Here is a 144,179-nt window from a genome sequence, read left to right as displayed (position 1 = left end):
GGAGAGAATTGTCATTTGAAGTTGGTGATTGGGTTTATCTTAAAGTCTCTCCCATGAGAGGTGTTAAGCGTTTTGGTAAGAAAAGGAAACTAGATCCGAGGTATGTCGGCCCTTTTCAGATTCTGGAGAGAGTAGGGTCCGTCGCCTACAGAGTTGCTTTGCCAGATTATTTTGGGGATGTTCATGATGTCTTCCACGTATCATCCCTGAAGAAGAGCTTTGGGCAGCAAGAGCCTCGCTTCATCGACCCAGCAGGTATTCAGTTGCAACCGGATCTCACTTACGAAGTTGTTCCGTCGCAGATTTTGGATTGGAAGGAGCAACAGTTGAGGTCCAAGACGATACCTTTAGTTAAAGTGGCTTGGGGAGATCCGTTAGCTCAAGACTTCTCTTGGGAGCGAGTAGCGGACATGAGGGAGCAGTACCCGTATTTGTTCGAATGATGAAGGTATGTATTTTAATCTTGATCTCAGTTGGATTATGAGCGTTTATGTGGCTTGCTTTAAGTTGTTGGTTGATTTGCAATTTCGAGGACGAAATTGTTTTTTAAGGAGGGGAGGATGTGATGACCCGCTTTTAAGTGTATTTTCGCTGAAATAATTGTTTTTATTTTAATTAATATATCAGTTATTTATTTTAATTTATTTGCGTTTTAAAATTGGTTTTTGATTTAATTTAATTTATTTGAGGTTGTGTTTTATTTCTTTTAGTTGTTTTGTGGTTTTAATCTTTTTGGCGGTTTGTTTCGTTTTCCCGGAGTGAGGACTGGACCTCATCTCTTTTCACATCATTTTCCTTTTTTCTCTTTTTCCTTTTTTCTTTTTCCCTTCTTTTCTTTTTCTTTTTCTTTTTTCTTCTTTTTCCTTTTTTCTCTCTCTCTCCCCGATCCGGACCCCCCCGAGCTCTCTCTCTCTCCTCCCTCTCCCTCACGCCGGCGTCCTCTTCTCTCTACCCTACCGCCGCCGTCCGGCCACCGTTCGGCCTCCCACCGGTCCCATTCTCTTCCTCTCCCTCCGGTGCACCACCCCTCCAAAACCCACCCCCAACCGGCCGGCCGTTTGGCCGGAAAAGCTCCAAGAAGGGCGCACGGATTTTGCTCCGATCCACCGCCGTCGCTCCACCTCCGGTCACCATTTCTTCACCACTTCATCACCGACTCCTTGCCGTCCTAACCCACCTATTTCCGGCCTCCAACGACCACCGGAACAGCTCCTACGAGCTTAGTTTCCGTTTTGGGTAATCCGGCCATTTCCGGTGATTCCGCCGCCACCCACGGCCAACCACCACTTCCAATAGCTTCACAACCATCCCTAGACCATTCCCTATCAATCTCGTGTCCTAGTTTGTCCCCGTTCAAAAGTGGGTTTTTCAAACCCACGGCCACAGTGAATTTTCACTGTGACATTGCTGTTTTTCCGCCGTTTGCAACGCCGCTTGTTTTCTAAAATTGCCATATAGCGCTGTAAGTATTTTCCAAACCCTATTTTCAGATTTTAATATATATTGCTCATTCAATTATTTACTGTTGTTGGTTATTGATTTCGGACTGAGTCCGAGGAGTTTCGGGGGTCGGATGGATGGAGGACGGAGTTGTCTGTTTAATTGTTTTATGTTGTTTGATTATTTTATTATGCATTGTTATGGCATTACATGGTGCATGCACGTGTGTTTGTGGAATTGTGTGAAAAGCCTGTGTATTGGCGTGAGTGGTTTTACGGGTGCGTGTGTATCACGAACCCAAGCCGGGATGGGTTATTATCTCGGTGGAGCTCCTCTGGTCACTCGGGAGCGGAATAAACTGAGTGATGTCCCCTGAGTTGTCGAGAGAGATGACGGGAGCGGGGCTAGGGGATGCTTGGCTACGAACGCGCCGGGCGCGGAACCGGGTATCGCCCTACTCACCGACTCCGTGGCCCTTCGCTGGCGAGGGCTAGAGGATGCTTGGCTACGCACGCGCGGGGCGCGGAACTGGGCATCGCTCGTTAGGTGTCACATGCGTGGTGGTACTCTACGGTGTGACACTGGAGCCAGGGTGTGCAGATGACCCCTAGGGGAGGTCATGGTGCATACGGTTAAAATTGGATAATGGTTTATGAGGCCAAATGGGACTTTTGGCGTGGGCCAGATGGACTTCTGGCGAGATATTGGGCCGGATGGACTTCTGGCGAGATATTGGGCCAAATGGACTTTTGGCGGCCAAATGTGACTTTTGGCGTGTTTTTTTTGGAAGGGATATGTGTTTTTGGGCCAAATGGGTTTTTGGCGTGTGTGGAAAACTGGTGTTTTATGGGCTTTGTGCATTGGGCATGGTTCATGCATCTTGTTTGAGTTTTATGTGTTTTTATCTGGTAGTGTTTGGATTTTACTTACCTGCGGTACCATTCGTGGTTCCGTAGCTTTTGGTGCAGAGTTAGAGGACGAAGAGGAGGAGGCTGAGCCCTAGGATGCGGCTCCGCCGGGTTGCTGATGCTATCTTTTTATTTGTTAAAACTGTATTTGTGTTTTGTAATATTTTATCTATGTATGTTTTAAACAGCTTGTATTAAGTTAAGAAAAAATTCTGGTACTTAGTTATGACTTTCGTTATCCGCTACGTGTTTCTCTGTACACATATGTTGCCTTGCACACACTCGGCACCCGTCGATGGGATGGTGACCCGGGTTGTCACCATCCGGACGTCTCAATTTCCCCGTGTTCGGGCGTGGGGATTTTGGGGGCGTCACAATATTGATGTAAGGCTTCATTTTGTAAGGGATGTTATAGAATCTAAGGTAGTAAGTGTGGAGAAGGTCTCAACTAAGGATAACCCCTCATATATGATGACCAAGTCAGTCCCTTGGTCTAAGTTAGTTGGTATGGAGTCTAGAATAAGTCCCCATTAGAGGGGACAATGCAGGAATGAGCCAATGATGAGGAATTAAATTTGGTAAATAAATGTTTACCAAGGTGGAGATTTGTAATATATATGTCAATACATTTATATGTTACGTACCATTTAATTTCCTTTATGTTCTCTTGAAGTGTTTATTAAATGGATGGTGGACAAGTGACAAAATTTGGACCCTTCAAGTTATGACTATTGAGTTGCCTGATCACGTGAGAAGCCCGTGCTTCCTTCAGAAGGTCTTAGAGTTGAGCCGCTGGATCATTACACGTGTTGACATCTCTTGTAACCTATAAATACATAGCTATACGGTGTAAACCTAATTGGATTCATTCGTTCCTTTTGTCCAAAGCTGCTGCTTTGAGAGACAGAGAGCTCGAGAGAGAAAACAGAGAGGGAAATTAGGGTTTTCATGGTTTCCTTGTAGAGAGAAGAAATCTGAGTGATTTCTGGTGTTTTCTGTGAGGATTTTGTTACTCTAAATGTACTGAGGCTTCTCTGTGAAGTATTTTTCATCAATAAAGAGGTCTGACGCCCATTGCTGCTGTGGACGTAGACCATTAGGGTCGAACCACGTATATTAGTGTGTTCTTTCTTATTTTTCATAGTTTTAATATTCTTTCATATTCTTTATTGATAATATTTGCATCTTGTAATATTCTGATAGATTATCTTGTTGATCTGAATAACATACGAGTTAATAGCATACTGTATAGATATTGGTGATATGGTCATGTACTGGTATACTGTTGTTTCGATGGTTGTAGTTGATGTCAAATTGAGGTTATTGTGATTCTTGCATCTTAGATTTTTGGATTCAAAACACAGTGTTTTTTTTTTAAAACAGTCTGAAAGGATTTATATTCATAAACTGTTTTTTTATTATCACAATAAGCTAAGCTTTTATAACTAAAAGCTGATTATTTTATAACAACTGGTATCTAGAGCCCTAGGTGCATGGGGACCATGAGGTTTGACATAGAGAAGTTTACTGGAGATAATGATTTTGACTTATGGAGAATAAAAATGAGGGCACTGCTAGTCCAACATGGACTGCAGGATGCCCTTCTTGGTGAAAAATTAAAGTGCTCTTCCTCGAAAGAGGAAGAAAAAGGGATTGTCCATAAGGACATTCTCCAGAAGGCCCATAGTGCCCTAATCCTCTCTCTTGGGGATAAAGTCCTGAGAGAGGTGGCTAGTGAGGACACGGCTGCAGGCATATGGCTAAAATTAGAAAATTTGTATATGACAAAGTCTCTAGCAAACAGACTACACAAGAAAACCAAATTGTATACCTTCAAGATGACCCCAGGAACACCAATAGGATAGCACCTTGATGAGTTCAACAAGATTATTCTAGACCTAGCTAACATAGACATTAAGGTGGAAGATGAGGATCAGGCCATCCTCTTGATGAGTTCTTTGGACTCATCATATTTAAGGCTTAAAGAAACCATGATGTATGGTAGAGACTCTTTGACACTAGATGAAGTACAATCTGTACTCCATACTAGGGAACTTCAAAGTAGGGGAGATACCAAACAAGGTCATGGGGAAGGTTTATCAGTTATGGGTAGAACAGAAAAAAGGGAGAGAAAGCGTAAAAATGAAAACAAGCAATCTAGGTCTAAATCAAAGGGAAAACAGTTTAAATGTTTTCATTGCCACAAGGAAGGGCATTTTAAGAAGGACTATCCTGAAAGGAAAGCAAACCTTGGGAACAAGACCAAAGAGGCAGGGGATGCTTCTGTGTTCTTAGAGGGGTATGAAAGTGCTGAGGTACTTACTGTGAGTGAAGTTGACTCTAAAACAGAGTGGATAATGGACTCTGGTTGTTCTTTTTATATGTGTCCAATTAGAGAGTGGTTTGAGACATTCACTAAGATGGAAGGGGGGCAGGTAATTGTAGGAAATAACAAGTCCTGTAAAGTCATGGGTATAGGGTCAGTGAGACTCAAAATGCATGATGGGATTGAAAAGGTTCTGAGGGAGGTTAGGTTCATACCTGAACTAAAGAGAAACTTAATTTCTCTTGGTATGCTTGATTTGGCAGGCTACACCTTTAAATCTGAGGAAGGGGTTCTTAGAGTTACTAAAGGCTCTCTAGTTATTATGAAAGGAGTAATTAAAAATAAGTTGTATACACTTCTTGGGAAAACAGTAGTTGGGGAAGCATACCCAACTCAGAACATAGTAGAAAACAAAGCTGTACTATGGCATAGGAGGCTTGGACATGTAAGTCAAGGGGGAATTTTAGAATTACAAAAACAAGGGTTGCTGAGTGACCAAAACCTAGGAAACTTACCTTTCTGTGAAGATTGTATCTATGGAAAGGCTAAGAGGGTTAGTTTTAAGTCAGCAACCCACAACACCAAACAAACTCTAGATTATATTCATTCTGACCTATGGGGACCAGCAAGAGTAAATTCACATAGTGGAGGGAGTTATTTTCTCTCCTTAGTGGATGATTACTCTAGGAAGGTCTAGATATACATCCTTAAAAACAAGAGTGACACTTTTGAAAAATTCAAGGAGCCAATGCAAGAATGAGCCAATGATGAGGAATTAAATTTGGTAAATAAATGTTTACCAAGGTGGAGATTTGTAATATATATGTCAATACATTTATATGTTACGTACCATTTAATTTGCTTTATGTTCTCTTGAAGTGTTTATTAAATGGATGGTGGACAAGTGGCAAAATCTGGACCCTTCAAGTTATGACTATTGAGCTGCATGATCACGTGAGAAGCCCGTGCTTCCTTCAGAAGGTCTTAGAGCTGAGCCGCTGGATCATTACACGTGTTGACATCTCTTGTAACCTATAAATACATAGCTATACGGTGTAAACCTAATTGGATTCATTCATTCCTTTTGTACAAAGCTGCTGCTTTGAGAGACAGAGAGCTCGAGAGAGAAAACAGAGAGGGAAATTAGGGTTTTCATGGTTTCCTTGTAGAGAGAAGAAATCTGAGTGATTTCTGGTGTTTTCTGTGAGGATTTTGTTACTCTAAATGTACTGAGACTTTTCTGTGAAGTATTGTTCATCAATAAAGAGCTCTGAGGCGCATTCCTGCTGTGGACGTAGACCATTAGAGTCGAACCACGTATATCGGTGTGTTCTTTCTTGTTTTTCATAGTTTTCATATTCTTTCATATTCTTTATTGATAATATTTGCATCTTGTAATATTCTAATAGATTATCTTGTTGATCTGCATAACATACGAGTTAATAGCATACTGTATATATATTGGTGATATGGTCATGTACTGGTATACTGTTGTTTCGATGGTTGTAGTTGATGTCAAACTGAGGTTATTGTGATTCTTGCATCTAAGATTTTTGGATTCAAAACAGTGTTTTTTTTTTTTTAAACAGTCCGAAAGGATTTATATTCATAAACTGTTTTTTTATTATCACAATAAGCTAAGCTTTTATAACTAAAAGCTGATTATTTTATAACATGTGAGCCACCATGCATCAACCCATGGCGGCAACCACCGCCATGTGTCTCTTCGCTCGTACATAATGCACCACCACGAAATCGCCATGAAGCAAGCAAACCACACCACAACCTCTTTTGCCACCCCACTATGCACGATTAATTGCATGTAAATTTTGGCCACTAGCAGTTTTGAAAACTCGCCCACGTGATATCAACGTAGCCTCTGTTTTTATACAAAAAAAAAAAACAAAGCATCTCCATGCCATGAAAAGCTGCAACGAACGGCGCTTCGTGAGAGCCTTCAAATGGCAGATCATCGCGCCTTATAAACCCTAGTCCTCCATTCTTCTGCTTCCCACCAAAACCCCGTCGTTCTTCAATTTCTTTTACCCAGGTTCGACCGTCTCTCTTTGTTCTGTTTTTCCCTATTTTATTTTCGCCGATCATCTCTGCTACGAAATCTGGGTTTTCTCTTCTAATTGCGTTGGCTGAAGGGAAGAATTTTCCTTCAACAGTTACCATTGTTGATGGTTTTCTTATGATATCGTTTGTGGATAGAGAAATTGATTTCAGATAGTTATGAGAGAGAGAGAGAGAGAGAGAGAGAGAGAGAGAGAGAGAGAGAACATGGAGCACCGTGAGAGAAGGTTCGGCATGGACTTACCAATTGAGAACAACGACTGACTGGTGGGGGTTGCAGTCCAACTGTGGAGTCTTGCTTTCTGGTGTCCTCTATTGCTGAAGAAGTGCATGAGGGTGGTGAACTATGGGGAAGTATCGGGGCTGAGAGCACATAACTTGCTCTGTTTTTGGAGCAGGAAATAGGGGCCTTATGATATCTTTTGCCAATAAAGAAATGTGCTTTCAAAAGATATCGGTAATTCTTTTTTGCTTCTTTCTTATCCATCCTGATGTTATGGAGAAAGCGACGGTTTCATAGTTGTTCGGATTTATATTATGTATTGGGTTGCATCTTTTGATGGTTCGTTTCAGAATCTTTTACTTTTGAAAGGATGTGATCTTATTCATGTTAGTTTTTTCTTGATGCATCGTCCATCATCCTTGTTGCCAAATTTGGATTTGATCCGTAATCGATATAATTTAGCGGTTGCTTGAATTGGCTGTTAAGCCGAATAGTACGGACTAAAAGCCAAGTCATCAATTAAAAACTAACACAGAGGCCCCATCCAATCAGGCAATTTTTTTTAAGACTAACGCGGTATGTATACAAAGTCAGTAAGTAAAAACTCCGCTTTTATATAATTAAATAGATAAATACATTAAATCATGTTAATTTCTGATTTTATTTTTGTAAAAGGTGTTTCTATTCAGGAAATAATCAGAAATAATGTAATTATACCTCTAATTATTTTGGTAAAAACCTTGAATGGCTGAAATAGAAATTAAGGAAATTAGCCGTGGAACCAACGTGATCTTCAACTGCGTGTAATATGGGGCCGGCACGTACGTAACCTAACCCTTTGAACAACGATTTTGAGATTGAAACCTTACCTTTGTTGCATATGTCAACTAGGAAATCAATAAATCGGTATCCTGTGTTGATCACAAAGAAAATAATAAGATCATCCCTTAGAAACTTAATTAGAAATTAGACTAATAAATAAATTCATTTTATAAATATAATTGATATATATATATAATAAAATTTATTGTCCTAGAATTTGTAATTAATTCCGTAAAATTCTTTTAAAAAAGTGAGACCTGTATGTATATTTTAAGATTGTATTAATTATTTTTTATAGGTCTTATACGCACCAATTATTTTTTCTCAGCATCGACAAAGCATGTGTCATGCCTTCCACAGCTGCCGCAATAAGCTGGGTACATACCATGAAACTTTAAACCCAAATGCCAATACTTGTTCCAAATCTGTACAGGAGAAGGCCGTGATATTATTTCCTGTGAACCAATTGCATCGACCTTGGCACGAGTGCTGATTCTAGAGACCTATGCTCTGTTTGGCATGATTCCTTCAATCCCTAAATGTCGGGCTATCGAAAAAAACATATCTATACTTCTTGGAATTGGACAACGAATTGTTGGAAACATTTACCCCATTACTACTGTCAAAACGAGCAGTAACTTGTTTGTCCGGTTCTCGAATGAAGTTGATTTTGTGAAGGCATTGTCCAGGGAAGCTAATGATATTGAAGGAGTGCCATACCGTGGATTCCATTGGAAGCCCGATTTTGATGAGGATTCTGAGCCGGCAATGGTGCCGGTATGGGTTTTTCTCCCGAGTTTGCCCCCAAATGTTTACCATGAATCTTGCTTGAAAAACATTGTTGCTCCTGTTGGTCGTTTCCTGCGCTGAGATAATGCTCCACGGTGTGCTACTAAAACTGATGGGGGCTAAAGTGTGTTTGCAAATTGATGCTGGAAAAACACCAATTCGTGGCATTTGGATAGACACCCCGCACCATGAATGGAGTTGGTATATCGAAATTGAATATGAGACTCTGCCCGCCTATTGTACTAGATGTAAAATGCAGGGACACAATTTGAAGTTATGTAAATGGAAGGATGGGTCAAAGATTATTATGGATTGGAAGTTCAAAAATGATGAGAAATAGATGCAAGTGTCGAAGTCGAAGTCTCAAGGCCCAGAAAAACAATCAATTGAGGTAGGGCCAAATGGACCCTTGGTGAATGTTGAGAATGCAGGGGAGGCAAGGCCAAGTGTTTCGACAGAGGAAAATGTGGGTGTTAATTCGGAGGAACTTGGGAAAGAAGAGGTGCCAGTTCTCGAGCTGATTGTGGAAGTGGGGCTACCTAAGATTCATAAAATAGAGGCTCCAAAATCTGTCCAGTGTAATATGATGCAGGATTCTCTGAAATTGGCTAGTGAGCAGGGGCCTGAAGCTCAATCCGTTGCCTTGGAAAAACCTGTCTATGAGGTTGGTAATACAGTTGGGGAAATTCACATGATGTCCACAACCGCTGGGATGGCTGAAAATATTGAGGTGGTACCGCCTATATCTGAAGTTATGGTAACTGAGAATATTTCAAGTTTTCAGGAACTGAACGGTATTAATGGGGCTACCGAGAATGTTGATGCTAATCCACTTGGGTTGGGACTGCCTATGTTTGTGGTTAGTAATCAACACAGTGACCAACGCATGTTGTCAATTAATTATGGTGATGTGGGGATTGAGGAATGGATTGATGAGGTGGAGAATGAAAATGGGTTAGTAGACAATTCAAAGGATGTTCAGAATGTTGGAAATTCAGTGCACGAGGATATGAGCTCTTTGAGAATGGATGGCAAGGATGCTTGTGGGTCTGAGCCAGAAAAAGAGAGTGGAGATGACCTCGGAAAAAATAAAGCCTATCTCTCGGATAGTGATACCAAAAATGGAAAGAATCTACCCAAAGGGGGACGTTTACTTAGAAGTTTGACACGGGTTCCTAGCAAACCCGTTCGTATGAATTTATGATCTGCAGTCCTATGTTCTGGAATATCCGGGGCCTCAGATCATCTCGGCGGAGGTTGTGTAAGTTGGTGAGGAAATTACATTTGAATTTTATTACGTTAACTGAGCCATTTGCTGATGATCATAGAATGGTTAGATTGAAACATTTGTTGAATTTTGAGCGCTATTTTTCTAATCTTTGTGTTGGTGGTAAACTTTGGTTGTTATGGAAAGAAGAATTGAAAATATCGATCATTAGTTATAGTGCCTAGCATGTGACTGTTTCTATGAGTATGGACTCTCGGCAATTTGTTGTTTTTGTGGTGTATGCTAAATGTAATCATATAGAAAACTCTGGAGAGAACTCTGGAGAATGTTACAACTAGACGCGGTCCAAGATGCACCTTGGTAAAGCCTAGGTGATTTTAAGATTATTCGTGGGGAGGAGGAACATCGTGGTGGCAGACCAAGATTGCGACTTGCCATAGATGAGTTTAATGAGTTTATCGATAATTGTGGTTTCATTGACATAAAAGCTGTTGGGAGTAAATTCTCATGGTGTAATGGTTAGAGGGGCTTAACTCGGAGTTGGTCGAAATTAGACAAATGCTTAATGAATGTCGTGGCTGCAGGTGCATTTCCAGATGCCTTCTGCAAATATATGGCATGCTCGACCTCTAAACATGCCCCTTTGTCTTTTGTTTTCAAGAATTTGGGAAATCGTTATGGTCCTTCCTCCTTTAAATTTCAGCAAATGTGGGTGTCTCATAGCAATTTTTGGGATGTGGTCAATGATACTTGGAATGCATCGATTGATACTATGGGGCTTATCGGCCTTGTTACCAAGTTAAAGAAGTTGAAAATAGTCTTATTGGAATCGGCGTATTTTTGGCCATACGGAAAAAAATATCCAAGCTTTGGAAAATCAAATTGAATAGTTAGAAAGCCAACTCCAGGAAGGTTTTTCAGAAGATACAGAGAAGGTTTTATTGGGGGCCAAGGAAGAGCTGGCTGTTTGAATGCAAAGAGAAGAAACAAGGCTTTCACAGCATGTGAAGCTTAGGTGGATGGAAAAAGGGGAGGCTTCGGCTCAGTTTTTTAAAACTTTTGTTTCATTAAATAAGCCCATAGTGCAAGAAATGAGGTGTCCAGATGGGACGTGTGTAGATTCTCCGGAAACCATTCACTCTGGTGCTGTGGATTATTTCAGTTCTTTTCTCCAGGCTCGAGCTCGTAGAGATCTTCTAGACTTGTCAAATTTGGTGCAAACTTCCATTCTTGAGGAGGAAAATGCTAACCTCCTTCCGCTCCCTTCAATCCAAGAGGTTAAAGAGGCTATGTTTTCCATTCCTGTGGATAGTAGCCCGGGTCAAAATGGATTTGGCTCTGGTTTCTATATAGCATGTTGGGATATTGTAGAAGCTGATGTGGTGGAAGCAGTTCGGGAATTCTTCCTTGGCACCCTAATGCCGAGATTCTATTCAGCGTCTTACATTGTTCTCATTCCAAAAATGCAGAAGCCTACTGGTTTTGATAAGTTCCGCCCTATCAGTTTATGTTCAGTGGTATACAAAGTTTTTTCCAAAATCCTGGTTCGAAGATTATCTCCTATTCTTAATAAAATTATCTCTTCAGAGCAAGGTGCTTTCCTTCCTGGGAGAAGCATATTTGAAAATATTTCTTTGGCCCAAGAAATGATACACATGCTTAATAAGAAGGGTTGGGGTGGTTGATTGAGCTGAATTATTGCATTTTTAATGCTTTTGGAACCAATATATATTAATTCTTTCATTACTTTATCATTGGTTTTATATGGAAAAATGAATAAATCAAAGTTGTGATTTTAATTAATTAAAAGCATGAATTTCTGCTCTAATTTTATCAACTGTTGATTAATATGGTTTATGGTACATATCGCTCGAGCGGCGGGTTCTGGCCGCTCGAGCGAAGTCAGGCAGATTCAAACGCTCGACTTCTGCTCGACAGTGGGCTCGAGCGATCTAGCGAGTTGCTGCCAAATGCCTCCGCTCGAGCGAATTTAGGCAGAGTCGAACGCTCGATGTTCACTCGACAGGCCGCTCGAGCGAATTCAGGCAGAGTTGAACGCTCGATGTTCGCTCGACAGGCCGCTCGAGCTAACTTAGGCAGAGTCGAACACTCGATGTTCGCTCGACACTTCGCTCGAGTGAATATCGCATTTTTACAGATCAGGGTTTATTCCGCCGTCAGAGTATATATATGTTTTTTTTTACATCTTAGGACGACCCTTGGCTGGAAAACTTGGCTTTTGAGTAGAGAAACACTTAGAATTCATTATTTTCCATTGATTTTCATTCAGATTCGAAGAGGAGGATTCATACAATCGATCATTCACCCAGCTACACAATTTCCACTGGATCATTCACTCACACTGCAGCAGATTGAAGAACTCATTGAGGGGTCCAATTGCCACTGCAGATCAGCCTCCTCCACCACTTCGAATCTTCATCTCCATTCAATTGGCTTGATCTTTTCAATTCCCTACTTGCTATTTCATTTCAGTTTTGAGTTTCTGAATTATTTTGGAGAATTTTGATTTAGACGTTTGAGTAATTTATTTGTTATTCATTTAATTCTTGTTATTTATTTTTATCGTTTCGTTAAACTTTCATTTTAATAGTGATTACAATTACGGTGGTTTAATTTGAGAATTTGTGATTTGAATACAATGATGAACCCTAGAACATTGATTTTGGGGCTTTTCAATTTTCAGTGCATGTTTTGTCAATTACTTCCTAATTTAGTTTAATTCTTAATTTAATTTTATTAATTTTTGAGTTTAATCTATTAGTCCTTTACATTCCAATCCGACAATTAAAATCTAAAAACATGAATCTAGTCCATGACTAGTACCCCTTTCCATCCATTGCACATACCATCATTTTATTTTCTCTTTGTGAAGTTTTTCACCCTTTTCAACGAGTTTGATTTTTAAGTAACTTTCCCTGAGGAGACGATCTAGGAATTAATTCTTAATTATTACACGACATCCTCCTGCACTTGGGATAGCTTTAGTGCTACTCATTTTTTTGAGTGAGTCAAGTTTTTTGGCGTCGTTGCCGGGGAAACTATTTTAGCTTAAATTTAAACGCGTTATTTTTGTTATGCTCTTTAACTGATGTTTCATGTCATGGGTGAGGGACAGTTAAAATAGGTTGCTTAGAGTCACATCGAGTGTTGAGAGTAGTGTACACAGTTTGGAGATAGATAGCTCTTCTATCTTTTCTATTAGTGAATCAGGTGAGGAAATTGAAATTGAACCAGAAAACATGGCTGCACCTACACCACGCACTCCTAAGGATTATTTGCAAACCACTTGCACCACTACACCTTCATGCATAGTTTTACTTGAAAATGCATCTAATTTCTCTATTAAGCATGGCATGATGTCAGTGATACCTCAGTTCCACGGGATGGATTCTGAGATTCCTTACCAGCACTTGACAGATTTTGAGTTCGCTTGCACTACTTTTATCACTAGGGCTGTTACTGATGAATTCATTAGACTTCGTTTATTTCATTTCTCTTTAAAGGATAAAGCGAAGATTTGGTTTAATTCTTTGAGGCCTAATTCTATTTCTAGTTGGTCTGATATGCAGCGTGAATTCTTACAAAAGTTTTTTCCTTTTCAGAGAACTCAGTTTTTGAAAGAGCAAATCAGCCAGTTCAATCAGAGACCTGATGAGACCTTTCAAGCCAGTTGGGAAAAATTTAAAGATTTGGTGAACATTTGTCCACATCATGGTTTTGAATCTTAGAGGTTGGTGAGCTATTTTTACACTGGTCTCACTCCAGAATGCAAGCAGTTTGTTCAGACAATGTGCAATGGGGAGTTCTTCAGCAAGGAACCTGATGAAGCACTATCATTTTTTGACTACCTTGCTGAGAGCGCACAACAGTGGAACACTCGTACTGATCGAGTTCCATTAGCAGCACAGCCATTGAGGGCTATTTCTGGAGGGGGTAAATATGAGCTTAAAGAAGACACTGATGTTCAAGCTCGAATAGCTGCATTGACTAGAAGACTAGAGGTCATGGAATTGGAAAAAGTGAAGGTTGTGAAAGTAGTAGAGGCATGTTCTATATGTGCTGATTCAAACCATAAGACCCAAGACTGCCCGATTATGCCAGTATTTCAAGAAGGTGGGTCTGAGCAGATGCAATCAGCTAACTGGGTTAATAGAGCACAGAATCAGCCTTTCTCCAACACATATAATCCGGGGTGGAGGAATCACCCAAATTTATCATGGAGAAATGATCAGCCTGGTCAGTCCCCACCACCTCAGCAGCAGCCATTTAATCAGGGTGCTCCTCAGCACCAGTATCCGCCATATTAGAATCCTCAGAACTATCCTTATGTAGATCCTCCTGGATTTCAGCCTCATGTAGCTGCACAGAGTTCTTAGCCTTCATCATCTGCAAAGAAGACTCTAGATGACAGTATGGCTCAGATGGCCAATACACTTCAGCAATTCATGCAGATTCAGGCCACCACAAATAATCAGAACACTCAGGCTATAAATGAGTTGCAAGGCACTATTAATAAGATGAGCACAACCTTGAGCACCCTAGAGAAAGGGAAATTTCCAGCACAGCTTTAGCCTAATCCTCAAGTATATAGGCAGCAACAACAGCAAGTGCATAATGTCTCAGGGGATGTTATTGAGACAGCGAAGGCAGTTCTTACTTTGAGAAGTGGGAAGGAAGTTCCCAACCAAAGATGCCTTTAGACACACAGGTAGTTGGTCCTACACCTGAAGATGTAACAGAGACTGATAAAGTTGAGAAAGAATCAGAGGTAGTGAGACCAAAGCTGAAGAAGCCTGTGAGTGTAGATGTTGAGACTAGTAAGGGATACCAACCTGTGGTTCCCTATCCTCAGAGATTGGCAGCTGGACAAAAGAACAAGTATCACATGGAGATTTAAGAGATTTTCAAGCAAGTGAAGATCAATATTCCACTCTTGGATGCCATACAACAAGTGCTTTCATATGCAAAATTTTTGAAGGACTTGTGCACAGTGAAGAGGAAGCTGAATGTGAAGAAGAAAGCTTTCCTAACGGAGCAAGTTAGTGCATTGATATTGAGCGAGACTCCTCAGAAGTTTGGAGATCCCGGCTCTCCCAACATTTCCATTATGATTGGTGAATCACGCATTGGGAGAGTTTTACTTGATTTGGGGAGTAGTGTGAACTTGCTACCGTTCTCAGTATATGAGCAGTTGGGATTAGGTGAGCTGAAAAGACCTCCATCATGCTACAGTTGGCTGACAGATCAGTTAAGGTACCGAGGGGTATTGTAGAGGACGTGTTGGTCCAGGTGGACAAATTCTACTACCCAGTAGATTTTGTGGTTCTTGACATGCAGCAGCTGGTCTCCACTATTTACCAAGCTCCTGTCATTCTAGGAAGACCATTTCTAGCTACATCAAATGCATTGATCAATTGCAGAAATGGAGTTTTGAAGCTTACCTTAGGGAACATGGCACTTGAGTTGAACGTTTTCAACGCTTGCAAGATGCCAGCACATTTTGATGACACAAGTGATTTGAATGCTGTGGAGAGTTTGACACCAACAGATTTTATTTGCTCAACTTCTCCCTTATCTGATGATGATTATATTTTTCAGACACCTGAATTTTGACTTGATGAGAAAATTGATCATATCAATGAAGATAACTTTGATTTTTTTGATTGTTTTGCAGATTCTTCTTTACCACTTGAAGTACAATTCACGGGAGCAAGATGGAAACCCCAGTTTGAAGCTCTACCACCACCAGACATGCTTAAATCTTCAGAGGAAGAAGTTCCCCAGTTGGAGCTGAAACCACTTCCTCAAGATTTAAAGTATGTGTTTCTTGGTCCTGAAGAAGGTACTTTTCCTGTGGTGATTTCCTCAAAGCTAAATCAGAAGGATGAAGCCCAGTTGATTAAAGTATTAAGGAAGCATCGAGGCACAATTGGTTGGACAATAGCTGACATCAAAGGCATTGATGCCGCTGTATGTACCCACAGAATCCATCTTGAAGATTATGCTAGACCGGTTCGTGATGCTCAACGTAGGCTCAATCCTACCATGAAGGAAGTTGTGAAAGAGGAAGTGCTTAAGCTACTCGCAGTGGGTATCATTTATCCTATCTCAGACAGTAAGTGGGTAAGTCCAACTCAAGTGGTACCAAAACAATCTGGTTTGACTGTCATAAAAAATGATAAAAATGAGTTGATTCCAACTAGAATGGTTACTGGCTGGAGAATGTGCATTGATTATAGAAAACTTAATTCAGCCAGTAGGAAGGATCATTTTCCTTTACCATCTTGAATCAAATTTTGGAAAGAGTAGCTGGTAATGCATATTATTGTTTCTTGGATGGCTATTCTGGTTATTATCAAATTGCTGTAGAGCTTGAGGATCAGGAGAAAACCACTTTAACCTGTCCTTTTGGCACTTTTGCTTTTACTAGAATGCCTTTTGGTTTGTGTAATGCTCCAGCTAATTTTCAAAGATGCATGATGAGTATTTTTTCTGACATGATTGATGATATTTGTGAAATATTCATGGATGATTTCTCTATTTTTGGAAAATCCTTTGAGAGTTGTTTGCATAATTTGGCATGTATTCTCCAAAGATCTGAGGAAAAAAATCTTTTACTTAATTGGGAGAAATGCCAATTTATGGTCACTCAGGGCATTGTATTGGGACATATTGTTTCTTTTGAGGGTATAAAGGTTGACAAGGCAAAGATTGAATTAATATCTAAACTTCATATTCCTAGGATGGTTAGGGATATTCGTTCTTTTCTTGGTCATGCTAGCTTTTATAGGCGGTTTATTTAAGGGTTTAGTTCTATTGCAAAACCTTTGTGCACTCTTTTACAAAATGATATTGAATTTGTTTGGACTGATGAGTGCCAAAAATCTTTTGATACCCTTAAGAAATCGCTTACCACTGCACCTATTGTGCAACCTCCGCAGTGGGACCTTCCCTTTGAGATTATGACAGGTGCTAGTGACTATGCCTTAGGAGCTGTTTTGGGGCAACGGGTGGATAATAGGCCATTTGTGATTTATTATGCTAGTAGAACCTTGAATGATGCCCAGAAAAATTATACCACTACTGAAAAAGAATTGCTTGCAGTTGTTTTTGCACTTGATAAATTTTGGACTTATATTCTTGGTTCTCCTGTTACTATTTTCACTGACCACTCTGCTCTTAAGTATTTGTTGGCTAAGAAAGATGCAAAACCACGTTTGATTCGCTAGATTCTATTACTTCAAGAGTTCAACTAAACATTAAGGATAAGAAAGGAGTTGAAAAGGTGGTAGCTGACCACCTCTCTAGATTGTCATCATCTCCTTCTTCAAATGTCAGCCTTCCTCTTGATGATAGTTTTCCGGATGAGCAGCTGTTTGTGGTTGATAGAGCTCCCTGGTATGCTGACATAGTCAATTATCTGGTGACTGAGCGAATGCCTTCTGAATGGTCCACCCAAGATAAGCGTCAGTTTCTCTCTGAGGTACAACACTTTTATTTTGATGATCCATATCTTTTTAAATATTGTTCAGACCAATTGATTCGAAGATGCATTCCTGATGATGAGTTTTCTTCGGTTTTGAGATTTTGTCATATGGGTGCATGTGGTGGTCATTTTTCAGCAAAGAAAACAGTTTAAAAAATTTTGCAAAGCGGTTTTTACTGGCCTTCCATGTTTAAAGATGCTTATAATTTTTGCAAGGCTTGTGAGTCTTGTAAAAAATTAGGATCCATTAGCAAAAGAGACATGATGCCTCTTTCCCCTATTCTTACTTTAGAAATTTTTGATTGTTGGGGAATAGACTTCATGGGACCTTTTCCAGTTTCTTTTGGAACACATATCTTCTATTGGCTGTGGATTATGTTTAAAAATGGGTGGAGGCCATTGCTTGCAAAACAAATGACCATCATGTTGTCCTGAAATTTTTGCAATCTTTGTTTGCTCGTTTTGGCATGCCAAAAGTTATTATAAGTGGGGGGGTTCTCATTTTTGCAATAAACCATTTTCTACACTTGTGAAGAAATATGGTATCACACACAGAGTTTCTACCCCTTATCACCCTCAAACAAATGGGCAAGCTGAATTGGCAAACAGAGAGATAAAAATTATTTTAGAGAAAACCATCAAGCCTAATAGGAAAGATTGGTCGGTTAAACTTCTTGATGCTTTGTGGGCTTATAGGACAGCTTTTAAAACAAATATAGGGATGTCTCCTTATCGATTAGTTTATGGTAAAACATGTTAACATGTCACTTGATAAAGCTTCAGGGTTGAGAAAATTGCAGATCAATGAATTGGATGAAACTCGTTAGAATGCTTATGACAAGGCTCAGCTTGCAAAGGAACACATGAAAATTCTGCATGATCAAAAAATTCATCCAAAGCATTTCACACTTGGCCAGGAAGTTCTTCTTTACAACTCTCGCTTGCATATTTTTCCTGGAAAGTTGAAATCCCGATGGAGTGGGCCATACATTGTAAAGACCGTTCATCCTCATGGTGCGGTAGACATTGTCAATCCGAAGAATGGTAATAGCTTCATTGTTAACGGACAACGTCTAAAATCATTTCTGAAGGTCTTTGATCCACATGAAGAGATCTTGCTTGTGCAAGACCCCAGGGAAGTGTTTTGATTTGCTTCTCCTTCTTTACAGTTTTCTTTACTTGCTTTGTTTTTATTTGTTCTTTTGTTTTGATTTTATATTTCATGTTGTTTGTTTGTTTTGCTTGTTTTTTTTTTCTGTGCACTTTGTTTTCTTTCGTTCAACTCATTGAGGACTATGTCTGTCACTAGTTGGGGGGTAGCATGTGTGCACAGTTTAAAAAAAATAGAAATAAAAAAATAAGATTTGTGAAATTTGAGCATCTTGGTGGAGTAGTTGAGCAGGATCATTTGTGAAGATTTATTTTCAAGCTTAAACATAAAGCATGATTTTTGATGCATCATATTTTGTTGATATGTGGATTGAAACACCGGGATGTTATGCTTATTAAGATGAAACTTGATAAAATTTTTGTAGAACGAAAGACAAATTTTGAAGGACATTTTGCACATGCTTACGCTTGTAGTGTTCCTTATTTACCATTAATTGATTTAACACTGGAGAAGTAAACTGCAGGACTACCGAGCCATGCCAAAATGAAAAAGGAAAAAAAAAAGGAAAAGGATTTGAAAAGATTAGAATGAAAAGAAAAGAAGAAAAGAAAAAAACAAAAAGAAAAGAAAAAAACAAAAAGAAAAGAAAAAAAAAAAGAGAAAAAAAGAATAAAGGCAACTTAGTGAACTTTCCTAAGTAAAAAGGGCTAGAAACAGTTACCCAAAACTTTGGGGGTTGAGTGTCCAACCTTTAAAAACAGAACTGGCATGAAAACTGCTAGTCCCTTGGGCTTTGAGGTAGTTAGAATCAGCAATGATTAATCTTAAAGTTGAAAAATCCTATGGCAAATCATGGCTAGTAATGAGGAACACACAACCGGTCTAACACCACACACACACATTTGAGTTCTGAGACATTTGCCTTAATTCTATGTGAAAGATTGTTGAGATAGTCTTGGTGGGTATAACCCTTGGGGGTTGAGTAGTCACATGTCACTTTTGTGAGAATTCAAAAGTTTGTTTGATTGTTTTTGTTTGAATTTCGATCTTTATGTAATATTCATCTCAATTAATTTTCACTATTTTGCTCAAGGATTAGCAAAATGCTAGTTGGGGGGTGTGATTGAGCTGAATTATTGCATTTTTAATACTTTTGGAACCAATATATATTAATTCTTTCATTACTTTATCATTGGTTTTATCACTACAAAAAAAGGCTAAATTGGAGGTGTTTATAAGCGCGACATTTGTTTATGCGCCAGAAGATATATAAATTTGCCGGCGAATAATTTTTCTACCAGTAAATTATTGAGCTTCCTGGCGTTTAAATTTTTACGTCGGTAAGAATATATGACGTTGGCGGCGTATATAACAATGCCGCCAATTTAGTAATGATGCGCTGAGACATTAATGGCTTTGGCGGCGTTTATATTGTTACGCTAGTAATAATATTTTTTTTTGTTGGCGTTTAAACAAATGCAAATAATTTATTAATTATACGCCGTTATATTAACCGTGTTTGTTGGCGTTTCTAATATACCAGCGGTAATAACATATAACATCAACGGCGTTTCACAAAATGCCGACAATTGATAGAGTTTACGCCGATAAAGTTTTGAGTTTTTCAACGTTTATATCGTTTAAATAAATGCTGGCCATTGATTAATTTTATGCCGGCGTTTATATTGTTATGCCGGAAATAATTATATACATTGGCGGCGCTTATAAAATGTCAAAATTTAATCAATGAAACGCCGGTAAAACTATTATAGATTTATTGGTAATAAAATAAATAAAACAAAATAAAATAACTTATTTCAATGATACAAAAATACACCCAAAAATTGTGCAAGTCTCGTACAATATTTCTTTTGAAAACAATAGAGTCTATTATTTAAAATTTAATCTTTTAATATGGATCTTATATTTATTCTTTTTTTTAAAAAAGTGTGTGGTGCTTGCGAACTTTATGACAAGATATGTTAAACATCATATTAAGATTCACAACTTTCAAAAAGAGTAGTAAAAATAATGCTTAATCCAACACTTCTCCTTTAATTTCATAATTCATCCAAATTCCAACTTAACAAAACATAGCAAACGTCGATATATGGCATAACCATAAATATAGTCTCAATTAAGGAAAGTTGTGAATACCACCAAAACAGAGCAAATGTCGATATATTGCAAATACCATAAATCTAGTCTCAATTATAGTCTCACTTATAATCCCGACCCTCAATCATCGTCCTCTTCATTCTCTTCCTCTTCTTCATCTTTCTCTTCCTCTTCATTCTCTTTTCGATTTTGTTCTGAAGCCTGAATATAAATTCAAATGAGGGTCCAAAAATTTCAATATAAGGTTGATTTATATCAACTAAACATATGTGGGGTGCTCACCTGTGCATGCATGAATGTGTTTACTAAGTTCCGTAATTCAGCTAATTCGTTCCGCATTTTCTCAAACTCTTCCTTTGATACACCATCTTCTTGGTTTGAAGTCGGTAGTGAATGTTGACAAGTTTGCTTTGTAGGGGTTGGCCCAAAACCCAAACCACGCACACGTCCAGGCCGTTCTGGTCCCATGACTTTTGAATAAACATCATCTGATGCCCAAGTCATGGTTCCTCCAGACCCCATGTCTATAGAATTCGTGTCCTGTGTTAAAAGTTCCTCTATCTCAACCTGTAATAGATAATAAAAAATACACATTATTCTTCATTTATAAATCCTTTAAAATTAAAAAAGTTATAAATTTGAAAATAAACATACCACTTTCTTCCTCGTGTCATCATTGTAGTGTGTGCCATCCTTTTTCTTATGAGTCTTGACAAACAACTGGGCTCGACTTGGCATTGCCCCAGTTGATTTTTTCTACGTCCAATATTTTAGATTAAACACATATATCGAAAACAAAGAACTAACAAATATTCAACAATAAATAAATATTAAATAAATAAATACCATATCATGGGCATATCTTGCTAAACTTTTTGATCCTCCGCTATGAGCAACCACCTGCTTCTTACGACACTCCTTGTTTTTATTACATTTGGACTGCAACATGTAAAATATTATGAGAATTATAATTAAAATAACTAGTTGGTTGACTTTATAAATCTATAATAGAAATACACGCATTGTTACCATATATTCTGGATCAAATCAGAGATTGGCCAACTCTGCTAGTTGCTCTAAGTCCACCATATCGGGACTTGCCCTTGCCACAACTTGTGCTGCAGAGGTGTATTTTTCATTAAGTAGCTTTTTCTTCAATTCATGCTTATAGTCTTTCCATTTATTTCCCAAGTCCTTTAGTATCCATTTTTTGAATACATCCAATTTGTCATTAGGAACTTTAAACTTGCCCTACAGTCAAAATAAATTTAAACAGGTGAGTAAGTAGCTTTCTAACAAAATTTTCAAAATAAGACTATTTAAATAATAATAATATTTAAATATGAAAAATCATATATACCTTTATAAGACCCCACGCTTCCTCCTTTATGGTTTTAGGTACTGACCTCCAATCTTTGTAAATTATCAGAACCAACTTATTACTTCTCGCTATCAGACCAACAAACCTTACCGTTCTGTTCCATAATTTCCTTCTAGAAGTAAGGTGTACTACATGGAGCCGACATCAAATAAATTAACAAGCACCGAAAGTTAACAATTTGAGAGACAAAGATTTCTCCCTCAACATGTATTAATGTTCTACTGTATTAAGACAAGAATATTATAAACATAATTTGAGATAATATGTTTAATATATCTATCAATATAGGAATATACATACCCTACTAATATAGCAATTAAAGCCGATAGATCACAATAGGTCTCTTTCATTCTTTAACAGAAATTAAGAATCACATTCAACTTTAACTACAAAAAAGAATGCAATGTATATTAGAGAGATAAAACATGTATTAATGTTCTAATACTATATTCTACATTTCTCCCTCAACATTAATACAAAAAAGAATAAAACATTTTTAGATATAATTGATAAATATTATCTCAATTTATACCCGTAAGCCACAGTTTTTTTTTTTTCAAAAACAAATATATCTAAAAATGTATATTTCTTTAATGATTTTTAAAAAGGATTTTTATTTCCTTTTGGCCGTACGTACAGCATCCAAAAGGTGGATGATCAATAGCCACATGAATTTGAATATTAGTGCCAGGAGCAATTAAATTGTGTTTCTAGTATCTTTTGTAGTTAGTAGTAGGATTGTATGGATGCTCTTTGTTAGTTATTTAAGTTTTGGTTGTGAAGATGGTTGTTTAATGATGAGAAGTTTGGCCCTTAAACCATTATGTTCCATGCAAAAAACAGAGCAACTGAAAAGTTTGGCCCTTAAACCATGACTACTACCAAATCGGCATTCTTACCGTTCTGTTCCTCTGTTTTCATGGAAACCAAACAAAAGAAAATCTACCAAACATACTAAAATTGATATCAATGATAGGGAACTTGTAAATAAAATGGGAAACCATCAACTTCAAAATAAAATGGGACTAAAGTTAATATTAGTACCTGTACGGTTATGGCTCCCGCTGCTACAGCCTCTGTATTATCGTGTACCGTGGCTATACTAAAATTACTAACCTTCTAGTGCTCTGTTTTGAGGCTGCAAAACAGAGCCTCTCTCTTTTATCAATCGGTGGACGTTGTAACAGAGGAAGGCTGGTGGGTAGAATATTTCCGTGTGGGGACGTTGTTGTGTGGAGGATGATATGTGATCAGGCCGAGCGATGTGAAGGGACGTTCTATTGAGGCGTTGCTACGTGGGCACGTAATGCACGAGGGACGTTCTGTGTGGCGGCAACCCTAGCCATGTTAATTATGGGGAAGATAAAACGGCAAGATATGGAGTTGTGGTAAAAAAAAAATTAATACATGCAATGAATTAAATACAGGACAGATTTTATAAATAATTAGAGAAAAAAATACTTTGATCATTGGAATTTGGAAGGTGACATTATGGGTGCAGATCCTTCAAGATATAAGCATGCGTGGGATAATTAACTATGGAATGGTAATTATATTACAACATTGTTTAATTTTTTAAGTCTTTAAATTTACCAACCCATAAATTTAGTCTTTTTTTTTTCCTTTAAATTTGACAAAAAAAAAATTAGATTACAGCATTAATGAAGCCTCAAACTTAATTCTTTAACAGATAAATAAAAGAGTACTACTACATCTACAAAGCAATCATTCAAAAAAAATCATACAAATTGATATGGTTTTATCGGATCTGTTAAATCTATTTTACAATAAAAGTAACTTTACAATCTGACAAATAACATTAAGCCATGTCAGTTTGTATGATTACTTTTGTGTAATCTCTTTGTAACTATAATATTTCTCTAAATAAAATGGGACTAAAGTTTAAAATTTGAGAATTGATAAATTTTATTTTATAATTACTGATATTAATGCAATAGGAAAAGAAAAAACAAATAATGATACATAAGTGCAGCAAGAGAGGAGGCTATGTGGGAAGAAATGAAAAGAAGAAGAAGAAGAAGAGAGTTTGGTAAAAGTAACAGTTGGCAGCCTCACGCCAACCTATAATGCCCTAGGGCTATAATCAAGCCGAGGCGAGCCGGTTTTTGATTTGTCGAGCTCGGCTCGATTCAACATATTCGAGCTCAAGATTTTTGTTAAATCTTTATTCGAGGTCGACTTGATAAGTTAAAATCTCAACTTGAGCTCGTCCCACAAACGAGTTCGAGTAGAGCCGAGCTCGAGCTTGAATTTTTTTTTTAATAAGATTTAATAATTAATAAATTAAATAAATAAAAAAAAGAATTAATATTGAATTTATATAACTAACAAGTAGAACCTCTATTAATATGCTTATATTATTAGCTAATACATATATACATGCATATGTGTATGTATATATTTATCAATATATGAATGAGTTTTAATCGAGTTGAGCTAACGAGTCGACTCGAGCATAAACGAGCAAGTAATTAAATCTTAGCCGAGTCGAGTCGAGTTTTGTCAGGTATGTGTCATTTACAAATCGAGCGAGTATCTGCTTTCACGAACGAGTTTTTTTTTTCACGAGTCAAGTTCGATTCGAGTTTAATCGAGCGAATACTGAGCAGGCTATCGAACAGACTGGTTCATTTACAATCCTAAATGCCACTTTGCTAGGTCTTCCACCTAGGATTCAAAAGTTAGGTTTACATTTTAATAAATTTATACTTAGGAAAAATTTAAGAATCTCTTTATTTTCTATAAGTAGAGCTTAGTAAACTTTATTATAAGGATTTATTTCCTGTCACCAGTTATTGGCTTAATTTAGTTTTAGACAAATAAATGGTTCTAGTAAATTTGAGCGAATTATATACAGACTTAAATTATATTACTAATAGTATTAGAGTACATATTAGTATAAATTGTAAAGCATATGATCAAAATAAATATTCATGTTTGAGATGATAATGATTTTATTACATATATTTTTTATATTAACATAAAATTATAATAACATTATCCTTTATATAATATATATAATAAAATATTATTATACAAATAATATAATTATATCTAATATAAAGAAAGAGACGTACATATTAATCAACAAATTAGAAACAAAGTGGCGGAACCAACAATTTCTTTGAAGAGGGGCTGATTTATTTTAACCGTATGACACATTTAGCGGTTAATATAAATAGAAATTAATAAGTTTATTATTTTTCTTATTAATTTTAATTTAATTTTGATGAGACCACATCTTTGAAAATATATATTATATAGAAATGATACAAAATTTAATACCTATAAGAAAAAAAAATGGGCGAGACATTTTTAAATATATTAGAAGAAGTACTAATTTTCTAAAAAGTATATGAGAATCATAAATATTTTGGGAGGGCCATGTTCTATATTTATAACATTATGTTAAATAAAATCTTAACATCATAGGACTATTTTAAATTTCCCATAATTTTGGCATGTTCTCCCTTAAGCTCAAATTGTTTCCGGGACCGCCACTTACCATATACAATTTCCCTCAAACGCACATAAAAACTAATGAAACTTAAGTTGCCGCCTCTACGCTGCCTCAAAATTTTCATGTAATTTAAATTTCCCTCTCACTGCTTGCAACGCATTGTATAGAATTTTCAGATCCATTTAAATTTCCCTCTCACTGCTTGAGTATGCGACAATTGATACATGAAAATTTTCCAGCGCCTTTTATTCGAACAATGGAAGTCCCTCCAACCAACGCCACCACCCTCCTGTTAGAGTTTGCACTGACTCCTCCACACTATGAAAGCTGCATCGAAAGCCACATGTGAGACGCCAAGAACCAGCAACCACCTATACAAGTACTGAACCTGCAGCCTCTGTTTTAAGCAAGAAGAATAGAGCATTGTTCTCCAAACTGAGGGCCATGGCTTGATGCAGTTGGGTGACGACGCCACCGCAAGGAGCAACAGAAGACGCTGGAAAACAAGCCTCCACTGCCCAGTTGATGTTCATCATGCACCACCGTCCGCAACTCCCACGCCATTTTATTCGTAAACTCCCTCACACCATGCTTTCTCTCTCCATTCTCTCTCTCTCTCTCCCTCTCTCTCTCTCTCTCTCTCTCTCTCTCTCTCTCTCTCTCTCTCTCTCTCTCTCTCTCTCTCTCTCTCTCTCTCTCTTTCTTATCACAATATTTCTCCCTTCCACAGTACACTACCGCTTCCCACCCACCTTGCCGCCGCTTCGTTGCTGCTCTCATTGAGAGTCTCCGTCGCACAGCTCCTGTTTGGTTCTGTGTTTTCTTTTTTTTTTTCTTTTTTTTCTGTTTGGTTCTTTGGCATAAGTTTTTCTTATTTTTTTTGTTTGATTCAAGGTACTGATATTCATGTAAAGTGTTTAATTTAATTCATTGATTTGCTCTATAGGAAAAGAAATGGAAGAGCAACATCATATGGGTTCCTTACTCTTCACCAACCATTTGGAAGAGGTTTTTCTAAACTTAAAATGCATAAATCTTACCTATTTGGACAGTTGCCTGTGGATGAATGTGATTGCAAGGTTTGTGTTCAGAAGATTGGTTTTTGCAGTACTTGTATGTGTCTTGTGTTCTTGAAGTTTGAGATGGCTTCAAATGCTTGTAGTTGGGTTGGATGTTTGTCGTCATTGGTGCCATACCGATTGTGGGTTACGAGAAATGGCACCACTTTACTGATATTGTACTCCTCTGTTTGGTATTTGAAATTTCCACGAACTGACATAAGGCAAACAAATCAAGTCACAATGACATAAGCCAATGTTTCTAGTCCTCTATTTAGCTGTGTTTGGTCTTATAATGACACAGAGGTATCATCTAATATGCACTCTGGTCCGTATAGGCTTCTCAAACTATATGCACATATTTGAGCTTCTTTCTTGTGATGTTTATGACCCAACTATATACATAAGTAGTTCGGTGGTTATGGTAGTTTGATGGTTATGCTAGTTTTACTTCAAAACACAGCTACATAGAGGACTAGAAACATCGGCCAGGTACAATGGAACCCATGTTCTTTGGCATTCCTTGGAGAAGGTGAAGCTAGAAACATCGGCTAGCTAGAAGAAGAAGAAGAAGAAGAAGAAGAAGCCGTGTTTGCCACAAACCAGCCAACAATATGTTTATTGAGAGGGATAATAATGCAAGTGGGGGAGAAGAAGGGGGTAGGGTGGGGTAGGGGTTGAAGAGCCTTGTAGAATAGCTTGAGTTCATAAAGCAAATCCTATGTACATTTATTATTAGATTGCATTAATTATATATGTTTTTGCATTTACATTAGAGGTCCCTTGTAATTAACCAGATTTTCAATCTCTATGTTTTTGCATTTGCTTTAGAGGTCTCTTGCATTTACAAAATAGTTTTCATTTTTAATCTCTATGTTTATGAAATATATGAAAAGTTGATCTAGTTCTATGTACTTAACAAGATTTACATTTTTTAGATGCTATGTAGATCATTTTTCAGATGTCGTGCCCAAGGTATACTCTGTTTTTTGGTATTTTGAGTAGGACATATAAACGAGCAGATCATTTGAATCTTATCTATTGTTTGAATTTGGACTATTATGCTTTCAGCTACTAGATTAGAAGCTCTCTAGCTTGAGGATGGTATGATATTGAATATGACCCAAAGAAACATTTTGCGAGCTCAACGATTGCAAAACTTTCTTGGTTATCTATTAGAAGTTTTAGCTATTGATTTATTGTTACTCTCTATTAATTTAGTATAACTTTTTTGATCTGTTCCAGGCTCAACGATTGCATAACATTTTCCAAAAAACTTTTGGATAAATGTGAAGAAGAAGTACCCATGAAAGAAATGGTCTTAAAGCTAATGACAAACACAATGTGAAGACAGAGAATTATTCATGAAGAACTTTAATGTGCTTTGATTTGTAATTTTTCTTTTTATTATATGAATAATCACCCATTATATCATATTTATTATTAATTGATATATTATATTTTTTTATTGTGTGATATCATATTATTGGTGCGTTAGTAAATACTATTAATTAATGCAATGCGCCAGTAATATATTTGTTGCAGTTTTTATATTAATGTCGTTAATTTAAAAAAATATGCTGGCAACAAATTAGTGGCAGCATTTACAATAAGCTGCAATGCAGAAAAAAACAAACTCATAGTGACGTTTAGATAAACGCTGTTAATAAATTCAAGGTGTCGCCAATGTACTATTACTGACATTTAAATAAAAGCCGCTAATTTGTATGATGTGTTGGCAACGTAATGTGGCAGTGTTTATGTTAATGCCGCTATTTTACAAATACCGTCGTTTAGATAAATTCCATTAATAAATTCACTAAAATACTGTTAGTGGCATTTAAATAAATGCCGCCAAATTGTATGATTATATACATCGTACTAGTGGCGGCGTTTAGCTAATCGCCGTTAAATTAGGACATTGGCGATGTTTCGATAAACGTCATTAAATTATTTAAGGTGTCGCCGCCAATGTACTATTAGTGGAATTTAAATAAATGCCACCAATTTATATGATGCGCCAGCAAATTCTTAGTAGCGGCATATATTGTAACGCTGCTATTTTAAAAAGTGGCAGCGGTCAGGAAAATGCCATTAAAAAATTCAATGTGCTGCCGCCAATGTATTATTAGTGGCATTTAAATAAAGGCCGCTAGTTTATATTATACGTTGGCAATGTAGTAGCAGTGGCGTTTATGGTAACGTTGATAGTATATGGCAGGTAATGACAACGATAAAGTGGCGGCGTTTTGAGAAACGCTGTTAATGTATATACTGTGGCGGTGTTTCATGAAATGCCACCAAATTACATACAAACGCCGCTAATGAGATTTACCAATATTGGCAATTGCGCAAATGCCGGAACCGGGGAATTACCGACCCTCCAGTAACAGCGGTCGGTTACGCCGGTAGAAAACCGCCGCAAATTAATTAGCGACATTTTTTGGGACAATTACCGGCGCATAGCCAATGCCGACAATTCTGGGAGAAGCATATTTGAAAATATTTCTTTGGCCCAAGAAATGATACACATGCTTAATAAGAAGGGTAGGGGTGGTTGATTGAGCTGAATTATTGCATTTTTAATGCTTTTGGAACCAATATATATTAATTCTTTCATTACTTTATCATTGGTTTTATATGGAAAAATGAATAAATCAAAGTTGTGATTTTAATTGATTAAAAGCATGAATTTCTGCTCTAATTTTATCAACTGTTGATTAATATGGTTTATGGTACATATCGCTCGAGCGACGACTTCTGGCCGCTCAAGCGAAGTCAGGCAGATTCAAACGCTCGACTTCCGCTCGACAGTGGGCTCGAGCGAGTTGCTGGAAAAGAGATCGCTCGAGCGGAGGCATTTGGCCGCTCGAGCGAATTCAGGTAGAGTCAAATGCTCGATGTTCACTCGACAGGCCGCTCGAGCGAATTCAGGCAGAGTCGAACGCTCGATGTTCGCTCGACAGGCCACTCGAGCTAACTTAGGCAGAGCCGAACGCTCGATGTTCGCTCGAGCGAATATCGCATTTTTACAGATCAGGGTTTATTCCGCCGTCAAAGTATATATATGTTTTCTTTACATCTTAGGACTACCCTTGGCTGGAAAACTCGGTTTTTGAGTAGAGAAACACTTAGAATTCATTATTTTCCATTGATTTTCATTCAGATTCGGAGAGGAGGATTCATACAATGGATCATTCACGCAGCTACACAATTTCCACTGGATCATTCACTCACACTGTAGCAGATTGAAGAACTCCTTGAGGGGTCCAATTGCCACTGCAGCTCAGCCTCCTCCACCGCTTCGAATCTTCATCTCCTTTCAATTGGCTTGATCTTTTCAATTCCCTACTTGCTATTTTATTTCAGTTTTGAGTTTCTGAATTATTTTGGAGAATTTTGATTTAGACGTTTGAGTAATTTATTTGTTATTCATTTAATTCATGTTATTTATTTTTATCGTTTCGTTAAGCTTTCATTTTAATAGTGATTACAATTACAGTGGTTTAATTTGAGAATTTGTGATTTGAATACAATGATGAATCCTAGAACATTGATTTTGGGACTTTTCAATTTTCAGTGCATGTTTTGTCAATTACTTCCTAATTTAGTTTAAATCTTAATTTAGTTTTATTAATTTCTGAGTTTAATCTATTAGTCCTTTACATTCCAATCCGACAATCAAAATCTAAAAACATGAATCTAGTCCATGACTAGTATCCATTTCCATCCATTGCACATACCATCATTTTATTTTCTCTTTGTGAAGTTTTTCACCCTTTTCAATGAGTTTGATTTTTAAGTAACTTTCATTAAGGAGACGATCTAGGAATTTATTCCTAATTATTACACGACATCCTCCTGCACTTGGGATAGCTTTAGTGCTACTCACTTTTTTGAGTGAGTCAGTGGTAATACCGTTATTAAAGTGGACATGGCTAAGGCCGATGATAGCATAGATTGGGACTTCTTAATTCATGTAATGGCTTCATTCAATTTTTCTGTGAGGTTCTATAGTTTGATCAGAAATTGTATTTCGACTCCTTGGTTCTCAGTGGTTATGAATGGTTTGGCTAAAGGTTTTTTCCCTAGTGGGGGTGGTTTGCATCAAGGTGATCCTCTTTCACCATACTTGTTTATCCTCGTTGAGGAGGTGCTCTCCAGACTTTTAAAGCGTAAGTATACTAGTGGTAATATTGTTGCGTTCTCTCATCCTTGAGGTACACTTCTTGTTTCTCATCTATTATATGCTGATGATTTTGTGCTGTTTGTTAATGGTAGAAGATCTTCTCGTCAAGAAGTCAGAGATACCTTTGAGTTATACGAAGCTTGGTCTGGTCAAGTGGTGAGTAAGGAAAAATCCTCAATCTTTTTTTCTAAGCATGCTACTACTGCTCGGAAAAGGAGATCTTTACTTTTGACATCTTTCTCGGAAGGTTTTTTCCCAGTCAAGTACCTGGGTGTTCCTCTTATGGTAGGTCGGATGAAAATCTCGCATTTTGATGATTTATTGTTCTGCATTCAACAAAAATTGTAAGGATGGAAGAATAGGTTTTTATCTTCTGGTACCCGTCTTCTTTTATTCAGACATGTTCTTGCTAGTATTCCAATTCATTTGCTCTCTGTTTTGCATGCTTCTAAGGCTGTCATGGTAGGCTTAAAGCGGCTTATGAGTAATTTTTTCTAGGGATCCTAGAATGGAAAGCAAAAGCATCAATGGGTTAATTGGCACAAAAATTGTTCCCCGATTCGAGAAGGGGGTTTGGGTCTTTGGAAATTAGAGGAAGTCCAAGAATCTTTATTTATGAAGTGTGCTTGGAATTTATTGATAGGTGATTCTTTATGGGCCAATTTTTTCAAGCAGAAGTATGTGAAAAATCAGCATGTGACATTGGTAGACTAACGAAAATGAACATTATTTTGGAAGCATATTGTGGGTATGGTTCCAAAGATTTTAGGCAATTCTTGGTGGCGGGTTTGGGATGGTAATGTGTCTTTTTGGCGAGATCCTTGGCTAAAATCGGGAGCTCCATTAAATTCTTGTGAAATATCTGAATATCCTCTATTGAAAGTAAGGGATTGTCGGCTTCAAAATGGTTAGGATGTGGATTTGTTACATCGATTGGTGGGGGAATCCAAAATGGAAGAAATTCTAAATTGCCTTGGTGAACAAAAAGAGGGTCGAGACTTATTGATTTGGAAGCCATCTCTGAATGGGGGTTTTTCCTTGAAATCGACTTGGGATTGTGTTCATGTTCGTGCACCAAAATTTGAATGGGTTTCTTGGATTTGGCACTCACCGCTCCCAAAATAATATTCGGTTACCATTTGGAAGGCTTTTAATTTTAGCCTTACTATTGATAGTTGAATTAGCTCGTTGGGCATTCCTTTGGTTTCAAGATGTGAATGTTGTACGCAGGGGTGTGTGGAAGATCAAGACCATGTCCTCGCCAATGGGAGGATTGCTGTAGATATTTGGAGGTGTGTCTCATTACAGTTAGGGATACCTTATGACTCGTAGAGATCATGGCGAGCAACTATGGAATTGTGGTTTCGGCGTGTTGCTCATTTGACTCAAAAAGGTACTCTGCTTGCTCTTATCCCTATTATTGTGACTTGGTCTCTTTGGGTGTGGAGATGTAAAGCACGTATGGAAGGTAAACGTGTTGCTGTGAATTCTCTTTGGGGTTCGATTAAGGCAGCCATTGCATGGGTGGGAGTCCGATTACATGCTAGTAGAAAGATAACTGATGGAGATGAAAAAGTATTAAATTATTTCTCCATTCCAATTAAACATGTGAAGAGTAAAAAACTTCTTTTTGTGAAATGGATGAAATCAAACCTGGGCTGGTATAAATTAAATGTGGATGGGAGTTCTTTGAGAAATCCAGGTCGTATGGGTGCAGGGGGCATAATTAGAGATAAGAAGGGGAATCTTATTTGGGCATTTGCTAAAGAATTGGGACATGGCTTTAATAATGAAGCTGAGCTCATTGCACTTTGTTATGGTCTTCAATATTGCAAGGATTTAGCTATTAGAAGAGTGGAGATAGAATTAGACTCGTTGCTAGTGGTTCATTGGTTGGAAAAAGGGAGGTGTGGTATATGGTATCTTGAAGATTGTTGGAAAAAGATACAAGATATTGTTGCAACCTTGGAGGTTAAGGTGCAACATATTTACAAAGAAGGCAATGCAAGAGCAGATTTCTTGGCCCGCTTGGCGTCAGATCAGAAGAATGGTACATGGAGTTCATACAATGATGTGCTGCATTTGCTAAAAGGGATTCTAAAAGTGGATAAAGTTGGTCTTCAGGCTACTCGATTATAGGCTTTAATCAGATGTTTTTTTGTTAGACTTTATGAGTGATTCAGTTTGGCTCTGTTTAGTTTTTCTTGGTTTTTCTGCAGGTTGGCTTGGCTTTAGTTTGGATGTCTTGTGTCATGTTTTGTTTTTTTGGTTTTGTTTGGAATACATTTTAACATTTGGTTTTGGGCTAGTTTATAGTGCTTTTTTGTATGCCCCCAAGTGCCATATTGTTACCACGGTATTCTTCTGCCATAAGTGAGGGTTTTTTTAATAAACTTGGGACAGAGCTACTATGTGGGTGGCTACTGGCTCTTCTTTAAAAAGAAAAAAAAAGCATTAATGTTCAAATACAACTCATGTTTCACTGGCTTTTCACAGTGCAGGAAAACCATGCTATCTGATAGTTCGGTAAATGAGCTTGGGACTATCTAGAATAATTGTGTCATAGAAACCCCCTGAACTAGTGGTACGTGTGTCATAGGGACCAGAACTAGTCAAAAGTGTATCATAGAGACTGGCCCCTGAACCGACATTACCACTGGTTAGAAAATAACGAGGGATATTGGAGGATTGATTATGATCCTGATCTCCAACCACTCCACCGTATACGACTCAGATGCTAAACTTCTCATAATCGATTCCTTTCACGTAGTATTCTGATCCAGCGAAGAAATGTACACCCGTTCAATTATTCTCACATAAGAGGTTGTACCTAAAGTCACCGCAATTTGGTGGATCATCTTTCAATGAAAATGGATAACTTATGTTGCAAATATTGCCACAGGAGGAAGGAGCGCAGTAATGAGTATCCTTGACACTGCAAATTTGATGGCGTAGGAGTAGAGCAACGAGGAGCTTGAGGCCTGCAGGGAATGGAATTCCTCTTCCCATTGGGATATGCGAGAGAGAGAGAGAGAGAGAGAGAGAGAGAGAGAGAGAGAGAGAGAGAGAGAGTGTAATTTCCACAACTAGCAAATTAAGATCGATGTTGGCAAACATGTGAATGGTAGACGTAACTGCGTCAAGCAAAGAAGACGTTGCCAGGAGCAGCAAAATTAGACTTGCATATGAAAGTTGTCAAATTAGACTAAAGTGGGATATAAGATTCCCAAAAATTTTAGTAATTTATTTTCAAATATTATTTAAAAATAAAATTTAATTTTAAAATTTTAACTGTTTCATCTAAATTTTACCTAATTATTATCTAAACAAATGCTACTTCTTCAAAAGTAAAAAACGAGGGGAACAAAGTATCTTTGCAACAATCTTAGGAGCGTAATCTCCATTGTATGAACACACTACTTAACTTTGTCTTCACTAAGTTTTGGTGTAGCTTGACAAATTTCAAAACCTTCGACAGTTACCTCGGGTACATGGACACAATAATTGAACACAAATCATAGGAGCTAGATTTAAGAAAACCTTCCTATCTCTACTCCACTAATTTTTTTAACAAAATAATTGAAAACATATAAGAGGAGCAATATGTAAAGTATTGGAACAATGTGCAAACATCTTGAGACATGTGTTCTTAAATAATCAGAAGTTTCAAATCATGTGTTCATTACATACAACATAAAGACATTGATATCAAAACTGTAATAGCTTAGAACATAGCAAATTACTTCATTTCAGTACATTGCAGGTAGATTTCCATGCATATCATGCCGCAATCATCAGTTCATCTTCATTTATCTTTATACTACAAGAAATAGGAAAAGTTCTAAATGAGCATAATTGACTGAATAACAAAATAGAGCTTCCAGACAAGGTATCAGTACAATCCTGGGATTCTCATCTCTCATAACTAAGAATGTTAGTAAGCTAACAAGTTAGTATTTGTGATAGTCTTAGTCATCTAGACTTAATCCATGGCCTATTTCTAGAGAAGATTGCAAATGGAATTATTGTTCCATAAAACTTACCAAAAAAAAATGGAGATTTAAACATAGAGTTACTCATGCACACACTGATTTAGTTTGACATACCAAAAAAATGGAGATTTCAACATAGTTGATTAGAGGAAAAGATAGAGCTAAATCTACAGCAGAAACTATAAGAAAACCGAAATTGCCCAAACCAAAACAGAGAATTTTATTCTACCTCATCAAGCAGTAGGTTGAACTAATTTCTCTTGCTTCTACCTTCACAAATACTTGTTTCTACCAAACATTATATTATCATCTTACACAATGCTAGATTTCAAACCAGAATTTAAGAGAAGGAAAAAAAAGGCATGCATATTAGAGACATAATCCAAAATATAGACTGTATTGATTGCAAAATATAGACATAATACAACATAAAGAATTTGCAATGATTATTGTCTTTAAGCTTCTACCCAAAGAACACTGCATTGACAATGATAGAAACATATGATCTTTTTAATATAAGGACCCAACATTCAAAATTTTTTTATATAAGTAAAGAGTACCCTACATTCACAATGATAGTCTGATAATTTTCAACACTAATTTTCAAAACACTAACATCTACCAGACCAAGCAAACTTGATTGCAAAGTAGCATATAAAGGCATAAAACTTGTCACATAGCAAATTAACAAAACTAAAAATCATTCAAGCAAAGTCTAGCATGATCAACTCTTCTTAATAATCAAGATTTTGAGTTCAATGAGCAAAATTACATCATAAGTTTTGACTCAAAATACCTTGAACACAATATATATAGCCTTAAACTAGGCTAACACGCACTGAGGTAATTTAAGTCATCATTAATACCACTGAGGTTAAAGTGTTTCAATTATAGCTTTTAAACAAATTTTGACATCCTTGTTAGAGCTACAAGTTAGGATTACAGTTAGGATTAGAATCAACACATTCAAAATTCCAACATGTAAGAAGAATATAACATTATTATGAGTAAGTCGCTATTTACTTTAACTTGTCCAGACAAGACAAGACTTGAAGATTAACACAGTGAGAAAAAAAATGAACCTGAATTCAGTTTTAAATGCAGAAAGATAATCTAAATTTCAATTGGAACGTCAAGACACTTTAAGAGTTCAGATAAATGCAGATGTTCGAATTTCAACATGTTGTCCTTCAAGCTATTAGCAGTAAACGCAAAAAACAAAGAAATTCTTTTGTAAGAACACTGGTGAATAATTTTACCTTTAGGAATATGCAATATCTTTATAAAAAAATTCAAGCATTAAAACCACCTGCCTCCACTCCACACCTAAATGAGGCAGAACCATTGCCCCATCCCTTGTTTGTGAAACAACAACTAAAAACTGCACCAAAAACCAATTGGCTCATGCTACTAAAAACCCTACACTAAATCTCCATCATTAAAACAACACAATCTCCACAAACTGCACCACAAAATCTCCATTACAAAATCTCCACAAAAATCAATCAATGAAGTAAAATCGCAAATGATGTGCATAGTAGATTGCATTAAGTAGTGATTATCACTGTGATTAGACACAAAATACAAAATCCAGATTGATGTTTCCAACTAAACTTAACTTGACTAAAGTGATCAAAAGATAAGGATTTCATTGTAAATCAAAATACCCCACTGAATCCAATTACTCAAGTTGTGGTTTGCCTTCGTAAACACACCAAAAAGCTACACCAAATGCCATGAAAACTCAATCAAGCCGAGCAAAAAGTTTTTTGATAGGTAAGAGAAAATCAAGCCATAACACTAGACTCAAACACTTTGGAGTTCTCAATCCAATTCCAAAAAAAAGAAAAGAAGAAGAAGAAGAAGAAGAAGAAAATGTAATAATCCTTTTCCATAAAGGCTTTCTATCCAATTCAGATTGAACTGCAACTGGGAAATATGACTAAGGAGCATAAGTCTCTGGCATATGACATAAGAAACCAAGTAACCTGACTATAATTAGTTGGGAGGTGGTAAAAAGTACCATCTAAGACAAAGATAATACGGAAAACTTTAACCAATTATCCCAAGTTTTCATAACCATGGTCATCCATCTTCCTTTCCTACACTTCTCATAACCTGTCCCAATTCTGCATATGCAGAGCATCAGATTAATAAGGGCCTTTCTTTACATAATGTGATCGATAACATTCTAGAAAAGGTTAAGTATTACCATGTAATGGAAAGAAATGTTAGCCAAGTCAATAAAATCAAGAAAATGAGGGAGGATATATATAAACATGTCAAATTGATATAGGCTTGTCATAGCAAAAACTATTGAAGTGCTAAGAAGAAAAAGAAGAAGACTACAATGCCAATAATTTAATAAGACAACCAAAAAGCAAAAAGAGACAAAAGAAGAGGATGACTGTAAATTTACTACATACATAACACACTTAGCATGGTTTCCAATATTCGCTAGTCAATTCAATACTACACTTAACTACTTAGCACCAATGCCACAAATTCCTCTACACATTTCCATCTACCTACAATTCAATTAATAAAGCATACCACCAACTAGGACAACACTGCTGGAAGATGGTTACACCATCTCAGGCTTAACAATATCTAGTTCTAATTTGACATGATCAGTAATTACATTATCCTTTAGTTCAATCTTTTCATTAATTGACACAGAATCAGTAGAAATAGAATCAGATTTTACTTAAGACCCTAAAATAGTGTTGACCTTAGATACCTGGTTCTCTAGCCAAGGCTTCAAGTCCTCAATCTCCAATTGGGTCTTTAAGTTGTTAAGCCATGACGATCTAAGAGGGGGCGTAAACCAAATCCGAAATATTTGGGGACGTGAGTTGCATGCAGGAATGGGTCATAGCTCAATGTGCGGAAGTGGAATGAAGTGTTGTGAGTTTTACGTCATTTTTCTTCCGTTAATTATGCTCTATTATTTGCATTCTATTTTATATTTGTTAAGTTCTATTTGTTAGTTGCAGTTTCCCTTATATTTCGGTTTGTGGTGCTTGGCTTTGCTTATTTAAGCAGCCATTGTTTTCATTAATGAATCATCAAGTATTTGCATTCAAAAGTGTGGTACGTTCTACCCCAAGAGGACAATTGTCTTAGTGTTTATATTCTCTGTGTTGGGACCTATCATTGGCCTTAGAGCCAGGTTACTAATGGGTACTAACAAAGAACGTATTGAGCACTTGGAATTTGGATTCGGTGTAGTTCACGAAGGACTTCAGGAAATGGAGGAAGCTATCAATCGAATTTCAGGTGTATTGATCGCAAACCAGGAGAATCCTAACCACGACAACTATCACCGAGAAGGCAACAATGGGGGTCGGCTGATCATTTCTTCCAAAACGGCAAGGCTGGAATTTACACGATTTTCAGGAGATGACCCAATCGAATGGTTCAACTGTGTGGAACAATTCTTTGAATACCAGGGCATGACAAAACTCCAAAAGGTTCCCATGGCTGCTTATCACCTTGAAGGGGAGGCCAACCATTGGTTGTAGTGGCTTCGTAAGACGTTATCGGAAGAAGGACATGTGACTTTATGGGAAAAATTCCAAGAGGAATTATGGGCTCGCTTCGGACCATTAGGCTATGAAGACTTTGATGAAGCTCTCTCAAAAATCAAGCAACTGGAGACGTTGAGGGACTATCAATGTGAATTCGAGAAACTCGGCAACATATAAGTGGATGGACGTAGAAGGCGTTGGTGGGAACGTTCTTGGGTAGCTTAAAGGCTGAGATTTCTTATGGGATTTGGATGTTTAAACCGAAATCCCTCGAGGAGGCCATCAATTTAGCACAAATGAGAGACAAGCAACTTGCACAACGGCGGCGGTTCTTGCGACCACCACCTATGAGAGGTCCTCTAGCTCTTCCACAACCCACTCATGTAGCTCTTGCTACTCTGGCTGCTCCAGTTAGACGTTTATCATGGGAGGAGATGCAGAGGAAATGAGTGCAAGGCCTTTGCTTTAACTGCAATGAATGATTTACGGATGGGCATAGATGCCAAAAATCGCAACTATTACTTTTGGAGGGCTACGCAGGTGCCGGTAATATGGTCTATGAGGATGTGACTGATCAACAAACGGGAGAAATTGATCAAGGAGACGTTACGGGAGAGGTGCGAGAATGGGAACTGGAGCCTGAAATCACCTTACACGCGTTGACAGGATGGACTGGCCCAAGAACGATGCGTATGACAACAACTATGGGTTCTCACGATGTGATGGTGTTGATCAACAGTGGATCCACACACAACTTCATCAGTGCTCGTTTGGCAAACACGCTGCATCTACCAGTAGTACCAACGAAATAGTTCATTGTTCGAGTTGCTAACGGTGAACGGCTAAAATGTTAAGGAAAATTTGATAAGGTATCAGTAAATTTACAAGGCACTAAGTTTGATCTCACCCTTTTCTCTTTACTCCTATTAGGTCATGATTTAGGACTGTGCATCCAATGGTTGGAAATGTTGTGTTTCATGGTTTGTAATTGGAAGCAACTAACTATGGACTTCATTTGGAATAACCAAGCCCGACGGTTGTAGGGACTGGGTGAGCAGTCCATTCAGGAGGTTCCATTAAAGGAACTTTCAAAAGATTGCTGACAAGGCCAGACATTATTTGTAGTATGTTTTCCTTCGGCTACAGAGGACGGCTTACAGGGTGCAGTTCATGGCATTAATCATCCAGGCATGCAGCGGGTAATACAATAGTACACAGACTTGTTTCAAGACCCATCATGCATACCACCTATGCGCGAGATAGACCACTGCATTACACTAAAAGAGGGCACCGAACCTATTAATGTACGCCCTTATAGATATGGTCACTTCCAGAAACAAGAAATCGAGAAGTAGGTGCAGAAGATGCTGGATTCTGGACATATTCGTGCTAGCACCAGTCCATTTTCCACATCGGTACTAATTGTAAAAAAAAGGATGGTAGCTAGCGATTTTGCACAGACTACCATGTGCTTAATAAAGTCACCATCAAAGATTGTTTCCCCATCCCAATAGTGGACAACATGCTGGATGAATTACACGGTGCCGCATATTTTATGAAGCTGGATTTGCGAGCCGGATACCACCAAGTAAGGGTAAATCCTCCTGATATTCCTAAGACTGCTTTTCGTACTCATAATGGTCATTACGAATATCTCGTAATGCCTTTTGGCCTCTATAATGCACCCTCCATATTTCAGGCCATCATGTATTCAATATTTCGAACTCATCTTCAAAAGTTCATTTTGGTATTTTTTGATAATATTCTCATAAATAGTTCCACTTGGGAGAAGCATGTGACACATGTTGCACAAACTCTAGAAATTTTGAGACAGCATAAGTTTTTTGCTAAGGCAAGCAAGTGTGTTTTCAGACAGCAAGAACTAGAGTATTTTGGGCATATCATCCCGCCGCAACGAGTGACGATTGATGATCAAAAAATTGCATCCATGCTTGCATGGCCCCGACCTGCTAATATTTCTGAAGGTTTTTAGGCTTGACAGGTTACTACTGGAAGTTCGTTCAAAATTACGACATTATTGCTCGACCCCTCACCAACCTACTCAAGAAGGGGAAGTTCGGCTGGCATGAAGAGGCCGAAACAGCTTTCTTTGCTCTTAAACGAGCAATGACCACCACTCCCACTTTGGTTATGCCTAACTTCAATGACTCTTTCACCATTGAGACTAATGCCTCTAGAGATGGGATTGGCACAGTTCTAACTCAGCAAAGCAAGCCCATTGCCTATATGAGTCGTGCACTTGAAGTTAAAAGAAAATCATGGTCAACCTACGCCAAGGAGATGCTTGCAATTGTAGAAGCCATACGCATGTGGTGACCTTATTTATTAGGGAGGAAATTCTTCGTTCAAACCGACCAGCGAAGCTTGAAGTATTTTTTGGATCAATGTGTATCGAAGTCGGAGCAGCAAAAGTGGGTAGCCAAATTAATGGGCTACGACTACAAAATTATTTATAATCCAGGCCGCAAGAACTCAGTAGCAGATGCCCTTTCACGCCAGCCAAATAGTCCAGTACTGCATCATCTGCACACAGCCGCTGTTACCTTGTGGGACGAGATTAAAGCTGCTTATGAAGGGGATTCTTATATTCAGTCCGTAGAATAGGTGGAAAAGGCTCAAACCGAAGGTCCATATTCTCAGCACCAAGAACTTAGGTTATTTAAGGGAAGGGTGGTTATTCCTTCATGTGTGACGTTGCGCACTAAGCTACTGCATGAGGCACACAACACCAAAATTGGTGGTCACTCAGGCGTCTTATGGACATTCAAACGACTAGCTCAGCAATTTTATTGGCCTAAAATGCACCAATCCGTCTAGGTATACGTCAAGCACTGTGGGGTATACCAAAAAATGAAATCTGAGACCCTTTCCCCAGTTGGATTACTGCACCCATCACCCATCCCCTGCCAAGTTTGGGATGATATTACTCTCAACTTTGTTGAAGGATTGCCAACCTCCCACGTCAAGGATAAAATCTTAGTAGTCGTTGACAAGTTAAGTAAATTTTCACATTTCTTAACTTTGTCCCATCCATTTACTGCTAAGAGTGGCTGAAAAATTTGTTGAATGAGTTATCAAGTTGCATGGTCTTCCGAAATTGATTATTAGCGATCGGGATCCAATTTTTATTAGTCAATTTTGGCAGGAATTCTTTCAAATGTTAGGTACTCAATTGAAACTTAGCTCCGCCTATCATCTGCAAACCGATGGACAGACGGAAGTGGTCAATCGATTTGTTGAACAATATCTTCGCTGCTTTGTTCATCAATGGCTACAAAAGTGGAGCACTGATATTCCATGGGTTGAGCTATGGTATAATACGACGTTCCATGCATCTACAGGCATGACTCCATTTCAGGCATTGTATGGTCGGTTACCTCCTCTCCTTCACAATTACTGTAACAGTGATTCTTCGGTACATGAAGGAGACCAGAGTCTCGTAGCCAGAGATGAGTTGTTGCTTCAACTTAAAGCAAATTTGGAATCTTCTATTAATAGTATGAAGTAGACAGCAGATAAAAGTAGGAGGGATGTGACTTTCGAAGTGGGTGAAATGGTGTTTCTCAAGTTGCACCTGTATCGGTTGCAATCGATTTTCAAAAGTGTCCCCCAAAAGCTTGCTAGTCGCTTTTACGGGCCCTACCCAGCCGTACAGAAAATCCGAACGGTTGCTTACAAGCTTCAACTGCCAGAAGGAGCGCGAATTCATCTAGTCTTCCACATCTCACGGCTCAAAAAATTCATGGAAGATCTAGTGGTACCTTCTACGGAACTGCCACTAGTGAACGATGAAGGCATAATCTTACTGGAACCTCAACAAATTTTGGACACTCGCTGGGTCAAACGAGGAAGAGAGCTTGGTTTAGTGGAAGCATTTACAAGCAGAAGAGGCCACGTGGGAAACAAAGCAATCGTTGATTGAGCAATTTCCACATATGGACCTTGAGGACAAGGTTCCGCTTGATGGGGGAGGGATTGCCAAGCCACGACGATCTGAGAGGGGGCTTAAACCGAATCCCAAATATTTGGGGATGTGAGTTGCATGCAGGACTGGGTCATAGCTCAATGTGCAGAAGTGGAATGAAGTGTTGTGAGTTTTACGTCATTTATCTTCCGGTAATTATGCTCTGTTATTTGCATTCTGTTTTACATTTGTTAAGTTCTATTTGTTAGTTGCAGTTTCCCTTATATTTTGGTTTGTGGTGCTTGGCTTTGCTTATTTAAGCAGCCATCGTTTTCATTAATGAATCAGCAAGTATTTGCATTCAAAAGTGTGGTACGTTCTCACCCGAAGAGGACAATTGTCTTAGTGTTTATACTCTCTATGTTGGGACCTACCATAAGTCCACATTATCTAGGTAGGGATTTGAATACTCATTAGAATTGATATCCAAATTGGCCACTAATAGAGAACACCAAAACCAAATTAAACTCAAGAGAAACATACAAAAAGAGGTAGAATCCAACCAATACTAGACATGAAATGGTGAATTGAAGGAAAAAGTGACATAAAAAAGAAGCTTGATCTCATTCGAAAAAAGAAAATCATAACCTAGGAACCAATATGGGGTGTAGAGATGATACACAATTTTGAAAGCAACCAAACAACCATGTAGAGGTAAAGGAAATAATACAACAGAAATATCTTTTCATTGATTCAAGAGAAATGCACAGATCCCATTATGGTTCCAAGATCTCAGTGTTTAGGTCCTAAAATATATTTACCATAGTCTGTCACAGAAGCTGTCAGGCATACCATTGTATAAGACAAGTTTGCAATCCCATAAGAAATTTAACAAGTAGAACAAATGACAATAAAATAAACAAGCAGAATAAACTTAAAAGCTTTGTGGTGGCTCTGGATGAAGGAGAGAAACAGAGAGAGAAAGAGTGAAATAGAGAGAGATATCGAGAGGGGAAGGGAGAGAGGTCGTCGAAGGGAGGCCAGTGGAGGGAAGCCAACTTTTTGATTAGCAACGGTCGACTTGATTATTTTTCAAGATTTCTCATATGCTAGTGGTTTGTCGGCTACCCAAGATGGCACTAGATCTCGCTAGATCTAACCCTTCTTGCGCTAGATTAAATAAATAGCTATCGTCGTTAAGACCAACGACCATTCCAGAATCAAAGCTTTTTTGGGCTCCCACCTCTCCAGATGGTGGCCGCTACCCAAGAAATGGTTGGAGTAATCAGTATGTTGAGGTAGTTTAGCTAATTGTAGGGGTGGGCAAAAACTCCATCTACTCCAACACTGTTCAAGCTTCGATGAAGCTCTGAGATTTTTGAAATCGGAATTGGAGTCTCCTAGTTGGAGTTGGAGTCAGAGTCTAAAGGCCTCGTTGGCTTCAACTCTGGCTCCGAACTCCGACTATTTTTACCTTACATGTTACATATTGTAATTTACATTATATAGCCAAGTGACCTAATGGTTGAGATAGGGTTTTGGTTCTCAAAGAACTTGCGTTCGAGTCCCTCTAGGCCTAGTTTTCTTCCCTGACCAACAGCAATTAGGTTCTTGGATTGAATCTTAGCCCAGCAACTTGTCCATGGACAGCTGGCTATATTCGTAAGGCAAGTAGCAGCTCAACCAAGGGCGATGGGAACCGCAAAGCGATAGCGACGGACCATGAATAGCGAACAAGAAGTTAGTGCTCAGGTATAACTTGTGTCAGCTCAATTTCAAACCTCTCGTAATTTCATTTACAATTTTAAATTATAAAATAATCATTTTTACTTTTTCAAATTTTTTAAAAGAATATAAAAAATTATACAATTTTTTAAATTTTAAACAAGAAAAATATTAAAAAATATATTTAAATAATATTTTCATTTATGATATTTTTATTGAATTTTTTTCTCTCATTTCTTAAAATTCAATAAAATATTTTAACTCAAACTATTTTACTACTATTTATAAATTATTTTACTATTATTTATAACATTTTCATTTTATCTCAGAACATGTCTGAGTATCTTGGTGGCTAAGCATGTTCCATGTGGCATGTACCAAATACTTGGAACTATTTGAATTTATAAAAACCTTAAATGACATCGATTTTAATAGGGTATATATTCATCTCTTTCAAAGAATGAAACTCTAACCTACGCATTTTCCCTCTTCTCTCTTCCCTGTCTAGTGCCTCCTCATTTTGCCACTCCATCATCACCTCCACATTCTTTTATTAGACTGAGTGAAATGCCATACTCTTCATCTTCTCCATCTTCTCCATCGTCCCTTTTCGTCTTGGCTAGTTTCAAACGCTTCATCTTCTTCATTGTCCCTTCTTCATCAAGATTCAGATTCCAGTCCAAGTATTTTGCTACTATAAGGACGTCATACGCATGTTCTTCCTTGTTGTCGGTACCGTGCATGTTCTTCGAGATTCAACCACTCTTTCTCAATTTCTTTGTAGCTTGATTTGTGCAAATAATTTCCTGATGTGGGTGATTTTTCCAATTTTTCCAGTCCAAGTATTTTGCTACTATATATATCTTCGTTTGAACATTTAATATAAATAGTAGTAAAATAATATAAATTAAGATGTCTTATTGACTTTTGAGGATAAGTTGATTAGAAATATTATAAAAAATTTAAATATAACTTTTAATATAATTCTTTTGTTGAAGTTTGAAAAAATTTAATTGATTTTTATACTTTCTCTTGAGGTTTATAATAATTATAATGATTAGTAAAATTAAAAATTAAAAATTATTTTATGTTTGAATAATATTTAAAAATAATTTACCAAACGATCTTTTAAAATAATGACATATTCTTATAAAATATATATTATGAAATGTGTTGGGAATTTGTCATCTCTGTTTTATTTGTCAAACTTAGACACCGCCGCCGTATTGGACTGCTTGAATTTATGGAGCAGGTACAGGTAGAGGTAGCTTTGTAAAATGCAGGCACAGTAGCTTTGTAAAATCAACTAGTGAAGGTGGGGAGAGGCCTCTTGCTTTCTTCATTTCCCACTCACCAATATTTTTTTAAACGCACGGGAATTGGGATAGCGATACGTGGCTACGTAGCTGTGTCTTGCTTTCTTCATTTCCCACTCACCAATATTTTTTAGTGCCATTATTGCTGCGCGCCATCACCTTAGCCTCTTAATTAACTATTCTGTCAATTCAGAGCTGATTTTTCAAGTGCCATCACCTTGGCCTCTTAATTAACTATTCTGTCGATTCAGAGCTGATTTTTCAAGTTTTGAGAATGAAAAATTCTAAACATAAGTATATACACTATATATCATTTATTTTTTAAAATTTTTTTATTTTTTTATTTTATCAAATGTTTAATATATGAATAATAAATAAAAAAATTGAATTAGTTTAAAAAAAATAAATCTAAAAAAAATTAAAAAAAAATAAAAAAAATAAAAAATATGTAATATGTAGTATATAAGACTTATAAATAGCAATGTTCTATTAAATTTGGCTATGAATGCTCTATTGGTAGTTGGCTTTACACTATCATCACCTTCCCCTCGATGTCGCAATTCAAGTTACCTCTCTCTGTCTTGCCACATATCTCATTTCTGTTTTTTATGCCATGGATGGCAATGGTTTTCCGATCACAAAATTTCTGTCTTTTTGTCTTTATCTTCTTGAGATGTTTGAACTTTGAACCGTTTCATTTTTTTAAAGTTTCTGCTTATCTACCATAGTCTGAATAATTTAGTTCCTGTCCGACATACTTTCGTTACACGGTAGCGAGCTAATTTTCTTCTTAAATTCGGATAGTTCCAAGTATTTGGTACCAGGGGTGTGCATCCGGACCGGTTTTTTTCCGGATCCGGTCCGGAAATCCGGATCCGGGTAAATACGGGCGGATATCCGCCCGGATTACACCCGGGCGGTTGTTATAAAACCGGATCCGGTTACGGATCCGGTTTTATAACCCGGTAATCCGTAACCGGGTTATACACCCGGTTACTGATTTTCCCCCCCGAAACGACACCGTTTCTTCTTATGTTGGATTTTCCCCAAACATAACCCGGTAATCCGTCTCTCTCGATCGAATCTCAGCATCTCACTCGTCTTCTCTCACGCTCGTCTCTCAAGAACCCTAGGCCCGTGGCGATTGCATAGCAAATCCGTCTGTCTCTGTCTTGAAACCTAAGGTATGTTAATCTCTCTCTCTCTCTCTCGATTTGGGTGGGTTCCTTTTTCTGGGTTTATGTTTGATTTTCGCGTGGGTCAGAAGATCTTATTCTCGCACATCTTAGGGTTTGCATCATCTAGCACATTTTCCCTCTTATTCTGATAGGTAGGATGTTGATTGGGCGTTTCAGAGGTCGTATCGGGAAACAGATGATTGGCTCACTCGTTGAGCAACCAAGAAACTGAAAAAGGTTACCAAGAGGACATTTTATCAACATGAGGCACTAGCTGTCTCCGATTTGTAGAGAAAAAGCAAACTTGGAAGAAAGAACATTGAGAAAATGAGTAAGACTTACCTAAAATTCTTGTATATTCTACTTCGTATGGACTATGGAGTGATTCATTGAATCATATTAAGTAGTAATTTTTAATAATATATTATTTTTTGACAGCATTTGTATTTGTGATTTTGCTGGTTGTGAGTTTTCACATTGATTTCACATTGATGCATTCATCATTTTTCATGCTTTCATTTTCACTTGAAATACTTCATATTTGGGTCTGTGAGTTTGCATTTGTACTTGTGAGTTTGCAGGCTATGATTTTGTATTTGTCTTTGTGATTCTGGTAATGTATTTTGTATTTGTCTTTGTGATTCTGGAAAAGATGATTCTGTAAATCATCTTTTCCTTCACTGTGAAGTGCATCTTTTCCTTCACTGTGAAGTGGCTAGATTCTTGTGGGATGAGGTTCTGAGTTGGACAGGTTTGCATTGGGTGATGCCCAAAGATGTGGTGGATTTATTGGTAGGATGGAAGGGTTTGAAGGGCTGTAAGAAGGCAGCGTCTGTTTGGAAGATGATTCCTCCTTGTCTCATGTGGTGCTTGTGGATAGAAAGAAATAGGAGATGTTTTGATGATAATGAACGCACTTTGGAAGATCTTAGGGTTTTTTTCATGGGTACTTTGGGTTTTTGGGCGAAAGTTTATGTAATGGTGGATAATTTCCTGAATCTGTTTTAGTTTTTTTGGGTTTTTTTCTTTTTGTTTTCAGGAAGTTGTAGGTTTATCCTTTGTATACTTCCTGTGTACTTGGGCTTATGCCTATTTCTTCAATAAAATTATTACTTATCAAAAAAAAAAAAAATATTTAATGGGACAGAAATAAAACCCACATAGATGTCTTTTGTGAGCATTTCTGGATTTTCCTTTCAGAATTGAAAGAGATTCAATTCAAAAAATCTGTCCTTTCTTGTCTCTCAAAACCCTATTAGATTATGACTGTCCTTTGCAACTTTCGGTGCTTATGCAAGATCCTGATCTTCACCCCCACCATCCTGCCCACATCTTTGACCACTGTTTTGACCCTTTTTATCTAAATTATGGTTTGAACTGTTAGTTTCTGGGGTTATGCTTACAAACCATTCTTTAATCGTAGTCTTAGTTTCACTCATTGTTACTCTTGTTTTCCTCTTCGTGTACTGTACCTTTCAGGTAACACAAAATTCCATTAGTATGAATGAGAATTCTTCTCCAGCAAATAGAAATGAAACCATAGAACGTTTGCTCTGATTTATCTACTTAACTCATTGACTTTCATGCTTCTCCATTTGATACATAATTTGCATATGCTAATATTTTCTCCTTGAAAATGAACAACAATGGTGCAGGTATTGCAGCCATGGACAAAAATAATACCTTTTCTTATTTGGTATTAAGTAATAATAAAACGATATCTCTGAAAATAAGGAATTTCAAGCTTTCAGTTTTCATATATTTTAATGTCCTGGGAAACAAACAGGGCCATGCCTATGAATGACATTATTAGTTTGTGATTGGATTGACTTCTGATTCATTCGGCTGGCTATGACCTGTTCCAAATGTTATCACGCTGCAGCCTCGATTATCTCTTGATTGAAGGGTATTTTTGAGCGATAATTAAACAATTTTTCAGGAGTTATATCTAGATAGACCCTTTAAACTGCTAAATTGAATTGGGACCATGAGATAGACTTCCTCTCTAGACCTGAACCTGTTTTTCCATATATTATGCAACAATATGCTTGTGCAGTTGATGCTTGACTGTTCTTGTTTAATTAAATATTAATATGGATTTAATGGCTATATTTCCTGTAATCAGGTTGTTGGATTGTGCTGGTCAATGTCCCTTGTGCAGCTTCCTCAATTCTATATTCAACTTTCAAGATGTGAAGGACATTGTAATTTTTTTTTTTTTGAAATAGTAGCAGCATTGTAATGTATTATTATTTATTTTGTTCTTTGTAATGGATTGTATTAGTTTAATTAGTTGTAATGTATTATTATTTATTTTGTTCTTTGTAAATTAATGTTTTGCATTGAGATGTAAACAACAATATTATCTATTTTTGCATTTTTATTTATTTTGTTCTTGAATTTACTTTTTATTTTTTTAACTTATAAAATGTGTTTAAATTATTTTTTAAAACAAATTGGGCAATTGAAATAAGATATCAGATTTTTTTTTTTTTTTAAGTGCTATATATATATTTTTTAGAGTTATAAAGTCTGAAAAAAAAAAAAAAAAAAAAAAACCCGGATTAGACCCGGTTATAATCCGGATATCCGGGTTTTAAGGCAAAAATTGCAAAAAAAAACCGGATATCCGGTTATAATCCGGATATCCGGATTGGATCCGGATATCCGCCCGGATTGGAATCCGGGTCTATCCGGGCGGATAACCGCCCGGTTTTTAAAATCCGGATCCGGATCCGGTTATGGCCGGATACCCGGATCCGGATCCGGTTGAACACCCCTATTTGGTACATGCCACATGGAACATGCTTAGCTACTCATGTTCCGTCGCTATCGCTTCGCAGTTACCACCGCCCTTTGTTGAGCTGCTAAGGCATATAGTCAGCTGTCCATGGACAAGTTGCTGGGCTAAGACTCAATCCAAGAATCGAACTGTTGTCAGCTAGGGAAGGAAAGAATGGGACCTTAGAAGAAAATCGAAAAACGACCATGACGTGACATGCTTTCCAAATATGGCTTATTCTATTTTCAAATTACTTAACTCATAAAATTTGATTTATAAGATTTTATTTTTAAAATTTATTTTTTAAATAAAATTATGTCATAAAAATATTTTACTAAATATATTCTATATATCAGTTTGATAATAAAATTTTTTTAATTAAAATATTTTATTTATAAATTTGGTGTGTAATTTAATTATAAGACTTCACTATGTCTATAGAACAAACTAAAATAGTAATATATATGTATATATATATTTTTCTAATTTAATTTGATGCGGCGAGCTTTGACATAAACCGGGTGTTTGATGTAAAGGGTGCTGCTAGGGTGCATTTTTATTTATTTTTTCTATATTTTTCATAGAAAAAATATAAAAAACTCACGTGAGTCCTAGGAAAGCTCTGACACAAGGAGTGCCTGCCTTTAGGAAAAATTCATATTTTAATTTATTTATTTTTATTTTGTATTCATATTTTTTTAATACTTTTAAATATTTTTAAAAATTATAAAAAAATTAAATACATGAACTACCAAAATAAAAAAATAAAATAAGAGACAAAATTATGTATATTATTGGACGTATATTTATTCAATTATATTTGACAACTTCTATATTTTTTTCATAAGTAGTCTTAAATGAATACTAGGTTTTGACTTTTCATTTCAGAAATGCAATGGATTGCGAACTCATTTGTTTTTTTATAATACTTGTGAAACATTGATGGACGGTCTGTCTCTATAAATGGAGAGTCATAGAGTAGCTTACTGCAAACAAACATGGAAGCTTCAATGGATCTTTATGCTGTGCCCCTGTGGCTGAGGCTCTCCCTTCTCTTTCTTCTCCCTCTAGTACTGCTTCTTGTGAAAAACAAAATCAATGGCCAAAAGCAAAAGAAGCGCCTTCCACCAGGCCCTCCTACCCTTCCCATTATTGGGAACATGCACCAGCTTGGTGAATTGCCTCACAAAACTTTGTCCCAACTTTCCAAAAAATATGGCCCAATCATGCTCCTCAAATTCGGTTCGAAAACAATTATTAACATCTCTTCAGCTGAGGCTGCAAGACAAGTCCTAAAGGTTCATGATCTTGATTGTTGCAGTAGACCTGTCTCATCCACAGCCGGGAGACTGACGTACAATTACAAAGACATAGTTTTCGCACCTTACGGTGATTATTGGAGAGAGATGAGGAAAATCTGTGCTCTTGAGCTATTTAGCGTGGCTAGGGTGCAGTCATATAGCTTTATCAGGGAAGAAGAAGTAGCTTCTCTTGTTAATTCAATTTCTCAGTCTGCATCTTCTGCAACCCCTGTTGATCTTTCTGAGAAGATGTTGGCTCTCACAGCAAATATACTCTGTCGGACTGCTTTCGGAAAGAATTTTCGTGGGAGTGGTTTGGATAATGAAAAGCTTCGAGAAGTGGTTCATGAGGCTGAAGTCATGTTTGCAAGCTTCAGTGCAACTGAATTCTTTCCGTACGTGGGATGGATTATTGACAGGCTCTCTGGCCGGATTCGAAGACTCGAAAAGATTTTTCGTGATTTGGATGATTTTCTGCAACAGACCATTGATCTTCATCTCAACCCCAAGAAGACAGAACAAGACCACGAAGACCTTATCGACGTGTTGCTGAGAATAGAAAGGGATCAGCGAACCAACACCGGTGCTCCTCCGTTCAATAAAGATAACATTAAGGCCATCCTCTTCGTAAGGACTCAAGCTTTCTTTCCAGGGTTTTTTTATCACGTTTCCTCGTGTTTTCTGCATTAATCTTAATTTCTTGAGCTCAGGTCTTAGGTTTCTATGTTCTAATCGTCATTATGCAATATTTCTTCGTGTATTTCAGGATATGTTTTTGGGCGGAAGTAACACTGCTGCAGTCACCATGCTATGGTCAATGGCGGAGCTTGCAAAGAACCCACGAGCGATGAAGAAAGCACAAGATGAAGTCAGAAACGTCGTTGGAAACAGAGGAAACGTCACCGAAAGCGACATAACTCATCTTCATTACCTGAAGATGATAATCAAAGAAACATTTAGATTGCACCCTCCAGCCGCAATTCTCCTTCCAAGACTAACCATGACAGACGTTAAGATCGGCGGTTATGACATTGGCCCCAACTCGTTGCTCCAAGTAAATGCTTGGGCGCTAGGACGAGACCCTGAATACTGGAAGAACCCAGAAGAGTTCTACCCAGAAAGGTTCGTTGATAGCTCTATCGAGTATAAAGGACAACATTTTGAGTTATTGCCATTTGGATCTGGTCGAAGAGGTTGTCCTGGGATATACATGGGAGCGACCACCGTTGAGCTTTCACTTGCGAATCTTTTGTATTGTTTCGATTGGAAAGTGCCCTCAGGGATGAAGGAGGAGGATATAAACATGGAAGAATCGACTGGTGCTGGCCTTACCCAGAAAAGAATACCTCTGAACCTTGTCCCAGTCAAAGTGTTTTAGTGCACTATAAAATGATGTACCATGTGAGAATCATAACAAAAAACACTGTTGTGTAACAAAAGAGTTTTGGTTGAGAGCCATTGTGTTTTGGCCTTTTATAGTTAAGTGAAGTGGTATTTAGACCTGTGGTATTGTTATCTCCAGTTTCAAGAGTTTCTTTTGCTTCAAACCTTGATTTTGTGTTTGATAAATTTACAAGCTTCTTCAATTAAACATGCAGCCATTTGAATTTGATTGCTTCTTTCGTAGATTTTGAGCTCAGCGATTTTGTTCATCAGACGATGTGCGTAGAATTTGTAAATGTTGTCAAACAATGTCCATAGAATATGTTCGATAAAATGTCTAAAAAAAACATACAATAGTACTCCCTTGAATCAACACGCTTGCTCTGAGTAACACTTCAAGTCAGTAGAGTGTATAACGAGTACTCAAGAGTGATTATATATAAAAGAACTTGAAAATAAAAGGTACTTGCCCGGTTGAATTTCAAGTTTGGGATTGTATTGCGGGGGTATTAATATATATATAATTTTCTAGTTTTAAATTTTTTAATTGTAATAATAAGTTATATTATTAAAAAATTATTTATTATTTAGTAACCATATATTTAAAATACTTTTAAATATGTATTATTTGTTTGAAAATAATGTAAAAAATGTATTATTTGTTTGAAAATAATGTAAAAAGTGTTCACAGATACAAATGACATAAAAGTTCAAATGACAAAGTTATAATTATTTGAAAGTTATATATATATTTTTGTCAATTGGTAATCTTCCATAAAATGGATCCTGAGGAAAGTTACTCATAATTTTATATTATATATTTTAAAATTATTATTATTATTATTGAATTTATTATTATTAAATTAATTAAATTATTTTACTTATTATTTATATATGAATAATGTTATATATTATACTATTATCTTATTTTTATTATATTAAATAAAAAAGGACTCATTTATCACTATTAAATAAAATAGAAATATAAAATAAATAATTATTTAATGACAATAAATATGTCACATTATACTTAATAAGATGAAAATAAAATAATTAGACGGTTTATAGAATTTTTCTTCATATATTATATATTTATTATAAAAAAAATAAAAAATAAAATAAATATAATACGTAGAGTCGGGAGATTATAAATAGAATTATTCATTCTTCTGCCCTGTGATTAGCTGTCATTGCATTTTATATTTTCCTCTAATTTTCTGCTTCACAGAGGAAGGACACGTATACCTGTTGGTAATTTGCGTGAATTATTAGTTTGGAAGAAGGGAAAGTATACAGCAACAGAAAGGAAAACCTGCTCTGCCTAAAGTATCTCTTTCGTTGACCAAAGTACGCTCTAATTGTATTATTGGAGTTGTTCTAATTGTATTATTGGAAGCGCTAACTGGGAATATGGACCAACTTAGGTAGTTATTTTTACTTTATATAAATAATAGCTTATCAATTAAATTGGGTAATTCATTTAACAAGATATTTTTTGATATATTTGAAAAGGGGATTTTGAATCCTAGAGTTCATTTTGGGGGCGGAGATAATACTATTTAACAAGATATTGATGATACAAAATGATAAATGGAGTTTTTCTTTATTTTTTTTATTATATAGACACGACTAATTTATATAATACGTTAGATTTATTTTATAATAAAAAATAACTTTATAATCTATAATTTTATCGAAATAAAAATAAACGAGCTTATAATCCGTGCAATGTGCGGATTGTTATTTATACTAAATTTTATAAATCTAAATAGTTGATTATATATACTCACTATTAACCTATATAAAAGAGTTCATTTTACCAATAAATATTTCATGGAAAATACCTATATAAAATGTATATAGAGAATGACTGATTGCCAATCGGCACCTTTTTTCTGCACTGACTTATGCTGCACCTAAGCTGTCAGAGATTTAGATACATTAAAGTTATTTTTTTCTTCAATATATATTTTATTTAAAAAAAATAGAAGAGTGTCAAACAATCCAATCCAGAACTTATATTGGAAAGGAAATTAAAAAGACACGCATTTTGAAGAGAAAAATATTACCACCCAATGAAGTATATGCGGCATGAACCTTAAATGCCAGTCTCAAGAATGAAAACTAGCAGGTAATTCGCGGCTATAATAGTTATCAAATATGAATAAGAGAAGAGAACTAAACGTTCTCATAAATACCGATATGGTACCTTAAGGATATCGAAAACCTTTTCTGCAGTATATTTTTGCTTGAGACTGGCACCTTTCTGTTGAGCCTTATCAGGATGGATGCGCAATGTATGTTGCCTTACTATGAATCTTTTTAATTGAGGCGGAGGTAATCATATCTGTCAGTGACACTGGATGCCAACCACCTTTAGGCAAAAGCACCTGTTCATCATTCCAAAGACAAAGAATATGGTTATCTATAGTATTTGGCATTTGAAGTTATGAGCATCAAATACTACTCAGGATTCAGGAGCAAAATAGACCAGGCCTCATTCTAGCAAAAGACTAACTGATGGATTCTTTTTGGTAACCAACAGACACACGAATGAAAATCCCCCACGACTTCTATGCCCACGTAGCCATGCACATGCCGTCACCTTCCCTGTAATATAGGGTTGTCGCACTACCTTCTCATACACATTATCAACCTCTAGCCCCTCCTTGAGATTCCTCCAATCGTGAGCCCTTGTGGCAGTAACACAATGAAAAACCAAAGCAGCATCTCAACCCAACAAACACTTACATACACTGACCAACGACAAAAACTCCATGCCCACGTGTGCCGCTCATGTGTACCCATACGTACCCACGGCCTTGCATCACTGCAAATAGCTTTGGAACACCACCCACGCTCATTTGCATTAGTCTGTGATGTAATATATATGTCAATACATTTATATGTTACGTACCATTTAATTTGCTTTATGTTCTCTTGAAGTGTTTATTAAATGGATGGTGGACAAGTGGCAAAATCTGGACCCTTCAAGTTATGACTATTGAGCTGCCTGATCACGTGAGAAGCCCGTGCTTTCTTCAGAAGGTCTTAGAGCTGAGCCACTGGATCATTACACGTGTTGACATCTCTTGTAACCTATAAATACATAGCTATACGGTGTAAGCCTAATTGGATTCATTCATTCCTTTTGTACAAAGCTGCTGCTTTGAGAGACAGAGAGTTCGAGAGAGAAAACAGAGAGGGAAATTAGGGTTTTCATGCTTTCCTTGTAGAGAGAAGAAATTTGAGTGATTTCTGGTGTTTTCTGCGAGGATTTTGTTACTCTAAATGTACTGAGACTTCTCTGTGAAGTATTATTCATCAATAAAGAGCTATGAGGCCCATTCCTGCCGTGAACGTAGACCATTAGGGTCGAACCACGTATATTGGTCTGTTCTTTCTTATTTTTCATAGTTTTGATATTCTTTCATATTCTTTATTGATAATATTTGCATCTTGTAATATTCTGATAGATTATCTTGTTGATCTGCATAACATACGAGTTAATAGCATACTGTATATATATTGGTGATATGGTCATGTACTGGTATACTGTTGTTTCGATGGTTGTAGTTGATGTCAAACTGAGGTTATTGTGATTCTTGCATCTAAGATTTTTGGATTCAAAACACAGTGTTTTTTTTTTTTTTTTTAAAACAGTCCGAAAGGATTTATATTCATAAACTGTTTTTTTATTACCACAATAAGATAAGCTTTTATAACTAGAAGCTGATTATTTTATAACAACTGGTATCTAGAGCCCTAGGTTCATGGGGACCATGAGGTTTGACATAGAGAAGTTTACTGGAGATAATGATTTTGGCTTATGGAGAATAAAAATGAGGGCACTGCTAGTCCAACATGGACTGCAGGATGCCCTTCTTGCTGAAAAATTAAAGGGCTCTTCCTCGAAAGAGGAAGAAAAAGGGATTGTCCATAAGGACATTCTCCAGAAGGCCCATAGTGCCCTAATCCTCTCTCCTGGGGATAAAGTCCTAAGAGAGGTGGCTAGTGAGGACACGGTTGCAGGCATATGGCTAAAATTAGAAAATTTGTATATGACAAAGTCTCTAGCAAATAGACTACACAAGAAAACCAAGTTGTTTACCTTCAAGATGACCCCAGGAACACCAATAGGACAGCACCTTGATGAGTTCAACAAGATTATTCTAGACCTAGCTAACATAGACATTAAGGTGGAAGATGAGGATCAGGCCATCCTCTTGATGAGTTCTTTGGACTCATCATATCTAAGCCTTAAAGAAATCATGATGTATGGTAGAGACTCTTTGACACTAGATGAAGTACAATCTATACTCCATACTAGGGAACTTCAAAGTAGGGGAGATACCAAACAAGGTCATGGGGAAGGTTTATCAGTTAGGGGTAGAACATAAAAAAGGGAGAAAAAGGGTAAAAATGAAAACAAGAAATCTAGGTCTAAATCAAAGGGAAAACAGTTTAAATGTTTTCATTGCCACAAGGAAGGACATTTTAAGAAGGACTGTCCTGAAAGGAAAGCAAACCTTGGGAACAAGACCAAAGAGGCAGGGGATGCTTCTATGGTCTTAGAGGGGTATGAAAATGTTGAGGTACTTACTGTGAGTGAAGTTGACTCTAAAACAGAGTGGATAATGGACTCTGGTTGTTCTTTTCATATGTGTCCAATTAGAGAGTGGTTTGAGACATTCACTAAGATGGAAGGGGGGCAGGTAATTCTAGGAAATAACAAGTCATGTAAAGTCATGGGTATAGGGTCAGCAAGACTCAAAATGCATGATGGGATTGAAAAGGTTCTGAGGGAGGTCAGGTTCATACCTGAACTAAAGAGAAACTTAATTTCTCTTGGTATACTTGATTTGGCAGGCTACACCTTTAAATCTGAGGGAGGGGTTCTTAGAGTTACTAAAGGCTCTCTAGTTATTATGAAAGGAGTAATTAAAAATGGGTTGTATACACTTCTTGGGAAAACAGTAGTTGGGGAAGCATACCCAACTCAGAACATAGTAGAAAACAAAGCTGTACTATGGCATAGGAGGCTTGGACATGTAAGTCAAGGGGGACTTTTAGAATTACAAAAACAAGGGTTGCTGAGTGACCAAAACCTAGGAAACTTACTTTCCTGTGAAGATTGTATCTATGGAAAGGCTAAGAGGATTAGTTTTAAGTCAGCAACCCACAACACCAAACAAACTCTAGATTATATTCATTCTGACCTATGGGGACCAGCAAGAGTAAATTCACATAGTAGAGGGAGTTATTTTCTCTCCTTAGTGGATGATTACTCTAGGAAGGTCTGGATATACATCCTTAAAAACAAGAGTGACACTTTTGAAAAATTTAAGGAGTGGAAGACTCTAGTGGAAAACCAAGTAGGTAGAAAACTCAAAATCCTTAGAACAGATAATGGCCTAGAGTTTCTGTCTAATGAGTTTAATATGTACTGTCAAAAAGAAGGAATTCTTAGGCATAAGACAGTGAGGGAAACACCCCAACAGAATGGTTTAACTGAAAGGATGAACAGAACCATCCTAAAAAGGGTAAGGTGTATGTTGTCAAAGTCAAGGCTGCCCAAAACATTTTGGGCAGGCTGCCACTACTGCTGTACATCTCATAAACAGATGCCCATCATCTGCCATAGAGTTTAAAACTCCACATGAGTTGTGGTCTGGGAAACCTCCCAGCTATGACTACCTAAGAATTTTTGGGTGTGTTGCTTATGCACACTAAAAAACTGACAAGTTGGAACCCAGGGCACTCAAGTGCATCTTTATAGGGTATCTTGAAGGAGTTAAGGGCTACAAACTTTGGGTAGATGGACTTGGTAGGTATAACTGCATTGTGAGCAGGGATGTGACCTTCAATGAGTCACAAATGGCTCGGGTATAGGAGAAAAATAGTGATCCAAAAACTGACCAATCCCCAAGGGGATCTCAGATTGACGTGGAGCAAGTAAGTGCCCAATTTGAACCTGAAATTGGGGAAAGTAGCAAACCTGAGGAAGAAGACTCAGGGGACACTGAACAAAGTGGTGCTAACTCCTATAACTTAGTGAGAGATAGGCAGAAGAGAGTTATAAACCACCTATAAGGTATGGGCAGGCAGAACTCACTATGTTTGCTCTAACTATAGCTGATGAGGTGGTTTACCAGGAACCTAGAACCTATAAAGAGGCAGTAACTAGTAAGGATTCCTCAAAATGGATTCTTGCTATGCATGAGGAAATGGAATCTTTTAGTAAAAATAAAACCTGGGTTTTAGTAACTAAACCTAAGGGGGTAAAACTCATTGGATCCAAGTGGATCTATAAGAAACATGAAGGCATACCAGGGGTAGAAGGGACCAGATATAAGGCTAGACTTGTAGCCAAAGGGTTTACGCAGAGAGAAGGAATAGATTTCAATGAAATATTCTCTCCAGTGGTTAAACATAGCTCAATTAGGCTACTGCTAGCTTATACAGCTTTTGAAGACTTGCATCTGGAACATTTAGATGTTAAAACTGCTTTTCTACATGGAGAACTTGAAGAAGAAATTTATATGCAGCCTCCTGAATGCTTTACTAATAAAATTAAAAGTAATGCAGTGTGTTTACTTAAAAAATCTTTATATGGTCTTAAACAATCACCTAGACAGTGGTATAAAAGATTTGATACACACATAATTAACAATAATTTTAAAAGAAGCTGCTATGATAGTTGTGTCTATTACAAGGAAGAAAAAGGAATATTTGTTTATCTCCTTTTGTATGTTGATGACATGTTGATAGCTTGTAAAGACACTGTTTTAATTGATCAAGTTAAAAACATGTTGAAGTCAGAATTTTAAATGAAAGAACTGGGCCCTGCTAAGAAAATTTTAGGAATGGAAATTGAAAGAGATAGAAATGCTAGGATGCTATTCTTATCTCAGAAAAATTACATCTCTAAAATTCTCACTAGATTTGGTATGGAACAAGTGAAGCATGTAGTTACACCCTTAGGACAGTAGTTTAAACTGTCCTTAGATCAGGCCCCAGAAACAGACTCTGATATTTGTTTTATGCAACAAATCACGTATGCTAGCATGGTGGGAAGTATAATGTATGCAATGGTTTGTTCTAGACCTGACTTAACATATGTTGTGAGTGTGGTTAGTAGATTTATAGGGAACTCAGGAAAACCCCATTGGCAGGCCATTAAATGGGTATTAAGATACCTAGCTGGTACTACTAACTTGGGGCTTATCTTTAGGAACAATGTGAAGAAGGGGTGTGAACTGGCTGGTTTTGTAGACTCTGATTATGCTGGGAGCATAGACACTAGAAAGTCTTTGACTAGTTATGTGTTTACTGCTTTTGGGGGGCTATTAGCTGGAAGTCACACTTACAATCTGTGGTGGCATTGTCCACCACACACAGAAGCTGAATATATAGCATTGACAGAAGCCATTAAAGAGGCCATATGGCTGAAAGGAATAGCTAGTGAGTTAAATATTTTTAATGGAAATATCACAATACACTGTGACAATCAAAGCACACTGCACTTAGCTAAAAACCAAGTTTTTCATGAAAGATCAAAACATATTGATGTAAGGCTTCATTTTGTAACGGATGTTATAGAATCTAAGGTAGTAAGTGTGGAGAAGGTCTCAACTGAGGATAACCCCTCAGATATGATGACCAAGTCAGTCCCTTAGTCTAAGTTGTTTGAACTTAGTTGGTATGGAGTCTAGAATAAGTCCCCATTAGAGGGGACAATGCAGGAATGAGCCAATGATGAGGAATTAAATTTGGTAAATAAATGTTTGCCAAGGTGGAGATTTGTAATATATATGTCAATACATTTATATGTTACGTACCATTTAATTTGCTTTATGTTCTCTTGAAGTGTTTATTAAATGGATGGTGGACAAGTGGCAAAATCTGGACCCTTCAAGTTATGACTATTGAGCTGACTGATCACGTGAGAAGCCCGTGCTTCCTTCAGAAGGTCTTAGAGCTGAGCCGCTGGATCATTACACGTGTTGACATCTCTTGTAACCTATAAATACATAGCTATACGGTGTAAACCTAATTGGATTCATTCATTCCTTTTGTTTGAGAGACAGAGAGCTTGAGAGAGAAAACAGAGAGGGAAATTAGGGTTTTCATGGTTTCCTTGTAGAGAGAAGAAATCTGAGTGATTTCTGGTGTTTTCTGTGAGGATTTTGTTACTCTAAATGTACTGAGGCTTCTCTGTGAAGTATTGTTCATCAATAAAGAGCTCTGAGGCCCATTCCTGCCGTGGACGTAGACCATTAGGGTCGAACCACGTATATCGGTGTGTTTTTTCTTGTTTTTCATAGTTTTAATATTCTTTCATATTCTTTATTGATAATATTTGCATCTTGAAATATTTTGATAGATTATCTTGTTGATCTGCATAACATACGAGTTAATAGCATACTGTATATATATTGGTGATATGGTCATGTACTGGTATACTGTTGTTTCAATGGTTGTAGTTGATGTCAAAATGAGGTTATTGTGATTCTTGCATCTAAGATTTTTGGATTCAAAACAGTGTTTTTTTTTTTAAAACAGTCCGAAAGGATTTATATTCATAAACTGTTTTTTTATTATCACAATAAGCTAAGCTTTTATAACTAAAAGCTGATTATTTTATAACATGTGAGCCACCATCAACCCATGGCGGCAACCACCGCCATGTGTCTCTTCGCTCGTACATAATGCAACACCATGAAATCGCCATGAAGCAAGCAAACCACACCACAACCTCTTTTGCCACCCCCACTATGCACGATTCATTGCACATAAATTTTGGCCACTAGCAGTTTTGAAAACCCGCCCACGTGGTATCAACGTAGCCTCTGTTTTTATACAAAAAAAAAAAACAAAGCATCTCCATGCCATGAAAAGCTGCAACGAACGGCACATCGTGAGAGCCTTCAAATGGCAGATCATCGCGCCTTATAAACCCTAGTCCTCCATTCTTCTGCTTCCCACCAAAACCCCGTCGTTCTTCAATTTCTTTTACCCAGGTTCGACCGTCTCTCTTTGTTCTGTTTTTCCCTATTTTATTTTCGCCGATCATCTCTGCTATGAAATCTGGGTTTTCTCTTCTAATTGCGTTGGTAGAAGGGAAGAATTTTCCTTCAACAGTTACCAGTGTTGATGGTTGTTGCCCAGATGACTAACACAAGAGGGGGGGTGAATTGAGTTGTATAAAAAAAATAACAATTATAAATCAAATATATAATATAAAATATAAACAAAATATGAAATAACAATAAATATAAAGAGTAAGGGTAAGAGAGAAGCAAACTCAGTATGTTAACGAGGTTCGGCCCCACTGCCTACGTCCTCGCCTCAAGCTACCCCTTGAGGATTCCCAAATTTACTATTCAACCTCCTTCAGGTGGAGATAGAAACCTATTACACCTTTGAACAATACCGCTACAAAGGATCCGTGTAGAACACCCTCTACACTTGCAATCACCTTATACGTGGTGTTTTAACTATTCCCCGTGTAGAATACTTTCTACACACACAAGGGTTATACACACCCTTTTTCTGATACAAGAGCTGATAGTGAGTAGGTTATCAGAAAACACTCCTCAATGAGTGAAATAAGAACAATACAACGCAAACTATATCTCTCAAAATGAACAAGGATTAAGGCTCAATGTTTAGAGAAGAGAGAATGAAAGCTTTGAATGAATGTTGTATGCTCTTGGTGTTGTGAATGTGAAGCTCTCAATTGATCTATTTATAGGCATATGAGACTTCATATTCAAATTTAAAAAGATTCACATGTCAAAGACAACATCATTCACTTTTTCAAAGAATTCAAATAAAAGGTTCTTCTTTTTCAATTGTCAAAGACAAAATCATTCACTTTTTCAAAAAAATCAAACCTAATCTTTTACTTTTGGCATATGACAAAATGAGCACACTTTCATTTTCAAAAAATTCAAACCTAATCTTTTACTTTTTGTATAAGTCTAAAAAAGCATCAATTACTTTTGAAAATATTCAAATAAAACATGCACATGTGAAAGATGACAATCAATCATCTTTAATATTTTCAAAGTTCAACCCTTTAATCAAGGCATGCACATGCAAAAGATGACAATCAATCATCTTTCAAAATTTTCAAATTTAATTTTCAAAAATATTCATGCACATGTGGAAAATGTATTTTAATGCTTTATGATAAAATATTAATTTTGAGCATTAATCCTAATTTCGAATTTTGAAGAGATTTACAACATTACTCTATAATTTTAATGTGAACTTGTTCCCTTCTTGCTCATGCTTGTTTCCTTGATGTGCTTGACTCCATTGTGTAGACAACTTGAGTTTGAGACTTCTTTATTCTTTGAATTCATTTGTTATCATCAAAATCCATGTATAGATTTATAATCACATGAAACTTAAAACCTTGAGTTCAACAATCTCCCTCTTTTTGATGATGACAAATATTTGATAAAACTTGAAACCTGTATTAATACTTAAGCTCCCCCTGAAAATATGCGTTAGTTTTTCAAGCAAAAGTATAAATATAATTCCAAGCATATATAACAAGTTTAGCAATTTAAACAATGTTAATATTCTAGTCTAAAACTTCTCCCCCTTTTGGCATCATTAAAAAGGATCGGCAGCAAATAAATGGACTAAAGAAAATGATGCGTTTAATAGTCACTGTAGATAGTTGAAAAATGGAGCCGTCCGTGACCCGACAAGTGCTGCAAAGCCTCGAGGCCTAACTCTATGAATTTAATACGACTGAAGATTTAAACAATCGTCTGATGTTGTTGACAAACGGGATTGAAGGCTCCGACTTTCTATAAAAAAATGATCATTTTCATCTATCGGATGCCAAAAAAATAATCGCTTCTTGACCTGAGTTCTGTTTTTTCACAACGATAGAATGGCTGAGCAATTCTCTTCCACTAATGTTCCAGACTTGAATCAGGAACCCTTGACGCATCAATCATCAATCTTCTCTCCTGAGGCCGTCAATACCATGATAGGAGCAGTGAACCGTTTTTCTAGTAAGGCTGATTCTGAGATTATTGCAGAATCAAGAATGCTCAGTAGTCAATATGCTGCCTCTGTTACGATCTTGTCTCGAAGGTTAATGGCGAGGGTGAGTGAGATTGATCATCTTAACATGCAAATATCTGAGTTACGACAGAAGCTTGCTAATAAGGATAGTGAGAATAAAAGGCTAAAGTAAGAAAACCAAGAGTTGAAAAAATTTGCAGATTGATATGCTCATGATCTGCAACCACGAATAGAGGAGCTGGAACGAGAAAGGGTTCAGATACAAGGTCAACATCGGCAGATAACAGCAGAGGTTAACCGTTTACTAGAAAAATAGGGACAATCTACTGTTAATCTCGCTGGGTTAGTAAGAAAACTTTTGACAATGTGTGTCCAGCATATCTTGTATTTCTTTTGACTAAATAAGATTTGAAGAGAAAATAGTTTGTCTTATTCTTTATGCTATCTCTATAAAATCAGTCCTGAAGTTCATCCAATCCACATCAAGTTTTCATCTCATCTCTATAACTCATCTGCATTCCTTCAGCATTCTCGTTTTAAGCCTTCTAATTTTTTTTTTTAATGGCTCATTCTTCTAACATTTCTCTAGATCCATCCATGAGGCATTCTGCATCTCAACCTCCTGTCCTTTCTGAAGCTGCCATTGGTGCCATGTTGCAGCAAGAAAATAATAATCTGACTAATAAGTCAGATTCTGATGCTATTTATGACTTGGTGAGTCTTGGGACTCGCTACTCTTCCTCTATTGTTGCTTTTTCTCAGCGGCTACAAGCCAAAAATCATGAAGTTGAAAGGCTCAAAGAACAAATTGTTGTACTTCAACGAATTGTTCAAGAGTCTCATACAAGGGAAGGAATCATTCGGCAGAAGAATAAACAGTTAAAATCTTTATTAGATTCTTTATTCCGCTTGCCGGTTCCTATGAATAAGAATGACATGATATTGTATGAAGAGAATGAGCGTCTCAAACATGAGGTTAAGAATCTCAAGTTTATGTAAAAGTATTTAAAAAATCTATCTCTATTTTTATTGACTCTGGTCTATCTTTTAAGAGATATTCATAACATGCATCATACCTATTTCTCTTCTGATCAACATAATCTCTCTTCTGGTAAAGGTTTTGTGAAAATATCTGCTAACTGATCGTGTGTGTTTGTGAACTCTAATATTATATCGCCTTTTTGCACATGATCTCGAAGAAAATGATACCTTATTTCAATATGCTTAGTTCTAGAATGTTGTATTGGGTTCTTTGAAAGATTTATAGCACTTGTATTATCACATTTGATTGGAATGTGATCATACTTGAGTTTAAAATCTTCAAGTTGTTGCTTCATGTAGAGAACTTGAGCACAACAACTACCCGCACCAACATATTCTGCCTCAGCAGTAGATAGTGTAACAGAATTTTGTTTTTTACTAAACCAGGAAACTAATCCATGACCTAAGAAATGGCATGCTCCACTAGTGCTTTTTCGATCTATTTTACAGCCAGCATAATCTGCATCTGTGTAGTTGATTAGATCGAAAGATGTGTGCTTAGGGTACCATAACCCTAAGTTAATTGTACCACTAAGATATCTAAGAATGCGCTTAACTGCAATTAAATGTGATTCTTTTGGAGATGATTGAAAACGTGCACATAAGCACACACTAAACATAATATCTGGTCTACTGGCTGTTAAATATAATAAGCTACCAATCATACCTCGATATATCTTCGAGTCAACTGGCTTACCGGATTCATCTTTATCAAGTTTAGTTGATGGGCTCATTGGTGTTCCAATTTCCTTAGCATTTTCCATCCCAAACTTCTTCAGTAATTCCTTAATATATTTTGATTGATTGATGAATGTCTCACTTTTTGCTTGCTTAATTTGCAATCCGAGAAAGAATGTAAGTTCACCCATCATGCTCATCTCAAATTCTTCCTGCATAGTCTTAGCAAAAACTTGACACATATTTTTATTAGTAGCACAAAATATTATATCATCAACATAAATCTGAATCAAAAGAATATCATCATTTTCATATTTAATGAAAAGAGTTGTGTCGATTTTTCCTCTTGAAAAACCTTTTTCAATCAAGAAACCACTGAGTCTCTCGTACCAAGCTCTAGGAGCTTGTTTAAGTCCATATAGTGCTTTTGTGAGTTTGAAAACATGATTTGAGGAAATATGATTTTCAAAACCTGGAGGTTGCTCAACATATACCTCTTCATTTATAAAACCATTTAAGAAAGCACTTTTAACATCCATTTGAAAAAGTTTGAAATCTTTATAACAAGCATATGCAAGTAGCATTCGAATAGCTTCTAATCTTGCGACAGGTGCATATGTCTCATCATAATCGATTCCTTCTTCTTCATTAAAACCTTGGGCTACAAGTCGAGCCTTATTTCTAGTAATGACTCCAGACTCATCTTTCTTGTTTCTAAAAACCCATTTTGTTCCAATAATAGTATGATTTTTGGGTCTAGGAACAAGTGTCCAAACATCATTTCTTTCAAATTGATTCAACTCTTCTTGCATAGCTAGAATCCAAGATTCATCAAGAAGTGCGTCATCAATATTTTTAGGTTCAATTTGAGATAGAAAAGTAGTATGATTACAAATATTTCTAAGAGATGATCGAGTACTTACACCTTGTGAAGGTTCTCCCAAAATTTGTTCCACTAGATGATCTTTCACAAATTTCCACTATTTGGTTGCATCTTGTATTAAATTTTGATGATCTTTCCTGATGGCTCCATGTTGAACTTCCTCTATTGCTTTCTCTTTGTTGAGATTGAGACTTTCTGTGTTATTTATACCTTCTGTTTCTTCATCAATAGATTTCTTGGAGAGTGAAGAATTAGATTCATCAAATACTACATGCATAGATTCTTGTACAGTCAAAGTCTTTTTGTTGAATACTCTATAAGCTTTACTATTAGTAGAATACCCGAGAAAGATACCTTCATCAGATTTTGCATCAAACTTGCCTAAATTATATGTATCATTCAAAATAAAACATTTGCATCCAAATACATGAAAGTAACCAATGTTGGGATTTTTCTCATTCCAAAGCTCATAGGGGGTTTTATCTAACTTAGACCTTAACATAACTCTATTTATAACATAACATGCAGTACTTACCGCTTCGGCCCAAAAATAACTAGGCAAGTTATTCTCATTGAGCATTGTTCTTGCCATTTCTTGAAGAGATCTATTTTTCCTCTCTACTACCCCATTTTGTTGAGGAGTTTGAGGAGCAGAAAAATTATGTACAAAACCGTTTTCATCACAAAATGTTTCAATATTTTTATTAACAAACTCTTTTCCCCTATCACTTCGGATACTTGAAATAGTATAGCCATTTTCATTTTGAATTCTCTTGCATAACTTGGTAAAGGTATTATGTGCCTCATCTTTATGAGTAAGAAAGATGACCCAAGTATATCTAGAGAAATCATCAACAATAACAAATATATAATATTTTCTTCCTAGACTTGCAACTCTATTTGGTCCAAAAAGATCCATGTGTATCAGTTGCAATGGTCTAGTAGTGAAAATATGTTTCTCAGTTTTAAAAGAAGTTTTTGTTTGTTTACCAAATTGACATGCATCACAAATTTTGTCTTTAAGAAAATATGTTTTTGGTAAACCTCTCACAAGATCATTTTTTGAAAGTTTGGAAATAAGTTCCATGTTGGCATGACCTAATCTTCTATGTCATAACCAACTAGTTTCATTTTGAGCTGACAGGCAAATAGCATCTTGTGAGGTAATTTCTTCAAAATCAATTGTATAAACATTATTGTTTCTAAAAGCAATAAAACAAATATTACAATCATGATCATTCAAAATAATGCATTTATCCATTTTAAAATTAACTGTAAATCCTTTATCACATAATTGACTTATGCTCAAAAGATTATGTTTTAAACCTTCAACAAGTAGAACATCTTCAATTATGAGAGAAGATTCATTACCAATTTTACCTATTCCCACAATCTTCCCTTTCGAGTTGTCTCCAAATGTCACGTGTCCTTCTTCTTTAGATCTAAGATCAAAGAACTTAGTCTTGTCTCCCGTCATGTGTCTTGAACATCCACTATCTAAAAACCACTTATTTTTGCTTGTGGATGACTTCATGCATACCTATAAAAACAATTAAAATGATTTTTCTTGGTACCCAAGTTCTTTGGGTCCTTTATTTATTAGTATTAGAAAAAACAAGATTTTTAGGTACCCATATGACCCTAATAGTCATTGTATGATTTCTTCTAATAGGACAAGTATGATAATTATGACCATTTCTATTACAAAAAGTACAAATAGCATGTGACATATATGAAAAACTTGAATGATTATAATAATATCCTTTTTTGACAAAATTATTTTTATGAAAAGAATTTTGAATATTAGCCTTTGAGGTAGAATGATTATCAAAGAAATTTTTATAAGATTTGTATTTTTGTTTTGGCATATATCCCAAACCTGCCTTGTCAAAAACACATCTTTGACTACCAAGAAGTTTTTCAAAATTTCTTTTTACATTCGTAAAGTTTTCAACAATATTTTCTAAATCGGTTTTCTTCTTATTCAATTCAAGATTTTCATCTTTCAAAATGATACTTTCTTTTCTTAAAATTTCAATTTCGTTTGTTAAAGAAGAATTTTTCTTTTTCAAAACAGTATACTTGATACCCAATTTTTCAAATTCCTCATAAATCTCTTCTAAAACATTTTGCAATTCTTCATACGAAGGATTTTCAATATTATCAAGATTTGTTACCTCAATGTCATCTTTAGCCATAAGACAAAGATTTGCTGATTCTTCATTGCTTGCTTCACTATCTGAGCTACTTGAATCATCATCCCATGTAGCTTTCATTGCTTTCTTGCCCTTGTTTCGATCTTTCTCTAGCAGAGGACAATCTGGCTTGATATGACCAGGTTTATTGCATTTATAACAAATTAAAGTGTCGTTTTTACCTGAATCTTTCTTGGAAAACTTTTTGAAAGATTTCCTCGGAGGAGTTCTATTTTTCTTCAAGAACCTCTGAATTCTTCTTGTTATCATCGCAACTTCTTCATCTTTATCGTCATTTTCCTCATTTTCATCACTTTCACTTTCATGAGGAACAGCTTTAAGTGCTAAGCTCTTCTTTGGCTTTCCTTCTTCTTCTCCTCTTTTCAATGTGTTCTCATGGGTGATAAGTGACCCGATGAGTTCATTGACTTCGAGCTTCTTGAGGTCTCTAGCTTCAAGAATCGTTGTAACTTTTGATTCCCAACGTTTTGGTAAAGAGTTGAGAATTTTTCTTACTATCTCCACTTTGGAATAAACTTTGCCAAGAGCTGTCAAGCTGGTTATGATGTTAGTAAAACGAGTGTGCATACTAGAAATAGATTCATCATCATTCATCTTAAACATTTTATATTCATGAATAAGAATATAAATTTTTGATTCCTTTACTTGCGAAGTTCCTTCATAAGTTACTTCCAAGTTATCCCAAATTTCTTTTGCCGTAGCGCAATTCATTATTCTATTAAACTCATTCCCATTAAGAGCATTATATAATAAATTCATAGCAGTTAAATTTAAAGTATAAAGTCTATCGTCTTCACGATCAAACTCGTCTTCTTCCTTTTTGACCTTTACTCCATCAACCACTTTTGTTGGAATATAAGGTCCATTTACAATACATTTCCAGATTTCTCTACCTTGAGCTTGAAGAAATATTCTCATTCTAACTTTCCAGAATGAGTAATTATCTCCACAAAAGAGTGGAGGCCGACTGCTAGATTGACCTTCACCAAATGAAGCTGCAATGTTAGCCATAAGATCTTAACTCAAAAGATAGTTAATCTTATAATAGAGCTCTTAGCTCTGATACCAATTGTTGCCCAGATGACTAACACAAGAGGGGGGGTGAACTGAGTTGTATAAAAATAATAACAATTATAAATCAAATATATAATATAAAATATAAACAAAATATGAAATAACAATAAATATAAAGAGTAAGGGTAAGAGAGAAGCAAACTCAGTATGTTAACGAGGTTCGGCCCCACTGCCTACGTCCTCGCCTCAAGCTACCCCTTGAGGATTCCCAAATTTACTATTCAACCTCCTTCAGGTGGAGATAGAAACCTATTACACCTTTGAACAATACCGCTACAAAGGATCCGTGTAGAACACCCTCTACACTTGCAATCGCCTTACACGTGGTGATTCAACTATTCCCCGTGTAGAATACTTTCTACACACACAAGGGCTATACACACCCTTTTTCTGATGCAAGAGCTGATAGTGAGTAGGTTATCAGAAAACACTCCTCAATGAGTGAAATAAGAACAATACAGCGCAAACTATATCTCTCAAAATGAACAAGGATTAAGGCTCAATGTTTAGAGAAGAGAGAACGAAAGTTTTGAATGAATGTTGTATGCTCTTGGTGTTGTGAATGTGAAGCTCTCAATTGATCTATTTATAGGCATATGAGACTTCATATTCAAATTTAAAAAGATTCACATGTCAAAGACAACATCATTCACTTTTTCAAAGATTTCAAATAAAAGGTTCTTCTTTTTCAATTGTCAAAGACAACATCATTCACTTTTTCAAAAAAATCAAACCTAATCTTTTACTTTTGGCATATGACAAAATGAGCACACTTTCATTTTCAAAAAATTCAAACCTAATCTTTTACTTTTTGTATAAGTCTAAAAAAGCATCAATCACTTTTGAAAATATTCAAATAAAACATGCACATGTGAAAGATGACAATCAATCATCTTTAATATTTTCAAAGTTCAACCCTTTAATCAAGGCATGCACATGCAAAAGATGACAATCAATCATCTTTCAAAATTTTCAAATTTAATTTTCAAAAATATTCATGCACATATGGAAAATGTATTTTAATGCTTTATGATAAAATACTAATTTTGAGCATTAATCCTAATTTCGAATTTTGAAGAGATTTACAATATTACTCTATAATTTTAATGTGAACTTGTTCCCTTCTTGCTCATGCTTGTTTCCTTGATGTGCTTGACTCCATTGTGTAGACAACTTGAGTTTGAGACTTCTTTATTCTTTGAATTCATTTGTTATCATCAAAATCCATGTGTAGATTTATAATCACATGAAACTTGAAACCTTGAGTTCAACAATGGTTTTCTTATGATATCGTTTATGGATAGAGAAATTGATTTCAGATAGTTATGAGAGAGAGAGAGAGGGAGAGAGAGAAAGTGATGTGAGAGAGAGAGAGAGAGAGAGAGAGAGAGAGAGAGAGAGAACATGGAGCACCGTGAGAGAAGGTTCGGCATGGACTTACCGATTGAGAACAACGACTGACTGGTGGGGGTTGCAGTCCAACTGTGGAGTCTTGCTTTCTGGTGTCCTCTATTGCTGAAGAAGTGGATGAGGGTGGTGAACTATGGGAAAGTATCGGGGCTGAGAGCACATAACTTGCTCTGTTTTTGGAGCAGGAAATAGGGGCCTTATGATATCTTTTGCCAATAAAGAAAAGTGCTTTCAAAAGATATCGGTAATTCTTTTTGCTTCTTGCTTATCCATCCTAATGTGTAACAAACCAAGTAATGTGGGTCCAATCCAAGCCATGGACTGCAATTAGGCCTTAGACTATTTTACTGGACCTTTTGGTTGTAATAGTTAATGGGTTTAGTACCTTAGTGTAGTTATCATTTCAATTGTATTATGTTATTAGTATAGGCCCATAGGTGGGTGGAAATCTACAGACTATATGTAAGAAGCAAGAGCTCTACGGAGAGGTATCCAGAATCATTGATGAAAATATTTTCCTATTATCTTTTCTCTTGGAGGCTAGGTCAACCTCGAATCTGACCATTTTCTTTACATTTTCTCTTATATTTTCTAGTTATCCAAATACTACTTATCAGGTTTGTTACAAGTGGTATCCAGAGCCAGTCTTTCCTTGGCAGCTACTTCATCAGTCTTTCCTTGGCAACTACTTCATCAATCCATGAAAATGGAAGAAATTATCTCATCATTACTCAACATTAAAGAGATGATTGAGCAATCGCAACGACATTTTGAAGTTATTTCACAAACATTCAAAGATATGGAGAACAACCTTGAAGACTTCAGAAGTAACTTCAATGAAGAATTCTCAAATCTGGAAAACCAACTCTATGCTCTGCAAGAAGAGGAAAAATACACAGCACCAATGGAAGAAAAAGAGGTGGTCAATTCTACTCACCTTACTCTTTCTCATATTGCCATAAATCCTATTAGAAACCAAACACCATTTCCTACATTCTCAGATCTTCCTCTCAGAAATTATTTTCCCTTTCCCTCGTATCTGTCAATCGTCCCTAGCAACAAACACTCACTAACGGTAAGAAGAGAAGGCCTAGCCATCAGATGGAAGTTTGATCCCGGTGGGGGTGTCGACTTCTTGCCCTCACCACAAAAACCCATCCTAAGAATACAGTTTTCCCCTACATTTTCAAACATTATCAACAAATCATTTTCACTTTCTGGGTTGCCCTTCATTTCCCTTTCGGCACCCTTGTTTCTTGTCATTTTCCCCCAGTCATTCAACCTAATTCTCGCCTGGCACTTCCCCATCAATTCAGTCACACATAACATCCCAAAAAATCTCATTCCATCTTCGACACACTCCATTCTCAACCTCCATTATCGCCGATTCCAAGTGTTGCAAAGGAGGTGGTCCACGCTGCCATTGTAGGAGCTATGAGCTATCTGAAGTTGCTCGAAACACTCAACGACCTCGCTAGGATTTTTGTAACTGGTAGTAGCAGCAATGTCTACCAAGAAATTCCCTTCCACTTGGTAATTCCCATAGTCAGCAAGCTACAGGACACCTTTGTGCAGCTCCTGAGCCAAAGCAACAGCAAGTCCTGCGACCGTGATTTCCAACTCGGGGGATGGGAAAGCTCCACTGGAAGACCGCTCGAGCTGCAGTTGAGGCTGATGAAGAGGAAGCCAAACGAGATCTATGGCCGAAGTGTTCTAAGTTGGGCCAACATAGGTTCTAGCAACGTAAGTAATTCAAGGTCATGTTTCCCTTTTGAAGCATCAGTCCAGGCCACAAGCACCGCATGGAAAAGGAATAAAGCTTTGGTAGTTGAAGTGATTGAGATACTAAGAGTGATTCTGAGGGATGAGAGGGTTGCAGAAGTCCCCAACACTATCGTCCACTTCCATGTTGCAAATCTGAGAGGTCTGATCGTTTACAGACTGTTCAGACGCTTCTTCGACGATGACAATATTCTTGGTAATTGCGGTGAGGTACAGAGGAGAAGCTCCATGAATATGTTGGTACCTATTTCTATTTCAAATCTCAATTGTTATCTCCATGAATATTATAGGTTGGTTGAGAAAATTTATCAAGATTATTTTACCAACGTTGGAAAGACTTTAGAGCAATTTGAAGTAATTGGTGTTTCTCCTGTAATCTCTAGTAGTAAAGAGTTGAAAAATTTTAGGTGCTTGCAAATGCTAGTAGGCAGGGATAGTGCACCTCAGTTGCTCGATGAAATGTTATTTAGGGGTATGCTTGGGTGGTATGAGATAAATCTACTAAAACTTGAAGAATATTATTTGATAGAAGAATATGGCTTGTGGCCCTTTGATAGAGGAAAGAGAAAGGAGATTGGGGGAAATCATTGTCGGAAGAAAACTTTGAATAATGTTTTTCACCTTTTTTATTTGGATTCTGATCTTAAAGAGGATGGTGAAATACATGTTAATTTGGATGAGGGTGATAAGAATGCTCCTAGATCTAATCATGGGAATTCAATATTCTTTGGGACTTTTGATGGCCTACAAGGAATGATGGCCATGACTAAAGTGCAGTGTGGTCGGTTTGGAAAAGTGGTTAATGAACAATTTAATGAACAAGGTGCTAAGCATCTTATTACAATTGTTTTAGGCGACAAAGATCAGTGTATTGCGGACAATTTTATTGCTGGGAGGGAACAATTGTGGCCTGAGTTAGATAAGTTGCTCCAAGATGTAGATGACGCAAATACTATATCTACCCCATACGCAGCTATATATAGAATAGAGATTCATGATGCTAATGTAGCCATTCAAAAAGAGCTTCAGAAACTTGAATTCACTCAATCCTGCATACATTTGGAGTTTGATATTTTTGGGACTGGTATTCATTGGGTTCAGCAAAAAGTGAAGGTACTTGCAAGAGAGTATGCTGTAGTTTATAAGAGCCTTACTAATATTTGGGAAGATTACTTGGCTATGAAACCATTCTCAGTTGAAGGTCAGTTCAAGCTGTATGTTGTTCTTCGCTTCTTTATCAAGATCTTGGAGGGTAAGAAGCTAGTCACAGCTGCGAGAAAGCATAGCCCCACCTTGAAGACAAGGTGCTTGAAGGGGGAGGATTTGTCACACGTTTGTAAATGGGACAATAGGGACCAAAGTCATAGTGGGCTTGGGTTATATAATTGCAAGATTCTTGTTGAAGTAGGGCCATGGACCATTTACTTGCTGGCAATTTGGCCTTTCGACCTTTTGTTTGAGTTTGTTACAATGACTCATAGAGTTGCATTGGTGCTTCCAACCTTGAGGACAAGGTTCTTTGAAGGAGACGGCAATGTAACAAACCAAGTAATGTGGGTCCAATCCAAGCCATGGACTGCAATTATCCTTTTATCATTTTACTTCTTTTAACCCTTGTGTGTTAGGCCGTAGACTATTTTACTGGACCTTTTGGTTGTAATAGTCAATGGGCTTAGTACCTTAGTGTAGTTATCATTTCAATTGTATTATGTTATTAGTATAGGCCCATAGGTGGGTGGAAATCTACAGACTATATGTAAGAAGCAAGAGCTCTACGGAGAGGTATCCAGAATCATTGATGAAAATATTTTCCTATTATCTTTTCTCTTGGAGGCTAGGTCAACCTCGAATCTGACAATTTTCTTTACATTTTCTCTTATATTTTCTAGTTATCCAAATACTACTTATCAGGTGTGTTACATAATGCTATGGAGAAAGCAACGGTTTCATAGTTGTTCAGATTTATATTATGCTATTGGGTTGCATCTTTTGATGGTTCGTTTCAGAATCTTTTACTTTTGAAAGGATGCGATCTTCTTCATGTTAGTTTTTTCTTGATGCATCGTCCATCATCTTTGTTGCCAAATTTGGATTTGATCTGTATTTGGAATAATTTAGCGGTTGCTTGAATTGGCTGTTAAGCCGAATAGTACGGACTGAAAGCCGAGTCATCAATTAAAAACTAACACGAAGGCCCATCCAATTGGGCAAATTTTTTTACGACTAATGTGGTATGGATACCTAATCAGTAAGTAAAAGCTCGGCTTATAATTAAATAGATAACTACATTAAATCATATTAATTTCTGATTTTATTTTTGTAAAAGGTATTTCTATTCATGAAATAATTAGAAATAATGTAATTATACCTCTAATCACTTCGGTAAAAACCTTGAATGGCTGTAATAGAAATTAAGGAAATCAGTCGTCGAACCGACGTGATCTTCAGCTGCGTGTAATATGGAGCTGGCACGTACGTACGTGACCTAACCCTTTGAACAATGATTTTGAGATTGAAACCTTAACTTTGTTGCATATGTCACTAGGAAATCAATAAATCGGTATCCTGTGTTGACAAAGAAAATAATAAGATCATCCCTTAGAAACTTAATTAGAAATTAGACTAATAAATAAATTCATTTTATAAATATAATTGATATATATATATAAAATAAAATCTATTGTCCTAGAATTTGTAATTAATTCCGTACAATTCTTTTAAAAAAGTGAGACTTGTATGTACATTTTAAGATTGTATTAATTATTTTTATAGGTCTTATACGCACCAATTGATCGACGACAATGAAATTTTTCTGAGCATCGACAAAGCATGTGCATGCCTTCCACAGCTGCCGCAATAAATTGGGTACGTACCATGAAACTTTAAACCCAAATGCCAATACTTGTTCCAAATCTGTATAGGAGAAGGCCGTGATATTATTTCTTGTGAACCAATTGCATCGACCTTGGCACGAGTGCTGATTCACATATGCTCTGTTTGGCATGATTCCTTCACATCCCCAAATGTCGGGCTATTGAAAAAAACATATCTATGCTTCTTGGAATTGGACGACGAATTGTTGGAAACATTTACCCCATTACTGTCAAAACAAGCAGTAACGTGATTGCCCAGTTCTCGAATGAAGTTGATTTTGTGAAGGCGTTGTCCAGGGAAGCTAATGATATTGAAGGAGTGCCATACCGTGGATTCCATTCGAAGCCCGATTTTGATGAGGATTCTGACCCGGCAACGGTGCCGGTATGGGTTTTTCTCCTGGGTTTGCCCCCAAATTTTTACCATGAATCTTGCTTGAAAAACATTGTTGCTCCCGTTGGTCGTTTCCTGCCCTGAGATAATGCTACATGGTGTGCTACTAAAACCGATGGGACTAGAGTGTGTTTGGAAATTGGTGCTGGAAAAACACCAATTCGTGGCATCTGGATAGGCACCCCGCACCATGAATGGAGTTGGTATATCGAAATTGAATATGAGACTTTGCCCGCCTATTGTACTAGATGTAAAATGCAGGGACACAATTTGAAGTTATGTAAATGGAAGGATGGGTCAAAGATTATTATGGATTGGAAGTTAAAAAATGATGAGAAACAGATGCAGGTGTGGAAGTCGAAGTCTCAAGGCCATACAGAAAAACAATCAATTGAGGTATGGCCAAACGGACCCTTGGTGAATGTTGAGAATGCAAGGGAGGCTGGGCCAAGTGTTTCGACAGAGGAAAATGTGGGTGTTAATTTGGAGGAACTTGGGAAAGAAGAGGTGCCAGTTCTCGAGTCGATTGCGGAAGTGGGGCTACCTAAGATTCATGAAATAGAGGCTCCAAAATCTGTCCAGTGTAATATGATGCAGGATTCTCTGAAATTGGCTAGTGAGCAGGGGCCTGAAGCTCAATCCGTTGCCTTGGAAAAGCCTATCTCTGAGGTTGGTAATACAATTGGGGAAATTCACATGCTATCCACGACTGATGGGATGGCTGAAAATATTGAGGTGGTACCACCTATATCTGAAGTTATGGTAAGTAAGAATATTTCAAGTTTTCAGGAATTGAACGGTATTACTAGGGCTACCGAGAATATTGATGCTAATCCACTTGGGTTGGGACTGCCTATGTTTGAGGTTAGTAATCAACACAGTGACCAACGCATGTTGTCAATTAATTATGGTGATGTGGGGATTGAGGAATGGATTGATGAGGTGGAGAATGAAAATGGGTTAGTAGACAATTCAAAGGATGTTCAGAATGTTGGAAATTTGGTGCATGAGGATATGAGCTCTTTGAGAATGGATGGCAATGATACTTGTGGGTCTGAGCCAGAAAAAGAGAGTGGAGAACACCTTGGAAAAAATAAAGTCTATCTCTAAGATAGCGATACCAAAAATGGAAAGGATTTGCCCAAAGGGGGACGTTTACTTAGAAGTTCGACACAGGTTCCTAGTAAACCCGTTCGTATGAATTTATGATCTGCAGTCCTATGTTCTGGAATATCCAGGGCCTCAGATCGTCTCGAAGGAGGTTGTGTAAGTTGGTGAGGAAATTACATTTGAATTTTATTATGTTAGCTGAGCCATTTGCTGATGATCACAGAATGGTTAGATTGAAACATTTGATGAATTTTGAGCGCTGTTTTTCTAATCTTTGTGTTGGTGGTAAACTTTGGTTGTTATGGAAAGAAGAATTGCCAATATCGGTCATTAGTTATAGTGCCTAGCATGTGACTGTTTCTATGAGTATGGACTCTCAGCAATTTGTTGTTTCTGTGGTGTATGCTAAATGTAATCATGTAGAAAGAAGAGAACTCTAGAGAATGTTACAACTTGACATGGTCCAAGATGGACCTTGGTTATGCCTAGGTGATTTTAAGATTATTCGTGGGGAGGAGGAACATCGTGGTGGTAGACCAAGATTGCGAGTTGCCATAGATGAGTTTAATGAGTTTATCGATAATTGTGGTTTCATTTACATGAAAGCTGTTGGGAGTAAATTCTCATGGTGTAATGATTAGAGGGGCTTAGCTTGGAGTTGGTCGAAATTAGACAGATGCTTATTGAATGTCGTGGCTGCAAGTGCATTTCCAGATGCCTTCTGCAAATATATGGCATGCTCGACCTCTGACCATGCCCCTTTGTCTTTTGTTTTCAAGAATTTGGAAAATTGTTATGGTCCTTCCTCCTTTAAATTTCAGCAAATGTGGGTGTCTCATAGCAATTTTTGGGACGTGGTCAATGATACTTGGAATGCATCGATTGATACTATGGGGCTTCTCGGCCTTGCTACCAAGTTAAAGAAGTTGAAAGTAGTCATGAAGGATTGTAATCGGTGTATTTTTGGCCATACAGAAACAAATATCCAAGCTTTGGAAAATCAAATTGAACAGTTAGAAAGCCAACTGCAAGAGGGTTTTTCAGAAGATACAGAGAAGGCTTTATTGGGGGCCAAGGAAGAACTTGCTGTTTGGATGCAAAGAGAAGAAACAAGGCTTTCACAGCATGTGAAGCTTAGGTAGATGGAAAAAGGGGAGGCTTCGGATCAGCTTTTTAAAACTTTTGTTTCATTAAATAAGCCCATAATGCAGGAAATGAGGTGTCCATATGGGACGTGTTTAGATTCTCCGGAAGGCATTCACTCAGGTGCTGTGGATTATTTCAGTTCTTTTCTCCAGGCTCAAGCTCGTAGAGATCTTCTAGACTTGTCAAATTTGGTGCAAACTTCATTTCTTGAGGAGGAAAATGCTAACCTCCTTCAGCTCCCTTCAATCCAAGAGGTTAAAGAGGCTATGTTTTCCATTCCTGTGGATAGTAGCCCGGGTTCAGATGGATTTGGCTCTAGTTTCTATAAAGCATGTTAGGATATTGTTGAAGCTGATGTGGTGGCAGCGGTTTAGGAATTCTTCCTTTGCACCCCAATGCCGAGATTCTACTTAGTGTCTTACATTGTTCTCATTCCGAAAATGCAGAAGCCTACTGGTTTTTATAAGTTCCGCCCTATCAGTTTATGTTCAGTGGTGTACAAAGTTTTTTCCAAAATCCTGGTTCAAAGATTATCTCCTATTCTTAATAAAATTATCTCTTTAGAGTAAGGTGCTCTCCTTCATGGGAGAAGCATCCTTGAAAATATTTCTTTGGGCCAAGAAATGATACACATGCTTAATAAGAAGGTTAGGGGTGGTAATACTGCTATTAAAGTGGACATGGCTAAGGCCTATGACAGCATAGATTGGGACTTCTTAATTCATGTAATGGCTTCATTCGATTTTTCTATGAGGTTCTGTACTTTGATCAGAAATTGTATTTCGACTTCTTGGATCTCAGTGGTTAAGAATGGTTCGGCTAAAGGTTTTTTCTCTAGTGGGCGTGGTTTGCGTCAAGGTGATCCTCTTTCACCATACTTGTTTATCCTCGTTGAGGAGGTGCTCTCCAGACTTTTAAAGCATAAGTTTACTAGTGGTAATATTGTTCCATTCTCTCATCCCCGAAGTACACCTCTTGTTTCTCATCTATTATATGCTGATGATATTGTGCTGTTTGTTAATGGCGAAAGATCTTCTCTTCAAGACGTCAGAGATACCTTTGAGTTATACGAACCTTGGTCTGGTCAAGTGGTGAGTAAGGAAAAATCCTCAATCTTTTTTTCTAAGCATGCTACTACTGCTTGGAAAAGGAGATCTTTACTTTTGACATCTTTCTTGGAAGGTTTTTTCCCGGTCAAGTACCTGGGTGTGCCTCTTATGGTAGGTCGGATGAAAATCTCACATTTTGATGATTTATTGTGCTGCATTCGACGGAAATAGGAAGGATTGCAGAATAGGTTTTTATCTTCTGGTACCCGTCTTCTTTTATTGAGACATGTTCTTGCTAGTATTCCAATTCATTTGCTCTCTGTTTTGCATGCTTCAAGGCTGTCATGGGAGCCTTAAAGCGGCTCATGAGTAATTTTTTCTGGGGATCCTGGAATGGAAAGCAAAAGCGTCAATGGGTTAATTGGCATGAAATGTGTTTACCGATTCGAGAAGGGGGTTTGGGTCTTCGAAAATTAGAGGAAGTCCAAGAATCTTTATTTATGAAGCTTGCTTGGAATTTATTGGCAGGTGATTCTTTATGGGCCAATTTTTTCAAGCAGAAGTATGTGAAAAATCAGCATGTGACAGTGGTAGACCAACAAAAAGGAACATTATTTTGGAAGCATATTGTGGGTATGGTTCCAAAGATTTTAGGCAATTCTTGGTGGCGGGTTCGAGATGGTAATATGTCTTTTTGGCGAGATCCTTGGCTAAAATTGTGACGCCCCCAAATCCCCATGTACGAACACGGGAAAATTGAGACGTCCGGATGATGACATCATGGGTCATCACCCTATCGACATGTGTCAAGTGTGTGAAAAAGCGATGAGTGTGCACAAGAAATACGCAGCGAAAAGCAAGTCAATAACTAAGTACCAGAATTTTTCTTGTTTAATACAAAACTATTCAAAAGATACATAAATAAATATTACAAGACACAAATATAATTTTAAACTAAATACAAAGCATAAATTTCAGCATCTCGGCGAAGCCGCATCTTCGGGCTCAGCCTCCTCCTCCTTATCCTCGATCTCTGCACCAAAATCTACGGTACCAAAAATGGTGCCGCAGGTAAGTAAACTCCAAACACCACTAGATAAAAACATATAAAAGTCAAACAATATGCATGAAACAAAAACCAATGCACATGCGCCATAAAACATAATTTTTCCACGCACGCCAAAAACCGATTTGGCCCACAAAAACATATTCTTAAAACCAAGCCTCACCATTATCCCAGATAATGGCCCAAACCACTATTTTCCCAGAAAATGGATCAAAACCTCGAAAACCAAACATCGTCATTTTTCCAGAAAATGGCCCACATCTGAAAACCATAAAAACAATCCAATTATGCATGAACCATGATCTCCCCTAGGTATCATCCGCACACCTTGGCTCTGTGTCACACCGCAGGTAACGACTACGCATGTGACACCTAAACGAGCGATGCCCAGACTCGCGCCCCTGGCGTACCTGGCCAGGCCATCCTCTAGTCCCCGCCACTCTAGGGACCACGGAGTCGACACGACAGCGTTACCATATCGTGCGATCCGATCGTCGCCCTGCGAGAACCCAGGGGATGTCACTCAGTATTATCCACTCCCGAGTGACCAGAGGAGCTCCACCAGGATATTAACCCATCCCGGCTTGGGCTAGCGAGACACACGCACCCAAAACCATTTACGCCAATAAAACGAGATTTTCTTGATTAAAACAAAATGCACATAAACACAATATGCAACTCATGCCTCATGACTCAAATAATCAAGCGAACACAAACAAGCAAAACCAAGCACTCCGTCCTCGATCCATCCGACCCCCGAATTCCTCGGACTCAGTCCGGAATCAGCGAACCAACAACAATTAATTATTGAAAGAGCAAAATATATTTAAATCTAAAAGTAGGGTTTGGAAAATACTTACAGCGCTATATGGTATTTTTAGAAAACATGCGGCGTTGCAAACGGCGGAAGGAAAGCAACGTAACAATGAAAATTCACTGTGGCCGTGGGTTGTAAAATACCCACTTTTGAACGGGGACAAACCAAGGCTCGGGATTGATAGGGAAGGGTCTAAGGATGTTTGTGAAGCTAATGGAAGTTAAGTTTGGCCAAGGGTGGTGGTGGAAACGGCGGAGGAAGGCTGGATTTTTCAAAATGAAAAGCTAGCTCGTGGGAGCTGTTCCGGTGGCTGTTAGAGGCCAGAAATGGGTGGGTTAGGATGGCAAGGAGCCGATGATGAAGTGGTGAAGAGATGGTGGCTGGAGGTGGAGCGACGGCGGTGGATCGGAGCAAAATCCGTGAGGCTTATTGGGCGTTTTCCGGCCAAACGGCGGCTCCATTGGCTGTGAAAATTGGTGGGGTGGTTCACCGGAGGGAGGGGAAGATTTTGGTAGGAGTGGTGTGCCGCACGGTGGCCGGCGGCGGTGGGTCTGGGCTGAAGATGGTTCCAGCGTGGGAGAGGAGAGAGAGAGACGAACGGGGGGGGTTTATGCGCGGGAGAGAGGGGAGGAAAAAGAAGAAGAAAAAAAAGAAAAAGAAAAAAAGAAAAAGGAAAGAAAAGAGAAAAAGAGAAAAAGGAAAAAGTTAAAAGAAAAGATGTAGGAAAGAAATGAGGTCCAATCCTCATTCCGGAAAGCAAAACAAAACCGCCGAAAACGAGATTAAAAACCCGTAAAACGACTAATTAAATAAAACACATCATCAAATAAATAAAAACCAATTAAAATACATTAATTTAAAATAAATAAACTAATATATTAATTAAATTAAAAACAACCCTTCAGTGAAAATACACGTAAAAGCGGGTCATCACATCCTCCCCCCTTAAAAACAAATTTCGTCCTCGAAATTTGCAAGCTCAACCACCAACTTAAAACAAGCCACATAAAATCACATAAACCATCTGTGACCAAGATTAAGATACGTACTTTCATTACTCAAACAAGTACGGGTATTGTTCCCTCATGTCCGCTACTCGCTCCTAAGAGAAGTCTTGAGCTAACGGATCTCCCCATGCCATTTTAACCAAAGGTATTGCCTTGGACCTCAACTGTTGCTCCTTCCAATCCATGATCTGCGACGGAACAACCTCATAAGTGAGATCCAGTTGCAACTGAATACTCTCTAGGTTGACAAAGCGTGGCTCTTGTTGTCCAAAGCTCTTCTTCAAGGACGATACGTGGAAGACATCATGAATATCCCCAAAATACTCTGGCAAAGCAACTCTATAGGCGACAGGCCCTACCCTCTCTAGAATCTGAAAAGGGCCGACATACCTCGGATCCAGTTTCCTCTTCTTACCAAAATGCTTAACACCTCTCATGAGAGAGACCTTGAGATAAACCCAATCACCTACTTTAAAAGATAACTCTCTTCTCCTGGTATCAGCGTAACTTTTCTAGCGACTCTGAGCTGTCGCCATTTTATCCCTGATGATCCGAACTTGACTTTGCATCTCTTGAATTATTTCGGGTCCAATTATCCCACTCTCCCCGACTTCATCCCAACACAAGGGCGATCTACACTTCCTCCAGTAAAGAGTTTCATAGGGAGCCATCTGAATGGTCGCATGGAAGCTGTCATTATATGCAAACTCTATGAGCGGCAAATGGTTTTCCCAACTCTCTTGAAATTCCATGACACACGCTCGCAACATGTCTTCAAGGGTCTGAATGGTGCGCTCCGATTGGTCGTCTGTCTGTGGGTGGTAAGCAGTACTGAATTTCAACTTAGTACCCAAAGCTGCCTGCAAACTCTTCCAGAACTGCAACGTGAACCTTGGGTCTCGATCCGACACTATACTCTTTGATATGCCGTCTCCTTGACATACAAGCGGGTCAACTTACCCAAGGAATCAGTGTTATTAACGGGCAAGAAATGAGCACTCTTCGTTAACCGGTCAATAATCACCCAAACAGAATTTTTCCCACTAGGCGTCCTCGGCAAACCCACTACAAAGTCCATCGTGATGTCATCCCATTTCCACTCAGGAATAGGGAGGGGTTGGAGCATACCTGCGGGTCTTTAATGCTCGGCCTTCACTTGACGGCATGTGTGACATTTCTCAACATATAAGGCAATATCCCTCTTCATTCCATCCCACCAATAATTTTTCTTCAAGTCCCGGTACATCTTTGTACTGCCGGGATGAACTGAATAAGGGGCCGCATGAGCTTCTGCCATGATCCGCTCCTTGAATTCTGAATCTTTTGGGACCACTCTGCGATCTCGGAACCGAAGTATTCCATCTTTATCCATACTATAGTGCAACGGCCCTCGATATTTTCTGACCCTTTGAAGAGTCTTTAATTCTTCAAAATCAGTTACCCAAATATCAAGAACTGAAGATAAAATCTCATCTTGCTGTGAACTTTCAATAAGGAGTCTTCTCATCCCACAAAGCAAAGAATCCAATTCTGACGGCTTGGCTTCATCTTCCAAGTGCGATTTTCGGCTCAAAGCATCAGCAACTATATTGGCCTTCCCCGGATGGTACTTGATCTCACACTGGTAGTCACTGATTAGCTCTAGCCATCGCCTCTGCCTTATGTTCAGATTTTTCTGGGAAAACAAATGCTTCAGGCTCTTGTGATCGGTGTATACCTCACATGCTTCCCCATACAAAAAATGCCGCCAGATCTTAAGAGCAAAAACAATCGCAGCCAATTCCAAATCATGTGTCGGATAATTCTTCTCATGGTCCTTTAGCTGACGAGATGCATAGGCAACAACTCGTCCTTCCTGCATAAGGACACAACCCAAACCAAACTTAGACGCATCACTGAAGACTACGAATGGCTTATGCGGTTCTGGAAGCGCTAACACTGGTGTCGTCGTCAACCTGTTCTTCAATTCTTGGAAGCTTCTCTCACACTTATCTGACCAAACAAATTCTGCATTTTTCCGACTCAAAGCTGTGTGAGGTCCGGATAGGCGAGCAAATCCCTCCACAAATCTTCGGTAATATCCGGCAAGCCCCAAGAAACTCTGGATCTCGCGCACTGTAGTCGGACGCAGCCATGATAAAATGACTTCCACCTTACTAGGATCAACGGCCACTCCGTCTCGGAAAATCACATGCCCAAGAAATCTGACTTCCTCCAACCAGAATTCACACTTGCTGAGCTTGGCGTACAACTGGTGTTCTCTCAATTTCCCAAGTACCAGACGAAGGTGATACACATGCTTTAAAATAAAATTTAACTTTTTCATCTAAATTTTACCTAATTATTATCTAAACAAATGCTACTTCTTCAAAAGTAAAAAACGAGGGGAACAAAGTATCTTTGCAACTATCTTAGGAGTGTAATCTCCATTGTATGAACACACTGCTTAACTTTGTCTTCACTAAGTTTTAGTGTAGCTTGACAAATTTCAAAACCTTCGACAGTTACCTTGGGTACATGGACATAATAATTAAACACAAATCAGAGGAGCTAGATTTAAGAAAACCTTCCTATCTCTACTCCACTAATTTTTTTCACAAAATAATTGAAAACATATCAGAGGAGCAATATGTAAAGTATTGCAACAATGTGCAAACATCTTGAGACATGTGCTCTTAAATAATCAGAAGTTTCAAATCATGTGTTCATTACATACAACATAAAGACATGGATATTAAAACTGTAATAGCTTAGAACATAGCAAATTACTTCATTTCAGTACATTGCAGGTAGATTTCCATGCATATCATGCCGCAGTCATCAGTTCATCTTCATTTATGTTTATACTACAATAAATAGGAAAAGTTCAAAATGAGCATAATTGACTGAATAACAAAATAGAGCTTCCAGACAAGGTATCAGTACAATCCTGGGATTCTCATCTCTCATAACTAAGAATGTTAGTAAGCTAACAAGTCAGTATTTGTGATAGGCCATGGATTAGTCAGTTATAGACTTAATCCATGGCCTATTTCTAGAGAAGATTGCAAATGGAATTATTGTTCCATAAAACTTAACAAAACAAATGGAGATTTAAACATAGAGTTACTCATGCACCCACTGATTTAGTTTGACATACCAAAAAAATGGAGATTTCAACATAGTTGATTAGAGGAAAAGATAGGGCTAAATCTATAGTAGAAACTATAAGAGAACCCAAATTGCCTAAACCAAAACACAGAATTTTATTCTACCTCATCAAGCAGTAGGTTGAACTAATTTCTCTTGTTTCTACCTTCACAAATACTTGTTTCTACCATACATTATATTATCATCTTTCACAATGCTAGATTTCAAACCAGAATTTAAGAGAAGGAAAAAAAAGGCATGCATATTAGAGACATAATCCAAAATATAGACTGTATTGATTGCAAAATATAGACATAATACAACATAAAGAATTTGCAATGATTATTGTCTTTAAGCTTCTACCCAAAGAACACTGCATTGACAATGATAGAAACATATGATCTTTTTAATATAAGGACCCTACATTCAAAATTTTTTTAAATAAGTAAAAAGTACCCTACATTCACAGTGATAGTCTGATAATTTTCAACACTAATATTCGAAACACTAACATGTACCAGAACAAGCAAACTTGATTGCAAAGTAGCATATAAAGGCATAAAACTTGTTACATAGCAAATTAATGAAACTAAAAATCATTCAAGCAAAGTCTAGCATGATTAACTCTTCTTGATAATCAAGATTTTGAGTTCAATGAGCAAAATTACATCATAAGTTTTGACTCAAAATACCTTGAACACAATATATATAGCCTTAAACTAGGCTAACATGCACTGAAGTAATTTAAGTCATCAATAATACCATTGAGGTTAAAGTGTTTCAATTATAGCTTTTAAACTAATTTTGGCATCCTTATTAGAGCTATAAGTTAGGATTATAGTTAGGATTAGAATCAACACAATCAAAATTCCAACATCTAAGAAGAATACAATATTATTATGAGTAACTCGCTATTTACTTTAACTTGTCCATACAAGACAAGATTTGAAGATTAACACAGTGAGAAAAAAATGAACCTGAATTCAGTTTTAAACATAGAAAGATAATTTAAATTTCAATTGGAATGTCAAGACACTTTAAGAGTTCAGATAAATGCAGATGTTTGAATTTCAACATGTTATCCTTCAAGCTATTAGCAATAAACGCAAAAAACAAAGAATTGCTTTTGTAAGAACATTGGTGAATAATTTTACCTTTAGTAATATGCAATATCTTTATAAAAAAATTCAAGCATTAAAAACCACCTGCCTCCACTCCACACCTAAGTGAGGTAGAACCATTGTCCCAACCCTTGTTTGTGAAACAATAACTAAAAACTGCACCAAAAACCAATTGGCTCATGCTACTAAAAACCCTGCACTAAATCTCCATCATTAAAACAACACAATCTCCACAAACTGCACCACAAAATCTCCATTACAAAATCTCCACAAAAATCAATCAATGAAGTAAAATCTCAAATGATGTGCATAGCAGATTGCATTAAGTATTGATTATCACTATGATTAGACCCAAAATACAAAATCCAGATTGATGTTTCCAACTAAACTTAACTTGATTAAAGTGATCAAAAGACAAGGATTGCATTGTAAATGAAAATACCCCATTGAATCCAATTACTCAAGTTGAGGTTTGCTTTCGAAAACACACCAAAAAGCTACACCAATTCCCATTAAAACTCAATCAAGCCGAGCAAGAGGTTTTTTGATAGGTAAGAGAAAATCAAGCCATAACACTAGACTCAAATACTTTGGAGTTCTCAATCAAATTCAAAAAAAAAAAAAAAAAGAAGAAGAAGAAAATGTAATAATCCTTTTCCATAAAGGCTTTCTATCCAATTCAGATTGAACTGCAACTAAAAATATGACTAAGGAGCATAAGTCTCTAGCATATGACATAAGAAACCAAGTAACCTGACTATAATTAGTTGGGAGGTGGTAAAAATGTACCATCTAAGACAAATTTACAATGCAATCTGCTACTTATGTCAAATTACTTTAACCAATTATCCCAAGTTGGTTAAAGAAAATTTTTTACTTTAACCAATTATCCCAAGTTTTCATAACCAGGGTCATCCATCTTCCTTTCCTACACTTTTCATAACCTGTCCCAATTCTACATATGCAGAGCATAAGATTAATAAGGGCCTTTCTTTACATAATGTGACCGATAACATTCTAGAAAACGTTAAGTATTACCATGTAATGGAAAGAAATGTTAGCAAAGTCAATAAAATCAAGAAAATGAGGGAGAATATATAAAAACATGTCAAATTGATATGGGCTTGTCATAGCAAAAACTATTGAAGTGCTAAGAAGAAGAAGAAAAAGACTACAATGCCAATAATTTAATAAGACAACCAAAAAACAAAAGGAGACAAAAGAAAAGCATGACTGTAAATTCACTACATACATAACACTCTTAGCATGGTTTCCAATATTCACTAGTCAATTCAATACTACACTTAACTACTTAGCACCAATGCCACAAATTCCTCTACACATTTCCATCTACCTACAATTCAATTAATAAAGCATACCACCAACTAGGACAACACTGCTGGAAGATGGTTCCACCATCTTAGGCTTAACAATATCTAGTTCTAATTTGACATGATCAGTAATTACATTATCCTTTAGTTCAATATTTTCATTAATTGACACAAAATCAGTAGAAATAGAATCAGATTTTACTTGAGACCCTAAAATAGTGTTGACCTTAGATACCTGGTTCTCCAGCCAAGGCTTCAAGTCCTCAGTCTCCAACTGGGGCTTTAAGTTGTTAAGCCATGACAATTTGAGGGGGGGCGTAAACCGAATTCCAAATATTTGGGGACATGAGTTGCATCCAGGACTGGGTCATAGCTCAATGTGAAGAAGTGGAATGAAGTGTTGTGAGTTTTATGTCATTTATCTTCTGTTAATTATGCTCTGTTATTTGCATTCTGTTTTCCATTTGTTTAAGCTCTATTTGTTAGTTGCAGTTTCCCTTATATTTCGGTTTGTGGTGCTTGGCTTTGCTTATTTAAGCAGCCATCGTTTTCATTAATGAATCATCAAGTATTTGCATTCAAAAGTGTGGTACGTTCTACCCTAGAAGGACAATTGTCTTAGTGTTTATATTCTCTGTGTTGGGACCTATCATTGGCCTCAAAGCCAGGTTACTAATGGGTACTAACAAAGAACGTATTGAGCACTTGGAATCTAGATTCAATGTAGTTCATGAAGGACTTCAGCAAATGGAGGAAGCTATCAATCGACTTTCAAGTGTATTGATAGCAAACCAGGAGAATCCTAACCACGAAAACCATCATCGAGAAGGCAACAATGGGGGTCGGCAGATCATTTCTTCCAAAACAGCGAGGCTGGAATTTCCACGATTTTTAGGAGATGACCCAACCGAAGGGTTCAATCGTGTGGAACAATTCTTTGAATACTAGGGCACGACAGAAAACCAAAAGGTTCCCATGGCTGCTTATCACCTTGAAGGGGAGGCCAACCAGTGTTGGTAGTGGCTTTGTAAGACATTATCGGAAGAAGGACATGTGACTTTATGGGAAAAATTCCAAGAGGAATTATGGGCTCGCTTCGGACCATCAGGCCGTGAAGACTTTGATGAAGCTCTCTAAAAAATCAAGCATCTAGGGACATTGAGGGACTATCAATGTGAATTCGAGAAACTTGGCAACATAGTAAGTGGATGGACGCAGAAGGCATTGGTGGTAATGTTCATGGGTGGCTTAAAGGCTGAGATTTCTGATGGGATTCGGATGTTTAAACCAAAATCCCTCGAGGAGGCCATCAATTTAGCACGAATGAGAGATGAGCAGCTTGCAAAATAGAGGCGATTCTTGCGACCACCACCTATGAGAGCTCCTCTAGCTCTTCCACAACCCACTCATGTAGCTCCTGCTACTCCAGCTACTCCAGTCAAACGTTTATCCTGGGAGGAGATGCAGAGAAAATGAGCACAAGGCCTCTACTTTAACTGCAATGAACGATTTACAACTGGGCATAGATGCCAAAAATAGCAGCTATTACTTTTGGAGGGCTACGCAGGTGCCGATAATATGGTCTGTGAGGATGTCACTTATCAACAAACGAGAGAAATTGATCAAGAAGACGTTATGGGAGAGGTGCAAGAACCAGAACTAGAGCTTGAAATCACCTTACACGTGTTGACAGGATGGACTGGCCCAAGAACAATGCGTATGACAACAACTATGGGTTCTCACGACGTGATGGTGTTTATCAATAGTGGATCCACACACAACTTCATCAGTGCTCGTTTGGAAAACACGCTGCATCTACTAGTAGTACCAACGAAACCGTTCATTGTTCGAGTTGCTAACAGTGAACGGCTAAAATGTCAAGGACGATTTGATAAGGTATCAGTGAATTTACAAGGCACTAAGTTTGATCTCACCCTTTTCTCTCTGCCCCTATCAGGACTTAATTTAGTACTAGGCATCCAATGGTTGGAAATGTTGGGTTCCGTGGTTTGTAATTGGAAGCAACTAACCATGGACTTCATTTGGAATAACCAAGCCCGACGGTTGCAGGGACTGGGCGAGCAGTCCATTCAGGAGGCTACGTTAAAGGAACTTTCAAAAGATTGCCGACAAGGCCAGACATTATTTGCATTATGTTTTCCTTCGGCTACAGAGGACGGCCTACAAGGTGCAGTTCATGGCATTAATCATCCAGGTGTGTAGCGGGTAATACATGAGTACACAGACTTGTTTCAAGACCCATCATGCATACCACCTATGTGCGAGATAGACCACTGCATTACACTAAAAGAGGACACTGAACCTATTAATGTACGCCCTTACAGATACGCTCACTTCCAGAAAGAAGAAATCAAGAAGCATGTGCAGAAGATGCTAGATTCCAGACATATTCGTGCTAGCACTAGTCCATTTTCTTCTCCAGTACTACTTGGTAAAAAAAAGGACGGTAGCTAGCAATTTTGCACATACTACCGTGCACTTAATAACGTCACCATCAAAGATCGTTTTCCCATCCCATTAGTGGACAACATGCTCGATGAATTACACAGCGCTGCATATTTTACAAAGCTGGATTTGCGAGCCAGATACCACCAAGTAAGGGTAAATCCTCCTAATATTCCTAAGACTGCTTTTCGTACTCATAATGGTCATTATGAATATCTCGTAATGCCTTTTGGCCTCTGTAATGCACCCTCCACATTTCATGCCATCATGAATTCAATATTTCAAACTCATCTTCGAAAGTTCATTTTGGTCTTTTTTTATGATATTCTCATATATAGTTCCACTTGGGAGAAGCATGTGACACATGTTGCACAAACTCTGGAAATTTTGAGACAGCATAAGTTTTTTGCTAAGGCAAGCAAGTGTGTTTTCAGACAGCAAGAATTAGAGTATTTGGGGCATATCATCATGCTGCAAGGAGTGAAGGTTGATGATCAAAAAATTGCAGCCATGCTCGAATGGCCCCGACCTGCTAATATTTATGAATTACGTGGGTTTTTAGACTTGACAGGTTACTACCGGAAGTTCGTTCAAAATTATGGCATCATCACTCGACCCATCACCAACCTACTCAAGAAGGGGAAGTTCGGTTGGCATGAAGAGGCCGAAACAGCTTTCTCTGCTCTTAAACGAGCAATGACCACCACTCCCACTTTGGTTATGCCTAACTTCAATGACTCTTTCACCATTGAGACTGATGCCTCTGGAGATGGGATTGGCGCAGTTCTAACTTAGCAAAGCAAGCCCATTGCCTATGTGAGTTGTGCACTTGGAGTTACAAAAAAATCATGGTCAACCTACGCCAAGGAGATGCTTGCAATTGTAGAAGCCATACGCATGTGGCGAACTTATTTATTGGGGTGAAAATTCTTCGTTCAAACCGACCAGCGCAGCTTGAAGTATTTTTTGGATCAACGTGTATCGAAGCCGAAGTAGCAAAAGTGGGTAGCCAAATTAATGGGCTACGACTACAAAATTATTTATTGTCCAGGCCGCAAGAACTCAGTAGCTAATGCCCTTTCATGCCAGCCAAACAGTCCAGTACTGCATCATTCGCACACAACCACAATTACCTTGTGGGATGAGATTAAAGCTGCTTATGAAGGATTCTTATATTCAATCCGTAGAACAGGTGGCAAAGCCTCAAACCGAAGGTCCATATTCTCAGCACCAAGGACTTTGGTTATTTAAGGGAATGGTGGTTATTCCTTCATGTGTGACACTGCGCACTAAGCTACTACATGAGGCACACAACACCAAAATTGGTGGTCACTCAGGCGTTTTACGAACATTCAAACGACTAGCTCAGGAATTTTATTGGCCTAAAATGCACCAATCCATCTAGGAGTACGTCAAGCACTGTGGGGTATGCCAAAAAATGAAATCTGAGACACTTTCCCCGACTGGATTACTGCACCCGTTACCCATCCCCTGCCATGTTTGGGATGATATTACTCTCGACTTCGTTGAAGGATTGCCAAGCTGCCACAACAAGGATACAATCTTAGTAGTCGTTGACAAGTTAAGTAAATTTGCACATTTTTTAACTTTGTCCCATCCATTTACTGCTAAGAGTGTGGCTGAAAAATTTGTTGAATGAGTTATCAAGTTGCATGGTCTTCCGAAATTGATTATTAGTGATCGGGATCCAATTTTTATTAGTTGATTTTGGCAGGAATTCTTTCAAATGTTAGGTACTCAATTGAAACTTAGCTCCGCCTATCATCCGCAAATCGATGGACAGACGGAAGTGGTCAATCAATGTGTCGAACAATATCTTTGCTGCTTTGCTCATCAATGGCCGCACAAGTGGAGCACTTATATTCCATGGGTTGAGCTATGGTATAATACAACGTTCCATGCATCTACAGGCATGACTCCATTTCAGGCATTGTATGGTCGGTTACCTCCTCTCCTTCACAATTACCGTAACGGTGATTCTTCGGTACACGAAGTAGACCAGAGTCTCGTAGGCAGAGATGAGTTGTTGCATCAACTTAAAGCAAATTTGGAATCTTCCATTAATAGTATGAAGCAGACAGCGGATAAAAGCAGGAGGGATGTGACTTTTGAAGTGGGTGAAATGGTGTTTCTCAAGTTGCACCCGTATTGGTAGCAATCGATTTTCCAACGTGTCCACCAGAAGCTTGCTAGTAGCTTTCATGGTCCCTACCCAGTCGTACAGAAAATCGGAATGGTTGCTCCAGAAGGAGTGCGAATTCATCTAGTCTTCCACGTCTCACTGCTCAAAATATTCGTGGGAGATCTGGTGGTACCTTCTACGAAACTGCCACTAGTGAATGATGAAGGCATAATCTTACTGGAACCTCAACAAATTTTGGACACTCGCTTGGTCAAACGAGGAAACAAGTTTGAAGAAGAGAGCTTGGTTCAGTGGAAGCGTTTACCAGTAAGAGAGGCCACGTGGGAAACAACTCAATCGTTGATTGAGCAATTTCTGCATATGGACCTTGGGGACAAGGTTTCGCTTGATGGGGGAGGGATTGTCAAGCCACGTCGATCTAAGAGGGGGCGTAAACCGAATCCCAAATATTTGGGGATGTGAGTTGCATGCATGACTGGGTCATAGCTCAACGTGTAGAAGTGGAATGAAGTGTTGCGAGTTTTACGTCATTTATCTTCCGTTAATTATGCTCTGTTATTTGCATTCTATTTTACATTTGTTAAGTTCTATTTGTTAGTTGCAGTTTCCCTTATATTTCGGTTTGTGGTACTTGGCTTTGCTTATTTAAGCAGCCATCGTTTTCATCAATGAATCATCAAGTATTTGCATTCAAAAGTGTGGTACATTCTCACCCAAAGAGGACAATTTTCTAAGTGTTTATATTCTCTATGTTGGGACCTACCATAAGTCCACATTATCTAGGTAGGGATTTGAATACTCATTAGAATTGATATCCAAATTGGCCACTAATAGAGAACACCAAAACCAAATTAAACTCAAGAGAAACATACAGAAAGAGGTAGAATCCAACCAATACTAAACATGAAATGGTGAATTGAAGGAAAAAGTGACATAAAAAAGAAGCTTGATCTCATTTGAAAACAGAAAATCATAACCTGGGAACCAATATGGGGTGCAGAGATGATACACGATTTTGAAAGCAACCAAATAACCATGTAGAGGTAAAGGAAATAATACAGGGGAAATATCTTTTCATCGATTCAAGAGAAATGCATGGATCCCATTATGGTTCCAAGATCTCAGTGTTTAGGTCCTAAAATATATTTACCATAGTTTGTCACAAAAGCTGTCGGGCATACCATTGTATAAGACAAGTTTGCAATCCCATAAGAAATGAAATAAGTCGAAAAAATGACAATTAAATAAACAAGCAGAACAAAACTTAGGAGCTTTGTGGTGGCTCTGGATGAAGGAGAGAAACAGAGAGAGAAAGAGTGAAATAGAGAGAGATACCGAGAGGGGAAGGGAGAGAGGTCGTCAAAGGGAGGCCAGTGGAGGGAAGCCATCTTTTTAATTAGCAAAGGTCGACTTGATTGTTTTTTGAGATTTCTCATATGCTTGTGGTTTGTCGGTAGACCACCCTACCCAAGATGGCACTAGATCTCACTAGATCTAACCCTTCTTGCACCAGATTAAATAAATAGCTATCGTCGTTAAGACCAATGACCATTCCAGAATCAAAGCTCTTTTGGGCTCCTACCTCTCCATATGGTGGCAGCTACCCAAGAAATGGTTGGAATAATCAGTATGTTGAGGTAGTTTAGCTAATTGTAGGGGTGGGCAAAAACTCCGTCTACTCCAACTCTGTTCAAGCTCCGATGAACCTCTGAGATTTTTGAAATCGGAATTGGAGTCTCCTAGTTGGAGTTGGAGTCAGAGTCTAGAGGCCTAGTTGGCTTCAACTCTGACTCCGAACTTCGACTATTTATACCTTACATGTTACATATTGTAATTTACATCAGATAGCCACGTGACCTAATGGTTGAGATAGGGTTTTGGTTCTCAAAGAACCTGCGTTCGAGTCCCTCTAGGCCCAATTTTCTTCCCTGGCCGACAGCAATTAGGTTCTTGGATTGAGTCTTAGCCCAGCAACTTGTCCATGGACAGCTGGCTATATGCCTAAGGCAAGTAGCAGCTCAACCAAGGCCGATGGGAACTGCGAAGCGATAGCGACGGAACATGAGTAGCGAACAAGAAGTTAGTGCTCAAGTATAACTTGTGTCAGCTCAATTTCAAACCTCTCGTAATTTCATTTACAATTTTAAATTATAAAATAATCATTTTTACTTTTTCAAATTTTTTAAAAAAATATAAAAAGAATACAATTTTTTAAGTTTTAAACAAGAAAAATATTAAAAAATATATTTAAATAATTTTTTTATTTTATGATATTTTTATTTAATTTTTCTCTCTCATTTTTTAAAATTCAATAAAATATTTTAACTCAAACTATCTTATTACTATTTATAAATTATTTTACTATTCTTTATAAAATTTTCATTTTATCTTAGAGCATGTCTGACTATCTTGGTGGCCAAGCATGTTCCATGTGGCATGTACCAAATACTTGGAACTATTTGAATTTATAAAAAAAACCTTAAATGACGCCGTTTTTAATAGGATATATATTCATCTTTTTCAAAGAATAAAACTCTAACCTACGCATTTTCTCTCTTCTCTATCTAGTGCCCCCACTCATTCTACCACTCCATCATCACCTCCACATTCTTTTATTAGACTGAGTCAAATGCCATACTCTTCATCTTTTCCATCATCCCTTTTCGTCTCGGCTGGTTTCAAATGCTTCATCTTCTCCATTGTCCCTTCTCTGTCAAGATTCATATTTTAGTCCAAGTATTTTGCTGCTATAAGGACGTCATATGCATGTTCTTCCTTGTTGTCGGTACCGTGCATGTTCTTCGAGATTCAACCACTCTTTCTCAATTTCTTTGTAGCTTGATTTGTGCAAATAATTTCCTGATGTGGGTGATTTTTCCAATTTCATTTGGTTTGGGTTTTTTTTTTTTTTTTTTTTTTGCGGGTGATTTTGGCAATTAGATTTAGAGTGGTTTTTGATTCTGTGAGGTACAGGTTGAGGTAGCTTTGTAAAATGCAGGCACAGTAGCTTTGTAAAATCAGCTAGTGAAGGTGGGGAGAGAGACGTCTTCCCATTTATTCGCAACCATAGGTAGAATTTAAACGCACGGGAATTGGGATAGCGATACGTAGCTGTGTCTTGCTTTCTTCATTTCCCACTCACCATTACTTTTTAGTGCCATTATTGCTGCGCGCCATCACCTTAGCCTCTTAATTAACTATTCTGTCAATTCGGAGCTGACTTTTCAAGTTTTGAGAATTATTTTTACATTGATCTTTCCAATCACGAAAGTGTCAAGGAAGGCCGGCATTAGTAGTTAACAGATATTAAATTAGGCGATGAATGCTCTATTGGTAGTTGGCTTTACACTATCATCACCTTCCCCTCGATGTCGCAATTCAAGTTACCTCTCTCTGTCTTGCCACATATCTCATTTCTGTTTTTTATGCCATGGATGGCAATGGTTTTCCGATCACAAAATTTCTGTCTTTTTGTCTTTATCTTCTTGAGATGTCTGAACTTTGAATCGTTTCATTTTTTTAAAGTTTCTGCTTATCTACTATAGTCTGAATAATTTAGTTCCTGTCCGACATACTTTCGTTACACAGTAGCGAGCTAATTTTCTTCTTAAATTCGGATATTTTGAATTAAAATATTTTATTAAATTTTAAGAAATAAGAGAAAAAATTAAATAAAAATATCATAAAATAAAAAAATTATTTAAATATTTTTGAAAAAAAAATTTGAAAAAGTAAAAATAATTATTTTATAATTAAAAATTAAAAATTATTTTATATTTAAGTGATATTTGCAAATAAAATTACGATTACAATTATGGCCTTATCGTATTCTCAAATTACAATTATATTACTTAATGATAAAATTTAATTTATAAGATTTTAATTTTAAATAATTTTAATTTTTAATTAAGGAGTGCTGCTAGGGTGCATTTTTAATTTTTTTTTCTATAGTTTTATAGAAAAAATATTAAAAAAAAACTCACATCAGTGCTAGGAGTGCTTTGACACAAGGAGTGCTGTAAGTGCTGGGCGTGGCTCCAAGTAAAATTTATATTTTTTATTCATATTTCTTAACACTTTTAAATATTTTTAAAAATTATAAAAAATATTAATATATTAATAATCACTTCCATAATTATTAAATAAAATCAAAAAATTAAAAAATTAAATAATTAAATATATAAACTATCAAAATAAAAAGATAAAATAAGAGACAAAATTATGTATATTATATATTGGACATATATTTATTCAATTATATTTGACAACTTCTATATTTTTTTCATGACTAGTCTTAAATGAATACTACGTTTTGACTTTTCATTTCAGGAATGCAATGGATTGAGAACTCATTTGTTTTTTTATAATACTTGTCAAACATTGATGGACGGTAGGTACGCTTTAATGGAATACCCAAATTATATACCACATGATACCGATCTTATCATATAGGTATCACACGGTCTGTTGTCTATAAATGGACAGTCACAGAGTAGCTTACTGCAAATAAAGATGGAAGCTTCAATGGATCTTTATGCTGTGCCCCTGTGGCTGAGGCTCTCCCTTCTCTTTCTTCTCCCTCTAGTACTACTGCTTCTAGCGAAAAACAAAATCTATGGCCAAAAGCAAAAGAAGCGCCTTCCACCAGGCCCTCCTACTCTTCCCATTATTGGGAACATGCACCAGCTTGGTGAATTGCCTCACAAAACTTTGTCCCAACTTTCCAAAAAATATGGCCCAATCATGCTCCTCAAATTCGGCTCGAAAACAATTATTAACATCTCTTCAGCTGAGGCTGCAAGACAAGTCTTAAAGGTTCATGATCTTGATTGTTGCAGTAGACCTGTCTCTTCCACAGCCGGGAGATTGACGTACAATTACAAAGACATAGTTTTCGCACCTTACGGCGATTATTGGAGAGAGATGAGGAAAATCTGTGCTCTTGAGCTTTTTAGCGTGGCTAGGGTGCACTCATATAGCTTTATCAGGGAAGAAGAAGTAGCTTCTCTAGTTAATTCAATTTCTCAGTCTGCATCTTCTGCAACCCCTGTTGATCTTTCTGAGAAGATGTTGGCTCTCACAGCAAATATACTCTGTAGGACTGCTTTCGGAAAGAATTTTCGTGGGAGTGGTTTGGATAATGAAAAGCTTCGAGAAGTGGTTCATGAGGCTGAAGTCATGTTTGCAAGCTTCAGTGCAACTGAATTCTTTCCATACGTGGGATGGATTATTGACAGGCTCTCTGGCCGGATTCGAAGACTCGAAAAGATTTTTCGTGATTTGGATGATTTTCTGCAACAGACCATTGATCTTCATCTCAACCCCAAGAAGAAAGAACAAGACCACGAAGACCTTATCGACGTGTTGCTGAGAATTGAAAGGGATCAGCAAACCAACACCGGTGCTCCTCCGTTCAATAAAGATAACATTAAGGCCATCCTCTTCGTAAGGACTCAAGCTTTCTTTCCAGGGTTTTTTTATCACGTTTGCTCGTGTTTTCTGCACTAATCTTAATTTCTTGAGCTCAGGTCTTAGGTTTCTATGTTCTAATTAATCATCATTATGCAATATTTCTTCGTGTATTTCAGGATATGTTTTTGGGTGGAAGCAACACTGCTGCAGTCACCATGCTATGGGCAATGGCGGAGCTTGCAAGGAACCCACGAGCGATGAAGAAAGCACAAGATGAAGTCAGAAACGTCGTTGGAAACAGAGGAAACGTCACCGAAAGCGACATAACTCATCTTCATTACCTGAAGATGATAATCAAAGAAACATTTAGATTGCACCCTCCAGCCGCAATTCTTCTTCCAAGACTGACCATGACAGACGTGAAGATCGGCGGTTATGACATTGGCCCCAACTCGTTGCTCCAAGTAAATGCTTGGGCGCTAGGACGAGACCCTGAATACTGGAAGAAACCAGGAGAGTTCTACCCTGAAAGGTTCGTTGATAGCTCTATCGAGTATAAAGGACAACATTTTGAGTTATTGCCATTTGGATCTGGTCGAAGAGGTTGTCCTGCGATATACATGGGAGCGACCACCGTTGAGCTTTCACTTGCGAATCTTTTGTATTGTTTCGATTGGAAAGTGCCCTCAGGGATGAAGGAGGAGGATATAAACATGGAAGAATCGACTGGTGCTGGCCTTACCCAGAAAAGAATACCTCTGAACCTTGTCCCAGTCAAAGTGTTTTAGTGCACAGTTAAATGATGTACTATGTGAGAATCATAACAAAAAACACTTTTGTGTAACAAAAGAGTTTTGGCTGTGAGGGCCATTGTGTTTTGGCCTTTTATAGTTAAGTCAAGTGGTATTTAGACCTGTGGTATTGTTATCTCCAGTTTCAAGAGTTTCTTTTGCTTGAAACCTTGATTTTGTGTTTGATAAATTTACAAGCTTCTTCAATTAAACATGCAGCCATTTGAATTTGATTGCTTCTTTTGTAGATTTTGAGCTCAGCGATTTTGTTCATCAGACAATGTGCGTAGAATTTGTAAATTTTGTCATGCAATGTGCGTAGAATATGTTCGATAAAATGTCTAAAAAAAAATACAACAACCGTACTCCATCGAATCCACACGACTTGCTTTAAGTCACCTATCAAATCAGTAATGTTTGTAATTAGTAATATATAGTAGAACTCAAAAATAAAAAGACTTAAATTTTATATTTTCATCTGATTTTCTGCTTCACAGAAGAAGGACACGTACCCCTGTTGGTAATTTGTGTGAATTATTAGTTTGGAAGAAGGGAAAGTAGACAGCAAGAAAAAGGAAAACCTGCTCTACCCAAAATATCTCTTTCGTTGTCTAAAGTAGACTCTAATTACATTATTGGAGTTGTTCTAATTGTATTATTGAAAGCGCTTACTGGAATGGACCAACCTATGTAGTTATTTTTACTTTATATGAATAATAGCTTATCCATTAAATTGGATAATTCATTTAACAAGATATTTTTTGATATATTTAAAGAGGAGATTTCCAACTTTAGAGCTTTATTTTGGAAGATAGAGATAATGCCATTTAACAAGATACGATGATACAAAATAAAAAATATAGTTTTTTTTTATTTTTTTTATATAGACACAACTAATTTATATAAAACGTTAGATTTATTTTATAATAAAAAATAATTTTATAATCTATAATTTTATCGAAATAAAAATAAACGAGCTTATAATCTGTGCAATGTGCCGATCGTTATTTATGCTAGATTTTATAGATCTAAATAGTTGATTATATATACTCGCTACTACAATTATTAAAAAAATTTAAATAAAATATATATAAAATGAAAAATGTCTATATAAAAGAGTTCACTTTATTAATAAATATTTCAAGAAAAATACTTATATAAAATGTATACGGAGAATGGCTGATTGCTGATCGGCAACTTTTTTCTGCACTGCTTACATTGCACCAAAGCTGTCAGAGATTCAGACACATTAAAATTAAATTTTATTTCAATTATATTTTATTCAAACACAATGGAAGAGTGTCAAACAATCCAATTCAGAACTTATATTGGAAAGGACATTAAAAAGGCACGCATTTTGAAGAGAAAAATATTACCATCTAATGAAGTATATGCGGCGTGAACCTTGAAAATCCCACAGGACTTCTATGCTCATGTAGCCATACACATGCCGTCACCTTTCCTGTAATATAGGTTCTCGCACTACCTTCTCATACACATTATCAACCTGCAGCCCCTTCTTGTGATTCCTCCAACCGTGAGCCCCCTTGGCAGTAATCCAATGAAAAACCAAAGCAGCATCTCAACCCAACCAACACTTACGTACACTAACTGACGACGGAAACTCCATGCCCACGTATGTCGCTCATGTGTACCCATACGTGTCCTCGGCCTTGCATCACTACAAATAGCTTTGGAACACCACCCACACTGACGTTGCTCTGTGAGCCACCATCAACCCATGGCAGCAACCACTGCCACATGTCTCTTCGCTCGTAAGTAACACCACCACGAAATCGCCATGAAGCAAGCAAACCACACCACAACCTCTTTTGCCACCCCACCATGCACATAAATCTTGGCGGCTAGTCATTCTAAAAATCAACCCACGTGATATCAACGTAGCCTCGGTTTTTATACAAAAAAAAAAAAAATAGAGCATCTCCATGCCACGAAAAGCTGCAACGAACGGCACATCGTGAGAGCCCGCAACCAAGAACACAAGGAGAGAATGCGAGAGAGGGACTCGTGGAGGGTTGCTCGGCGCAATGTGTGGAAGCCAGGTGATACATAATGCCGAGGTCATGTTGTGACGCCATGGGCTTAAAATGGCGGATCGTCACGCCTTATAAACCCTAGTCCTCCATTCTTCTGCTTCCCATCAAAACCCTATCGTTCTTCAATTTCTTTTACCCAGGTTCGGCCATCTCTCTTTGTTATGTTTGTAAAGAAAATGCCTCAAGCGTAAATGCTATGAGGTGATCTTTATTTATACAATAAATCTGTACAACTATAAACAAGGAAATAATTTGAATATATACAATAAAAGGCAATATCCTAGAATTAAGGTGAATCAGTGAGTGGAGCTAGAATCATGGAGAATCAACTATCTTCTTGGTCAGAATCAGGGGAAGCGGATTCTCCTCTAATATCCCCCCTCAAAGTTGGTGTGGGTGAAATGGGAAAAACGCACAACTTGCAACGATCCAACAGAAACTGTAATTTCGGCACCCCTTTAGTGAAGACATCGGCCAATTGAAGATGAGAGGGGACAAACCTGAGACTAAGAACCCGTTGAGCTACAAGTTCTCTAACAAAATGATAATCGATGTCAATGTGTTTGGAGCGAGACTTGGTGACCGGGTTGGAGGCAATAAAGATGGCACTTGTGTTGTCACATAACAATCTCGGCGGAGAGGGGAGTGTGATATGAAGCTCGCGAAGAAGCTGAAGTGTCCAAGAAAGTTCAGCAGTAACAGAGGCTAGAACACAGTATTCGGCTTCAGCACTTGAGCGAGCAACAGTAGTTTGCTTTTTTGAACACCACGAGATGAGACTTCGGCCAAAGTAAACAGCATAGCCTGTTGTAGAGCGCCGAGTAACAGGGCATCCGGCCCAATCTGCATCAGAATAACCAAGCAAAGTCGAAGAAGAATCTCGCGAGAGTTGTAAGCCATAATGATAGGTGCCCTTAATATATCGTAAAATACGCTTCAAGGCACGGAAGTGATCAGTAGTAGGAGCATGCATATATTGACATATAGAGTTAACACTATAAGATAAATTAGGTCGGGTAAGAGTCAAATATTGCAAAGCTCTTGCAAGTGATCGAAACTGAGTGGCATCAGAATGAGCAGTTCCAGATTCAGTTAGATGAGATCCCACCAGAAAAGGAGTGGAAATAGGTTTGCAATCCACCATGTTTGCCCGAGTCAACAAATCAAGAGCATATTTGGTTTGGCTGAGAAAAATTCATTTTTCATTGCGAATAACCTCGATTCCCAAAAAATAGTGTAAATCACCAAGATCCTTCATTGAAAATTCTCGTGCCAATCGGTCGATAAGGGTACGAAGCATAGACTGATTATTACCTGTAATAACCATATCATCGACATATAAGAGAAGATAAATAACACCATGAGGACCATGATACACAAAAAGTGAGGAATCGGCACGACTCACAATAAAACGAAGTCCAAGCAAAAACTGACTGAAACGTTGGAACCATGCACGTGGGGCCTATTTCAGACCATAAAGAGCACGTTGTAGGTGACAAACATGAGAAGGGAATTGGGGATCAATGTATCCTGGCGGTTGTTCCATGTAAACTTCCTCTGTAAGAAAACCATGGAGAAATGCATTTTTAACGTCAAGTTGATGAAGTGACCAGCCATGCATAGCAGCTAGGGACAAAATAATTCGAACAGTGGCAGGCCGAACAACTGGACTGAATGTGTCATCGAAATCAATGCCATGTTTCTGAGAAAAATCTTGGGCCACAAGACGAGCTTTCTGACGTTCTATAGAGCCATCTACTCGAAGCTTCATCTTAAAGATCCACCGACAGCCTACGACATTATGATCACTCGGACGTGGAACCAAAAGCCATGTGCTATTGTGCTTGAGAGCGACGATTTCATCATCCATGGCGGAAAGCCACTCGGGATGCTTGACAGTTGATTTAAATCCACGAGGCTCCTTGACAGCAAGATGTACTTGAAACCACGGTGGAGCAGACAAAGCATATAACGAATGAAGAGTGCGGGGTTTAACAATACTGTTCTTAGCACGAGTAACCATAGGGTGAGTAGCTATCAGCAATTGATTAGAAGAAGAAGGAACAGGAGGTATGACTTCCAATGTTATCGCCAACGAGGAAGGTTGAGAAGAATCTTCAGGAGGTGGTGAAGGAATACTTGAATCAACACAAGGAACACACAAGGTGGGGGTCGGGCGATGAGATGAAGTCACACTTGAGGAGGAAGTATCACTAGAAAGAAAACTGTCAGAAGGGTCATCAAAAGTGACATAATCAACACCATCCAAAGTAGGAAGAGTCGAGCTGGAACCATAAGGAAAATAATCTTCAAAAAATTGGGCATGGCGAGAAATATAGACCCTGTTAGTTTTCTTATCCAAGCAACGAAAACCTTTGTGAAGATGACTATAACCAATAAAAACACAAGGAAGGGACCTTGGAGATAATTTATTCGGCATATAATCACGTAGAAAAGGAAAACAAAGGCAGCCAAATGTACATAACAAGGAATAAGGAGGAGGATAACCATATAAAATTTCGTAAGGGGACTTACCATGAAGAACCAGTGATGGGAGGCGATTAATGAGACAACATGCTGTGGAAAAAGACTCAACCCATAAACATAAAGGTACATGAGAATGAAACATGAGGGTGAGACCAGTTTCAGTAATGTGGCGATGCTTTCTCTCGGTGATACCGTTTTGATTTGGTGTATAAGGACAAGCGATACGCTGAATTATATCATTCTCACGAAGAAAAGAGGTAAAACGATGATTAGTAAATTCAGTACCACCGTTGCATTGAAAAGATTTGATTTTACAGTCAAATTGAATTTGGACATACTTATTAAACTGAACAAATATGTCAAAAAAATCAGACTTAAGCTTTAATGGATAAAACCAACTAAAGCGGGAAAAATCATCTATCAAAACGCAATAGTACTTATATCCGGAAGGAGAAGTAACTGGTGAGGGACCTATAACTCACAATGTATCCTTTCAAATAAAGAGGCACAACGTTGATCTAAATTGGAGAAAGGTAAATGAAGACTTTTGCCCAATTGACAACCAAAACAAGGTTTAGAATGAATCTTACTCTTATGAGAAAGGGTAATAGCACCATGCTTATTTAAAGAAGAAAAAATGCGAAAAGATGGATGTCCTAATCGTGCATGCCAAGTGATAGATGAAGCATGAGAGGTACATTTAGAAAGAGTAGATAAAAAACTTGCATGGCCACGGTCAAGAACATAGAGCCCGTTCTCACATCGCCCGACTCCCACCACCGTTCCTGTTGCTAGATCCTATATGGTAAAACCAGAAGAAGAAAAAATGACTGAACAATTGTTCTCACGAGTAAGCTTGCTAATTGACAAGAGATTTTTAGTAAGACTAGGCACAAGGAGAACATCAGACAAAGGTAAAGGATGAGAAGCAACGATGGATGAAATTGAACCGATGCAAGAAATAGGCATGGAAGTACCGTTACCAACATACACCTGTTGATTACCAGTATAAGGAATGGAATTATCAAGAACAACAACATCATTCGTCATATGCGAAGTAGCCCCAATATTTGTATATCATGCGGAATTAGTCAATTCATCAACTGAAGTAGCAGCAAAGGCTTCAATCAAACCATCTGCCTTGGCTTTCTTCAATAGCTTACCAAGTTTATGACATTTCTTGGCAGTGTGCCTCTCTTTACCACACCACTGACAGGTAACACCTGGAGTCTTGGAAATATTTCCAAAGGCAGGCTTTGGGCGACCCGAAGAAGCACCTCGTTGGGCAACAAGAGCCGACTGGGAAGATGAGTCACCATGAAGGGACCAAGAGAAAAGCTCATGGCTGAGAGCTTTCGGCACCAAGTTGGCAAAAGAAGGCAGCAGCAACTATGACAACATTGAAGTAGAAAAAATTTTGTAATCAGATCCAAGACCACGAAGAAACCAATGTACCTTATCTGTGTCATCAACGGATTTGCCAATAGCACTAAGTTGATCACACATAGAGCGAAAGGAATGAGTATATTCAGCAACACCACGAGAGCCTCATTGCATCAGCTGAAGTTCATCTATCAATTGAATCTCCCGAGTCTTAGAACTGTGTGAAAAAGAGGCTTTAAGAGCTAGCCATGCATCACGAGCAGTAGAGCAATCCACAACTTCAGCCATACATTCCTCAGTGAGAGAGGCATAAAGAAGACTGAGTATTAACCAATCCTATGCGTGCCATTTCTTTTAATTAGGATTTGGAACCAGATCAGTACCCTGGAGAATCTGAGCAGAAGGTGCCGAATAAGACCCATCCAGATAACCCATTAAATCCTGACTTTCCAGTAAAGGAATAAACTGACGATGCCACAAGAGGTAATTTGTGGGAGTGAGTTTGATGGTCACCATGTGCACCATCGTATTGAGCAGAAGCTGGTTGGTGGAAAAGTCAGCCATGAAAGCTTGAGAGAAGCTCTCGGCAAGGATTTAACCTGTTGGCTGATACCATGTAAAGGAAATGCCTCAAGCATAAATGCTATGAGGTGATCTTTATTTATACAATAAATCTGTACAACTATAAACAAGGAAATAATTTGAATATATACAATAAAAGGCAATATCCTGGAATTAAGGTGAATCAATGAGTGGAGCTAGAATCATGGAGAATCAACTATCTTCTTGGTCAGAATCAGGGGAAGTGGATTCTCCTCTAACACTGTTTTCCTCTATTTTATTTTCACCAATCATCTCCGCTGCAAAATCTAGGTTTTCTCTTCTAATTGAGTTGGCTGAGAGGAAAGAATTTTCTTTACCGTTAAAGATTCAGATTTTCCTTCAACAGCTACCATTGTTGAGGTTTTCTTATGATATCGTTTATGGATGGAGAAAATTGATTTCAGATAGTTATGAGAGAGAGAGAGAGAGAGAGAGAGAGAGAGAGAGAGAGAGAACAAAGAGCACCATGAGAGAAGGTTCTGCGTGGACTTATCGATAGGATAACGAAGACTAAGTAGTGGGGGTTGCAATCCAACCATGGAGCCTTGCTTTCCGGCATCCTCTGTTGCCTGTGAAGTGCATAAGGGTGGTGAACTGTTGGGAAGTATCGGGGCTAAGAGCACATAACTTGCTCTATTTTTGGTGTAGAAAACAGGCCTGGCCTTATGATATCTTTTGCCGTTGAAGAAAAGTGTTTTCAAAAGGTATGGGTAATTCTTTTTTGCTTCTAGCTTATCCATCCTAATGCTATGGAGAAGGCGACGGTTTCATAGTTGTTCGGATTTATATTATGCTATTGGATTGCATCTTTTGATGGTTCGTTTCAGAATCTTGTATTTTTTAAAGGATGTGATCTTCTTCGTGTTAGTTTTTTCTTGATGCATCATCCATCATCTTCATTGCCAAATTGTAATTGATCCCCATTCGGTATAATTTAGCGGTTGTTTGAATTGGATGTTAAGCCAAATGGTACGGACTGAATGCCAAGTCATCAATTAAAAACTAACACAAAGGCCCATCCAATCCAATGGGGCAAATATTTTTCTGACTAATAAGGTATGGATGCCAAGTCAGTAAATAAAAACTCCGCTTTTATATAATTTAATATATAACTACATTAAATTATGTCAATTACTGATTTTATTTTTGTATAAGGTATTTGTATTCACGAAATAATTAGAAATAATGTAATTATACCTCTAATTATTTCGGTAGAAACCTTGAATGGCCGTAATAGAAATTAAGGAAATCAGCCGTGGAACCGACGTGATCGTCCACCGCGTGTAATATGGGGTCGGCACGTACGTTGTGATACCCCATTTTTACGTGTATTTTCACTGAATGAGTATTTAAAAAAATTTAGTTCTTAGTTTTTACTAGTTATTTATTATATTTTTGCTTGATGTGGTGTTTAAATTATTTTAATTGTTTTATAGCTTTTAACATTATTTTCGTCAGATCAGTTTTTAAACTCCGGAGGTGAGGATTGGACCTCATTTCTTTTCCCAATCTTTTCTTTTTCTTTTCTCCTTTTCTTTTTTCTCTTTTCCTTTTCTTTTTCTTTTCCTTCTTTTCTTTTTTCTTTCTTCTTTCCGATTCCTTTCCGCGCGACGTACGTGCTCTCTCTCTCTCTCTCTCTCCTCTGTTGCCGTTTTGCTTCTATAGCCCAGACCGCCACCGTCCGACCATTGTGGTCTACACCACCCACCCAGTTCTCTACCCCTCTGACTGATGAACCTCCCCACCAAGTTTCACCTCCATCCGAGCCGTCGTTTGCCGCCGAGAGCCCCTCCAAGCCGCATGGTTTTTGTGAATTTTCGCCGCCGTTGTTCCACCTCCAGCCACCATCTCTTCACCACTTTATCACCTACCTCTTGCCATCCTAAACCACCCATTTCCAGCTCCAATCTATTGCCGGAGCAACTCCCACGAGCTCAACACCGTTTTGCCGTTTTTGCACTTCTACCGCCATTTCCACCGCCACCCATGGCCAACTTTCACTTCCATTAGCTTCATAAACATCTCTAGGCCATTCCTTATCAATTTCAAGTCTTGGTTTTTCCCCGTTCAAAAGTGGGTATTTTACAACCCACGGCCACAGTGTATTTTACACTGTTACGTTGCTTTTTCTCCGCCGTTTGCAGCTCCTTGATCCTTCAAAAATTATTATATAGCGCTGTAAGTATTTTTCAATCTTTCTTTTTGATTAAAATATATCTTTGCTTTAACGATAAATTGTGACTGGTTGGTTATTCCGGATTGAGTTCGAGGAGGCGGGGTCGGATAGATTTGAGGATGGAGTTATTTATGTTTGGTTGATGTTGATATTTGTTGGAGATTTTGTGCCTTGATGTTTGCATTGTATAGTGCATGCATGTTCATGTTTAAAAAGGAAAAACTGGGTTTTCGTGTAATTGCATGCATATACATGTGTTTGTAAAATGAAAACTGGGCTTGTAAGTGAGAAACGATTTATGGTATATGTGAAGGATTGGATTGATTGGTTTGAGTTAGAGGCACATGTAGGGATGGTGGTAAGCAGGGATGGTGGTAGAGTCCCGCCTGCGATTTCCGCCTACGGTGCACGCGGCGTAGGGATGGTGGTAAGCAGGGATGGTGGTAGAGTCCCGCCTGCAATTTCTGCCTACGGTGCACGCGGTGTAGGGATGGTGGTAAGCAGGGACGGTGGTAGAATCTCGCTTGTGATTCCTGCCTACGGTGCACGCGTAGGGATGGTGGTAGAGTCCCGCCTGCAATTCCCGCCTATCCGAGATAATGGCAAGGTTATGTTTAAATGGAATGTTTTGGGCCAAAATGGGATTTTTGGCGGACGTGGAAAATGTGGACTTTTGGATATATGTATATGGCATCATTTTCATGCATATTGTTGTGGCATGAATGTATTTTCTATCTTGAGGTTTGCTTGATTTATTACTTACCTGCGGAATCATTTTGGAGCCATAGATTTTGATGCAGAGTTTAAGGAGGAGGAGGTTGAGCCCGAAGAAGCGGTTTCGTCAGAGTATTAACCTGGAGTCTTTGTGTCAAAAAATATCTCTACTAGATTTTATGCCTTATAACCTGGAGGTTTTGAACTAGTATTTGAGACTTATAATATTTTATTATGTGTGCTTTAAACGAGTTTGTATTTAAACAAAAAATTCTGGTACTTAGTTATAAGACTTTTTATCTGCTGCGTGATTTTATTGCACACTTGTTGTATGTACACACACACTTGGCACTTGGCGATAGGATGGTGACCCGTGTTGTCATCATCCCGACGCTTCGATTTTCACGTGTCGTACGTGGGAGTTGGGGGCGTCACTAGTGGTATCAGAGCGGTTTGGCTCTGAGTAAAACCATATGTCCCATAGGTGCAGTACGAGAAAGTTTTTAAAGCTGTGATTTGAAATATATTTTATTTAAAGTTTGCTATTTGATTTGTTTTATTTGATTTGAATTTATTTGAGTTAGCTTGCTTGTATTTACTTATTTAGTTATGTTATTGTATGCTAGTATATTTTATTTTCTTATTATGTGATTTTTGGTTTTATATTGTTTGTTTATTTTGATATTTAAAGGGGGTCAAAGATTGTGTTGTGGCAGGAAGATGGTAAGGCCAAGAAAGCCTACTCAAGAGCCTTGGGATGATATGCCGAGGGATGATGCCATAGCTCAAGCGTTAAGGCAGATGACGGAATTTCTATAGCAAAATTTTAGGCCACAACAAGGAGAGCCCAGTAGAGTGGTGCAAGCTGGATGCACGTATGAGCGCTTTCTAGCGCATAGAATCCCATCTTTCATGGAAGAAGATGATCCACTTCAGGATGGAAAGTAGATTAGAGATTCAGAAAGAACATTTGAAGTATGTGGTTGCATTGAGGCGCAACAAGTACTTTATGCTAGTTATTTGTTGCAAGGCACTGCTTTTGAATGGTGGGAAACTAAAAGGGAAATGTTAGTGTCAGAATTGGGGTCCTTTGCCGTTGTGTCCTAGCAGCGCTTCAAAAAGGAATTTAATGATCATTTCTTTCCCGCTTCTGTGAGGCGGCAAAAGGCAAGAGAATTTAGTAACTTGGTCCAAGGAAGCATGACTGTGAAACAGTATGCCTGGAGATTTATAGAACTTGGGCGATTTGCTACTCATCTCATCGCCACGGAGGAGATGCAAGCCGATCGTTTCCAGGAAGGTTTGCGACCAGATATACGCATAATGGTAGTTTGCCACCGGATTACAACTTTTCAGGAATTAGTTGATTTGGCCACTCTAGCAGAGCGTGAGATTAGTTTGAGTGTGGGCTCCCCTCTAGGTCAGAAGAGGCTGAACATTGATGGTGAAGGAAGAAGTTCTGGATCACCACAAAAGCTTATGCAGAGGACAGGAATCCAATTGTTGGCAGCCCCCTGTGTGCGTATGGGAGGCCGAGTTCCAGTTTATGGCAAATGTAATAGAGCTCACAGAGGCGAGTGTCGTCTGGGTAGTAACCAATGTTTTGAATGCAGTCAGACGGGACACTTTGCTCGTGAGTGCCCTAGTCGAGTTCAGGGAAGCCATGGAGCTCGTCGCGATGGTAGAACTAATCAGAGGCAATTAGTTCGGGCTCGAATGTATGCAGTGACTCCTGGTACCGTTGGAGGCGAGGTTCCAGAGACTCAGGATGCAGGAGCCATGGCAGGTATGGGTCTGACCTAATCTTTCATGATGAATGTCTTGTGTGATTTGTTTTTATATTATCGAGACTTGAAGGGAATGGCATGATCTGGGAGATCTCTTAGGGAAGTAGGATAATTGAGTTCTTTGGTTCCGTGGAGTTGATGAAATGGTCTATAACGTGGTAGGTTGTAAGTTCAACAAATTTCAAGGGTTGATTTTATGAAGTTTCAGCAAAGTTTTAAGGTTTTGCAAATTTTAGGAAATGATTGGTTATTATTTAAGATTTTAGATTTTGAAAGTTTCGGGAGTCGATTGTTTTATTATTATATATAAGTTCATTGACGTAACGGATTTTGGGGGAAGGAATTTTGCATAATTTAAGATTATAGGGTCGCAGATTTGAAGGACTAATTTTTAATGAGATTGAAGTTTTTAGTTTCGCAGGATTAGTGTGCTAGTATGAATTATTTTGGAGATTGATTAGGCTGTAACATTAAAATGGGGTTGAACATAGTGAGATGATGGATATAGGAATTTTCAAGGAGAATATTTATTTGAGGATTAAAGGTAATGACCTAGTTTGTGTATTTTTTAGGATTGACGATGTTGATATAGTTTGTGTGTTTGTCGAAAGATTGAAAATATCGATTTTTAAAAAATAATAATAATAATTGTTATAGTTCGAGGTTATAGTGACAGGTTTTAGGATTGATCCATACCAAGTTTGAGAAAATTAGATGGTGTTTAGAATTTAGGTGATGAGTTTTCGAGATTAGGTTGTCGGGTAGAAGTTTTTTTTTTTAGGCGCTCCTCGTGGTGGGTCAGGTTGGGTATGAGCCTTTAAAGGGATGTTCCTTATCGTAGATGAGACGAGTATCTTTTGGGATGAAATAACTTGTTTTCAATTTGGGATGCTGATGTTGATTTGGTACTGACTTCCTGTCTATGATCATGGATGTAGTTACAAAATGTTGATTTTGATTAAGGCAGCTAGAGCCAATTGAAGAATGAGTGATAATTTGTGATTTTTAGAAGTATATTATTATTTTCTATCAAAATATGGTAAAAGTTTTCTTGTTTGTAGGTGTTAATCGAGCTTGTACTTGATGTTGTTAATTTATGAGGACACAGTAATTATATATTTTGGCGAGTCATCAAAGTATGCGCGAAAGTGTGATTTTTTTGGAGATAATTGAGTATTCAATTTGTTGTACTAATTTTGAGGAAATAGTGGTGACTTGAAGTTTTAGTAAGAAATTAATCATTTGGTTGTACAAATTATGCTTATTGACGGTTTATTTTGGAAGTGACTATTAGGTTACCGAGATATAGTATACAATGAAGGTTTCAATGTTATAGCATAAGAGTTGATTGAAGTTAATATGAATTCATTCTAAGAAGTAAATAATTATTGGAATTTACTTAGGTTGGGTATTGAGGTTCTTGTGGATATGGTGATTTCGGTTTACATGGCCGCTTTAGGAGTTCTAGACATGATGCGTTCCTGGGAAACTAGTACGAATATGATGGAATTGCCTATGGGAGTAGATTTGGAGAGAGCATTACTCATGCTTGTTTGGGAATGGTTGATAGTATGATTTTCTCAAGTATATTCTGAGTTGTATCTTGTATCCTGCTTGGCGCAGATGTTTGACCTCAGAAATTTCGAGGACGAAATTTATTTTAAGGGGGGGAAGGATGCGATATCCCGTTTTTACGTGTATTTTCACTGAAGGAGTATTTTAATTTAATTAAAATATTAGTTCTTTTATTTTAATTTATTGTATTTTAATTGGATTTAATTTAGTTTGTTTTTGCATTTAAAATTTAGTTCTTAGTTTTTACTAGTTATTTATTATATTTTAGCTTCATATGGTGTTTAAATTATTTTAGTTGTTTTATAGCTTTTAAAATTGTTTTCGTCGGATCAGTTTTTGGACTCCAGAGGTGAGGATTGGACCTCATTTCTTTTCCCCATCTTTTCGTTTTCTTTTCTCTTTTTCTTTTTTCTTTTTTCCTTTTCTTTTTCTTTTCCTTCTTTTCTTTTTTCTTCTTTTTTCTTACTTCTTTCCGGTTCCTTTCCGCGCGACGTATGTGCTCTCTCTCTCTCTTCTGTCGCCTTTTTGCTTCTACAGCCTAGATTGCCGCCGTCCGGCCACCATGGCCTACACCACCCACCCAATTCTCTTCCCCTCCGACCAGTGAACCTCCCCACCAAGTTTCACCTCCATTCGAGCCATCGTTTGCCGCCGAAAGCCCCTCCAAGCCGCACAGTTTTTGTGAATTTTCGCCACCGTCGTTCCACCTCCGGCCACCATCTCTTCACCACTTCATCACCTACCTCTTGCCATCCTAAACCACCAATTTCCAGCTTTGATCCGTTGCCGGAGCAGCTCGCATGAGCTCAACTCCGTTTTGCCATTTTTTCACTTCCATCGCCATTTTCACCGCCACCCACGGCCAACTTTCACTTCCATTAGCTTCATAAACATCTTTAGGTCATTCCCTATCAATTTTAAGTCTTCGTTTGTCCCTGTTCAAAAGTGGGTATTTTACAACCCACGGCCACAGTGTATTTTATAACGTTGCTTTTTCTCCACCGTTTGCAACTCCTTGATCTATCAAAAATTATTATATAGCGTTGTAAGTATTTTCCAATATTTTTTTTAGATTACAATATATCTTTGTTTTAACGATAAATTGTGACTAGTTGGTTATTCCGGACTAAGTCCAAGGAGTCGGGAGTCGGATGGATTTGAGGATGGAATTATTTATGTTTGGTTGATGTTGATATTTGTTGGAGATTTTGTGCCTTGATGTTTGCATTGTATAGGGAAAACTGGGTTTTCGTGTAATTGCATGCACGTACATGTGTTTGTAAAAGAAAAACTGGGTTTGTAAGCAAGAAATGATTTATGGTATATGTGAACGATTGGATTGACTGGTTTGATTCAAAGGCACGTGTAGGGATGGTGGTAAGCAGGGATGGTGGTAGAGTCCCGCCTGCGATTTTCGCCTACGGTGCACGCGGCGTAGGGATGGTAGTAAGTAGGGACGGTGGTAGAATCCCGCCTGTGATTCCTGTCTATGGTGCACGCGTAGGGATGGTAGTGAGCAGGGATGGTGGTAGAGTCCTGCCTGCGATTCCCGCCTATAGTGCTCTGATGGTTTGGTTTTTGGGCCATTATCCGGGATAATGGTGAGGTTATGTTTAAAGGAAATGTTTTGGGCCAAAATGGGATTTTTGGCGTGCATGGAAAATGTGGACTTTTGGGATATATGTATATGACATCATTTTCATGCATATTGTTGTGGCATAAATGTATTTTCTATTTTGAGGTTTGCTTAGTTTATTAATTACTTGCGGTATCATTTTGGAACCGTAGATTTTGATGCAGAGTTTGAGGAGGAGGAGGTTGAGCCCGTAGAGGCAGTTTTGCTAGAGTATTGACCTGGAGTTTTTATGTCAAAAAATATCTCTACTAGATTTTATGCCTTGTATTTTGGTTTTGAACCAGTATTTGAGACTTATAATATTTTATTATGTGTGCTTTAAACGAGTGTGTATTTAAACAAAAAATTCTGGTACTTAGTTATAAGATTTTTTATCTGCTGCGTGATTTTATTGCACACTTGTTGCATGTACACAAATACTTGACACTTGGCGATAGGAGGGTGATCCATATTGTGATCATCCCGACGCTTTGATTTCCACGTGTCCGTACGTGGGAGTTGGGGGCGTCACTTACGTACGTAACCTAACCCTTTGAACAATGATTTTGAGATTGAAACCTTACTTTGTTGCATATGTCAACTAGGAAAACAATAAATCGGTATCCTGTGTTGACTAAGAAAATAATAAGATCATCCCTTAGAAACTTAATTAGAAATTAGACTAATAAATAAATTCATTTTATAAATATAATTGATATATGTATAATAAAATTTATTGTCCTAGAATTTGTAATTAATTCCGTACAATTCTTTTAAAAAAGTGAGACTTGTATGTACAGTTTAAGATTGTATTAATTATTTTTTATGGGTCTTATAGGCACCAATTTATCGACGACAATGAAATTTTTTCTCAGCATCGACAAAGCATGTGTCATGCCTTTCACCACTGCCGCAATAAACTGGGTACGTACCATGAAACTTTGAACCCAAATGCCAATACTTGTTCCAATCTTTACAGGAGAAGGCCGTGATATTATTTCTTGTGAGCCGATTGCATCGACCTTGGCACGAGTGCTAGCTGATTCTAGAGACATTTGCTCTATTTGACATGATTCCTTCACATCCCCAAGTGTCGGGCTATCGAAAAAAACATATCTATATATACTTCTTGGAATTGGATGACGAATAGTTGGAAACATTTACCCCATTAGTGTCAAAACAAGCAGTAATGTTCGAATACAACTCATGTTTCACTGGCTTTTCACAGTGCAGGAAAACCATGCTCTCTGATAGTTCAGTAAGTGAACTTGGGACTATCTGGAATAGTTGTGTCCTAGAAATCTCCTGAGGCCTGAACTGGTGGTACGTGTGTCATAGTGACCGGAACTAGTCAAAAGTGTGTCATAGAGGAGCCCCTTGAACTGAAATTATTACCACCGGTTAGAAAATAACGAGGGATATTGGAGGAGTGATTATGATCCTGATCTCCAACCACTCCACTGTCTATGACTCGGATGCTGAACTTCTCATAATCGATTTCCTTCATGTAGTATGCTGATCTTGATTGTTCTCACTTGAGAGGTTGTACCTAAAGTCATCGCAGTTTGGTGGATCATCTTTCAATCAAAATGGATAACTTATGTTGCGAATATCGCCACAAGAGGAGGGAGCGCGCGCAGTAATGAGTATCCTTGGCGCTGCAAATTTGATGGAGTAGGCGTAGAGCAACGAGGAGCCTGAGGCCTGTAGGGAATGGAATTCCTCTTCCCATTTGGATATGCGAGAGAGAGAGTGTAATTTCCACAACTAGCAAATTAAGATCGATGTTGGCAAATAGGCCTGTGCAGGAAACCGTTTGATCCGACCCGTCCGTGAACCATAAACCGACCCGACCCGAAAAACACGGTTTGAATTGATTCACAAATTTGACCCGTATGACCCATACAACCCGCTGATAACCTGTCTCTTAAAAACAATCCCACGTTTTATGCCTTGCAGATGAAACCTAGCCATTCCCTCTGTTGAGTCCATTCCCCTTCATGAAAGCTTAGATTTGGGACACTACCAAAGCAATGACTTGAAAGTCTTGAAGGGCATTCACGGATTCAAGATGCTTGATTCCCCCAAAGCAAAGACTTGAAAGTCTTAAAAGGAGCATATCCTTCTAGCTGATATTTCTCTCCTTCTACCCATTTCTTTTCCCCATTTCTCGATTCCCCCATTTCTCGATTCAAGAGGTTTGAAAGGCATAGGTACTCGTAATGCTCTTATTTTTCTTTATGGGATGCTTTTATTTTCCTTTGTTTTCTCTTACATGGGTGCTTAATGCTGGAACCGGCTTATCTCAAACCTCACCGGGATCCTAGCTGCAATTAATTTTGTTAATCCAGGAAACTTCTTTCCAATCCCATCCTTCTCTCTCAAATATCTATGCGAGTCTTACTTTCTTTTCACTTTTGTTTGGTTTTGTAGCCCTTTTGAGAGAGAATGATGTGAAGCCTGGAGAACAGTGAATGCAAAAGGTGAAACGAAGCTGAGGCTTGGTCAATTTCTTTTTGACACTGTGATTTTTCTGTTGGCTTGTTCTTTTGTTTTAGTCGCTGCATCAAACAGACATAAAAAATAGCTGATTCGATGTTCAATTGGCTTGTTATTTTCTTTCACACTGTGATTTTCCATGCTAGTTTATGTTTGGTTGCCGAGAAATGGGCGCTCAGGTACAAGAGATTACGGGTTGACCCGACTCATGTTGGATCGAATCAGTTTTTGCTATAATGGAAGCCGGGTCACTGCGGATCGAGCCCAGGCACAGGCCGAGTTGGTCGGTGTGCACGCAAACATACGAATGGTAGAAGTAACTGCGTCAAGCAAAGAAGACGTCGCTAGGAGCAGCAAAATTAGACTAAAGTGGGATATAAGATTTCCAAAAATTTTAGTAATTTATTTTCAAATATTATTTAAAAATAAAATTTAATTTTAAATTTTTAACTTTTTCATCTGAATTTTACCTAATTATTATCTAAACAAATGTTACTTCTTCAAAAGTTAAAAACAAGGGGAACAAAGTATCTTTGCAACTATCTTAGGAGGGTAATCTCCATTGTATGAACACAGCTTAACATTGTCTTCACTAAGTTTTGGTGTAGCTTGACAAATTTCAAAACCTTTGACAGTTACCTTGGGTACATGGACACAATAAATTGAACACAAATAAGATGAGCTAGATTTAAGAAAACCTTCCAATCTCCACTGCACTAATTTTTTTAACAAAAGGGTTTTGTTACACAACCTCCCAACACCCCAACACCCCACCTTTTTTCAATTTTTTAATATTTTTTAATATTTTTTTTTGAATTTATTCTTTTTAAATTAATTTAATTATTTTATTTATTATTTATATATTAAATATTTGATAAAAGATAAAATAATAAAAATTAAAAAAAATGTAGGGTGTTAGAGTGTTGGGAGGTTGTGTAGATTTTTCCTTAACAAAATAATAGAAAACATCATCAGAGGAGCAATATGTAAAGTATTGGAACAATGTGCAAACATCTTGAGACGTGTTCTTAAATAATCAAAAGTTTCAAATCATGTGTTCATTACATACAACATAAAGACATTGATATTAAAACTGTAATAGCTTAGAACATAGTAAATTACTTCATTTCAGTACACTGCAGGTAGATTTCCATGCAAATCATGCCGCAGTTATCAGTTCATCTTCAATTATGTTTATACTACAAGAAATAGGAAAAGTTCAAAATGAGCATAATTGACTGAATAACAAAATAGAGCTTCCAGGTAAGGTATCAGTACAATCCCGGGATTCTCATCTCTCATAGCTAAGAATGTTAGTAAGCTAACAAGTCGGTATTTGTGATAGTCTTAGTCAGCTATAGACTTAAATCCATGGCCTATTTCTAGAGAAGATTGCAAATGGAATTATTGTTCCATAAAACTTACCAAAAAAAATTGAGATTTAAACATAGAGTTACTCATGCACGCACTGATTTAGTTTGACATACCAAAAAAATGGAGATTTCAACATAGTTGATTAGAGGAAAAGTTAGAGCTAAATCTACAGCAGAAACTATAAGAGAACCCAAATTGCCTAAACCAAAACAAAGAATTTTATTCTACCTCATCAAGCAGTAGGTTGAACTAATTTCTCTTGTTTCTACCTTCACAAATACTTGTTTCTACCATACATTATATTATCATCTTAGACAATGCTAGATTTCAAATCAGAATTTAAGAGAAGGAAAAAAGAAGAAGCGCATATTAGAGACATAATCCAAAATATAGATTGCATTGATTGCAAAATATAGACATAATACAACATAAAGAATTTGCAATGATTATTGTCTTTAATCTTCTACCCAAAGAACACTGCATTGACAATGATAGTAACATATGAGCTTTTTAATATAAGGACCCTACATTCAAATTTTTTTTATATAAGTAAAGAGTACTCTACATTCATAGTAATAGTCTAATAATTTTCAACACTAATTTTCAAAACACTAACATGTACCAGAACATAATCATTTCAAGCAAACCTGATTGCAAAGTAGCATATAAAGGCATAAAACTTGTTACATAGCAAATTAACGAAACTAAAAATCATTCAAGCAAAGTCTAGCATGATTAACTCTTCTTGATAATCAAGATTTTGAGTTCAATGAACAAAATTACATCATAAGTTTTGACTCAAAATACCTTGGACACAATATATATAGCCTTAAACTAGGCTAATATGCACTGAGGTAATTTAAGTCATCATTAATACCACTGAGGTTAAAGTGTTTCAATTATAGCTTTTAAACTAATTTTGACATCCTTATTAGAGCTATAAGTTAGGATTATAGTTAGGATTAGAATCAACAAATTCAAAATTCCAACATCTAAGAAGAATACAATATTATTATGAGTAAGTCACTATTTACTTTAACTTGTCCAGACAAGACAAGATTTGAAGATTAACACAATGAGAAAAAAAATGAACCTGAATTCAGTTTTAAACACAGAAAGATAATCTGAATTTCAATAGGAACGTCAAGACACTTTAAGAGTTCAGATAAATGCAGATGTTTGAATTTCAACATGTTATCCTTCAAGCTATTAGCAGCAAACGCAAAAAACAAAGAAATGCTTTTGTAAGAACACTAGTGAATAATTTTACCTTTGGGAATATGCAATATCGTTATAAAAAAAATTCAAGCATTAAAAACCACCTGCCTCCACTCCACACCTAAGTGAGGCAGAACCATTGCCCCATCCCTTGTTTGTGAAACAATAACTAAAAACTGCACCAAAAACCAATTGGCTCATGCTACTAAAAACCCTACACTAAATCTCCATCATTAAAACAACACAATCTCCACAAACTGCACCACAAAATCTCCACAAAAATCAATCAGTGAAGTAAAATCTCAAATGATGTGCATAGCAGATTGCATTAAGTAGTGATTATCACTGTGATTAGACACAAAATACAAAATCCAGATTGATGTTTCCAACTAAACTTAACTTGATTAAAGTGATCAAAAGATAAGGATTGCATTGTAAATGAAAATACCCCACTAAATCCAATTACTCAAGTTGAGGTTTGCTTTCGAAAACACACCAAATGTCATTAAAACTCAATCAAGCTGAGCAAAAAGTTTTTTGATAGGTAAGAGAAAATCAAGCCATAACACTAGGCTCAAACACTTTGGAGTTCTCAATCCAATTCAAAAAAAAAAAAAAAAAAAAGAAGAAGAAGAAGAAGAAGAAGAAAATGTAATAATCCTTTTCCATAAAGGCTTTCTATCCAATTCAGATTGAACTGCAACTGGGAAATATGACTAAGGAGCATAAGTTTCTAGCATATGAGATAAGAAACCAAGTAACCTGACTATAATTAGCTGGGGGGTGGTAAAAAGGTACCATCTAAGACAAAAATAATACAGAAAACTTTAACCAATTATCCCAAGTTTTCATAACCATGATCATCCATCTTGCTTTCCTACACTTTTCATAACCTGTCCCAATTCTGCATATGCAGAGCATAAGATTAATAAGGGCATTTCTTTACATAATGTGACTGATAACATTCTAGAAAAGGTCAGGTATTACCATGTAATGGAAAGAAATGTTAGCAAAGTCAATAAAATCAAGAAAATGAGGGAGGATATATATAAACATGTCAAATTGATATAGGCTTGTCATAGCAAAAACTATTGAAGTGCTAAGAAGGAAAAAAAAATAAAAAATAGAGACTACAATGCCAATAATTTAATAAGACAACCAAAAAGCAAAAAGAGACAAAAGAAGAGCATGATTGTAAATTCACTACATACATAACACACTTAGCGTGGTTTCCAATATTCACTAGTCAATTCAATACTACACTTAACTACTTAGCACCAATGCCACAAATTCCTCTACACATTTCCATCTACCTACAATTCAATTAATAAAGCATACCACCAACTAGGACAACACTGCTGGAAGATGGTTCCACCATCTCAGGCTTAATAATATCTAGTTCTAATTTGACATGATCAGTAATTACATTATCCTTTAGTTCAATCTTTTCATTAATTGACACAGAATCAATAGAAATAGAATCAGATTTTACTTGAGACCCTAAAATAGTGTTGACCTTAGATACCTGGTTCTCCAACCAAGGCTTCAAGTCCTCAGTCTCCAACTGGGGCTTTAAGTTGTTAAGCCATGACAATCTGAGAGGGGGCGTAAAATGAATCCGAAATATTTGGGGACGTGAGTTGCATGCAGGACTGGGTCATAGCTCAACTTGCATAAGTGGAATGAAGTGTTGTGAGTTTTACGTCATTTATCTTCCATTAATTATGCTTTGTTATTTGCATTTTTTTTTACATTTGTTAAGTTCTATTTGTTAGTTGCAGTTTCCCTTATATTTCAGTTTGTGGTGCTTGGCTTTGCTTATTTAAGCAGCCATTGTTTTCATTAATGAATCATCAAGTATTTGCATTCAAAAGTGTGGTACGTTCTACCCCAAGAGGACAATTGTCTTAGTGTTTATATTCTCTGTGTTGGGACCTATCATTGGCCTCAAAGCCAGGTTACTAATGAGTACTAACAAAGGACGTATTGAGCACTTGGAATTTGGATTCGGTGTAGTTCACGAAGGACTTCAGCAAATGGTGGAAGCTATCAATCGACTTTTGAGTGTATTGATCCCAAACCAGGAGAATCCTACCAAGGAGAATCCTAACCACGACAACCATCACCGCGACGTCAACAATGGGGGTCGGTAGATCGTTTCTTCCAAAACGGCAAGGCTAGAATTTCCACGATTTTTCTGAGATGACCCAACCGAATGGTTCAACTGTGTGGAACAATTCTTTGAATACCAAGGCACGATAGAACACCAAAATGTTCCCATGGCTGCTTATCACCTTGAAGGGGAGACCAACCAATGGTGGTAGTGGCTTCGTAAGACGTTATCGTAAGAAGGACATGTGACTTTATGGGAAAAATTCCAAGAGGAATTATGGGCTCCCTTCGGACCATCAGGCTGTGAAGACTTTGATGAAGCTCGATAAACAATCAATCAACTGGGGACGTTTTTTGCTAAGGCAATTTTGGTCTTTTTTGGTCTCGAGGAATTATGGGCTCATCTTCAAAAGTTCATTTTGGTCTTTTTTCATGATATTCTCATATATAGTTCCACTTGGGAGAAGCATGTGACACATGTTGCAAAAACTCTGGAAATTTTGAGACAACATAAGTTTTTTGCTAAGGCAAGCAAGTGTGTTTTCGGACAGCAAGAGTTAAGAGTATTTGGGGCCTATCATCACACCGCAAGGAGTGAAGGTTGATGATCAAAAAATTGCAGCCATGCTCGCATGGCCCTGACCTGCTAATATTTCTGAATTACGTGGGTTTTTAGGCTTGACAGGTTATTACCTGAAATTCGTTCAAAATTACGGCATTATCGCTCGACCCCTCACCAACCTACTTAAGAAGGGGAAGTTCGGCTGGCATGAAGAGGCCGAAATAGCTTTCTTTGCTCTTAAGCGAGCAATGACCACCACTCTCACTTTGGTTATTCCTAACTTCAGTGACTCTTTCACCATTGAGACTGATGCCTCTGGAGATGGGATTGGCGCAGTTCGAACTCAGCAAAGCAAGCCCATTGCCTATATGAGTTGTGCACTTGGAGTTACCAAAAAATCATGGTCAACCTACGCCAAGGACATGCTTGCAATTGTAGAAGCCATACGCAAGTGGTGACCTTATTTATTGGGGAGGAAATTCTTTGTTCAAACCGACCAGCATAGCTTGAAGTATTTTTTGGATCAACATGTATCGAAGCCGGAGTAGCAAAAGTGGGTAGCCAAATTAATGGGCTACGACTACAAAATTATTTATCGTCCAGGCCAAGAGAACTCAGTAGCAGATGCCCTTTCACGCCAGCCAAACAATCCAGTATTGCATCATCTGCACACAGCCATTGTTACCTTGTGGGGCGAGATTAAAGCTGCTTATGAAGGGGATTCTTATATTCAGTCTATAGAACAGGTGGCAAAGGCTCAAACCGAAGGTCCTTCTCAGCACCAAGGACTTTGGTTATTTAAAGGAAGGGTGGTTATTCCTTCATGTGTGACACTGCGCTAAGCTACTACATGAGGCACACAACACCAAAATTGGTGGTCACTTAGGCATCTTACGGACATTCAAACTACTAGCTCAGCAATTTTATTGGCCTAAAATGCACCAATCCGTCTAGGAGTACATCAAGCACTATGGGGTATGCCAAAAAATGAAATCTGAGACACTTTCCCCAACTGGAGTACTGCACCTATTACCCATCCCCTACCAAGTTTGGGATGATATTACTCTCGACTTCGTTGAAAGATTGCCAACCTCCCACGGCAAGGATACAGTCTTAGTAGTCATTGACAAGTTAAGTAAATTTGCACATTTCTTAACTTTGTCCCATCCATTTACTGCTAAGAGTGTGGCTGAAAAATTTGTTGAATGAGTTATCAAGTTGCATGGTCTTTCGAAGTTGATTATTAGCGATCGGGATACAATTTTTATTAGTTGATTTTGGCAGGAATTCTTTCAAATGTCAGGTACTCAATTGAAACTTAGCTCCGCCTATCATCCGCAAACCAATGGACGGGCAGAAGTGGTCAATCGATGTGTCGAACAATATCTTCACTACTTTGTCCATCAATGGCCGCAAAAGTAGAGCACTTATATTCCATGGGTTGAGCTATGGTATTATACGACATTCCATGCATCTACAGGCATGACTCCATTTCAGGCATTGTATGGTCGGTTACCTCCTCTCCTTCACAATTACCATAACGATGATTCTTCGGTACATGAAGTAGACCAGAGTCTCATAGCCAAAGATGAGTTGTTGCATCAACTTAAAGCAAATTTGGAATTTTCCATTAATAGTGTGAAGCATACAGTGGATAAAAGCAGGAGGGATGTGACTTTCGTAGTGGGTGAAATGGTGTTTCTCAAGTTGCACCCGTATCGGTAGCAATCGATTTTCAAACGTATCCACCAAATGCTTGCTAGTCGCTTTTACGGGCCCTGCCCAGTCGTACAACAAATCGGAACGGTTGCTTACAAGCTTCACGTACCAGAAGGAGCGCGAATTCATCCAGTCTTCCACATCTCACTGCTCAAAACATTCGTGGGAGATCTGGTGGTACCTTCTACGGAACTGCCACTAGTGAACGATGAAGGCATAATCATACTGGAACCTCAACAAATTTTGGACACTCGCTAGGTCAAATGAGGAAATGAGTTTGAAGAAGAGAGCTTGGTTCAGTGGAAGCGTTTACCAGCAGAAGAGGCAACGTGGGAAACAACTCAGTTGTTGATTGAGCAATTTCCCCATATGGACCTTGGGGACAAGGTTCTGCTTGATGGGGGAGGGATTGTCAAGCCACGACAATCTGAGAGGGGGCGTAAACCAAATCCCAAATATTTGGGGATGTGAGTTGCATGCAGGACTGGGTCATAGCTCAACGTGCAAAAGTGGAATGAAGTGTTGCGAGTTTTACGTTATTTATCTTCCATTAATTATACTCTGTTATTTGCATTCTGTTTTACATTTGTTAAGTTTTATTTGTTAGTTGCAGTTTCCCTTATATTTCGGTTTGTGGTGCTTGGCTTTGCTTATTTAAGTAGCCATTGTTTTCATTAATGAATCATCAACTATTTGCACTCAAAAGTGTGGTACGTTCTCCCCCGAAGAGGACAATTTTGTCTTAGTGTTTATATTCTCTATGTTGGGACCTACCATAAGTCCACATTATCTAGGTAGGGATTTGAATACTCATTAGAATTGATATCCGAATTGGCCACTAATAGAGAACACCAAAAGCAAATTAAACTCAAGAGAAACATACAAAAAGAGGTAGAATCCAACCAATACTAAACATGAAATGGTGAATTGAAGGAAAAAGTGACATAAAAAAGAAGCTTGATCTGATCATTTGAAAAAGAAAATCATAACCTGGGAACCAATATGGGGTGCAGAGATGATACATGATTTTGAAAGCAACCAAACAACCATGTAGAGGTGAAGGAAATAATACAGCAGAAATATCTTTTCATTGATTCAAGAGAAATGCACAGATCCCATTATGGTTCCAAGATCTTAGTGTTTAGGTCCTAAAATATATTTACCATAGTTTGTCACAGAAGCTGTCGGGCATACCATTGTATAAGACAAGTTTGCAATCCCATAAGAAATTAAACAAGCAGAACAAATGACAATAAAATAAACAAGCAAAACAAAACTTAGAAGCTTTGTGGTGGCTCTGGATGAAGGAGAGAAACGGAGAGAGAAAGAGTGAAATAGAGAGAGATACCGAGAGGGGAAGGGAGAGAGGTCATTGAAGGGAGGCCAGTGGAGGGAAGCCAACTTTTTAATTAGCAAAGGTCGACTTGATTGTTTTTCGAGATTTCTCGTATGCTAGTGGTTTGTAGGCAGACCACCCTACCCAAGATGGCACTAGATCTCGCTAGATCTAACCCTTCTTGTGCCAGATTAAATAAATAGCTATTGTCATTAAGACCAATGACCATTCCAGAATCAAAGCTTTTTTGGGTAGCCACTTCTCCAGATGGTGGCCACTACCCAAAAAATGGTTGGAATAATTAGTATGTTGAGATAGTCTAGCTAATTATAGGGGTGGGCAAAAACTCCGTCTACTCCAACTCTGTTCAAGCTCTGATGAACCTCTGAGATTTTTGAAATCGGAATTGGAGTCTCCTCGTTGGAGTTGGAGTCAGAGTCTAGAGGCCTTGTTGGCTTCAACTCTAACTCCGAACTCTGACTATTTATACCTTACTTATTACATATTGTAATTTACATCAGATAGCCAAGTGACCTAATGGTTGAGATAGGGTTTTGGTTCTCAAAGAACCTGCATTCGAGTCCCTCTAGGCCCAGTTTTGTGTTTTACAATTTTTTTATATTAAAAAAAAAACCGTAAATGACGTCGTTTTTAATAAGGTTTATATTCATCTCTTTCAAAGAATAAAACTCTAACCTACACATTTTCTCTCTTCTCTGTCTAGTGCCCCCACTCATTCTGCCACTCCATCATCACCTCCACATTCTTTTATTAGACTAAGTCAAATGCCATACTCTTCATCTTCTCCATCGTCCCTTTTCGTCTTGGCTGGTTTCAAATGCTTCATCTTCTCCGTTGTCCCTTCTCCGTCAAAATTCATATTTCAGTCCAAGTCTTTTGTTGTTATAAGGACGTCATATGCATGTTCTTCCTTGTTGTCGGTACCGTGCAGGTTCTTCGAGATTCAACCGCTCTTTCTCAATTCTTTGTAGCTTGATTTGTGCAAATAATTTCCTGATGTGGGTGATTTTTCCAATTTGATTTGGTTTGGTTTTTGTTTGCGGGTGATTTTGGCAATTAGAGATTTGCATTTGGATTGATTCTCTCTCGTTTTTTTTTTTTTTTTTTTTGTGGTGATTTCTCTCTACGACTCCAATGTCCCAACTCCGACTTCGACAACTTATATTGGAATGATTAGATGCATATATCATTTTTCATTGTCTAAAAGATTATCCGCATTTCTAATTAGAGCATTTTCAATGGCTTATAATTAGAGCATTTTCAATGGCTTATGTATTATACAAAAAGTGTAAATTATTTAAAAAATTACTCTAAAATGGGGTTCCATCTGATTATGTAAACGGAAATGTAAAATACAATTAGCTATAGTAACCTGCTGCATGTAGCGGGCACTGTTCATCCTATAAAATTTATTATTATTATTTATATTTCATTTACTCTCTCATTTTCTTTTACTTTGATTTTTACCATGTAAGCAAATTCTTTTTATTGTTCATCATTTAAAACACATAATTTCATTTTATTCTAAAAACTATCTTGGAAATATTTTAAACCAATTTTTTTCATATTTTTAATTTTTATTTGGCTTATATATTTTATGTTATGTGTATAGGTCTGAATTATTTTACATTGTATATAAAACTATATTGCAAGCCGTGGGAGCGAAACATGTCATTTACCATGAGATGAAAACGGTGACAAATAGTTTACTGGCAATAACATATTTTGCCAAGAATTACGCCATTTAATGCCACCAATTTCTTTTAACAGGAAAAAGAATCCAATAATTAATATTCGTCATGACTTATAACTTTTTGCCACAGAAATATTCGTTTTCCCACCAGATAAACATCATCGCTATTTTGCAAGCCAAATAGGCACATGACCACGTGAGTAAATGGCATTTGCCACGAGTAATTATTGGTTTTTCCCACGAGTAGATGTTGCCGCAAAACTAAAGGGTATAAAACTTTACACGCGATTCTATTTTTTTTTTTTTTTGCCTTTCTTGTTTCGTTTCTTACCCAGCCGTTTACCCCCTTCCCCAGCCCCCTCCCCCAAACTTCGGATAAGCAGATGTCACTGATTTAGCATGAGGTGTTGAAATTCGTTTGGATTCCCATCTTCCGTGCTCAGATTAATCCCCGAAAATTTTTTCGACCATCCTGAAGCTCACCGACTCAGCCATTTGGGGGGCAATCTCCCACGATTTGCCCTAGCCTCCAGAACCCAGTTTGTCAGGCCGCAGTGTGTGAGTCTCTCGGATGCTCGTTTGCCACGGTAAGCCTCTCTCTATTCTCCCTTCGTTTTCTTTCTCTATGAATGTTATGATTGTGTAAAATAAATTTGTTATATATATATATTGTTATGGTTATGTTGTGATAATGGAATGTAAAAAGGAAGTGAAATGTATTGTAATGAAAACTTGTATTTGAAAAGATGGAATTGCACTCAAGCTATATGATAAAATGCTTAGAAGAGCTACTGGATTGCAACGGGTTCTTGGAGGGACCCAACCTCCAAAATTCACTAAGTTCTTTCTTATAGAATATTCATCAATACCTTCCTCAATGCCCTGCTTCACTTCATATCCACACAGGGATAACTAACTTACTATTAAACTTGCAACACGTGTAAAGTAGAAATAACCGAATGCTTACTTAAAGGAAATAAGACAATGACTTGACGACAAGAAATAGAAATAATGACAAGCATAAATAAAAGTTTTCAATACTTATACGACAGCACTTGAAAATACTAAAAAGACTCCTCCAAACGCTGCGAGAATGGCTAGATTATTGAAACGGTGCACTCCACTCCAACTAATGGCTTCTTACACTGCATTTAGAGTTTCCCCCCATTCCCTGCCTTTTCCAAACCCTTCTCTAGAAGGGGTCATAACATATATATGCATGTTTATGATTTCTGGCATTTTGCAATTTCTATATTTTGTGATTAAATCTGTGTAATGTAATAGGCACTGTGAATCAAGAATGATAGTGTTTATAAATAGTACATGATAAATTATTAGGATGGATATGTGCCGATAATCAGCTGTTGGTGGGTAAACTATAAAAAATAAAATAAACATAAATTTGAGCTTAAGTGTAGGGGATGATCAAAGGAAAATGCGGGCCGAATTGCATTTGGTGGCTCCATCAATCAAAATATACAATTACACTTATTCAGCGATATATTCTCTGATATGTTGGATTGAAGTTTTTTTAACCATATTTAATTATTTTTGGGTCTTTTTGTACTGTCTGCTCATGTACATAACATTTTTGGAGTAATTTCCCAACCTCTATTCATGTATTAATTAAGTATTGTGTGTATTTTCGGTGCAATCTTTATTGTATTCATGAATTCCAAAAATCTTAATGGATAGCACTAGACTTTGTCTGACCCTGTGAGGCTGCAACCATAAAACTGCCAGTAGAAAAAGCAACCAGTTTCTCCCAAAAAGGAAAAGAACAGAAAAACTATCCAAACAAAGGTTGGGCAAGGATAACATATATATGGGTCAAAAGCATATCTACACTCTTTTTCTGCACTTTAGCCAAGGGTCAAAACACTAGAAATATTAACTTTATATGATCATTCTTAATTTTGTGTTGTGCAAGCTAGTGATTTGGGATATGATGCATGCCACCATATATATACATGCTAGCGTGACACACACGGTAAACCAAGTGGGTTAAAAGCCAGTAGATGTTCTACCTTACCAAAATTCAAGTGATGCTAATTATCACCTCAAATTTACTCATTTTCTATCAGGCTTATAGACAAATGACAATTTATGACCGACTTAAACTCATGATACTTTCAATAAGACGTGGTTCAAGTCATATTTGTGCAATATGACATCAAGAACATCGACAATCAATATCATAATTAGGGTCTCTTAAAATTACTAGAAATAAGGTCCTGAAATCCAAACCTGAAACAACATGCAGCAGGGTTTGGATTACTTTTTCCACCGCAAAAGCATCCAAGATTACTTGCACAAGATGACAACCACTTGTAGCCAAACTACTTTCAATATCCTTATCTTTTGCCACATATATTGCAACCTATGACAATCCCATGCATGCTTCCTAGCTATAATATGCCAATATATATAAATATATATATTATAGACATGCGCATACATGATGAACTGAGTTGAACATATTTATGATTAATATATATATACGTGTCTGTGTGTGTGTGTGAAATTGTTTTTTGTCGAGCCCGGAAGCTTAATTCGATCAGAAAAACTGTAGGTTAACTCATTTAAACAGTAGTATATATTGAAAATTTATGATTTAATTGAAACCCCTTGTTTTAAACTGTATAATTTATTAATGTGTTTGTTTATTAATACAAACAGCCCCATTACTTCATAGTGTCAGCTTCGGGATAAAGCTGGAATAAAAATGTCATAAAGAGCACTACTTTTTTCCTCAACCATACGAGACACTGCAGAAACTTTTCATTATTACTATTTCATGCTCTAACCAAACCTTCCACCATAATCTGTAGCTCATTCAACTCATAGCCAATTTGTTGGTATGTGACTTTATTGTACCAGAAACCAGTTAACCATAAAGTTTGAGAATTGACTAGTATCTCGTGTTGATTTTAATTCCCTTTAGAAATATGCTGGTACATGGTATTGACAGCAAAACAAGGTAGAAAAAATCCCCAACATTCAAGTTATTGTGCAAGGGCATGCACAAGCTATTTCCCAAGCTAAACATTGTTGGGCATCCAATGTTTAGCATAATTTACATTAAAATCTGGGACAAATTATCAATCCTAAGGATAGAGTATACTTGAAAGCCTAGGAAGATCACAAATAGAGAATTAGTGACTGGTGGCATATACTGACCAAAACTCAGGATGCTATAAACTCATTTGAAAGGTAAAATAAGTATAACCAAGCCTAATCATTTATATTTGGGTCAAATTACCTAAGTTACCCGACCATTTTCAATAGCATATCTATACCCAGAGACATGCTAACATTGACCATATCAGTCCACTTTGTCCCAATCAGCAAACATGTTCTTACCGCAAGATCCTCTTGAAGAAGCCTTAAAATGCTTCTTCAAGTATGAAACTGCATTGGCCATTTTTTGCATATAGTTACATACATGCTATCTGATGATTGAACCTATTGAGCTGGTTGTCCTAGCATTTTTACCATATTCCATGGCCTCCTTATATATATGTTGTATGTTTATCTTATCTCGAACATCCCAAAAGAAATAATTATCCTGTATACTGATTTCAAATTGTATTCATATTTCTGCTGTGGAGAGGTTTTCAACTTACTATTGGGCAAAAGGTAATTAGTCGTATCTTTAGTTATCTGTTTTATTTGATCATTTTGAGCAACAATTTTCAAGTGCATTCCTACTGCAACAACCTGTATATTTCACACCAGTGCTCAAAAATGGAGTAAACAAGTTTACTAAACCTCCCTGCAGTCTAGGCATATGATATGGTATGGTTTTACTATCATTTGTACATTTTGAAAGTATATAATATAACCGCCACAAAAAACTGGAAGTTCTTTGCTCATATCTGTTTATGCTTACATACTTGTATCTTATTTTGAGTGATTTTTTCACCCATCAGTTTTGTTAATTTAGCCTATCTGTTTAACTGTTTTGTTCCTTGTTCCATGTGTAGTTGTTTTAAATCATAATATATATATATATATAATTAAGCAATTATATATGGCTGTTTAAACATCCTGTTGTAACAACCATGGGAAATTTTTTGTGTTTTCTTTTGAGGTTTTGGGTGAGGGGCTTCTTTGGCATTTCATTTTTTCATGAAACTTATTTGTGTTACCTATGTTATATTATGTATTCTGTTTCTTTGTTGTGCTCTTCTTGGCTTGACTTGATCTTGAAGAGCCTTCGTTTAATTTTTTATTGGGTGGATTTGAAGACATCTAGTTGGAGGACATATGTTTACTATCATTTCCTGCCCTCCTGTATAACTGAATATTGGTTAAACTAGATGGTTTAATTTGTTTAGCCATTTAGGATTTCAAATTAAATCTTACTCATTAATAGAAAGGCCTATGTGTATTGTTGGTGATAATCATACACATAGGCCTTCCGTGTTATAGGAAGTGCACAGTTAGTTGGTGTAATGCCTATACTCTACTTATAGGCATTATGTATTGAAGCTACGTGTGTCCTATCACGTTGTCCTACCAACCCAAATTTTTATCAGTATTTGAAGTCTTTTATCCTCAAAATTCCAGCACTTAGCATTATACAACTTTTAAATTTTAGTTCATGCAGTGTTAGACTTGACTATTGTTCTACGGTATCTTCTTCTTCCCATGTTCCCTTCCCTCCATGCCGGATGTCGGCCTAATCTATGGCATGATTAGCCTCTTTGTTCTGTGACCTTATACTGAAAATTGAAAATAACTAGTAGCATGGTTGTAGTTGGATATTTAGCTCCAACTTGTTGCGTGCCAAAAACGTTACTAGTCTCCGAGTAGGCAAACTAGTAACTATAATATGTTTCGTAATCTAGTTATTCCACTACAATCTTCAATGCACCTAACTCCACTTTTTTCTACTTCCTGGTCAGCTGCATAAGATGGATAAGGCTTGGATCCATATTGATGATAGATTGCATTCCCGTGAGTATGAAGAAGGTGTTAGACAATTCCTTACTATGGTCGTAGCACACACTCCAACCACTGATCAGATTTGATGTCCATGTAGAAGATGTCGTAATAGAGCTTTCCACTCCATTCGTACTATCGAAGATCATTTGTTCCTTAAAGGGTTTGATCCAACTTATCAATGCTGGATATTCCATGGAGAAGATGATCCTTTCCTTTCCACTCCTTTGTCTGATGAAGAACAAGATGACACCTTCGATTTCGGTGAATATCCAGATGATCTGGACGAGATGTTAGATGACATTCGTCATGGCTCGTATATGGGAAGTCACTAGCAAAGGGACGGAGATGTAAACGTGGATGATCATCCATCCACCTCTAATTCTCAAACAAACTTTACTTTCGAGGAGTTGGTCGCTGATGCACGACGTCCACTTTATCTGTCATGTAAGCAGTTCTCGAAGTTGTCATTCATCGTCAAGCTGCTTCACATCAAGAGCATTGGTAGTTGGACCGTGAAGAGCTTCGATATGGTCATAAAGCTTTTGCAAGAGGCATTTCCGGAAGCTCTGTTCCCTGATTCATATGCCGATGCTCGTCGCTTGGAGCGTGGCTTGGGGTTTAATTACGAAAAGATACATGTGTGCCCTAATGATTGTGCTTTGTTTTGGAAGGAAAATGCCACCTACAATGAATGCCCTAAATGTCAAGCATCTAGGTGGGAGCAAAGCACAAGTCCCGCTCGAAGGATATCGAAAAAAGTTCTCCGATATTTTCTGCTAAAGTCGCGGTTACAGAGGTTATATATGTCAAAGAAGATAGCCCAGGCCATGAGATGGCATGTAGAAGGACGTGTTGACAATCGACATGCATGCGACATCCATCAGATTGTAGGGTTTGGAAGGATTTTGATAACAAACATCATATGTTTTCCCAAGATCCTCGGAATGTTAGACTTGGTTTGGTCAGTGATGGGTTTAATCCTTTCAATAACATGAGTAGACCATATAGCATTTGGCCCGTACTGCTTGCACCTTACAACTTGCCCCCATGGTCATGCATGAAAGATCCATACACCATGTTGTCGTTGCTAATCCCTGGGCCTAAGTCACCAGGTAATAATATTGATGTGTTCTTGCATCCTCTCATCGATGAGTTGAAGGAGTTATGTGAAGAGGGTGTTCGTACCTATGATGCGTACAGTGGGCAAAACTTTACACTGCATGCAGCTCTACTTTGGACTATCAATGACTTCCCTGCATACACCAATCTTTTCGGGTGGAGCACAAAAGGCAAGATTGCATGCCCATATTGTACAGCTGACACAAATTCACAATGGTTGGTATATGGCCGCAAACATTGCTACATGGGTCATCGACGATGGTTGCCCGAAGGGCACACATGGAGACGTAAAAAAAAATGCGTTTAATGGATTTGAAGAGCACAGACTCCAACCATCAAGAGTCGATGGAGAGGAATTGCTTGAACAACTAAGTCTGATATCACATGTTGAGTTTGGTAAATCTACTTCAAAGAGGAAACGAACGCCCAATCAGCTAAATTGGACAAAAAAATCCATATTTTTTGAACTTCCCTATTGGTTATCCTTGGGTTTGAGACATAACCTGGATGTTATGCATATTGAGAAAAACATATGCGATAACGTCTTGGGAACATTATTGAATATTGAAGGGAAAACTAAGGACTCTGCCAATGCGCGTAGGGATTTGGCAAACCTTGGAATAAGGAAAGAGTTGCACTTACAACATGAGGGCGATCGTGTAACCATGGGCCTTGGTTGTTACATGTTAAATGGAAATGAGCGAAAGGCTTTTTGTGCATGGTTGTCAAAAGTTAAATTCCCTGATGGGTTTGCCTCGAATATAGGCCGGTGTGTAAATGCTAGTGACGGAAAGATCAGTGGAATGAAGAGCCATGACTATCATGTCTTTTTGCAAGCACTGCTGTCGGTTGTGATTGGTGGGTTCTTACGAGCCGATGTGCGTCAAGCATTGATAGAGTTGAGTGGCTTCTTCAAAGAGTTATGTTCCCAGACTTTGAACATATCAGTATTGGATCGTCTTAAAGCTAATATCCTCATCATTCTATGCAAACTAGAAATGATATTCCCTCCAGCTTTTTTTGATATAATGCTGCACCTTTCTATTCACTTGCTAGAGGAGGCTCTACTAGCAGGACCCGTGCAATACAGATGGATGTATGCCTTTGAGAGGTATCTAGGGAAGTTCAAGCGTTACGTCTGCAACAGAGCCCGTCCTGAAGGCTCAATTACTGAGGCATATGTGCATCTCGAGTGCCTAACATGTTGCTCAATGTACCTCTATGATATAGAAATGAAATTTAATCGAGACGAACGCAATAGTGATGTACTTATTGGTTCAGTTGAGGCGGGAAATATAAATAGTTTATCTGTTTTCTCACAAAAGGTTAGACCATTGGGGACACCGCACTCGCACATATTAGCCGACTCACTAATGGTAAAGGCCCGATGGTATGTACTTAAGAATTGCCCAGAGGTTGATCAATACATTGAGTAAGTACATCATGCTCAAATTGTTAAGTTCAGCGTTTATTTATATATAATCTGCCCATGCCTTGTAACCATTACCTTGTATTAGCAGGGAGCACTATAATAAGATGAAAGAAGAGGACCCTGATAACATCGACCGTAGGCACCAGAGTCAGTTTCCATCGTGGTTTATATCACACGTAAGATAATGCATATATTCCTAATACATTTTGTTACACTAAATGAACTTAAAAATTATAGTCTATTACATTAATAATCTGATCTTTTTTGGCTCTTTTCTGTGGTAGATTCGAGAGCTGCGTGCAGTTAGCCCAACTGAGGTAACCGATGAGATATATGCATTAGCATGTGGTCCAGATCTGTGTGTAGCGTCTTATGCCAGATGCATAATGAATGGTGTTCGATTTCATAGTCAAGAGCGTGAAAGGCATCGGCGCACTCAAAACTGTGGGGTTGTTGTTCATGGCGAGCAATAGGGGTCCCCAGTTGAATTCTACGGTTTTTTGCATGATATTATAGAAATACGCTACATGGGTTGGCGTAAGGTTTATCTATTTCAATGCACTTGGTATGATGTTGGGGACCCGAGAAGGGGGATACGTGTAAGGGACCATCTAACTTTAGTGAATACTGGTGGGCAATGGTATAAAGATGAGCCGTTCGCCCTTGCAAGCCAAGCGACCCAAGTCTTTTATTTGCCTGATCCAATTTTGGGTGGAAGTTGACAGGTAGTCCAAAAGGTTACAAGTAGGAATGTTTACAACATCCCTCCTGTAGTTGTGGCCCCAGATGATGATGATTCATCAGGGGGTGATTTTGAAGATGAGGAGCACAATGTTCACTCCAACTATCCCCCTATCCTCGATGTTGATGAAGCCATCTTGATCCCTTGAACCGAGTTTATGAAGATAATTTGCCTGTAGACGTAGAACACCTCTCGCGTGCACAACCGTCCTAACCAGTTGAAGATGATGTCTTCATTGACCATAGCCCAATTCGTGAAGACATGGGAATGGAGGACCTAAGTGCCAACGATAACTCTAATAGCGAGACCGTGTATCATCTAAATGGGGGGACAGATGATGATGACGGTAATCCATATTTGTTAGTTTTTTAAAATTGCATACAAATATCGAACTATATGCTATGCATTTCACAACCCGGTATTTTAACTTTATTAGTTAAAGTGATACACAAAAGGTTTACATGTTTAGGGAATGTAAAAGTTGGCTACTTGTACATAGGTCTATGATCACGCCCAATTGGAACTCAATTGGGCGTGATCGTAGTTGAAGATTTGTATGTAAAATAGGAATAAGAATAAAACGTAGATAATTATCAAGTCTATGGCGTTATCATTATAATTCCCACAAACAATGGGCAAAAAGTTTGTTAGCCTAGACTAAAGGTTACAAGCTGGTGCAGCTAGTAAATAATGTGCATAAAAGGCTAGAGATACAGCTGAAGATTACATTTAGGACATTATACATGTGGGTATAACCTACCTAGCTGCATATTACAAGGAATGTAGTTCGTACCTATTTTGGGTGGAGGTTTATACTTAATAAGTTTAAGTATATTTGTTAGCTTTCCTATGGTACTCAAGAGATACTCATTGTGGAATTTAACATTGTGTGCAGATTAGGTGGTTGCACCTTCAAGCGTAACCCTTCAGCTCTGTACACCAGTGCTCGACTGTTGATGGAAGGAGGTTGATGCTGTGAGATGAGGTTGGATCTTCTTTGAAGTACCAGCAAGGGGGTGAATGAGTGTTTGTAGTTGTAGAAAATTATGTAATTCAGGTCAAATCATTTTTTGGAGGAAATGTGTAATTTGTGTAACTGACTTAGTGACAATATTTTGTACATGGCTTGTACTTCCCTGGCATGAACATGTTGGCAAAATAGCATGCTAAGACTGCATATGAATGACTTGATAGAGTTGATGCTAGTCACTGTAGATGGATAGTATATGGGATATAATGCATTAGCATGGGGTAGTATAACGGAAAGCTGAAAATATAAACTGTGGGGTTATAAAGAGTGGTATAAATATGGTACAAAGCGGAAATTCAACTTGGTTGGTAAGCTCATGTTGGAAGACTGATGGGGATGAATACTTTATAAATTAGGAACACAACCAGCTTTTCTTAAAAATATTTCAGTTCACTACAACACTCTACAATCCAGATTTTAGAGTTCATTTGTGTAAATTTATGAGTCTCAGTTTTGTACATAGGTAGGCTTTAAGGGTAAAGACAAAAATCTCCTGCTGTATAATGAGTAGTGGGCAGGATAAATACATGAACATCCGACCTACTGTTGCAGTCATATAACCTGGATGTAATTTTCTAACATTATCCAATATGCATACAGTTATATATATATGGAAAGGTATATATATACCTATATATACCTATATATATAACAGTTTGGACAGCTTTGGGATGTAAACTGATTTGTTGAGAAAATGCTATGCAAAATGTTGAGTGATTGATAGAGTTTCAGTAGGCACTAACACAAAGCTATGGGTTTAATCCTTTAGTTATGCAGCATGTCGATTGAGGGAGCAAAATAATTATTTTTAATGCTCCATAAAATAATTCCCACAAAATCATGACCCTCCAATAGAAGGAAGTCAAGTCGGCCACTCACAGCATGTGAGTAAATATGGATACATGCAATATAGTGTAAAAATGAGGGTATATATATATGGCAAGTTAGGTCATGCATTCTCTGAAAGCAGCTGGTTCTCACATTGTGTAATATATTTGTTGAGTGGGATGGTAGCCTACCAAATTGCTACATGGATTTTAGTTTCTTATGATATAATCTGTTTTATGGAAAATAAGGTTTATGAAATATATATTACATATCATATATATATGAAATGGAAACAAACATATCATATATCGAGCTTCATCTTGGATGCACAAGAAGATATGTACTTTTTAAATAATAGGTGACATTTATGTCTGATTATGGTAAAAAGTCATGTATATATCATATGTTAGATATATATTATAGATATAGCGTACGTGATAGAATGCCAAGTAGGTGGTACCCCACACGAGATATGGTAAAGTTGGAAAGTTGGATGCAGTGACTTCCTAACATTATCCACTGAAAACTTTGGGCGGGATAAAATTGGGTGGGGGGAGTAGTTTGAGTGGGAAATGGCGCCAGAGAAGTCACTGGGGTCCACAGCAAGGCTGTGTGTGTAGAATACAAAATAACATGGGGTTTACACATGGTCAAGTTGGTAGATGTGTATCAGCAGAAGGTTTCAACAGAGATACTTAAAACTTCACAGCGTACGCCTTCCCTCCCATATCTTAACACACCCAGTAGAGAACAAACTTATTTCCAGAAGAAAAATGGGCAAACTGAGGTTGGGCGATAGCATTTTTCAGTGGAGCTGCTAACCAGGTCCTTACAAAATATTGAGAACTCTGATAACTGCAGATTTCCTCCAACACACAGTGTAAAAGTGACTGCTTTAAGCACAATATTCTCTGCCACGCAACAAGTTGGAGCTACAACCAGGTACTTAATGTTTCAAATTACTGCTTCTACTACTTGTAAAGGCATGCACAAAAGGCCAACACTTATATCTTGTAATGATTGTTTTACACACTCAATGGTCTACTGTTGATTGGTTACCATTCCACTTTTCTCAAAAGTATGGTGGTGTTAGAGTGGGTTTTGGTTTAAGGCTAGCATGTCAAGACATGGGAAAATGTACTGTCCATATTAGGCTGAGGGAGTTTGTAAGGGAAAAATGTTAGAGTGTGTTTTGTTTTAAGGCTAGCATGTCAAAAGCAAAGTAAATATACTATCCAGTCGATGGAGACGAAAATAGTGTCTGTACATTTAATATTCTTCAAATGTACATGGCATCTTGAGTGTTTCTATGGATGTGGTTGTAGATGCCAGACAACCAGTTTGTTAGTATTAGCAACGCCACTCGAACAGCAATTTATCAAAGGAGGAAAACGTGATATACTTCAAGGTGTTTTACACTTTTCAACATTAATATTACATTGTAAAGATGATCCAACCTTTTTTTTAGCCATGTTACTGGTAGGCAAAGCCAATTTCAGATCTGTGCTTAAAGGCACTTACCATCAATGTATTGAAACTTTAAGAAGGTAAATTATTTGTGAACTTACTTCACAAATAATAACAATTAGCAATTACTGGTTTGGGTCCAAAATTCCTAGAAATACTCAATGTGCAGAAAGTGTGTTGGGGTTGTAAGTGATAGTAAGGGGGTTTTGTTTTTAGGATTGTAATATAAATAACTAGTAGATTAGGAACTGACCAAGATGTTTGAAGTTGTATATGTCTAACACAAAGTCCAATACAAGATACTCCTCCTGGTTCAGCTGTTTTAAAAAAAGGCCAAAAATCAGAAAATGTAAATGGACCACTAGTCGCTACTGGTGGGTATAGTGGATACCAAAAAGTTGCCACAACTAAATAGCTTCTCCTCCTCCTCCTATAGCAGTTTAAGTATGTATATTTAAACACTACGTTCTGTAATTTTTTCACACCACACAACCTAATATTAAAAATATATTGTAAAGAAGGGGGTACCTTTTGACAAAAGGCAGGGATAGTTAATTCAAACTTCTGAATAATATCAAGTTGGCCTTCTACTTTCATTTAAAAGGGCAACACTGCACTTTGATGTGAATTACACATGTTCGAAAAGCAAAATTTTGGAGGAAAGAGTTAATGCATCTTCTTCTTCTAAGGGTGGATGAAGATTTATAATCTTCTCGTTCTGAAGGTGGGAGAACATGTAAAATAGGCATTTTAACGAATGTTATACAAATAAATTATTTCAAATGTGTGTTACACATTGCAAAGAGTGGTTTAATTCATACTCTAGTTAGTAGGAATTAATTTATTTAGACACCTAACATGAGGCAGATATACTACCATCATGATGGATAGATGGTACTCAAAACTAATTCCATCCAGCTGGTTGTTATCATGGTCTGAAATATTGATTTGTTACAACTTCTTGAGCTGTGTCACAGTATTAAATAATGGAAACTTAAATGTATTAGTCTGGTTGCATGGTTCAATTTACAATTGTTATTTCCACCTAGCAACGAAGGCAAGGATGGTGAGATTTATGAAGTTTCGTGGGGGCCGAGTCAGACAAGGTAGAGCAGAGATATGTCGCAGTCCAATACCAGAAGCGCCCTTGCCTCCTCAAACCAGGTTGCGAGACGAGCCGGAGTCAAGTGATGAAACTCAAGATATAGGAGCTACTGTCGCACAAGAGGCTATGGGTGGAGATGTTGTTGGAGAGGGGCAAACTACTACAGGTATGTCAATGATAAATAAACTCAAGAGCTGAATTTAATGTGTTATCAATTCATATACAACTACAAGTAACATTCAAGTGCATGGTTGCTGCATGGTATCCATATAACTTTGTCCAAATATTTATCCTATTCAATTGATGTCTTGATGTAGATCCACCTAGGAAGAAAAGAGGTCGAGGGCCTGCGAAGGGCACACTATTTGAAAGAATGAGGAAAGTGGGCAAGATACCTCTGGTAATTCAAGATGGTCATCGAGGGCCATCTTGCGAGAATGCATCCATATTCACTGGCCGGCTAACAGACATCATTAAAATACATGCTGACATGAGGCATGCTAGTTGGAGTTATGTACCCGAAGCTGAAAAGCAAGAGCTGATTGACCGTGTGAGGGTACGAGTCCTTATTTTTAATAAACTGGAAGTTTCGTTGGTGCTGACACCATTAGATAGCTGTTCAAATAATTGATTTCAAACTGATGTAACACATGCAAAATTATTTCATGCAGGCAGATTTTCTACTGGATTGGACAAGAGACAACCACCGGGAGATGGTTGTGCAACATTTGGCCGACAAGTATAATGCATTTCATTATGCATTACACAAAGTATATAATAAATATGCCTCACATGAAGAGGCACTACGTGGTGGGACATACAAGGTGGACAAACAAGTATGGGAAAAACTGTGTGAAAGGTGGGCAAGTGCAACATTCAAGGTATTGGACATTTGTTTAACTTTCAGTATTTGGGATATAATTGCATCTTCAAATTGACAATTATAACTTCAGCTTAGGAACACATGTTGCTACATTCAGATTAATCTACTTGTAATTTGTTGCTTATGTCTGATTTTGAGGAACGTGATGTACTTTTGAGGGGGCAAACTAATTTCTTACATCAAAATGCAAGAGAAGTCGAAAAGAAATATTTCAAATAGGCAGAAGCTGAAGGTTGCGAATACCGGTGGTCGCAAATCCTTTATTCGAATTTTAAAGGAGAAGGTTTGTGATACAAGTACATAAAGTTATATGTACTTAATAGTGTAGAAATCCTGAAGGAATTACTAAGTGCTCATATTTGGTTTTCAGCAACCGACGCAGCCAAATATGGTGACCTTCTATAAGGAGACCCATTGGTTAACACGGAAAGGAAAATTCATAAATGAAGGTACTGAACTCAATTATGTAAGCTGATGGTTCTTCTATAATTTCATTTATATTGACAATTAGCAACAATAGGTGTCCAATTGCTGATGGTTTTCCTTCTTACCATGCCATTAATAGAATATAATGATGGAGAGGTTAGCTGAGAAAGAGTCCGACGAGGATCTTGAAGAAGCAGCTTCCACCATCTTCAAAGAAGTCTTGGGCAACAAATCTGGATACACGTCTAGTATGGGGCACATGGTGATTCCAGAACCATCTCCATCAATGTAAAAGAGTAGAGCTTTCATTCGTCTCTCGGAGGAGAATCAAAGGAACAAGAGCGATGCTGAAATGTACAAAAGCAAACTGGATGGAATGATGGCTGATATTGTTGAATTGAAGAGGAATTTTTCAGAGCATGAGAAGCTTTTGATGAGCTATCGGAACACTGATTTACCCTCCAGTATTGAGTCTCATAGAGAGACTCAGCTGGATGATTAGCTGGATTTATACAGAAAGTTTTTTGTGGAGGGGGTTTTTTGTGGGGGGACTCATTTTGTGGATAGTTTAGAGCACTATAATGTAAATGCTCAAATTCCAAGCTAAGACATACCTAAGGTACTGTTATTTTGGTCTTGCAACACATAATAGTTAGGCTGGCTATCTTATAACATAGTTACAGGAAAGGTAAGATGATGGGTAAACTTTTTGACTTGCTTGGTATTTTGTCTATATTCAAGGGTTCAGTTCTGAAACAAATATGGTACAAAAGGTACATGTATTTTCTTTGCTTTGCATATTTGGAGGGAAAACAAAATATATATATATATGCTGATTGGCTGTCCCTTCCATTCTAAATTATAGGCTCAATAGCAGTGATGATAGGCAGGGATTTCAGCCTCATGGATTGTCGATGGTAGAGCAGGAGGATGGTTCATGCTCTAACACATTTTCAGATGAAAGGTAATTTCTTGGGATTCAGCCTAATGTAGCTAGATGGTTTAACTAATACTTTGAGATTATTTAACAAAAAGCAAGAGTCCTAGAAGGGACACCATAAACAAGGCAACATCTTAATGTCAAGGAAAATAGAAATGAAATATGTTAACTCAGGTTTTACAATTCATGAACTAAATGTGGGTTATAAGGAAACTCGGTAAACATTTTCTCAAATTTATGTATAATGGAGTCATCAGTTTCCTAATGGAAAATGGTGGATGGACAGTTTACAGATCATATCCTAATGAAGTACTCATAGGACATGTGAGGCTATAATGTGTAATATAAATGTTTACTGTTTCTGTAATCCCCAGTAGTGTATGTACCTCAAAATTCAGTATGTCATAATATATGGGAACAAAACCTGTGGGTGGGTCTGAAATCACTACATTTCAGAGTTGGGTTGTAGGGAAAAAGTGAAATAAAAAATTCCGTGAAGAGGAAGTTGAAATTCGTGCAACCTAGGGATGACCTTTCAATTTGTTTTATCAGCTAAACAAATAAGGATATACTTGCATATCCTAATATCTAGGAGATGGCAGATGGGAATACCTATAGATGTGTTGGTATTATAGACTAGTTTTCCTGCACATAGTACATTACTCCAATTCAGAAATTGTGTTTTGTATTTGAAGGTTTAAACTGATGACTGATATACAGCTAAAAAATATTGGTATGGTTTCAGCTATAGCAGCTGCATATACTGCAGAATATTCAACTGCAGTATATTAAATATTATTATTATTTGTAATGCTAATAATAATATACTGTCCATGTATGGGAATATCAACTTAATAATATTGGCAAACCATTCATGATTAATTATAGGTAGATGATACACAAAAACAATCTGTGTATGAATGGGGAGACAAAGTAAATGATGCAGGCTTTCATAATGTATATGCGAAACTGATATATTTGTTTACCTAGGAACATTGATGTAATGTCATGTAATATGCATGCAGTATATATAATACTGTTTGACAGTTGTATGTTTATCTATTTCATTTTCAATGGTGACAACAGAACCGATCATTTCTGGGCAACAGGCAGAATGCCCTCATGTTGGTTCCACGACAATCTGAAACGCAGATCAGATTCATGCTATCCAATCCGTGTATATGTCCTTCATCCCATCCTTCAAAGAGTCATTAAATTGCCAGTAGATATAATTCCCTCATGTACTTGGAATATTAGTTGTAAAGAAAACTGTTGGTTTCATGGCCTTGAATTCATTCGTGATGAATTAACATTAAGGTTTCAGGTTGAACCCATTTGGTACTGTAATTCAGTTGGGAGATTGCATGCCTCCTCTTACATAGTCTCTATGGATGTTTGCATTTCTTCCATATCTTGGGAATGTGCTCAAATATAGTATATTGACAGGTTATTATGGAAGTTAATGGATAAGTGTATCATTTGTATGTGTTTGTTTGCAAGAAATTGCCAAATACTTGGATTTTGAATGGGGAAACAGATTTTGAGATGTAAACTTGGATTCTGAATGCGTTGGGATAATAGGATTTTGTGAATGGGGTTTTGATAATAAGTGATGGTTATTATGATTGGTGTAATTTATATATTCAACTTGCAAACAGGTTATTCCCATATTCCCATTTCGTCACAAAAAGTAGGTATATATAATACTCAGTTTTGCCACCACTTTGCAGGGATGGCAATATTGGCTTGACTATGTTTTTCCCATGTTGGAGAATTGATGTGAAAAGATTTAATTGTACAACAGACCAGATGGATAATAATCAATAGCCACGAGTTTTGACTGGGGTCGAAATGCCTAGTTTCCACCACGGAAACCTTTTCCCACCACCAGTGTGTACGGATGTAGCGTATTCCAGACTAACTTACTATATGGAATGGAGTTATTTCCAATAACTCCAAGTGGCGGGCACAAGCTATTTTGCCAAAACATAACAAAATGGGTAATAATATATTGCCACAAATACGAGTTGTCCGAAACAGAGTTTTGTCATTATAGCATCCAATGGGCAATAATATTTTGCCCAAACATAAGAGAATGGGTATTAATATATTACCACCAAAACTAGTTGTCTAAAATACTGCATTTGTCATTATAGTATCCAATGGGGATAAATTGTTCGCCATATTATGTGAGACGATTGTAGACATAGCACATACCTTTTTCCGACTACTCCTTTCGACGCTAAACATCTATTACCAATCATACCATGTGGTGGAAAAAGGTGGAGTTTCACAATCACAAACCATGACATAATTTAATAGGCACCACGAAGCTAGTCGCAATTATCTAACTGTAACCAGAAGATATAATTACATATATCTTTTTGCCACCATATTTTCCATGAAAGGTCTCGTGGGTGATATATATATCCCGACCAACAGTAGGTATGGGAAAAATAATTTAACTTCCCACAGGTAAATAAATCCAAATAGCGTTTACTACCACACCATACTAATTTTTCCACAAACTGTTTTCGTGGGAAATATCAGTCTTTTGCCACGAAAATTTTTTACTGTGAGAAAATAGTATTCCCTACTTATTATATGCCACCAACCTCCCACGAATATAATTTGGTGGGATAAATATTATTGCAACTGGATGGTAGCCTTTTTCGACAACTTTCAACCATGGCAAAAAGCTGCTTTTGTTGTAGTGATAAGCTGATATATAATATATTATAAAAGTCATTATGTAAAATATAAAAAATAAAGTTTGATGATGTATTTTAAAAGATAATATTAATAAATAAAAAACCATTGTAGATGCTTTAAAAGTCATCATGTAGTTGCTATATATATCTCCTTCACTATAGTCTATGAGCTTGTTCGAACATTTAATATAAATAGTAGTACAATAATATGAATTAAGATGTTTTATTGAATTTTGAGAAAGAAAAGAGAATAAGTCGATTAAAAATATTATAAAATTATAAAAAATTTAAATATAACTTTTAATACAATTCTTATTTTGAAGTTTGAAAAAATTGAATTGATTTTTATATTTTGTTTAGAAGTTTGTAATAATTATAATGATTAGTAAAAATTAAAATTAAAAATTATTTTATATTTAAATAATATTTAGAAATAATTTACCTAATTATGTTTTAAAATAATGACATATTCTTATAAAATATATATTATGAAATGTGTTGACAATTTGTCATCTCTGTTTTATTTGTCAAACTTAGACACCGCCGCCGTATTGGACTGCTTGCATTTATGGAGCAGGTACAGGTAGAGGTAGCTTTGTAAAATGCAGGCACAGTAGCTTTGTAAAATAAACTAGTGAAGGTGGGGAAGAGACGTCTTCCCATTTATTCGCAAGCATGGGTAGAATTTAAACGCACGGGAATTGGGATAGCGATACGTGGGTACGTAGCTGTGTCTTGCTTTCTTCATTTCCCACTGAGTCACCAATACTTTTTAGTGCCATTATTGCTGCGCGCCATCACCTTTGCCTCTTAATTAACTATTCTGTCAATTCAGAGCTGATTTTTCAAGTTTTCAGAATGGTTAAATTTGGCTATGAATGCTGTATTGGTTGTTGGCTTTACACTATCATCACCTTCCCCTCGAGACTTACATAAAAAATAATAATTTTATTATTGAAAGTCTTCAGTACTATATTCGACACTACTCTTTCACCAATACGATGGTTATTCTTTGATTGTCAATGGGTATTTAGAATTTTCTCTGCTATGCTAAATTCGAATTCTTTATCTTCTTGAGATGTTTCAACTTTGAACCGTTTCATTTTTTTAAAGTTTCTGCTTATCTACCGTAGTCTGAATAATTTAGTTCCTGTCCGACATACTTTCGTTACACGGTAGCGAGCTAATTTTCTTCTTAAATTCGGATAGTTCCAAGTACTTGGTACATGCCATATGGAACATGCTTGGCCACCAAGATAGTCAGACGTGTTCCCGTAACGAGATAAAATGAAAATTTTATAAATAATAATAAAATAGTTTAAATTAAATATTTTATTAAATTTTAATAAATGAGAGAAAAAAATTAAATAAAAATATCATAAAATGAAAAAATTATTTAAATATATTTTTTAATATATATTGTCCTTGTCTAAAATTTAAAAAATTGTATTTTTTTTTTTTTTAAATTTGAAAAAGTAAAAATGATTATTTTATATTTAGGTGATATTTGTAAGTGAAATTAAGAGAGGTTTGAAATTTAGCTGACACAAGTTATACCTGGGCACTGACTTCTTGCTCGCTACTCATGTTCCGTCGGTATCGCTTCGCAGTTCCCACCGCCCTTGGTTGAGCTACTACTTGCCTTAGGCATATAGCCAGCTGTCCATCGACAAGTTGCTGAGCTAAGACTCAATCCAAGAACCTAATTGCTGTCGGCCATGGAAGAAAAGAACGAGACCTTAGAAAGAAAATCGAAAAATGACCATGGCGTGACATGCTTTCTAAATATGGCCTTATCGTATTCTCAAATTACA

At 37.4% G+C, this 144,179-nt stretch overlaps 1 protein-coding gene and 2 long non-coding RNA genes across 5 annotated transcripts; all 3 read left to right on the top strand.

Annotated features, from left to right (window-relative positions):
* The first annotated feature begins 45,998 nt into the window (after positions 1 to 45,998).
* On the top strand, positions 45,999 to 48,588 carry LOC122314050. Its single transcript, XR_006243585.1, has 3 exons — positions 45,999 to 46,329; positions 46,476 to 46,654; positions 48,449 to 48,588. It is a non-coding gene; the product is annotated as an uncharacterized LOC122314050 (long non-coding RNA).
* Positions 48,589 to 50,078: 1,490 nt separating this feature from the next.
* Positions 50,079 to 98,039, top strand: LOC122313643 (cytochrome P450 71B34-like). 3 transcript variants are annotated; one of them, XM_043128813.1, is made up of 2 exons: positions 50,079 to 51,033; positions 51,173 to 52,023. In XM_043128813.1, exons 1-2 carry the CDS (start codon positions 50,104 to 50,106, stop codon positions 51,782 to 51,784), a joined length of 1,542 nt encoding a protein of 513 aa, XP_042984747.1. In that variant the 5' UTR covers positions 50,079 to 50,103; the 3' UTR covers positions 51,785 to 52,023. The 3 variants fall into 3 exon arrangements, with proteins under 3 accessions (XP_042984747.1, XP_042984748.1, XP_042984746.1); XM_043128814.1 differs by lacking the exon at positions 51,173 to 52,023 and adding an exon at positions 97,187 to 98,039 and having other exon boundaries at positions 50,087 to 51,033; XM_043128812.1 differs by lacking the exons at positions 50,079 to 51,033; positions 51,173 to 52,023 and adding exons at positions 96,063 to 97,043; positions 97,187 to 98,039.
* Positions 98,040 to 114,163: 16,124 nt separating this feature from the next.
* LOC122314146 lies at positions 114,164 to 114,801 on the top strand. The gene is made up of 2 exons (XR_006243617.1): positions 114,164 to 114,411; positions 114,632 to 114,801. It is a non-coding gene; the product is annotated as an uncharacterized LOC122314146 (long non-coding RNA).
* The last annotated feature ends 29,378 nt before the right edge of the window (positions 114,802 to 144,179 follow it).

Source organism: Carya illinoinensis, chromosome 6 (assembly GCF_018687715.1).
Source record: "Carya illinoinensis cultivar Pawnee chromosome 6, C.illinoinensisPawnee_v1, whole genome shotgun sequence".
Lineage (NCBI taxonomy): Eukaryota > Viridiplantae > Streptophyta > Magnoliopsida > Fagales > Juglandaceae > Carya > Carya illinoinensis.
Note: the sequence above shows the minus strand (reverse complement) of the source record. Positions and strands in the feature narration are given on the sequence as shown.

What these genes read in the sequence shown, in the direction of transcription:
- LOC122313643 (XM_043128812.1), top strand. Translation starts at nt 96,111, where the DNA reads ATGGAAGCTTCAATGGATCTTTATGCTGTGCCCCTGTGGCTGAGGCTC. An exon ending in ACATTAAGGCCATCCTCTTC is followed by an intron (nt 97,044 to 97,186) that starts GTAAGGACTCAA and finishes CGTGTATTTCAG; the next exon opens with GATATGTTTTTGGGTGGAAG.